Source organism: Phasianus colchicus, chromosome Z (genome assembly GCF_987193195.1).
Source record: "Phasianus colchicus chromosome Z, bPhaCol1.hap1.1, whole genome shotgun sequence".
Lineage (NCBI taxonomy): Eukaryota > Metazoa > Chordata > Aves > Galliformes > Phasianidae > Phasianus > Phasianus colchicus.
Window position 1 is genome coordinate 76,861,004 of NC_143476.1, and position 144,179 is coordinate 77,005,182.

The window sequence follows — 144,179 nt, forward strand, 5'->3', positions numbered from 1 at the left end:
TCAGACTGAGTTTTAACTCTGAGATTTCAAAGCATGTTTTAGAAACAATACCTGGACATAGGAATTATTAGATAATACAAATAATTTTTTTTTATCTTAATGTAATTTTGCCTCATATTATCCCTAGCTAACCCAGCAAATGAAGCTCTGGCATGAAATCAATGAGCTCATTTTGTTTCTCTTATATTTTTTTAATGAGAGAGAGAGTAGATTTTTTTTTTTTTTCCGTTTCAGTTATATACAGTATATTTCAATTTATACACTCCTCTTATTACTATGTTTTTAAAGCTTCATTCTACTTTAATACATTTAGGCGTAGATAAAACAAAGTTGTTGGTGAGCAATGCAATTAACAAAGCCTGATTTTGCACAGATTTGTGTCCTTTGTCCCATAAATCCCTTCACTCCTATCCTCAAACCACAGTTAACTCCATTCCCCTCCTTAGCCCCAAGGACAGCTTCACTCACAAGCAGCAGCTCATGCTACAGCTAGTCTCAAGCTTTGTGAAGGCTGATTAGGTAGCAATGGCACCTGTGCCAATTGGCCAACAGCCTGCTGCCAGGAAGAGTATGTAATATTAGTTCCTCAGTAGGAGCCCTGAGTTGGATTTCTCCTGTGCTTACATTGATTTTCAAGAAATTTACAGAAACGTAATTTTCCTTAAGTTTTTCACCACTATTCTGCCTTTTGAATTTGTTTGAACATGGCCAATAGCAAGTATTAGGGTAGGGAAAACAGGTTAATTACTCAAATGCATAAACTACATCTCTAAGGAGGATCAGACTGAAGCCTAAATATGAAATAGAGGTCATGCAGTGGTTTCTGTCTGAATGGTTAACATGAGGGTGTCCAAAATTACACCAGTTTCATGGAGTTTTTCTTTCTCATTAGTTCAGTGGCACAGTTTTTGTGCCAGCTTCCTGCCAAGCAAATTGCACAGGGCATGTATGACTGTGAGGGCTTGAGACTGTGGTGACAAGCTTGCTGTAGTGCCAATCAGGACTTTATCACATTCCTTAAGGAAAAAAAAAAAAAAAATGCTGCCAATTGTAACAATTGTGAAGTGTCTCTTTGACATGAAACCACTGCTGATTAAAATGAGCCAAAAATATGACAGTTTCACAGAAGACTCGTTTTTATCAGCTGAATACTTCTCCTCACATCACTAAGGTCAAATTCAAATGTAAAATCATTGTACCTGAAGGAAACCAACTGTCAAGTGTCTTATACAATACTCGCCAAGTCCTCTTCTTCTAAACAAGACTAGTACTTATGTAGTTTTCTTGATAGTAAAATGTAATGAATTTTCTGAGTTTCTATACTGGTAGATGAATACAGGATGAAAAGTCTCTTTTTCCATTTCAGTGCTTCAGCTGAAATGGCTTTGTTACAGTTTATGCATTCTTTTAAATATGAAAAGTCTAGGAACAGATTTGTGAATGAAATATTTTGTCAAGGTTGAATGCTAGCTCTAGACCCACTCAAATAAGAGAAATTACTTCCCAGTGATGTGTCAAATTACTTGTTAACTATTTCAGCAACAGGTATGGTGATTCTCTATACAAGGCTTGTTCTAGCCTTTTTAGATGCTTTCATTTTTGAAATCTGCATTGTCAGAAGCAGTTCAAAGGTCAATCATTCACCTAAATGTGCAAAGGTGAATATGTTTCCAAGCCTATAATTTATACTTCCAGATGCATAGTCTTTATTAAATGTTTCTTTAAAAGTTATTGTTTCTTTAAAAGTTATTAAAAAGAAGTATATAGATATGATTAGTAATAGTCCAGATACCACTATGAGGAGACCATTATGGGATATAAGCGGGTAAACTGAAGTGACTATGGATTCTGTTTTCCCAGATATTCCAATGAATGAACCAAATTCCAACCATGGATGTTCAAAATTCTGTGTAATTAATGGGCTTTTGTGCAGAAGTTGAACTGAAATACATAATCCAGTACCAATGATCTTAAAGAGTCTTTCTTTACAATCCTATGGGTGTCTGAATTTAATAACTATTTTTATTATTGTTTTCTTGATTACATGAATTAGCACCTTACATTACTATGATCAGTAAGAGAATTTTGACATCCTGAATGTGTTGTAGGTGTGCCATGTCTGATCATGACTCAAGCGACAGAACAGTAGATACAGGTCAAAACCCCTACTTGAGACCCATCTTGCATCTTCTTTGTTTTTTTACAGCTCAAAGCTATGTTATATGAGTTCCAACTTGACACACCCTAGGGAACTCCAGGGCAATATTTTGGTTGCCTGAGCTGTCTCCCCTTTCCGAGGAGCAAATTAAAGCTGATCAGCACTCTTCCATTGCAAGCTGCTGCCATTCAGCAGATACTGGTATCAGAGAACTGAAGAAAGCATCACGAAGAAAAATTCCTTCTTTTTTTCCCTCCTTCTCACTGCCTGGTTTCCTGGGTTCCATAATCCTTTCAGTAGGAATCACACAACGTAAAATAGAATTGTTCCAATATGGTTTTAGTCTCCTTTTTCTCACAGCATATACAGCAGATATTGTCAGATTTTTGTTTTAGACAAAAAGCAAGTGGTGGATAGCTTTTTTTTTTTTTTTTTAACCACAGTTTACATGTTAAGAGAAAAGACAACTTTATTTCCACCCCCTCATTATTGTAGGGCTGAACAGCACTAGCTTTGAACTGAAAAAGCTCCTTTTTGAACTGAAATAGAAGAAAACCTGGGAAGAAACTGTCAGTGAATCAAGGAAAGAACAATACAGTTTGAGAGTTAACAAAAATTCACTGAGAGTGCCTTTCAGAGAACAGAGAGGAGCAGAGACCTCCTTGAAAGATCTGCAACACAGCCACAGTTGGGGTCTTTCTTGCAAATACTGTCTCACTGAAACTGTGTAGGCAGCTGTCCTTTCATGTGCCACCATATGTCTTTGACCCTGTCATAGCTCATCATGGTTAATCAGCCTAAATCTGCATGTTAAATTCAAAAGTAAAACACAACAGCAGTGAGTCAGGAGCAAACACCCTACCACAGTCCCTATTCCATGTAGTTTTTGTGGGAGGAATGAAGATTTATTCACAGTCTCTAAATACCTGAGCTATTTTATTAAGAAGGAAAGAGTAGTAGCCATCAGAGAAATGGGTGCTGTGAACCACCTCCTGCACGGAAGGTTGTTTATTTTTACTCATGAAAAACTGGACTGGAATTAAAGCCACAAGTGTGAGGTATCTTGACAGTCTTCAAACCTGACATGGGATTTTCATTCAGCCTTCACTCCACTCCTCCTGCATGAGAAGTATATATGTGAGATGTGAATGATGAGGCAGCAGGACTGATAGAAAATCACGGGTAAATCAAGTCAATAGTACGGGTAGATTCACTGATACCTAGCTGTATCCTCCCGTATAGATTTGCAACTGCTTATTCTATGTTTTGATTTTTGTTGCTCCACAGAGAAGAGCTATACCTCTTGGGACGTTTTAGGGAATTGTACCCCGTCTCATCTTGGCTATCAAGCACTTTCCATTTCCACATTTCCTCAGCTAGAACGTACTGTTTCCTGTAGCTTCTGTTTTCTGAAATGGGCATAGCGTAATGCTCTATTACTGATAAATATTTTATTCATAAAATGGAGTTCAAAATGTATTTGTGCCACTCTAGGGCCAGAGAGGTAAATCCATTTATGATTTTATTGTATTGCTGTAACATCTGGAGGACCTAAACAAGATTAAAACTTCACCGTTGTAGGCATAGTACGCTGAGGTTGTCAGAATTAGTTTCTTCCCTGTAAGCACTACAAAGATATGCAGGGGAGCAGAACTACCTAAAGGATCTTTGTGCCATTTATGGAAAAATAAATTTGTATAAGTAGGCAGACATAGGTTCACAACTCAGATTTTCAGCAATTATTTAGAAAAGAATGGGGAATAGCACAAACAAAATGGGAAATAAAGAAGAAAATAACATAAAAGAATCATGTTTTATCTTGCTCAAAACCTTATTGGTTTATTACATTATAAACTATTTGCCCTATGCATACTTCATGTAATCTCTTACTTAATGTTTTGTGACAACTTTAATATAACAAAATTAGACATGCTGCTGCAGTAGTTCTGACAGCTACCTGGTTTCCATGCATTAACACCACTGGCTTTTTGCCCAATACAAATAAACTTGAAAGGCTAGAGAGCACATCCAGTGAAATCAAGTAGCCTTAAACTAAAAGATAAAGCTCAGTGCTGTGGAATAAAATATCATTGCAAGAGAAACCTTCGGCAATGTCACTGACTGAAGTATTAAATAAAAAAAAAAAAGTTTGAAATGAAGACATTTAAATCTGTCTATATAAACAGGACTATTGTGTTAAAGAACAGATAGAACTTACAAAAATATAATTTCATTTTGTAATCATGTAGGCATACCATATTTGCAAAATTCCTTCCCACATCAAAATTTGATTAAGATATGTCATGGTATACATTACAAGTGTTCCAAAAACTCAGAGGATTATGTATAACTACCTTGTAATGCATTTTTACGCTTATTGATATGAGTGCATACGAGCACATATACATTCTGAGCCACGACAGAGACAAATTTTATACAACAAATGACATTTGACCAGTGCATAAATATATGTGAAACTTATATCTTCTAACTTGCTATCACACTCCCTAACTACTTCTTCAATCACATAATGAATAAAATTTGTTAGCCTATGTGCACTTAAATAATGGGAATTGTTATAAAGAAATTTTCTTCTTTTTAAGGTAACTACTCCAGCTGCTTTGAGTGTTTCTATTGTGTTATCAGTGCTCAAATAGTCCTTTAGGCTTTTTCATATCAAACAAAACATGAAAGGTACCTGAAGATCACATAGAAATCATAGTGCTATAATCATATGAGAACTCATCAGAGGGCTAAATTACCAGTGGGAAAAAAACAACTTGAGGTGGACCTGATTTTAGTAACCATTGGATTAGTTAAAAAAAAAATTAATAAATACTGTGGTAATCTAACAGTTCTAGTTTGTGGTTTTATGGTAGAGACAGAGAGCAGCTTTTGTCAAATTTAGAAAAGTCCACTGCAGACTCCCCCATGGTATCCTTAGCCAAACTACTGACATGGTCTAGCACTCTGTTATCTATCACCTTCTCTCCACCAGCAGGAGCAGCAGTTTGCAAATTACAGAAGATGGATAGCCCAGTGCTCTAGCTGCATAGATGGAGTTACAAAGGTATTTCTAGAGATGTGGCTTTAATCAGAGATTGATATATTTGTCCAGATATATGTTATACTTTCATAACTGAGTTCTTATCACTAAGAATAAGATAAAGTATTGAAAGGATTTGCAGATAAATATTGAGAATTATTTTCCCCTTGGAGAATCCATGTTGACTATTGATAACCTCACTTGCTTGGAGATGACACTGAAAATAAGTTGCTCATGATAATGTGCTTGTATATAGATACATATATGTAAATGAAAATATGGAATAGAAAGGACTAGACTAGACTAGAATAGACTAGAATAGAACAGAACAGAACAGAACAGAACAGAATAGAATGATAGTCCAAACACTGACGGGCAGGAGACATCAACAACCTCTCCAGGAAGCCATACCACTGTTTGGTCATCCTCAAGGTAAATAAATGCTACCTATGGCCCAGTCTGAATCTCCTCATGAGCCACACTTTGTGCCTCTCTCATCCTGTCATCAGTTCCCAGGGAACAGAACCCAGCACATCTCTCAGCTTCCCTTCCTTAGGGAGCTGCAGAGCACAGTGAGGTCACCTCTCGGCCTCCTCTTCTCCAGACAAGGCAATCCAGTTGTCCTCAGCCTCACCTCACAGGGCATGCTTTGTACCCCTCTTACCAGTTTTGCTGCCATTCTCTGCATACTTTCAAGCATCTTAACATCCCTCTTATAACTGTGGAGCACTTTTACATTGTCAGAACGTACCCCACATTTATCCCTTTTTATTATCCATGACAGAAGAATTTTCTGATAGTTATCATATTTGCCCCTTGTGGCTTTCCTGAAACATGGAGGTCAAACAGTAACGGAAATGCTATGGATTCTTTGGCATGCAACCTCTTTTGAACTTGTTTACTGACTGTGCAGAAAGGGCACTGTTTGCCAATATTGTTAATAATTCTGATATTATTGCTTATGACTGTAACTGATTACCTTCCTCATTTATATCTTTCTGTGGAAGTTGTGGAAGCTCCACAACATTTTTGAAGCACTTCAAGTGAAAAAAAAAAAACAACAACACAACAACCTATGGGAAAAAAAACACCAAAAAACCATAATACTGTCACTGAGACAAATTGCCAACCTCTTCAAAAAGTTTCTCATTCTTTCTGATGAGGTGGTGATGGAAGGGACTGATCTACATTTGAGACAAAAACCTAGAATAACAGAGGATCCCATAAGCTGTATCATTTTCTCATTAGATGCAAAGTATGTTTATACATTCTGCCTTCTCTAGTATAAACTTATAGTCTTAGCTATCAAAATGATAAAATTATGAAATGTGCTACCTTACCCCTTCTCAAAACAAAGCAATCCTCTATTATTTCACTCTCTTGGGTGTTCACATGAGTGAATAAACCAAATGTGGCAGATGTTATTCACATTCCTAATTGCACAACTGGAAGCTGATCTCATCCTATAACAATGCACATAGATGACTTTAGAAGAATCTGAAGAAAAAAGAAGTGCTTATCAAATAATACTGTACCAGTTGGGAATTTTTTTTATTTCCAAAGCAAGTTGAAGTGGCATCTGAAAGGAAATCTCTCCACTAAAGACTTTTAGTCTACATCATTCTCTGTTCTTTCATTTCCTAATGCTTAAAAAGTGCAAAGAGACTCCATTTAGGCAGGAATTATTACTATCCACCATTTGAAAATGCCTCGCTACTTGAATAAGAGCTTCAGATATAGTTTGTATTTTATATCAATATCATATTGCCTTAATGTATCATGTTAAAATGAGATTCTGCTTCCTCAGCTACTTAAGTGCTTTACTTCTTTTATACTTGTAGTTTATATAGTATATTGTACCTTACATCGGCATATCTGAGTAAGTTCTTTGGTTTATTATGGAGCAGATTGGGCTATATGTCCTAGTAGTTCATCTGGGCTTTAAAATAGATGTGTTTTATAGAGGTATGAATAAAGATTTTGCATTTGATTGAATAAGGCTCAGAAAGACTCCAAATAAGGAAGGAATGTAAGAGCTCAAATCCCATTTAACTTAGGACAACCCTTTTCTAAAGGGAACATGGCACATTTCAGTATGTTCTTAAATCTAAGCATGATATTAACAGCTTAAAACAATCTATCAGCTGCTTAAATATTTTAAGAGGATGTATCCATGTTTTCAAGAAGTAAACAGAAATAACATATGGAATTGTTACTCATAGATAAAACAAATTCAGGGTCAGCAAAAATTGTGAGAGGTCAGTGTTGTTAAGAAAGAGCAATACCAGGCCAGAGTTCCAGAAGAACAACTTTCATTCCATGGAAATATTCTTTCCATGCATAATGTCATTAGTTCTGGGCTTGTATCCCACTGACCCTCAGCAAGATGAGAGATTTTGGATCAACTGAGGTGTTTCAGGACAGTTTTCTAAACATCCTCCATCACTGCTAGGATGTACAGTGTGTCCATTATTCTGTCATGTCACCTGTGTGTGTGACCTTTGCACTAAACCAAAGTTATGAGTAGTAGATTTTCAGTTCATGAAAAAAGGCTAACATACCAAGCATTGTCTATGGGATAGATGTACACACATGAGCAGTTACCATAAAATAACCTCTATTCTGCAAGTTAATAACACTTTCCTGTCTTTGTCCATTCCTGTCCTTTCAGTCAGATGCAAAATATTCTTTTATCTCTACAGTAAATTGCTCTGAGTTTATCTCTGTTTTTATTTTTCTTAAAGTAATATTTGTACTGTGGCAGCACCTAGGGACTCTTGTCATACATCACATCTTCATTATGATTGTAATCTCACTGAAATAGAAGCTATACATAGGTACTTGTTGTGTATTTCCCATCTATCCATTCGCCCTGTGAGATACAAAAATGCTAAATCTTACCTCAACACTCAATATCATGAGCTTTTTCAAACTCTAGTAGCTTAAAGAGCTTACACGTGAAGTAAAGCTCAGAAGTTGTTTTATAACATTCTCCATCTGACTTACTTTACAGAAAACATGAAATTAAAGCATACGTATCTATATCTGTACATATCAATATATGCATACATATGCTTTAATTGTATATGCATAGGTGCATACATAATGTATATACTCATAAACACACACACATAGACCTTAAAGGATCGAGTCAGTTGCTTAGCTTAGCTTTCCAGAGTCACTCAAAATGTTTTGAACATATCTCCTGATCTGCAGGTGCTGGTCCTGCAGATAGAAGTCTAACTTCTATTGTTTGTCATATATCAGATTTCTGCAGATATCTCAGATGCCCTAAATTGTCTAATGTCCCTGGCTACCCTGTTTCTGTTGCTGACTCCCACTCTAAATGCAATCACACAGGGGATGCATGTGCTCTATCCCTTGCATCTATTGACTTTCCACTTTCCTGCCTTATGCAGCTGGCCACCAATTAGCCCTTGTCACATGCAACTGCACAGCTCAGGCTGAAGATCCCAATCTCACAGTTCTGGTTGGACCAAGAGTCACACTAGCTATTATCTAATGTGAGTACAACAAAATGTAGCATTGTGAGATAAGGATCAAAAGAACGTGATTAATAGAAACCATTTTGAGAACAGTGATTCTGTGATTCTGTGAACAGTGGTGGAGTTGGCTGTGAGAACAAAAGCTGTCAAATTTTCAAATTTTAAATGGCATCCATTGCTCATAAGAGAAAGAACAACAGAGCAAGTGGAAGCATCAGCAGAGATGAGATGGAGTTTAAACATGATATTTGATGTGGTTCTGGGTTGTGTTCCATATATTTGCACGGACTGAAGAACACATTAGGCTTTATGCCCAGGAGATGGAGGAGCAGGCTTGCCCAAAGATAATGAGGAGTGCAAACTGAGATCTGAAGAAACACTAATTTTGTCCTGCAAACAGAGCTTTTTCAGTCTAAAATATTTTCATGACATCAACCATCAACCATAAAGAGAATCTGGGCAGGAATAGAAAGGTTGTAGTCTGGAACGTACATTTTATATTTTATTAAAATATGTGATGACTTATGCATTATCTATCAGAAATATGTATAAGATAACATTTATATTTATACACACATAGTTTCTATAAGACTGTAAGTATCCTGAAAATATTTTTATTTTCAGTCATATTATTGTTATTCAAGAACAACCTTGTGTTTCACCTAACACTGACTTTTAGCTCTACTAAGGGAAAGAGTATGAGACACACAGCAAGGAACCCTTCTCCTTGTAGCATTCCCACCAGCATTATTCCTACCTTTGGCATTATTGTTAGAGAGGATATTACACAAAATGGCACAGCTTGAATCATGCCATTTTTCAGCCTCTTACTTTTCTTACTTCCCTACTTCTATTATGAATAATTCAAGATCGATTTTGAACAGGAGAAATAATTTAAACAAGCAATTTTCAGTATTCACTTTTTTCCCCTTTTGTTTCAAAGCCTATGCTTATTACTGTGAATAAAAGAACAAATAACAATAATAAAAAAACCCCACCAAAACCAAACCAGCAGGTAAAAGCAATATTCACAAAATCAAAGAAAATTAGGGACCTTGAGAGGTCATTTAGCCATTCTTCTGCTCTAGCCTACAGTATCTAACCTAAATCTTCTCAGCAATGCCTAAATCTGATGTATGTTTTCTCATGTTCTGTTCTTCCAGAAGCTGTATCATGTTGGTAGACTGATGTAATTTCTTGCAGTGCTCATATGACTCAGGCAGACAGATTATAAATCCCAGTGAATATTTTAAATGAAAAAGTGCCTTGATACTTGGCTTCCTCAAACTGTCCCTTACTGTCATGCTGTCTAGAGTAAGGAGAGTGACAAAAAAGGAAAAAAAAAAACAGTTTTCTTAGCGAACCTTAGCATCGTAATTAAGCACTGAGCATCTGTCTTTCACGTGACTCTTGGTCAGTAAATGTTTTAAGACTTATACATCAGGAGAAATCCATTCTGCACTGTGAGATGCAAGACCACTCCACAGAAACTACTCCCACAGCCCCTTCCTCTGCCTGGCAAATGGTTCAGCTGCAGGGTGACAAGGAACATTTCCCAGTCTGAAAAAGTATTTTTTCATCCTCTTCTTTTTCCTAAGGGTAAAATTCTAAGACAGTCCTGATGAGTTTCTGATCACTTAAAATGACTTTCATACCTCTTAGAGATGTCCTGAGTCTAAAATTTTCAACATAGCATGTCTTTGGCCCGCACACCTAGAAAGAGTTTGTGAAAAGACCAGCCTACAAATAATAAAAATACAGAATAAAAATATCAACATTGCAGCCCTGTTCTTATTTCAAATATCTACACAGAGAAAGCAAAGAGGAAGGTGAATTATTTTTCCCCCTGCTCAGAAAGCAATAAGCATTTTGAGTACTGGAGCATCTGTTCTCCTTGACTGTACTACTAGCAAGAGATTCTTGGGAAGGCAAACCTCAACTATACAAAAAAAGGCCTGTGGCCAGATATGAAATAGTGTGATATTATTCAGATCTCAGTCATCTATGCTGATTGTCTGGAATATGCCTACGTTTTTTCAGAGGTATGCCTGTTATACGGAGATTTGATGACCAAATTATATTCAAACAATCTATCTGAGGCACAGATCTTACTACAGAAAAACAAACAAGCAAAAACCAACATGGCTTCAAGATGGACTATCTTTTCTTTCTGGTAAAAAGTACTTGCTTTGTAGACCCTTTGAATGATGATGAAGGAAAGCGAAGTGGAGCAGGAACAGGAAGAGAGATGCTTCGTACCTACTTTCCCCTCTGAAATAGAAGCCTAGTTATGGGCAGAAACGATTGTACTTATGGTGCTGATTTGTGTTTTTATGGTGTACCTGGAACAAATGTAGTTAGAAGTACTCTGTTGATTGTATTGAGAAGAATGGCTCTGCAAAGCATCCCTTTTCCTTTAATCTGGCAATGGACTCATCAGGGCAGGAGGATGGTATGGGGATATCAGATACAGGGAACCAGGACTGCAAACTGCAATATTAAAACACAACTTGCTCAAGGTTTAGACACAGCTCAGCCAGAATGTATAGATACAGTGATCGCTGCAATAAAAATTGTCGCTTCTTGGATTAACTGAACATATTTTCCATTCAAGATAGGTCTAAAGAGAATGTTTTTATTACATTTCTTCTATTCATTAGTTAAATCCATAAAAATCTGGAGATTTAACATGTTTGTGGGTTTAATATTAGTTTGGTAAAAGATGGCATTTTTTATTTACTTTATCTTCCTCTCTTCTGTATGTCAGACCAGAACTAAAACTAGTTATGTTTCATTTTGAAAACTTTAAACCAAATTCTTTCAATGTTTAGGGATTGTTTATCTTCCTTTTTTTTCTGTTCAGAAGTCCTCTTCAGTTTTGTGAAAAACCCACTGAATACTGCTGAATCGCCGCCTGAACCTCTGATTGATCACCTGAGGCAAGCGATGAGTCAGCCCTTGGAGCACAGGTGAAGGCAATTCACCTGTGCTGCTGGAAGGGGTGGAGCCTGGCTTCACCTGTCCTAGACCCATTTAAGAGCTGACTACCAGTGATGAAGGATCTCTTATGAGATCTCTCCTCTGGAGTTTTACAGTGAGCCCAGGTCAAGAGTAAGCACTCTTATTTATTTTCTTTTTGTTATAATAACCTGCTTAGCCAAACTCTCTTGTTTATTTCATAATTATGACATCTGTGTATTCATTGATTGTACAAATACATACATATTCACATTTACCTGTAGTGGTGACTGAAGAGTATCGTCCTGCAGTTGTGAGCTACAATATGCATTATTAGACAAATAAATTGCATTCACAGCCCTATTCACTGCTGGAAACAGGCACTCTTTCTGTGAGGTGCAGTGATTCTGCTTTACCGGTAGGAAGAGAATAAATCCCCAAAGCTACTACAGTCTGCCAGGAGACTCTGCTAGCTCTTCCAACTTTATGGCGTGCACCTGCTCCACTTCAGTGAGTAAATAGGGTAGGTATTAAAATCAGCTTGTGTATTGTGCCTTCCCATCATGCAGAGCTGATGTCTCAAGTCTCAGTACACCAGTAACCTGGAGTATGTCTGGATTAGTAAATGCCATTGCATGACATCAAAAATGGGTCCAAACTTGAGAAGATAAGCTTGCTAGAGACAGACTTAACAGGAAAAACACAGTATTTACAATACATCATGAGTGTTTGTATATATGCAATCTAATGATGCCCCAATTTATATTCCAAAATAACTTCATCTGCTTGCTACATCAGTTGTTCTAATAATCTAAAGTAAATGGTCAATAATTAAAGGAAGACATTTATAGTCTCCTGTTTACAGTGGACCCTGCAAATTCACTGTTATCTCCATATTTTTCTAAAATGTTTATGTGCAAATGATTTTCACTCCAGTATCTTCATCATGAATACATAAAAATATATGCTTAGCTATCAAAAGATAATTAGGTGAGACATGTATGTTTTGTCATAATTAATATTCTGTCAATAGGCTAGATAAGAAAGCTCCAAGGGTTAATGCTTTCCTGCTCTGTATCTAACATTGCCAGTGAATTTCTCTAGCTCACTCCATTAATCCAGTCAGCACAATGGATCAGGTTAGAGATGTGTCTCAATAAATCACTCTCAAGTGCTGGGGGTAGGAGTACCTAATTAATCAGCACTGTCATTATGTTTGACTTGTAGCTGCCTTACTGTGTATGGGATGAGGATTCAGTGTATTTAACCCGCACGCACTCTTAAACAGATCTCCAGTAGTGATGTAAATTTTAACCCTTTTATGGAAAAAGACGGCCCATGTTTCCACAGATGGAAGATGAAATGCTTATTGCCATTAAACTAATCCACAGGACATTTACTCTTTTTTTCTGTCCCCAGGGACCACATTAACATCCTGTGGCATTTTATCCTCCCTAATACTGAAATTCAGAAACCAGCTTCTCTGCTAGAGCTCCGCTCAGTGCCAAGCTGTACCTGCCAGCTTTCCCTTTCCCACTTCCCATCCATTCTCTCAGCCCCCTTTCCCTCTGCCTCTTTGTTCTCAAGCCAATGCTTCCCCGCAGAAGACTTCTAGCCTTCACCTCTCTCAGTTTAGCCAGACTATCCTCCCCATAGTCTGAAGAGGTTTGTTGCCCCACTAGCTGCCAGTCTCTCTCCACTCTCCTTCCTTCATTTTTTTTTTTATTCTACAAGCACACCTGAAAGCTAAACACATCTTTCCTGGCTTCTTCCTTCAGCTGTAGGCAGTGCCTTGCAGTCATAAGGCAGATTTTTGACTCAAATTCTTCAACTCCTAAGCTGCAATTTAGCACTGCCTTCCTGACTGAAAACAATGGCATACTCCTTATTGAAATAATAGTTCTCACTCTTGTTATGCATGTGTGTGAACATTTTGATTTTCACCTTTGCTTTGGTTTAGAACTCAAAATATTTTCATCATATTTTGTATTATTTTAAGGTCCAAGAGGCAACTGCCTACCTGGAATGATGATATATAGAGAGATCAGACTGCCTGGAATAAAAATTAGGACTGATGTTGAGTTCATGGTGGATTTATGCCAATGTACTTCCTGCTTTGCACTGACATTGAAGCCATAGCAAGAAGAGTAAAGATGCATGAGAGAGTATATGGAAGGCAGCAAAGCAAATGCTGTTTCTGCCGATGGCACGGCTGGCTCATGGCAGTCTATAGGGAGAAGATGCTTGAATATACAGTCTGTGATAAAGAAGAAATTGCACGTTTAAGCTATATACTAAGATGTAATAGGAATGTGCACAATTGTGTTAGCGTGCACAACCTCATCTAATTGTGTCCTGAATCAGTCATGAGCAGGTCTATGAATTTACCACTATTTGCAATAGAGGTACTATCTTGTTTATTTTAACTCTGTCTTGTGGACTTCCCAGGTATTTAACTGTGTGTGTTCAGGCCAGCCTGAATCTTTATCCTTTTCCATGGCATAAAGCAAATCAGTATCCACTATGAAGATGCATGAAACAATACGAACAATGACGATTTTGGATATTTTTGTTTTACACAACTACCCTGCTATCTATTTCTGATGTGGTATTGAACTGTATTGACAATATTCTGTACAAACTCAGTGATTATAATTCTGTGGCTGTCCCTCTGCAGATGTCTGTGAGATAAAAATATAATTTGAAAATAAAGACACTAGTTTTTCAAACTAGATAGAGTAAAATTATGATATCTGACACAAGTATTTTTGCGCTTCAGTGTCCCGCTTCTTTGAAAATAGGTATGTCATCATTTCACTGCAATGTGATATCCAATGATTATTCATTAATGCCTGTGGACAGTCCATGCTAAAGTCTGATCATCAAAGAGAAATCTAAGAAGGAATTAATGATCCTGTGTTCTGAAGTAGTTGCACAGTGAACAGTAAATGATACATAGACCTATCTGCTAAATGATAAGGATAATTCTGACACTGAAGACAAGTCTTCCTGCCTATCCTGAAGCTTCAGAAGGTGCACATTTAATGAAAATGTGATTCTGTCACACTGCAATAACAGTGGTATTACACAAGTGCTAGTGTTAAGACTGTAGAATTGCCTTTTCATTTCCTAGGCTTTGAATGCTTGATTTCTGCAATCTTAATGGTCTCTTTGAATATGCAGGAAATTACAAACATAAAATGATATTAGGATATTCATCACCTACAGCATCCATTTCATGCCGCATCAGCTGCAACAGCTTCTCCTATTCTGCTGCAGTGTGGGCCACCCATTAGAGCCCAGGCTCCATTTCCATCTTTTGTTGCCTGCGCACAGGCGCAGGGGATGGGCGCTAAGTACTACCGCAGATGGCACAGGCAGAGGGATAAACCCCAGGAGGAGCAGCAGGGCTAGCACTGATGGAAAGCTTGCAGGCTCAGAGTGGTAGCTTAGGCTACTGACACTGATGATATTGATGACAATTAGTAGAGTGAGATTAGAATGGAGATGAGGAGAAGATTCATCTGTTGCACTATCCATCATCTGTGTGTTGCCCTAGGCAATGGAAGCAGGCTGCTGCTTTCAGTGGAGCTGCAGCTATTAAGGAGTAACTTTAGCCTTCTTATGGGTTGAAAGTTCTTGAACAACTTTTTACCAGCAGAGCTTGGAAAAAAAACAATTTTTTTGCTATGTTTTTTAGGGTCTAAGTGAATGCATACGTGGGTAACTCAAAAAGACTTTTTTTTCTGTGATGTATTTCATACAAAAGTTCATCTGGAAAGGGAAACCTTCACTAACATGTAGTAAATAAAAAATTTGAATTAATTAGAAAGCTTCAATTCCTAACCTTCTTCAAGCATAAGAATGATAAACAAATAGAAAAGTAAACCTACCAGTTATTGCAAGGATGTCACCTCCATAAAACAAATAAACACACATGCAAAGACAAAAAAAAAAAAAAAAAAAAAAAAAAAGCAACACATGATTTTATCTTTTCATGTGTAGCTGCATTAATTTGTTGGTATGACATATTTTGCTTAAGTCTATAAAAATTCTCTTATACTGAAGCTTTTTATAATATGACACTGAACTTTTAGTTTAATGCTGATGTAAATTTCTCCAGAAAAAATATAATGTATGTTTTTCACTGTAGATCACATTATATGTATATCACCCTTGAATACTTGTGATATTGTGTACAGAACTCCTGGCATGTATTTTTTCATCCATATTGGAAGACAATGTTAATTTTAATTAGATTTCAACAGAAGCTCTCCTGCTGGTAGTATTTCCCCTGAATAGTCAACAATCAGGACCAGAGTAACTGGGAATAGCATTTTGTTTGAATTATTGTCTACTTTATATTTTTTTACAGTTGAAACTCAGACCTTATTCATTGTTTCTAACTACATTGTTCATATGAGGTGAAATAATGTACAGTTTGCTGACCTGGATCCTGACTGGAAAGACTGATCAAGCCTTCCTTCACAGTACCACCTCAGCTTATACGCACAATGCTGATTCTAATTTCCCAGAATAAAGTCCTGATCATCCCTTTTTCCTGATGACTACACACGCTTATAGTCCCTTTCTTTGCTTCAGATGCTCTGTCACTCATTCTTAACACCCAGCTGAGGTCATTTGGTTTCCATACATTCTCTTTCCTTTCACACCAAGAAATATAAGAAGGTTCTTGCATATTTTAGGGGAGAAAAAAAACAACAACCACCATACCAAAAACAAAAAATAAAATAATAAAAACACAGAAACCTCATAAAACCCTCTCTGACTCTTAGATCCTAATTTTTATCCCTTGAAATCCTCATGGCAGACAGGACATTTCATTTTTTTCAGTCTGAGCACAAGTCTGACATTGATCAACTAGTTAATCAGTTTGTATGTAACCATAACATGGATTATGCTTACATATATTTGAATAACTAAATCACAAAAGCTTTACAAATATCATTTTCACAGACTATCTAGGGTTTTCTAGTTCATTAGCTAAATGGGCGCTTGAGAGGTTATCTTCCATCACCTCCACTTCGTAGTCTATGAGCATTTTCTTACTAGTGACGCTACTAATTACAACAGGAGAGTGAGTATAAGAACTGGATGCATAAAATCATGAAATGTTTCCGAATTCACCTCTGTATTCATGAACATCAACATGCTGTGTGGATATTTGATCCAGTCACCGGAAAAACTGAAAATCCAACTCTGGTCCTTCCGTTTGTGCATACCTCTAGGTTACAGACTAGTACCACACACTGTGACACTTACTAATCCTCCTAACAAAAGTTGCCAATAAAAGAAATGCAAGAGAAAACTCACGTTTTCTCCACCTCTGTGTGTTAAAGGATGTCACAGTTTTATGGTTATATTAACTGGGTATGAACAATGCAGACTTTTCCTTCAAGATATTTGAGCATCAGCTCCTCTCCTCACCTCTCCTCTCCTCTCCTCTGCTCTCCTCTCTTCTCCTTCTTTCCTACTTAAAAAAAATAATTTAATTGTTGATATTAGATAACTGACATATTGAAGTTTCAACTACACATAGGAAATACACGATCATATTCTGCCAAAAATCCTGTTTATACCACCAAAATATTACAGCCCAGAAATAGGAAAGGGAGTGAATGGATTTTTCTCCAGCTTGTTTTTTCAGAACTCTTTACAGCTGCTTTACGTATAAACAAGAACTTCAGAGCATAAACAGAGACTAAGCATAGTAAGACGACAAATTATATCCCTCAGAACTGATGATGTTTGGATTTTGTATTCATTTTTATTAGTGTTGCATACTGCATGTCTAATCCATGCTGAATGAACTATGTAACTATGTGGCTAACAATATTGGCCTCAACTATTTATCTGTTATAAATACTTCAACATACAGGCCCATAGAAAACCTTAATTTGCTAATAAGTCTCAGTGAAAAGAGGAACAGTAGAAGAGAAGCAAGTCCAGCAATGACTTACTGAATTACAGCTGGAACAAAACTGTTTCATATTCAAGCAGCTAACTGCAGGGAAAACACTACATTTCAGTCCTTAAACTTTGATGTCTCCATTTTCCAAATATTTATTTATCCTGCACATGAGAAGCTTTGTGAAAGAAAGTGTTCTAAAAGCCAGAGGAGACATTCAGGCTGAACAGTAGTTTACTTATAATTTACAGACTTGTAGTACTTAATATATAATGCAATAATCTACGCTGTGCCATTTGTCATTTGGACTAGGCCACAGATTATAGCTTAGGGCAGTGCATCTGTGCACAGATCAGGCAGGAAATGGCCTAAAATCTTGAACAGCTGAGCGTGATGTCTCAATGTAGTTGCAAAATTCAACCTCTGCTCCAGAGGTCACCGCATGCTTCAGTCATGACAGCCCAAATTGTTAAGCATGTGACTAATATGCATACAGAACACAGGCTGCCTGATGTCTGCTGCAAGCTTGATGGCTGGTTAGCGGCTAGTCTTAATTTTATGTGACAATCCTATGTAGGAAGTGCCGGGTGGGTGACTAAATGGAGCATATTGATGTCCCACTGGGTGTAGCCCCTGTTGTTTTGACAAATTCTCCTTAGCATTTATCAATCAGACCTACAATGGGGAGTGTGCTGAATATCTAATTCAGACATGCTAGTCAGGACTAATAGAGCAAGATAGCATGTTATTCAATTTGTACTTGTTAGCGATGTCCCACTGTCACTGGGCAATTTACCTTCACACTCCACAAATGAAAAGAGAAATTTGCTGGGCTTCAAACACTTACATGAGTTACAAGCAAAATTTTAATTAGCATGTCATTACAGCAATAATTTATTGCTTCTGTCTAGTTGTCCTAGCATCCAAATTGCTGTTTCTTTTTTTTTTTTTTCCTTTAAGGAGAGATGTGCTTTAATATTTATGAGCCACATACTTAAAAACAAAAATAAATAATGAAATAAATAATAAACAAACAAACCCTGTGGCAATTGAAAAACTGCATAAAAAGTCACATATCAACATGCATCATTTGGCAAATCCTAAAACAGATTCACATTTACTACTTTTACTTTTTAAACTCCCTTACCTGGGATTAAATAATTCAGTAAGTAATGTCATTTAAAAGAGTGTTTACTGTAATCAACTTTGAAACTATGATAACATTTTAAGAGTAATTTTCTTCTCTTGCCAAAGGAAATATAAAGAAAATATGGGAAACAGAGAAAGCATGTCCTCTGGAGAACATTCGAGCAAAACTACATTTTATTTTCACCAAGGTAAATATTAGTAGTGAATTTTCAGCTGGAAACCTCTGTATTATCAACAGAGGCTTTTTCTTGTAAAGAGCTGTGAGACTGATCCTTCAGTTGAAGTCAATAAAAAGACATAAATCGACTAGACTTTAAAGTGTTTGGTAAGCTAGAGGATCCTATATTGGCTTTGAGATGAAAAGGGGCTGTTCAGCTCTTCACAGAGAAGGTTCCAAGGGCTTTGGACATTATTGTGTTTATCTGTGTATACTGGTTCACATACTTATTTTTCTTAACTGCAAAGCACAACAAAACCAACGTTCTGTTTGAAAGAACTAGAGGAGGCACTGCAAAAAAGCTATGTGAAGCAGAGAGTAGCTCAGAGATTACTTACTCCTCCAGACAAAAAGCAATCTAAATTAGAAAGAGTGATATCCATGCTCTTCACTTCAGAATGCAGGGCAGCTCTTTGAAGGCCCCTGTCTCTGTAGTGTATAACTCAGAAATACAGGCATGCTCTTGTGAGATATCTAGTAGCAAGTTCCCTAACAAACTGATGAATAAGCAATTGAAAGAAATGTGAGAAAACTGACCATCTTGGGTGGTTAGTAGAACTCATAATAGGACATGTCTTCTGATCCTCAGAGAAGCAAAATTAACTTGGTTTTTAGATTTTTTTTCATCTTGAAAAGTATATAATAATGGGAATTTTATTATCACTTGCAGTCTTTATAAAAACCTTCCACCGACACGAATATGAAAAGAGAATATTGACCTGTAAGAGGTTCTGCAGTATCAAGTCTGTTATTTTATATGTGAAAGCCCTTTAGAGGAAAAGTATTCCACAATTAAATAACTGTGGAATCTAAATACACTAGGAAACATTCATTTCTGCTGCTAAACATTATGATATTTCATTGCTTGCAGCACTTTGAAAGAAAACAGTGTGATTTCAGAGAGTGTGCATAAAATTTAAAAGAAACCTGAAGTAAGGAAGGAAGGAAGAAACAGACAGAAGGAGGGAGAGAAAAAGGAAGGGAGGGAGAGAGGGAAGGAGGAAGAAAGGACGGAAGGACAGAAGAAAGGAAGAAAAAAAGGAAGGGAGGGAGGGAAGGACCAATTAATCATATATTAGTATTTTCTCTTTCACTGGTGTGCAAACTTTCTTTTTTTGTAAGTATACATTTTGTTATCATCATCCTAAGTCTGCAACCTTTGAACAATGCAAATATTTTTTTCATGTTCTTCATATTCTTGAGGACTTGTAGTTTAAATCTGCATACAGATTCATAAGAAATAATCTAACCCCTTTAATGTCATAAGGCAGTGGCAATATGAATTGTCTTCTAGAAAAAATGGTATTCAGTTTGTTAAATAAATTACATCCATATCCAGAAACTTCATACCTTGCAATATGAATTGTCTTCTAGAAAAAATGGTATTCAGTTTGTTAAATAAATTACATCCATATCCAGAAACTTCATACCTTGCACTTTTGTTAAACCCCGTTATTTATGTGATTAAAACAGATGATCATTATTAAGAATTTCTTACACTTTCTGTTAGATTTTCATCTGAATTAACTACTATACAAAATAACCAGCAATGAACTTGGTGCTACTCATCAAAAACTTTAAGACTTTTTAACTTGAAATAACTTTTACAAACAGTCGATTATAGCTGCCACCCGGGTATTTTGCACTGAGGATCATCAATGCGCTGGAAAGTGTTCATACAACATAAGAAAACAATGGTCTACATATATAACTATGCAGCAGACCCTTTGGGACATTTTGTATGTGATCCCTGTGTTTAATAGAAGCACTTTTTCAAATGAAATGCTGGCAGGAAGTTCTTCTGCAACTCTTTCCTTTCATCCTATATCCACTCAGAAGGTGAACCAATATCAGCACAAATTTGTACAAATTTCACCACAATTGCTGGAATTGGAACCACCCTGCTACCAAAGCTATGCTACTACCACTGTTCTCAGTATCTGAAATATAGACTCCCACAGTATTATGCAGGAGGAATCTACAGCTGACCCAGCATTACCAATGTCACCAGGACATAGTTTGGATGATTTGACATTTACTCTTGGATTCTGCTATACTCCGCTTCTTCTATCACAAAGAGAGAAGAATCTGTTCCTTAATCCTTGCCACAGTACTGTACTTTCTTTCTTTCTCCTCATGTCCAGGTGCTTTCTTTCACTCTCCTGCTCCTTTTTTGCATCTTTTTCTTACTTTGGTGACCACGATTCTCCCTCAACCAGTCTCTCCACCTTTTTCATGTTTGCAGTTTTTCACTGCTCTTTTTTCCCTCTTTTCATCCACCTTATATCCAAACTAGAAATGCAGGATCTAGTCAGGCCACTTCAAACTATCTTAGGAATAGTAGTGCTTGGTTCTGCTCTCTTTCTACTCTTTCATTCCCACCCTGCCACAAAGCAACAGAAGCTCCAAATATCAGATAAGCCCTCTCTCACTAGAGGAGGCTGAGGAATATTTTTAGGCCCCCCCCAGTATGTATCATCCAGTATTTTCATTACTACAGTCAAAGTTGCAAAATCCTCTGTGGAATAAAGGATATGAGCATGTTCATTGTGCAGTTCCCAAGGTCTCCTTACTTGTACTGATCCTGCTGCAAGAAGGAAATAGTACCTTCTACAATGAGAAGTTCACTTGCTGAACTCCTAGAAGTACTTATAAGTTCTTACTGACGTTCAGAATGCCCATCTCCCTTGTCTGCCTGAGTCACCACCTGACCAGGGACTTTCTCATTGATCTCCTTATGATTACCCATAGGATCAGGAGAAGAAGGAGTTCCAGACAATGGCAGAGCGTGTTCCCATACTCATGCTCTATGGTTACTTCAGATGGCATAGTGTATTCACAGTCTGCTTGAAAATATTAGGGACTGGTGGGTTCTCTCAATGTTGCTCTAATCAGTATCTTCCTGCAGTTACATTTTCATGTGTTTAATCTTTTGATCCTTCCCCCTTTATGTTTTTGTTTGTTTGTTTGTTTGTTTGTTTGTTTGTTTTTTGTCTTAATCACATAGAAACTCAAAGAAGGCTTATAGATACTGCTGCTGGTATTTTCCCCAGCAGAAAAACAAGTAAAAAAGATAAGTAATAAATCTGAATTGGAAAATAGTACCAAGCATATATAATAGTTCTAATGTAGAATGTTCTTCCAAAAACTTGTCTGACTTCCTGAGCCATGGTTGGGTCCCAATATTTGATATCCATTAACTGATTTCCTTTTTAATGAATATGCCCCATGACTTTATGCCTTACTCAACTTTTAATGTTGTTCATAGAATCATAGAATGGTTTGGGTTGGAAGGGACCTTTAAGGATCATCTAGTTCCAACTCCCCTGCCATAGGCTTGGTCTTCCTTTTACTAGATCACTTTCATCTCATTCTAGCAACAAAATTCACTGGTCCTATAAAGATGAACATACAAAAAGGTTTCAAAAGAATAAATAGGATGTGGATTTGAGTTCACATAATACGTTTTTTCCTTTCTATATTTATCACAACTCTACTAAAGATGTGTCCTATCATGTAGCTTACTTTTTTATTTTTTATTTTTCATGAAAGAAGGTTTCATTTCTTTGTGGGATTGCAAAAGCAATAATGAGATTTCTGTGGAAAACTGCACTTTAAAAGTCACCACTCCCTTACAAGAGAAAAAGGAGATGACAGAAGAAAAGGGATTTGCAAACTCTGATTTATATGTTTTTACAAACACCATGTGCTATACGGAGGCACTCCTAGGCAAACAAAAAATCATAGGAAACTAAGCTGACAAAATAAAAAAGTTAAAAAGTAGGAAGCAGATGTCAGCATACATGTAGAAGCAACAGGTTGCATTGAAATAGTTTGCATTTTAAAGTGGACTGAGTGGGAGATAAGATGAGATTCTAGTATAAGTCTTATTTTAATTAAAACACATTCGTTGGCATTAGATTGTTACATCTAAGTAAAGGTCAAGTGATTGTCTTTGGGGACAAAGATAATAAGGAAGCTTTTTGCATTATTCCATTCTTTATGATTTTTGACAATTAGATATATTGTTCCTATTAGCAATGTGTTAAAAATTAAATGTGTTAAAATGTGAGAAATGACAGCAAAATATTTACTCAAATATTTGATCTGTCTGGTTCAGAGATACTTTTGGGGATTATATATATAAATGTTCCTAACACAGTTAAGTTCTTTCAAAATCCCTGTAAAATCATTCTCAAATTTTTTTTATTACTGAAAATGATTATCCATTTGTAGACAATGTGAGCCAGAAAATTAGCAAATGCAAAATGTAAATGATTCACAGTTATAACAAGCTCTTTTAGCCACTTTGAGTGGTTGATACTATGAAAGTGGAAAATGAAAGGTCTTTTATGGTCAGAGTATTTGAGTGCTGAGGCTGATATATCAGCAATTGATACCTATTCACCACGCACACTGGTGAGTAACTTGGCACTACTGCCCTTTCTCTGACTTTTGCTCTGTGGAAAAAAGAAGAGGAAAGAGATATCAATGAATATTTATCCCAGTTGAACAAAGATGCATTTATCTGTTATTATGATGGAATTCACACATGTATCTTGTACAAAGATATTATAATGTTGATTTCATACCATTAATGTTTGAAGTAAAATACATTATAAAAGGTAAAAAGGTACATTTACCATAGCACATTTTATTTTTATTGATTTCAGCTTCCAACATAAACTAATTTAATCTCTATAAATCAAGTTTAAAAAAGAGCGCAATCTCCCTTCTGCTCCTTTACCACTCTTTGTGAAAGTGTATTGACAGTGTGATTTTTATCTTGAATTTCAGATCTCTGTATGCAGCAAGTTTTCTCCTTTACATGCTTTTCTGTGACAGAAATTATTATACATTTGAAGCTATTTAAAATGAACAGAAGGACATGCTTGGTGGCTTGTTGAAATGATGTGATCAGTACCTTCTTGAACATTTGCTTAGATTTGCTGTTACTTGGAACAGTAATTGAAAGTAAAATTGTTGATTTTGAACTTCAGGATTCTCTCAGTCATGTGGTCCAATATCAAAAGGCTTCACTTTCTTTTTTGTAGTATTCATAAAGCACTATCCTACAAGTCTGCATTTTTAAAAAATCACAATTTGAAAATTTGCAATTCACTTGCACTTTGGTCATGTATTCAGGGAAAATATAACCAAAGCCCAAATATTTTCAGGCTCACTTATATTGAGAGGCCACTTGCTGTACAGTTTCCTTAAAGCCAATTAACTATTATAAAGAATGGATTGCAGTATCCAGTCATTCATGTTGGTAATTTTCAAACTATTAAATATATTTGCTTTTTTTCTCTCTCTTCATGTATCTATTTGTTTCTTATTTGAAATATGTCTGGTTTGTCTGCCTGGCCTTCTTTCAAACTGAAATGTATACTTATATCTTTGATTTTAAAATTGTAGAGAACTTCTGCTTTTGTTTTCCTGCTTTTGTTTTCCCACTTTTGTATTAATAAAAATAGCGTTTGATTTTTTTTTTTTTTTTAAGTGTAGCCTGTACATCTGCAGTACAAATCTGAATGATGAAATAAAGGCAATTTTCTTCAAGTGCATGCCTTTTCCTCAAAAAAAAAAAAAAAAAAAGAAAAAGAAAAAGAAAAAGAAAAGAAAAGAAAAGAAAAAAATACAACTCTTTACAAGATACAAGACAAATGACACAAAAGTGAAAGGGCACTGATACAAACTGGATAGGCTTACAACATAATTGAATTAAGTCTTGTGTGCCACATATGATCACAAAGCAGGGCCATGTCTTGAGCACTCTGAATGTGGGGAGGCTGCCAGTCAATAAAAAGGCCCTTTAAACTGGTTAAATGCATCATGAGCGTGTGCAGAACCCTCCTAGCTAACAGGTGGCTGAATAAAACTCAGCTGGTGTTGCACAGGGCTATAGCATTGACCTTCTTTAGGATAATTTCAGCTCTCTTTAAAAAAAAAAAAAAAAAAAAAAAAAAATTGTTACTGTACTTGGTGTAGTGGAAACAATTTAAGGATGAATAATTTCTTTTAGTCCCTTGAGGCACCGGTGGCTAGCTCTGCACTCTCTCTTTCTGTGTCTCTCAACTGAATTAACATAAAGGAACAGTGACAACAGCAAGCTGAAAAGCGTAGCTGGTGGGAGGATTAAGTATATCATTGAAAGGAATTATGTTGTAAATGACTGGGAGGGGTAGGGGCTTCTGTTCCTTGGTCCCATCTGGTCTTTAAAGAATACCTTGTTGTAATTACCCCCAGATGGCTTTGTGCTACGCTGGGTCTGGACAGCCAGGTGCCACTGTACCCTGCTGGGTGTGATATTCATTGCTGCATGCAGTGACAAAAATGGACTTTATTACAACCTAATTTCTTCCAGGGTATTACACAAATATGAAATGAACATAGCTTATCAAACAAGAGCTTAGTGTGCCAGGAGCAGAAGCTGTCACACCTAAGACAAGACCGCCTTGTTATTTTACTTTCAACAGCTGTCTAGAAAGGTGGAAATATCAACAATTTACAGTGTTTGTCTGCTAATAAATATATATTATATCGTGTTAGCTTTTTTTTCAGGAGCCTAAATGTTCAAATAAATCTAAAGCAATTTCTGGAAATGACACAATAACAAAAGACTGTTACAAATTCAGTTTTATGACAAGATTTACTGTAGGTTAAGTTCAGGCTCAATCCTGGAAGGCTTTGGCACACTGGCTGTCCTGTCTCAGCCCCAGCTGCAGGCATAACTAGGCCTCTGCGCAAAATGCAGACTTTGCTGTTTCTTCTTCTATTGACATTGCTATATTTGCTTCATGTAGTTCCTTATAATGGTACTACCAAAATTACATTAGTCCTACGCTTTCATATTTTCTTTCAAAAGTCAGTTTCTAAAGCTATTCTAAAGCAGTCATTATCACTATTTAAAACGTTGTCATTTTCCAGAATGCAAAAAAAAAAAAAAAAAAAAAAGAAAAAGAAAAAAAGAAAAGAAAAAAAAAAAAAGAAAAACTTGAGAAAGAAATAGCAAAAATAAAATAAAATAAATCTCAACTTTCTCTGAAGCAACTGGTCATATTTCCAAAACAAGGGGGAAGCCATGGCTTCCTACTGAAGTCCAATTCCTAAATCCACAATCCACGGGAGATTTTACAACTTTAGCAATCGTGTACACACAGTGGAAGCAGAAGGAATACATTTTTCTCTATCCTTTCCTTTTCTCTTTACGTAAGCAAACTTCCTAAGAAGAAGTTTCCTAAACTCCTAAAGAAGTTTCCTTCTTTATTTTCCAGAAATTATATTTAATGAGGTCCTAAGTTGAAGGTACAGCCTGGAACTTGCTGCTGTACTCTAAGGCAGCTTCAGCTGTGTCAGTTGGGTGCTGTGCTGGAGCAAGTGTGACTTCTTACTTGATCTCTACAGACACCATAGTCTATTTCTAAGTTAACTGTAAACTAACATGGAGAAAGTTAGCAGTGGTGGTTTACAGTGGATAAGCCAGCAAGTACCTACATTGTTCTCTTATTTCTCAGCTATGCTGCTTGAGGTACTGCTGAGCTACCATGCACTGGTCCGTAAACAGAGACTGTTGTCTCAACAATTCTTGGTCACTAAAACCACAGACAACAGCTTGCTGCTTTTCTGAGGTTTGAAAACAAAAGAAAATCTCATCACCAGTTTCTTGTGGCTCCACTATGTTTTGTCTAAGCCAAGATTGTCTGTCCCCATTCTTTGCCTACTATATCATGTAGTCAAAGTGAGAGAAGATGTAACTGCACTGTTAACATGCTCAAAAGATGTTGGAAACTTATGGAAAAAAAGAGATATTCTTTATGTCTTCTAAATTGCCAGTGAAAATATACAAGCGGTCTCACAGCTGAGTGCCTAGTCTTCTTCACTGCTATCGTCTTGCTTGTACTTCAGAGACAGTGGCCTGCTTTGCTTTTGCCCTGAGGTTATTTTATTCTGTCCTGACACTGTAAAGCTTAAGCGTGATATTTTTCAGAAAAGTAAAGTAATTTTGCCATATAGAAAAATCAAACTTCTAAGAAGATGTGTTGTTTTGCTTTACTTTGTCTCAAATTGAGACATATATCAAAATATGGTTAGCCCTACATTCATTCGTTAGCTACATTTTTTTAACTTGGAATTACCAGTAAATTATTACTCTCTCCCATTTCTGTAATTGACCCTTCTTTCTTTACACTGCAAATATATATTAAAAAAAAAAATCCATTCAAAGTGAAATATTTTTTCACTCTTTCTCCAGAATTTGGGCAACAGAGTTTTTTGGAGTATCTCTAATTGGCTCCTATTCACCAACTCCAGGAAGTTCAAATTCATCTATAAAGCTCTTGTGTCATCTTCCATTACCATTTGAATACTGTCAAAAGAAATCTAAGTGTTGTGTCAGTGACATGGCAGATAAGTGCATTAGTCAGTCAGATCCTTGCTATCAAATATGATGGGAAAAAATTCTGGCATTAGGGAGGTCAGACTTATGCTGACTTAATACTGTGTAGTGGCAAGTTTCTGTATGATGATCAAACTTTCAAGAGGTATTTTCTATCCTCTTTTTCTCTCTCCCCACTTTTCTCTCTCCTTTTTCTCTGTTTTGAGTTGACGTATTTTAATATGTGCTTTTTGAAAGTTAAATTATATTGACGATATTTATCACAGGTGATTAATTTTTTGCATGAAAAATAGATACATAGAAACATAGAATGATTGGTGTTGGAGGGGACCATAAAGATCATCTGGTTCCAAACACTGTCATTGGCAGAGTCATGTTCCGCTAGATCTGATTGCTCAAAGCCCCATCTATCCTGGCTGTGAGCACTTTCAGAGACAGACTATCCACAATTTCTCTGTGCAGTGGAATGCCTCACCACTCTCATAGTGAAGAATTTCTTGCTCATATCTAATTTAAATGTACTCTCTATTAACTTAAAGACATTGACTCTTGTACAATCTCTACATACTTTTGTAAAAATTCACTCCCTAGTTTTCTCCTAGGCCTCCCCTTAGGTACTAGAAGACCATTTTAACATCCCCTTGAAGCCTTCTCTTCTACAGGTTGAACAGCCCTAATTCTCTAACCTCTTCTTCAGACAGGTGCTTTAGCTTTCTGATAATCTTTGTGGCCTCTGCTGGACTCAATCCTACAGATCCACAACTTTCTGGTACCAGAGGTCCCAGGTCTGAACACAGCACTCCAGATGGGGCCTCATGAAGGTAGAGGAGGGACAATCACTTGCCTTTTCCTCCTGGCCATAATTCTTTTGACTGCAGGCCAGTTTTCTTTCTGGGCTGTAAGTGCATGTTGCCAGCTCATATTGAACTTCTTATCAACTAGTACCCCCAAGTCCTTCTCTGTAGGGCTGTTCTCAATCTTTTCTCCACCTAGCCTGTATTTCTGCCTCAGATTACCCTGACCCAAGAGCAACACCTTGCACTAGGTCTTGTTGTACTTCAGGAGGTTCTCAAGTCTCTCAGTCTCTCTGGATGACACTGCTTCCCTCAACCATGTTAACTTCACCACACAGATTATTGTCCAGTGTAAACTTGCTGAGTGCACTTAGTCCAACTGTCCATGTCACCAACAAAGATGTTAAATAGTGCCAGTCCTAATATCAATCCTGAAGAACACTACTCATTACTGGTCTCCACTAGGATATCAAGCCCTTAACTGCAATACACTAAGTGCAATCTTCCTGCCAATTCCTTATCCACTGTGTAGTCCACCTGTAAAATCCATGTCACCCCAAACTAGAGACAAGAATGTTATGTGGGACAGTGTCAATGCTTTACACAAGTCTATCTTTACACAAAGTAGATGATGTAACTTGATGTAAGAAAGATGTTCTAACACCATCACAGAAGGCTGTTATTGAACACCATCATTTGCTGGGCACAATTTGCCCTTAGTGAAGCCATACTAACTGCCACCAATCACCTCTCTGTTTTTCATATGCCTTGGCATACTTTCCAGGAATATCTGCTCCATGATCTTGCCATGCACAGAGATGAGACTGAATAGTAGTTTCCTGAGACTTCTTTCCTTCCCTTTTTAAAAATGAGGGTTATGTTTTTCCTTTTCTTCACCAGATTGCCATGACTTCTCAAGTATAATCAATAGGGGCTTAGCAACTTCATCTGCCCATTCTCTCAGGTCCCTCCGATGCATCTTATCAGGTCCTCTGGACTTGTGAACAGTCACATTCCTTGGATGTTCTCAAACAGTTTATTCACCTACAGTGGGCAGTTTTTAATACTCCCAGTCCACATTTTTGCCTTCCACAGCTTGGCTGGTGTTTCTAGAATACTTGCCAGAGAAAACAGAGAAAGAAAAATTTTCATAGTTCTCCTGTTTCCTTCAGGATTTCCTTTTTTCTTCCTTTTATCATCTATTACCAGTAAGAAGATTTTCTTGTTTCTCTTGATATTCCCACCCAGATTTAATTCGGTCTGGGCTTTAGTTTTCCTAATGTGATCTTTGGTTAAACAGACAATATCTCTGTATTTTTATCAAGTTACCTGTTCTTTCTTCCATCTTTAGTATGCTTCATTTTTGTGCCAGAGTTTGGCTAAGAGCTCCTTGTTCATCCATGCAGGCTTCTTGGTATTTTTAGCTGACTTCCTCTTTGTTGGGATATATCACTCCTGAGCTTGAAGGAGGTGATCCTTGAGTATTAGCTAGCTTTCTTAAACCTCTCTTCCTTCTAGCACTTTATCCCATAGTTCTCTACCAATCAGATTCCCAAAAAAGCCAAAGTCTGCTCTCCAAAAGTCCAGAATAGTGAGCTTGCTCTGTGCTCTCTTCATTCTCCTAATGAACTCCATTATCAGGCAAAGCTCCAAGAACTCCAGTGGTAACTGATATAGAGGGCAACATCTCCTCACCTCACCCTCCTGTCCTTCCTAAGGAGCCTGTACCTTTCTGTTCCAACCATCCATTCACAGAAGCCATCCCGTATCACATTCATAGCCTTGGAGACATACCCACATTTCTAACTTTTCATCTTTATTCCCCATACTACATGCATTTGCATAGACATATTTGCATATTTTAGGAATATGCCTAGAAGTAATTAAAATGATCTACATAAGCCAGATATGCTTGTCAAAATTAATTTCCATCCTTGTAAACTCTGTATGTACATAATTTACAACAATGAATAAATGTTAGTATTTATGTGAATGAAAGAAGAATCAAGAAAATGCCAGTTCTGGCTTTCAATATGATTTATATCATTTGAAGAATTATATTATTATAATAACTAGAAAAAAAGAAGCTTGAAATCCTTCATTTTTACATTAGGAACACCCAAAGGATAGAATTACCTGAAGTTTACCTATCAAGTTTAGGATCCAGTTTGGATCTAATTCTGACCACAATTAGTCAATTACTGTGTCGATCATGTCAATTCTGTATTTCACAAGCCATCTTTAGTAAGTCTCCATGAGACTTCTATCCTCTCAATACTTAGCTTCTTCCTCCAGTTATACTGATGGTGAAGACGTTTGCTGGGTAGCAGATGGTTATCACGCACCCTTGAGCAATTGATTTGGAAGGAGGGATTTAAGGAAGTAACATCCCTCCCACCATAAGCAAAGATCAGGTTCATGATCACATGAGGAAACTCAATATCTACAAGTCTATGGGTCCTGATGGGATGCATCCCAGAGTCCTGAGGGAATTCACTGATGTAGTCACCAAGCCACTCTCAACAATATTTGAAAAGTCATGTCAATCAGGTAAAGTCCTTGGTGAATGGAAAAAGGACAATGTCACACTCATTTTTAATGAGTAAAGAGGATGACCTTGGGAACTACCAACCTGTCAGTCTAATCTCTGTGCCATAAAAGACTGTGGAGCAGATCCTCCTGGAAACTGTGCTAAGGCACATGGAATACAGGGAAGTGACCCAGGAGAACCAGCATGGTTTTACCAAGAGCAAATCCTGCTTTATCTGCCCAGTAACCTTCTATGATGATATAAATGCATCAGCGGACAAGGAAGGAGCCACTGATGTCATCTATCTGGACTTCAGTAAGGCCTTTGACACAGTACCCCACAATATCCATCTCTCCAAATTGGAATGATATGGGTTTGATGGGTGGAATGCTCAATGGATGTAGAACTGACTGCAGGATGAATTCCAGAGAGTGGTGGTCAGTGGCTCCATGTCGTATAGAGTCATAGAATCATTGAATCACTCAGGTTGGAAAAGACCTTGAAGATCATTGAGTACAACCATGACCTAACCATACTACCCTAACTAACAACCCTCTGCTAAATCATGTCCCTGAGCACCACATCCAAATGGGTTTTAAACACATCCAGGAATGGTGACTCAACCACCTCCATGGGGAGCCTATTCCAGTGCTTAAGAACCCTTTCTGTAAAGAAGTGTTTCCTAATATCCAACCTAAACTTCCCCCGGTGCAACTTGAGGCCATTTTCCCTCCTCCTGTCACCTGTCACCAGCCCCACTCTTGCTGTCAGCTCCCTTCAGGTATTGGAAGAGAGCAATAATGTCTCCCCTCAGCCTCCTTTTCCCTAGACTAAACAGCCCCAGTTCCTTCAGTCTCTCCTCCTTGGGCATATTCTCCAACCTCTTCACAAGCCTTGCTGCCCTTCTTTGGACCTGCTCCAGCACCTCCTTTGGGCACCTCAGTACAGAAATGTCCTTTCTGTACTCAGGTGCCCAAAACTGAGCACAGTACTCGAGGTGAGGCCTCACCAATGCCGAGTACAGGGGCAGGATTACTTCCCTTGTCCTGCTGACCACACTATTCCTGATACAAGCCAGGATGCCATTGGTCTTCTTGGCCACCTGGGCACACATTTTCACCGACTGTCCATCACCAAGGTCCCTTTCCATCAGACAGCTGTCCAGCCACTTCTCCCCAAGCCTGTAGCGTTGCCTGGGATTGTTGTGACCAAAATACAGGACCTGACACTTGGCCTCATGCAGTCTATCCAGGTCCCTCTGTAGTGACCTTCTGCCCTTAGGCAGATCAACACTCCCTCAACTTGGTGTCAAACTTACTGAGGGTGCATTCAATCCCTTCATCAGATCATTAATAAAGATGTTAAATAGAAACAGCCCCTGGGGGACACTGCTTGTGACCGACCGACTGGATTTAACTCCATTGACCATAGCTCTTTGGAAATGGCCATCTAGCCAGTGTTTCACTCAGTGGAGTGTACACCCATCCAAACTGTGGGCAGCCACCTTCTCCATGAGAATATTGTGGGGGACAGTGTCAAAGGCCTTACTGAAGTTCAGGTAGACCACATCAACTGCCTTACATATGCAAGACATTACATACAGGCTCCAACTGGGTGTAACCCCAGTTACACCCCCACTCCCCTTCGTACCTAGTTAAAAGCTCTATGAATGAACCTTTCGTATGGAGATCAGTGATCAGTAGTTTCCCCCAGGGGTCAGTCCAGGACTGATACTCTTTAATATCTTCATAAATGATACCTACAGTAGAGTCTAGTGCACCCTCAGCAAGTTTGTTGATGATACTAAGCTGTGGGGTGCTGTCGACATGCCTCATGGACAAGATGCCATCCGGAGGGATCTAGACTGAGCAGTGGTCTCAGAGGGGAACCTAATGAGGTTCAGCAAAGCCAAGTGCAGGATCTTCCACCAAGGATCTTGTCAAGAGGTGGCCAGAGATTTAGTGGATGCCTTGCCGTTGGGATTTTCAAGGTCAGGCTCTGGGCCTGTTCTTGTTCATTGCAGGGGAGTTGGACTAGATGACCTTTACATAGCCCTTCCAACTCTTAAGGATTCTGTGATTCTATGATTCTTTGTTATTCGTCTTGCTGTAAAACTTCTACGTATTAGAAGAAAAAACTCCATTATTACTCTAATAAGTATACTGTCTTTCCACCTTGTGTACACGTTCTTTTTGAACTAGGGAGACTTGGTAAAAGAGCTGACTTCTATATGCGGAAAATGGTAAGCTTCTGGTATTAATAACTAAAGAAATCAAAGAAATAATATAATCTTAATATGTATGACTTGCTGACATCAATTAATCAGACTTTTAAACTTCAGCATTAGTCTTGCTTTAAGAGATTACCTATTTCTAAGCAATTTTTACAACTCATGATTAATGATTGCCTTCTGAATGCAGAGCATTTATACAGTCGTATACAGTAGGTATGTTCATCCAAGAAACTGAATCTTTACAGGACAAGCAGAATCACAGAGCACAGGAGATGACATATTTATTGATGAAAACACTGTTTTGTCAATAACACCAAAGTGAAGCTGTGTTATATTGAACTATCTTGCCAGAAAGATCTAGTGTGGTGAGCTTGCACTATTAGGCTTATTTTCTTTTGTTTTGTGGTGTTTCATGTTTAAAAAATAAAAACTTTTGTGAGAAGTGTTAGACAGGCAGCAGGAATTATATTTGTTGAGCATTTCTCGGCCTTCTGTAGCTACTAGTTAACCACATTATGGTCCTGGCTTAAGATGCAGCATTTCTGAATGCATATTCAGTGTTACTGTAGATATGGTGTTGCTTGTTCCCTTCATTTTGCATGAAGATTCTGCACATACTTGAGTAGGAAATACACAAGATAATAAATTGAGCAAACTTCATTCTGTTGCAATTTTGCTGCACTTCCAGAGACATGTCTTTGTTTCAGTACTGGATGGAATAAGTGAAGCTACTTTGGAGGAACTACATGAGCACAGACATGAAAATGCAGATGGTAACTTCTGGAATAACCCAGAATTGGCATTTAAATCTACATATGAATATACAACATACATATGAATATGTATAAATATACATAGGAACTACGATACAATTAATCCAGTACAAATCATATGAGATTATAATGGCACAATCTGGAATGGAAACTATATAATCTCTGAATTCAGTGACATTCCATAGAAGAAGCTCTACTACCCATCCCACTTTTCTGGGTTATTCAGCTTTTCATAAACCTCTTTCTCCCTCTCTAATTGTTTTAAGCTGAATCAATGTATTTATTGAAAATACTTTTTTTGAAAAAGTCTACTCTTCCATACTTTTCAGGTCAGTCATCTTGAGGCAAGGCATAGAATTGCAGGACAGTTTTAAAATTGGCAGCAGAAATAGAAAATCTCCTCTGACAAAACAGCATGGCCTTAATGAGAAAAATACGATGCATTTTCAGGCTGGTGAGTTGAGTGTAAATTTTCAGTATTTGCTAAGCTGAAAGCCTTATTGTTTCATAGTTGGAATTTACAGGTAATCAGAAATGACTCCATCCTACTGTTGGGGATCTTCCACTCAAATTTCACTCAATAAGCTTTCAAACAGCCTTAAAGTCAAGCCAGACCTCAATCATTCTCCAAAATGCCATGAACCCTCTTCTACACATGGACATATCTTTTTAATTATTATTAACCCGAATCACTTGACTTTACAGTGATTTATGGACCTTTATGAGATGGAGCCTTGCAGTGCAACATGGTTACCACAGGCAGAGTATGAATCACAGCAGGGAACATGCAGGTGGTGTAAAGCTTTGCTGAACCCTGTCTTAAAAAACAGTAGTGTTCTGCAGTTTGCTGAAAATGCTGAATGTTATGCCATTTTAAAGGAGGCAGCATAGAGATGGCATAGAGATGTTGTCACTGATTCTATATGGACTACTGCTAAATTAATAATAACTGGCCATTAAGTGGCGTGGCCAACATGAGGGATGAGCTGAGAGTGGGGTCTAACACAGAAGGTGAGGATGTGAGCTGGAATGGAAATTGGGATGCAAAACAGAGTGTATACAAAGATGACTGAACAGAATGATTCCTGGGAAGCAGAAAGGACAAATGCTGAAAGATTTCCACAGTCATTTTGACTCAGCCATATTTAACTTCCTTCAACTCAGTGCTCTTCAACCATTTGGCTCATGACACTGTGCATTTTATGTACAATCCAACTGTCTCTAAATACAGTCTATCCTTCCTACTGTTTTCATTGGAAAGGTAAACCACTCTGATAACAGGTGCTCCCGTGAGTTTAAATACTCTTATGTCATATGTCCTACCCTTACTTTTCCTCTATTTTTCTCTAAAATCACCAATCCTGTAACTATTGCAATGGCAAATACTTGGTGGAGAGAATGTTATGTAAAAGAGGCATGCAGTTCTAGAGTGGGTATTTATTATGTGTAGAGGAATGATGTAGGTAATATCCTGAGGAACGTACATGCAAGCTCGATTTTCATTCTGAGAACTGTTTCATTAATGCAAGACTATCTGTAGTTGTGGGGTTTTGTTCTGTGTAGTATAAACAGTCCAAAACAGAATGAAATTGTTAATTCCAAAACACTGGAAGTTGTGCACAGAAATTTTGATTCTCTCACAGTACTTACCCTCTTCTAAGCATTTTGAAAAAAAAAGATCAGTGAACTTAAAAAGCAGTGACACTGGGAAGGATCATTATTTTAAATAAATATCATTGCCAGTGACTAATACAGTGAGATTATTGCTGCTATGGAGTTAAGGAAAGTGAGAATGTTTGTGTGATTTGTCTGATTGTTTTTGTTCAAAATGAATCTATAGTGCACCATAAGGTCCATTTGAAGCATATGTTCTTTATAATGATTAAAAAGTTGTATAATGCATTGGTCCAATATTATGACTAATGTAGTAGAAAGACCTGTCTTCTAGTTTGTGTCAGTCTCCTTTTGAAAGCTATTTACAAAATTAACAAGTTTGATTTTTCTTACAGCAGCTTTATAAATTGTGGTATTTGCCCCTTTTCTGAAGTGATGTTTTGTGAGGATTGTGGCTGCTATCACAGAGAGTGAGTGATCATTCCTGCTTCTTAATGAGTGCAAATTGCAGGAGACAAATTTCTTCTTCTGGGTGGGAGGTGAACTGGAAATTCAATTCTGAACTATAATGTTCTGGAGTAGATGATGAGACTTTGGAAACTTTCAAAAAAAATTTTCTTCAGGGATTAAAAGAAAAATCTCATTTGTTTGCAGATATAATAAGTATGCAACATACTCCTAATATATTTCTACAGATAGTTGAATATTTCATAAAAAATGGTGTGGAATAAGAATGCACTCTATTTTCTTCTTCTCTGCTATTTGTGATTACTTAGTGCACAATATGCTTTTAAAGTAGCATCTTGAAAACAGAGTGCATTATATAGACATTGTGTAGAAATCTACAACCACAGTATCCTGAAAGGAAGCACTCATAACTGTAATACTTTTCTTTGACATCTAAACTGAACAATAAATTTTATGAGCCAATTTTTTTGAAAGTTGAAGAGGTTGTGGTTTGTAATGGCCAAATAGAAAATGCTTCTGAAATACAAGAAATATACTCATGGCCAGAAAGGAATACTGCTGTATTCCTGTATTCCTGTAAAGTATTTACAGGGAGAGCAGTAACAATATTTTATGCATTGGATATTGTATTTAAGAAAGCAATAAAAGACTTCACAAAAACTGAACCATGCAGTCTATATAGTTTTCTATTGAAGAGTAGAATGAAAAGTATTAGGAAAACTTAGCAAATTATGTGATATCTCACTAATAGGAAATGCAATACAGTGTCTGAATTAATTTTTAGGTGCACAGTAGGGTTTATCTACATCAATGCAGTAAATTGCAGAATTCTGCAATTCAACATGAAAAAATTCTTCCCATCAGATTAAAGATCTATAGACTTCATTTCTTTCATTCTGGAGTGGCTACATTAAAACATATCTCCTGTCCTATATCACTTCTGCACATTTTCCCTGTTGCATTCTCCATTTTCCTGTTTATTTAATCTTGGAGAATAGAAACAAGGTTGAAATAGTAATAGAATGAAAATCCGTCTACATTCCAATTACTTATTTAGAGCACATACCTCTTAATCTCAAAAGTATGTAAACTCTAATATGTAAGGACAAACATTCAATTTTTCACAAGACAGAGCAAACAAGTTCTATGGCTGAAACTATGTAAATTAACTTACAATAATTTATCATCAAGTGCTTCCTTTGAGAAGTTTGTATGGACTTATGAAACTGCAGAGCATAGACATAAACAAGATCTTGTAGATAAATGGCAATTCAAATCAATTTATGATAACCATCAGTATGTCTTCACTGAAAACCCCTTCTCATCAGATATGATTGCCACTACAGTACTCTACAATTGTGAAGATAAGAGGATATTATTTTCTGGCATTTCATTCTTTTTCTCTAATTTTTTATTTTATTTCACCTCATTCTTTATCCTCCAAATGCAAAATTATAATAACTTGTCAGTCACATCTTATAGTATAAGAAAATTGAAAATTAGATTGGAAAGGGATGGCAAAACATATGGCCCATCTATTCTGTAATCAAATACCTCCCTAGGTCTAATCAGTAAAAGGACAAGCCAGCTGAAACGCTTGTGCACATCTTTACATGATATTCTCAATGTCATCTGAACCAAGCAAAATATTGTGTGGGGATTCACTCCTCTGAGGCTGGCTGCAGTATTGATTCTTCATTAAGATACTCAGTAGCTAAAAGAAATTCTGTCTGACTATTATAACGTGCTCCTGAAAACACTAGGAAATATCCTTGGCTTGAAAATACCATCTTAGACAAACTTTAATGCACACCTTAGAAAAGAAACTAGTAATAATTTTGAATCAGACAATTGACTTAAGAGTAAAAAAATTCATAAAGCTGTTGAAGAGCAGTACAAATTATCAAAAATTTCTTATGCTGCATCTCGTTGGATATTAATTGCTATATAACAAGAAAGAAAAAAAAAATGCAATTAAAGCAGTGCTCTGTTTGTGCTACTATACTTACTGGTCTATCCAGTTTTCCAGTATTAACTCCCATTTCCACAGGTTTTGAAAGCCAGTACGAAGCTGGTACCCACAAGATCAGCTGTTCTTCAAGGCTTAAATCCTTAAAGGAATATGAATTTAAAATACTTTGGGCCATGTTCTGATCTTGATTATCCTATTGTAAATTTCTATTAATATTGAATTAATGAAGCACAATCTTTCTAGACCATATTTCTAAGAAATAATTCTGTTTAAGCATTCCTCATGAAATCATCAGTTCTACACAATAATGTTTGAATACTGGCGACTTCAAAGATGAAGAAAGTATTGCTATTGTAATGATTGGATTATTTTTGAACATAATAGGGTGAACACACTACACCTGTCACTAGATCGGCATTTCTTTATGTGGTAAATTTTCTTCAAATGGTAGTGAAGAGTTAACTCTTATGATGAGGCACAGATGATGGATGAACTGGATGGAGCTTTAGCAGGTGACAAAAAGGTTTCAGAAGGATAGGAAGAGGCATGGACTTTTTTCCAATAAGAAATCACCTGTCAAAGTCCAGAAGCCACCAGTTAAGATAACATTATATCTCTAGATCTTCCAGCCTGCATAAAGTATGTTCAGTATTAAAGGTGACAAATCTGAACTGTATTGAGACCCATTCATTCATGTACTTGATATTTTTTCTGACCAATATAAAAACAAAACTGAAAAATTTAGCTTAGTAGTACCTTAATAAATAAGGACTGAGAAACATCTACTTATTTTTATCCACTTTGAAATAGGGGCCAAATCTGGAAGGTTACACTTAAACATTTATTTAGCTTTGTTCTCATGAAACTGATGTTGAGTAACTTCCTTCTACCTGTAAGTGCTCACAGAACTAAACTGACTTTAGTCAAATTTTAACAGGCTCCTTATTTAATGCTTTTTAGTTCTTTGAATGGGAAAACATTGTCAAATAAAGAATATTCTGTCATATGTATTCTGTCATATAATGAGATGTGTATTAGATTTTCCTATCCTGCTTCTATTAGGTAATAAGAATATTAAAAGAGCAACCCTGATAAGAATTTGACTATTTTGAAGCTTTAAAAAATGAGTGCATACCTTATTTTTGATTCCCATCAGTAAAATCATATTGGAAACTTTCTGAGTCTCAGCCATGAGTACAGATAACCTCAAGAAAATTTGGCCTGAAATAAAGAGCTTGTTTATTTAAGAGTTGTTAATTTGGAAATACCTGGCTGAACACTTTGAAAGTAGTACTTCTGCTGGAATCAGCCCTACAATATAGAATCATACTAGAAACTGGAAAAGAAAAGCAACACACAAATAACTTCCAAGTACTAATGCAGACAGATGTTAATTTTTGCTGAATTAAGGAAAGTAAAAGCAGACTTTATCACAGTCATTTCAAAAGACTATTGGTGTTGAAATTAGAAGTAACATTTGAAACATTGCCTATTTACAAATTACATGTTTATTTTACAAAGCCTTTAAAGGTTATTATATTAAGTGACCTACAAAAATCAGTTTTTTCTTCCTTTCTTCTTAGGTACAATTCTGAAATTAGTATTGGAGAATTTAATAGTTTTAAAGCAATACACATGATAAAGCTTCACACATTAATATTAACCCCACAGTTAAAAGGTTTTTGTTAAGAGTGGGTTAACCACAGTTAGTAGGTTAAAGTGTACAGACAGCAGGTTAAAGTGTACTGAACCAAGTTTATTGAGAGAGACATGACAGTGCTGTCTTGTGGAGCTCTGTTGTAGAGGGTTTTTGCTGTCTCTCTAGGTGACAGAGGAGTCAGTGACAAAATGAGGTAGTGACCCACTCAGAGATGTCTAACATATGCTGGCACAGATGCTACCAGACGTCTCCCACAGGGAAGGAGACAGGGCGTCATTATTGAATATTAGGGAAATTTGTATCAGAGAGGATTAAAGCTTCTTTCTTTTCTTTTCCTTTTTTTTGGGGGGGGAGAGGAGAGGAGAGAAGAGAGGGATCATGTCATTGCCTTGCTATAGTGAAGGACAAAAGATAAGCAACTCAAGTTCAACTTTATGATCTGCCCCCACAAAAGCCACATGTTTGAGCAACAGTAGATTAATGTGGAGACCTCTGGAGATAAGAGTTTAAATCTAGGTCAGATCCCTATGGTAGCATTTTGAGATGAAATATAAAAATGTTTGTGCTATTTTTGCTCCGAGGATAGAATGAAATTGTTCACTGCCTCATTTTACATTTTATTTTGTAAACTGCTTGATTTCAACAGATTTAAAATTTACTTACATGTCAAATGAATGTGTTACACCAAAGTTGTTTATTAGTAATTTGTTTTCCTCTGCTACCCTTATTAATGAGATGCATAAAGCAAGTTCGACTTAGGGATACATGGGCACACACCACTAAGGAACAAAGGAACAAAGACCCTAATTTTTGACTGAATGAAATTGCTCACAGGAGAAAAGCTGATGGCTCAAACAGAAATGAAGATATGAAGAAATAATGAGTAGGAAAATAGTAAATATCATTTTTCGTGACGCATAGTAGAGTTCATGTAGTGTGCTTCATACAAAGCCTGGCTGAATTTGTTAAGAGTCTGTCAGAATGGGAAATATGTCAGGGTAATAAAAATGTGCAAGCCTGGCCAAAATGTAAGCAAATTTGGGAGTATTTCTTATGACTGATATGTCTTTCTCACTGCGGTATTTCTTAGCAGTATGCCTGCACTTAAAAAATGAAGACAATAAAAATGAATGCAGTAACAAATTGAATATTTTCTTGAACTTTTATTTTTTCCTGGTAGGGTTTTTTGTTGTTGTTGTTTTGCTTTGTTTTGCTTTGCTTTGTTTTGTTTTTTTGAGAAAGAGAGAGAGATGGAAGAAGAAAGAGATAAGAGAACTCAAGCTTCAAGTTCTCCAACTGCTTGATGTATCCTGTGGGAAAGATCTTTGCCTGGTAATTTTTGGAAAACATCTTCTCTGGTGGAGAAAGGATTGAATGAGTCTTTACAGGAAGATTTCATTTTGTGAATTATAATTTCAGAACAAATTTTAAAGAAAATGTTTGCATGCAGAAATTATATGTACAAGTTGTACATCAGATTTTGGATTTCCTGATTTTGCCAAAAGGTGCCACAAGACAAGAATCATTTGTCAGGCAGACAATGTTTTCAGAGAAAAGAGAGAAATTGTTACCAGAGGACCCAACTGAAGTAAGTTCACTGATAACAGACTCAAATCCCATTATACTTAATCTTTCACACCATGGTTTCTCTTCTGCATTACTTTCTTAAATGTTGAGTGGTGTAAAGACATATTTTTTTTCTGAAAAGATGTTTTCAGAATTGGGACAAGCCAACTTGTTTGTCTTATGCAGTCTAGGACTCCCATCTACAACTCATGTTCTGTCTTTGTATGGTCTGAGGGATTAGCTGGATTTCCTATTGTTTACAGTTCCCAGAAATAGATTTTAAAGTGTTTTTTAAAGGGAGGAATGTTGTGCCACTTTTTATCTTGCAGAATTTTGTCTTCATAGAAAACAGACTCTGGCATCAGATACATAAGCACCATGTAAGCCTGTAAAAATTGGTTTTAGGGCGTACTTATACTACCATGCTGTATACACACATTTCAAAAGCATGAAAAAAATCTTTGGATGAACAGATTTCTCTCATTTTTTTTCATCAGAAATACTACCTTCCATCTCTAGTGTTTTCCAAGTGACCTTGGTGTAATAGCCTGTATTCTGTAGCTGTTCTGTATCTTTGCCTGAAGTCTTTGATGGTTACTTCAGTCAGCGAATGGATCCCAGGTGTAAAGATATTTTCAAAGCAAACTGTTTCATAGGAGCACTGAGGCAAATTCTAGCCCTAACAGTATTTACAACCTTTCTGAAAGATTTTGATTGAAAATGACGATATTTTTAGGTTCTGAGTAAGCGGATTTTAACTTTACTTTCAAGGCCATCTTTTTTTTTTTTTAAGTTAGCATGATTGTCAACTATCAATATGTTTCTCAATATATTCATTGTGCTTCAAAAATAAATTTGCTGAGAAGCGTCAAAACAAACAAACAAACAAACAGAAAAACCCTCAAGAAACTAGACTTTGTGCACTTTAGTTCAGCAATTTATTTTTGGATGACTAAAAAAAGCAAGATTTTCTGCTTAATTATTCATCAACAAAATCTGAACAGGAGAGCTGGGAAGCCTACGTATAGACAAAGGCTAAAAATTAGAAGTATATATATATATATTCATTTTAAAAAATGAGTCTTATACTTCTCTGTTCTCTCTGGTTTTATTTGTATCTTTCTAGGTTTAATAACATTTTCTCTAGAAGGAAGGAGGAAATAATACTGCAAGGCTAATTCAAAGAGGTGTGCTAATGGGGCTTGTGAGGTGGTCTGGCACAAAGTAGAAAAATGAAAGTGAGAAAACATCATGCAGCTAAATCAGTGCCAGCAAATGATGCCATCTAAGGAGTGAAAGCAACATAGTCAGCTACACAACAGTATGACTTTGATATAACCCTACAGGCAGTCCTACACCCGCAAGCATTCAGCACTGAACACAGCCACATTGCTGGCAGTGAATCCATACAAAGGACTAGCCACAGGCCATGATGCCACTGCAGGAAGAATATATATTTCAACATTTGACATCTTGCTCTAACAGCTGCCAAGTTTGGCTGCAGCTATTGACCTGATTGCTCAAGGACAGAGAGGAAGAAGAAAAGAAGCAATATAAGCACTTGATAGATAGAGATTTAAAGATCAAAAGAGTCCATGTAGATATATGAATTGATGCACTTGGAAAATAAAAGCTGTAAAATTATGTTAAAAAAAAAAAAAGAAAACAACAACAAAAAAAAACACATTCATTTTTGAAGAGATTCAGCGGAGTGGAGTTTAATGATTATTTTTTTACTATTTTTGGAAAGCAGTGTTTAGATGAGTGCTGCAGAATTTCATGCATGCTCATGCTGCTGCATGTTTAAAAATTTCTAGTATCTCAGATTAATTAGAATAATTCCAAAGGGCAAAATATATTCTGATGAAAAGTTTTGGACATAAACCAATGTCTTGTCAGAGCTTGATCATTTTTAATGAGAAGCAAAAGAACTAAAACCTGTTAATTTCCCATTGTGCATCCCCAGATTCTCTGACTTAGTATAACCTTTGATGATCTTGGTTTTATTCAGAATTTTCCCTTTTCTTTTGCTGTTTTGTCCAGCAGTAAAATATCTGTGACAAGTGTTGTCATTTATTCCAAGGCAGATTTATCAGGGCATCTAAGGCTGGGGTTGTATAGTCATAAATCCCCATTAATGCTTCCCCTAGTGATGCATAGTATACGTGTCACAATGAGCTGTAACTGAGCAGGTCTGCTTTTCTGCCATTACTATTCTGTGGAGGCAGACGCATTTTTTTTTTGATTGTTTGTTTGTTTCAATAAGGTGAATGAAACATGTTCTTTATTTTCTCTTTGTTTCTAAAATCAATTATTGGAATGGTTTACCACCTCTTATCTCCAGGATATGTTTAAAGGCATGAAGAAAAGCACTCATATATTTGTTATTTTCTTCTGGATAAAAAGCTCTGTAGCACAGAGCACATGCAGTACATGCTTGGGTGCTTTGTAGTCTGTGGCTGAGATGTAGTTCTAGGAAGCTATAACAGAATGGAAACTGTGAAGTCTAGCTAAGAATAAGGATGTAGGCTCAAATCCTCTGCTCTTAAAATGTGTTTTTTGTTCAAATTAACCCAATAGTCATCTAAATAAAAGAGCAGCTATGCCTCTACTTTAAATAAATACATAAAACAAAAGGAAAAGAAAGTTTAAGAAATTATTGTAATATTATACCTTTCAAAATATACTTTGAAGTATAAGATTTTTTCCAGAAATTTCCCTGAAAGCTTTCTTTGTATCTTCTGAAAAATGTATTTATTCTTTTGCATTTAAGCAGTAAATCTCTGTGTCTGTCTGTATACTTCAGAGGGTTTTTCTGATTATTTGAACTATAAAAAGTGGAAGGTAGGAATCTATGCTCATATGTCCTGGTATCTTCTACAAATCTTATGAATCCTGTGTGTTCTGACCTATTACTTTAAAAAAAGTAATTACTGACTTGCCAGATGAGCCACACTTTGACAGCTACTCTGAAAGTGTGTTCCCTCCAATTCGGGTAAAGCAAAGAAGCAAACAATGAATAACATGGGAATTATACAAACAGCTATAGCAATTCAACATCACAAGTCACTTGTGAAATCTGTAATATGTGAGGAGATTAGTAAGTGAATATATGTACAATTGAGTATAAAATGCAGTCTGAAGTTTTAAAGGTGACCTGCAAGGAATGTTTTGTTTTATATTTCCTGAAATGAATTTTGAGATTATTTATTTATTTATTTTTCCCTCCTGCCTTTGACAATGCAAAAAACCAAATCCTTGATTTCTATCTCATTGTTCTTGAACACAAAAGGAATGTGAATCCTTTTGCCTATTTGTTTTCATTCTGTTGGAGGGATTGAAGAATGTAGACTAGGTTTGCCAGCAAGTGAGAAAGATACTGTGGCAGACTTAAATGAAATCATATTTAAATAAATGTTTAATTTGACCAATCAAGTACAGACAAGCAAATTTGCCGGAAATTTCACTCCTTTTCTTCAGTTCATATTTGGCTATGTAATTTTGCCCAACCTTGTCCATACAAAGGTTTTGCTTGATGACCACCCAGTACACGTCATCTCTGGTGATTAAATAGTGGAATGTGGACTGGAACCACTGAAGTTGTCTTTTGTTGTCCTGCCATTCTGCAGCTTGTCAAAGAATCAGAGCAATATCATCCATCCTGCTGGTATATTTCTTACTGTTTAGGGAGAAAAATTGTGTATTGACACATATTGCTGAAATTTTGTAGTAGTGTTCCTCACTTTCTGGATAAGGTGAGTTTTCCTCATTTTATTACAAAGTAGATCAACATGCAAACTGTACCCAAACTGTGGACTGATGCACAGTTAGATAATGGTAAGGAGGAAACTGTAGCATGAACTGTGAAAACACAATCAAGAGTAGCTGAGCATACTGTCAAGAAATGGTGATTCATTATCTTTGTTGCCTTTTGCTTCCTTACTCTCTCTCTTTCTATTTCCTCTCATCCTCTCATCCTCCCTAAATCTTGCAGATAAGCAGAAGGGACTAACCATTTCTATCTGTTTTAAGAGAAACTCTGATATTGTGTCTTCCTGCTTTGTTCTGGTCAGCCTGAGGCTTTCATCTGGTGTGCTCTAGCAAAGCACACTGCAACTGCTGTCAATTAAAAACTGAACTGTATCTTCCCCATAGAAACACGTTTTGAGCCACAGTTCAGTGCTTTCTCCATGTGCATTCATACCAGCTGAGGAGCTTATTCTAGAGGTAAAGCAAGACAGCAGCTCTTGAGTGTTTGTTTTTTAAATATTGGAGTATGTTTACATGTTCCTATTAATAGAGGTTGGCATTTAACTGACTACACACTGTGTCAGTTGCTTGAGATTCCTGGATGAGAATAAAATAAACATCATGATTCATTTACTGAAACTGTAGAAAAAAAGTCTCTCAAGAAGTGAAAGGTTTAAGCTGGAATGATTTCCCTTCCTCTTGTGCAGGCAGCATGCTGAAGGTAAACTATGATGTGCTTAGGTGAGGTAAGTACGACTGCTGTATAAACATACAGATAGATAGTTATAATAGTATAGTAGAAGAGGCAAACAATGAGTGCAAATGTACTAATTTGAAAATACATATATATTGGAGTACCACATCACATTGCCTTTATCCAGTATATGAAATAAAAGGTTTCACATTTCCTAGGTTAAATTCTTCTATCTTTATTTTGATGAAGTTCTTTCTGAAATCAGTGACTGGTTTAAGAGAAGACAAGCTCCAACACGCAATCTCCTGCTTGCTTTGCAGAAGTTAAAAATTGATGTTCATGCAGTGGGTATTAGTGAGTAGTGGGCTGATTCTGATTTCAAATTAAAACAAATCAGAATTGACTGTCCTGAAGTCAGCAGAGCTACTGAGATGTGAAACTCCTGGTAAATCACAGTGAGACTTATGGATGTGTTTGTAACTGGGTAAATTTCCTCTTTTTTATATTCAGCAATGTGAAAGAATAGACTAGGAGAGCCACTTGGGAAATATTACTTGAAGTGCAAAAGCCTAAGATTGGCTGAGTTATAGGAATATCAGATAATATGTATACCATGAAATAATGCCCAGAAATAATGCCTGCTTGTTGCAAGATCTTGTCAACATCCATGCTGTCAATATGTTACAACTATTCCTTCTACATTTTTGGCCCATGACAACAAAATATATACCAGACAGTTCCCCAACACAGGTTTCCCAAAAGGCATCCTGTGTGTTACCTTCCTATGCTAGTGAACAGGATAGTTCAATGTTGCAGATGTCTAAGACTCATGACAGCTGGGGTTATTTCCAGAAAATGTTCAGGACATATGTAACTCACTAGTAATTTTGGAACCATATTTATTTTATGGACCTGGCCATTTTTTTTTATTTTTTTTTAATGTATTTATGAAGAATTTAAAGCATTTTTAAGAAAATACTCAGATAAACCACTCACCCTCTGTATCTCAGAACAGAACTACATGGGAGTTTTAGGCACTTTTTTGTTGTTGTTTATTCCTCTCTATGATGAAGCTTTTGGTCCTGCCTTACAGACAGAAAATATAACACTGTCCTACCCAAGGGAGGAGGCAGAATTTGGAGTGGTAGAATTTGTCAAAGACAAAGCAAGAGGTCATGTTTTTGTGATACAAAATCACAGCTAAGAAAAAAGAGATGGCACCTGTTACCCTGTGGGTGTAAATCACTAGAGGTAGATTTCAAGGAAGAAGGCTAAGGAAGAAACAAAGGGAGTGGTGGTAGCCTGTCACTTATTAGTTTTGCACAACAAAGTTTGCTCTAAAATACATGACCAGAAAGAAGTGATGCCAGGGCTTCCCCTCCTCTCTTTGCCTATCTTCCTTCCCTCTTTCCAGATCCTTCATCAGTCATTCTGCAAGCATCTGAGGCAAATTGCTTGTAAACCCAGGTTTGGCTTGAGTTGAAATAAACCAAAACAAATGAAATTGTAAATCGAGCTGTTTAAAAGTAATAAGTCATTTCTACCACCTCGGGTTTATTAAAGCAGAGGCAGTGTATCTGAGGATCCTCTTGCCACTGAACATTTTGGATACTCAGTTTGAGGCAAATACCCATGTTTGTTTGGTTGTTATCTAACAGGAGAAAGGAAAGTGCATCCTATTTACGTAAAAGAGAATCCCATTGGCAAGATGCAGCTGTTGCCACTGCTGATATGAAGCCACGCTGCAGCTGTTAGCCTGACCTCTTTTAAAATGATTGTGATATACTGTGGGTTTTTTTTCCTAGAAGGGAGAATATTAATATATTTCAGAGAAGTGCTGTACATATTAACAGTATTCCATCTTAATGATATGGAGTTACAATGCAATGTATTGCTCTGCAAATATGGCCCTCATAAAAATCATGTGAATATGGATACTGTGATAAGATTAAGGCTTGTTCTTGCTTCATACACATTTTTGTTATATTTATCTCAGGACAGAATGTTCTGTCTCAGTGAAACATTATACATTTCCCATCAAAATGTCCTCACAATACGGATCAGAGTTGGTATAAATGGTAAAAGTTCTTTCATGGGCCACTGGTTACTACTAGCTCTGTATGTCACCCTTTGGGCTTTTGGGGGCCCTGTGGGGAGAGTGCTGTCTGAATCTGATATCTTGGGCTAGGTAAACCAGTTAGAGAGATGGGAACAGCTAGTATAATTTTGCCTCTGTTCTCAAGTTTTCTTGCCTGAAATGGCCTGAATTTCTTGCACAATATGTTCCATCCCCTGTGTCTACATAGTAGGTCTATTTGAGAAAACAAGGCTTATGTGTTGAAAAATGCTGAAGTGCTGCAGAGGTCAAATGTACATACTATGCAGCAAATACTAGGAGTAATCTGTGCACCTGTATTTTTGGAAAATGTTTCTTTGTGAGTTACAGTAAAGTACTTTCTAAAGCTAGAAATGTCTCATTTTTATGGACTTAAGTTTTCTTTCAGCTTGAAAATTTTAAATTTGAGGATTAAGTTTAGAGAGTGGCTTTAAGTAGGCATTTTTTGGTTTATTAATATGAAAAAGAAATATAGATTATCTGACTGCTTGTTTTTCCTTGAGAATATGGATCATTTTTTAAGAAATACATAAAAGCATGTAAATTACAAGAATTAGGCATTATTATGACATAATTACATGTTTAAGATGATGATAAAGCTCTTAGCATCTATATGTACCTAGATATAGTTACACATAAGTATCTATTATGGGATCAATAGTTATCATCTTTATTTATATCTGTTTCCTAAAGAGTAACATGTAAAACTATTACATGGATTTGGCCAACATAAAAGTCATTAACTTCATAAAGGAGTAAACCTAATTAAAATGAAAGTGACTCTGAACAAGTGAGTAATTCTTACAGAGCTAGAGAAATGCAGAGTAATAAAACTCAGAGGTGCCAGTCATTTAAATCTGAAGTGTCTGTAAATCATCATTTTGAACAAGTGTTATGTCTGCAGATAAACTTTGAGATATAAATCATGCTGTATTTTATAGATTTTTTATATGTAGCACATACTGAAAAGTATTTTTTCTTTGCATAGTATGATCAATATCAGCATAAATTCAGTTAAATTTCACAATATAAGCACTTGACAATTGAGTGAAGGTGGCTACAATTTTTTTTAATTGTAAGATACAAGGAGCTATTACAAAATCATTGATAACAAGAAATATGAGATAGACATCCATTTTAATCCCACCTAATTATGAAAAAGAATAATATTCAGATGTGATGCAGCATTCATGATCACAGAAGTCTGTTTACTTCTCTAGTTTGACATCAGAAGCATGTAGAGATTTTAGGAGTGTGAAGGACAAATAAATCCACAGAAGAAAACCTTTACTCCTCTGATCCAGCTGTATTTTAATTTTACATTGATATTCTTGTATTTCTGCATGTTCAGATTTTTCTTCCCCTGTGCAAGGATGACTTTTCTAACATTATGTTTTTAAATCTGACAAGGTCATGCAAGCTAAAAAAAAAGAAGAAGAAGAAGGGTCATCAAAAGGGGAAAAATAACAGAACTACAGTGAAATGGCTCTCTGTTGGCCTTTGTATCGATTCAGAGTGTGTCAAAAGGGTCTTTTGTCGTGCCCCTACCACAGCATACTAATTTGCTAGATCAAGTCTGTCAGAATATCGACTGGAAGTAAAGAACTACAGTGGCAGCTTTTGTGTTTCATACAGCAGGGAGCCTGTGTGTGAAACAGGATTATCAGGGGGTCATGAAGAGAGTCAAGGGATGTCCATCACTTCCCTTCTGGTAATGTAATGGGGCGGGTGCCTGGATGTGATTAAGATGTAGGACACAGGAGGCATAGCGGTGAACAAATCAGGCACACACACATGCAAATCAGGTTGGCTGCTGTTAACCACATATTTTTAATGAAAAATTCAGATAGAGACCAAACAAATATCTAAACAGCTGCATTCAGATTAAATATCAAACAGCCCATTCAGTGCCTGATGTGTGTCTGTGTCTGCATCTGTGTGTGCATGTAGAAAATGTATAACACATAAGAAAAGGTAGAAAAAGTTCAAGTCAAATGAGAACATTTCTTTTTTTGATGCAATATACTAATCTACAAGTGTTTCTTCTACTTCTTTTTTACTTCTGAATATGATATCTCTGGATGCTTACAGCAAACATCCAGGGAACATACAAAGATAAAAATGATGCTTTGTGCAGTGACTACACATGTGCACCACATTCAGATAGAATGCTCATCACTCTGCTGAGGGCTTAGCTTTGACTTGGATAGCATTATCATTCTAATAGAATGAGCAAAAATATCTTTCTGGAAAGTGAGAAAAAAGGAGTATTTGTGTGATTGAACAATACATAGCTTGATAAATGCCTCTTTTTAAAATTGTGGTAGAGAACGTCTCCTTTCTGGAGATGCAAGATACATCTCTGCAGCTTATGTGAGAGCTGTGAGCAGCTTTACAGCACACATTGACACAATTTACAATCCTCATCATCTGCACAATCAATTTTTTCTTGGTAGTGTTCCTAATCTTTAATCCTTTATTTCTGAAAATTCAGTGCTAAATAGGAAAACAACACAAGATGCCAAAACAACAAAGGCTTCCATGTACGCAGCATCTAGGGCCTGATCCAGACTCCTTGTACTGAAGGAGAAACCTGACCAGACTTCAAGGAGTTTTATACCAGGCTCCAGATTCCTTAGTCCAGCAGTAGTTATTCATTGCAGTTTTCAAAAGAAACTAGAAGTTCAAATTCACAGTAGTCTAGATATGTTTCTCACTTTTTGTTTGCCTGTTTGTTTGTTTGTTTAGCAAAGGCAATGTGACAGAAACTGGCGATGTTGAAGATCCCTCTTTTTTTCTTCTTTTCTTGCTCTTCCCTCTTCTCAACTTTACCCTTCATCCTTCTCTTTTATCACTTTCTCTTTTATTCCTTTCTTATTTTTCTCTCCTTTTCCTTTTATAATTTTCTCTTTCTCTTTCTTTCTCTTTCTCCTTCTCCTTCTCCTTCTCCTTCTCCTTCTCCTTCTCCTTCTCCTTCTCCTTCTCCTTCTCCTTCTCCTTCTCCTTCTCCTTCTCCTTCTCTTTCCTTTCCATTTCCCTTTCTCTTTATTTCTCCATTTACATTTTTTAACCTTTTTTTAAGTAGGATGGAAAGATTATAGTTGTTTACACTAATGGTGCTGTTGTTGATGGCATTTTGTCCCTTCTGCAGTCAAAATCAAAGCTCTTGATTAGAATAATGTGGAAAGAGTAGTACCACCTTTTCATGTAACTGTTGTATCTCCTCTAAAATTGGACAATTATCTGACTGCTGTACAATTGATATCACGCTCAGATCCAAAGAGCTTTGTCAGTGATAGCCAAAGGCAGCTATGCCTGAAGCTGTATAACAAGAAATGACACACAAATTTGTTTTGTGTGTGTGCACATATCTAGAAATAATGATAGAGTTTATGATCAGAACAAAATAACTGGCAGATAATTCTGTGTAAATTATGGTATTGGTGATAATAGAAAATATTGATACATACCCATATTTGTCTAGAGGTACAGAGCGAGTTTTAGAAACCTGAAAGCTTTCAACTTCCAGTGTTAAAACATATGTCAGGTAGGAAAAAGATCATGACAAGCCTCTGACTGCCAGGAGTGTGTAAAACAGAAGTCATAATGTGACCTAATGCTCAGAATTTTTTCTTTCTTGCTCTCTCAGTAAAAATGTAAGTGTAATCCAAAAATATTTGAAAAAAGAAAATAAAGGCTTATTTTCAGAAAATTAGAAAGCCAGTAGTCAGTAATCTTTGAGAAAAGCTAAACCAAAAATGAATAAACTCAATCAACCAACAAAACAAAACCATATTCTTTGTGACAGTGAATTAATATTTTCCATTTTGCAGTAAGCTAATTGTTCCCTCCATCTTTTTCCAGTTTTTCAAAACTCAGAACATCAATCTCTAATAGCATGTTTGTTGTGAAATTTCACAAATATTTTCTATGTTAAGTCTCTGTCCCTTCCCTGCTAGAAACCTGGATTGAGCCTAATGCTCATCACCAAAAACAACTGAGAAAAACCTTGGAGGAAACAATGCTCTGTCACTAATAGTCAAGATTTTTCTTTTGATTATAAACAGTACAACAAAAAGCTAGGAACAAGGAGAAGGTAAATCTAGACTGAGATCAAGGAGATAGAATAATATGAGCCATTTGCCAGGGTTATTGAAAGTGTTTTTGCCTTATTGTCTAACTTTTTCTTTTACCACACAGAGATCATTGCACATGCTCTTTTAGGTTTCAGAGGAAAGTGGCAAATCTCAATTTTCTGGCTGAACTCCAGATCAAATTCTTACATTCTGAAAGTTTGTAATCCTCAGCACTATTACAAATATATATATGTCATGGTTTTATGTTTTTTGGTTTTCAGTATTCCACATCAAAACATCATGTACTGGAATTAAAGTGTTAACGCTCCAATTCCAGGTACCTATCCCTATACATTACGGAAGTCACGGGATCTGGCCCTTCCGGGTGGGGCGGTCTCTTACTGCCTGGCAGTGGGTGCTGGAGGGTGCTTTCCTAGCCGTTCCAAGCTTTTCAGATTTGACTCGGTCTCAGGAGCTCTCTCTCTCTCCTATCTTATTTGATTTATTAGTCTCAATTTCAATTAAATTGTATTATATTGTGTCATCTTGCATTCCAATATCATTGTTAGTAAAGTAAGTTTACCTCCATAGATTGTTGCCGCTGTTTTTTTTTTTTCCTCCCTTCCTTCCTTCCCATTTTGCGGGGCCGGGGGGGTGGGGAACAGGAGCCTACTGCCCCCTGTCACAGGCATAAATTGATCTAGTTAACTCTGACAATATAATATATAACAATTTCCTATTGCTACACAGAACTGTATGTTTTCAGACAATTGTGTTACTCTGTTCTAGACACTGCATACTTCTATGTGTATGTTTACTTCTATATATGCACAGATGTTTTAATAAGCATGTGAAACTATCCTCATATATTCTTTATCTATTTCCCAAATGATTTCTGTTTATGATAGGTGTCAGTAAATTTATTATAAATATATATTTTTCCATCACTAGAGAACACATTCAAACTGTTTTAATGGTACTTCATACTTCATCTTGAATCATCTCCACTCTTTTGGGCACCAGATACTTTCTGCATACTGGAAATGAGCAAGAAGATTAGGTGTCTTTTTTCATATTTCTGAATGATGCATAAGGAATTGGTAAACTGATAGCAAGAAAGTTCCTACAGAAACTGGCAGTCTGTGGCTTGGACAGGTACACTCTTGCCTGGATAAGGAACTGGCTGGAAGGCCAGGCCCAGAGAGTGGTGGTGAATGGAGCTAAATCCAGCTGGCGACTGGTCACAAGTGGTGTTCCCCACTGGGCCTGTCCTCTTCAATATCTTTATTGATGACCTGGATGAGGGCATTGAGTGCACCTTCGGTAAGTTTGCAGATGGCCCCACAGAGGGATCTGGACAGGCTGGATAGCTGGGCTGATGCCAATGGGATGAGGTTCAACAAGGCCAAATGCCACGTCCTGCACTTTGGCCACAACAACCCCAGGCAACGCTATAGGCTTGGGGTGGAGTGGCTGGAAGACTGTGTAAAGGAAATGGACCTGGGGGTATTGATTGATGCTCAGCTGAACATGAGCCAGCAGTGTGCCCAGGTGGCCAAGAAGGCCAATGGCATCCTGGCTTGCATCAGGGACGGTGTTGACAGCAGGAACAGGGAAGTGATTGTCCCCCTGTACTCAGCTCTGGTGAGGCCGCACCTCGAGTACTGTGTCCAGTTTTGGGCCCCTCGCTGCAAGAAAGAGGCCCTGAAGCGGGTTCAAAGAAGGGCAGCAACGCTGGTGAGGGGTCTGGAGCACAGGCCTTATGAGGAGCTGCTGAAGGAGCTGGGATTGTTCAGCCTGGAGAAGAAGAGGCTCAGCAGAGACCTTATTGAAGGGAGGTTGTAGTGATCTGGGGGTCGGCCTCTTCTCTCATGTAGCTGATGATAGAACTAGGGGGAATGGCTTCAAGCTGCACCAGGGAAGGTTCAGGCTGGACATTAGGAAATACTACTTGTTTGAAAGAGTGGTCAGGCACTGGAATGGGCTGCCCAAGGAGGTGGTGGAGTCACAGACCCTGGAGGTGTTCAAGGAAAGTTTGGATTTTGTTGAGGGACATGGTTCAGTGAGAACTGCTGGTAGTTGGTGGATGGTTGGACTGGATGACCTTGAAGGTCTTTTCCAACCTTGGTGTTTCTGTGATTCTGTGAAAGTTAAACTGCATATTTTAGAGCAATTTCTGAAACCATAGATTCGTTCATGAAAATTGTAAAATAGAGGTAGTACAGATTAGTTAATTAACCTGAATTGCAATATGTTAATAATGTGTAAATAGTTTTTACTGCTATAGCAATGTATTTCTAGATTGCATCAGGAACCTTTTATGGAGATCTGAAGTTTCGTACTCTTGAAAAGGACCAGGGTATTTTTGAATAGTTGTTGCTGAAGAGAAGTACTTAGAGGTGATGTTGAAGGGGTCAGTATGTACCATAATGAAAAATGGTATTTTGATGTCTCAGAAGATTTTAACTTGAGATAAATCAATACCTTCTGAACTTGCTGAATTTTGTATTCCTCAATATGTGACAAAACAATGAAAAAACATCATAATTTTCCTCTACTTGTAGTCATTTTAAAGTAGACATTTGAAGTAAAACATTTGATTAAGTGTCTCAATTTAAGTATATTTAAGTACTGTATATGTAAAGCACCTAAATAAAAAGATTTTATTTTTAAAGGCATTTCAGTTCCCCTTATCTGTTCTGGGAATTGAGTTTACTTACTCCACCTTCTGAAACTTGGGAGGTGCAGCACTAAGTCATAGAGCAAATGTTTTCTTCCAGCATAGGTAAGCTCTGGCAGATCCACGGCTTCTCTCAAAGCTTAGTACTAAGATGATTTCTGGAACACAGTCTCAGAGGACATAAGATGACCATAACATTTCAGATACATGTAATCGCATCATGCCTTCTTGGCAAAATGACTCAGAATCAGCTTTTGAGATTTACAGACAGAGCATTAGTTGTGACTGAGTACTGATGATTCAAAAACTGACACTTGGACCTTGTAACTATTGCAGAAACTTTCTATTTTATAACAACATACAGCGGTCTAAGTGTAACCCTCAATTCAGAGAGGGAGACTGGTACTGTAATGACATTATTGCTGACACAGTACAAAAAGACACTTTCAATAAAGCAAATATACTCATAGGAGTGTAACAGGTAATATGAAATGACTGTGGTTAGATAGGCTAACTATTCATTACTATACTTTGTGGCCTTCCTATGCCTTCCTTTTAAACACGTACTTGTTCCTTTCCATTTCTTCTGCTGCAGGAAGTGAATTGCTTTTGACAGAGTTGGATTTAGTGCACAGAGGAAAGAGACACATGTTCATATGGAAATAATAGTACTACTTGTAGAAGCCGTAGTATTAGTATAACATAGAATATGGTTTTATCAGAACATACAAACTATGCAATCGCAGAACGTAAGAGTTTCTACTAGTTCACCTATAACCTAAGGCAGGAGATAAGGATGTAATAAATATTATATAATATATTATAATATAATATATTTTATATAATATATAAAAATTAATAACCTAAAGGACCAGCCCAGCTCTGAGACTGAGATTATGATTTGAAGTTGTATACAAGAAAAGTGATTTCAAACCCACTGTGTTGGAAGCCATGTTGCTGAGCTTCATAAGGTGTTTGCCCTAGAGCAGAGATGTAGGCTCTATAGGCAACTCTTGGGGAAAGGTTGCTGAAAAATACCTGTTTCAGATGGGTATTTAGAAGAATGAATAAAGAACAGTTGCTTAGAAGTAGCCAGAAAGAAAGTGAGGTGAATGGAACTGTACTTAAATCCCACTTTTCTCCAAGACTTACTCTTTCTTAACTATAAGTTTGTGTTACTCTTGAAAAATGTTGATTCTGTTTTTTTGTTTGGTTTGGTTTTGGTTTTGGTTTTTTGAGGTTATTTTTTATTTTTTAAGTAAACTACTGTTCAGAAAGTCATTCTCTTCTGTCTGAGCCAATTCAAATTCACATCATCCACGTAATGGTCTGAAGCCCAGAGAACAGTGAAAGAATTATCTAACCCTTATAAAATTTCTTTGAAGAAGAAAAATACTATGTGCTGAAACACTGTGGATGATGTGAAGTACTCCAGAATTACTTAGTAATCAGTAATCAAGAAGCACTCTTTGTGGCCTTCACAGATTCCCAAACTTCAGGGGTGTTGAATTCTTTCATTTTCTAATAATCAGCTCACTTTGCTTTCCAACTTCTGAATTGCCTACAAGTATACAAAATGTATACTGAATTATTTTTAATGTCTGTGTAAAATACCCATCCATCTACCCATCCAGTTATCCACCCAACACTTGTGCTTTGATGTAGGTATCATTCTAGTATTCAAGCACTTTACAAGGCTGTGAAATTCTCCTGCCAACATTTAGAAATAAAGAAGTAGCCTTACACAATTATTACAGAAAAGCGATTGAGAAAGAAAACAAATTATTTTGTTCAAAAATTAAGGGAAATCCACTGTAGAAGTGAGTTTCCTCAAATAATTCAACATAACTTTTCTCTAACAGCTAAAAAAATAATAAAAAAAAATAATCTTATAATTCTTTTGTGATCTTTGTAGTCTTGTTTCAGCTAACAATGCTTCAGTCCCACTGTGGCTATTAATACCACATTCCCTGGAGTTCTGAGTCAATGTATCTTTCTTGTCTTAAATCAGAAAATTACAGAGAATGGTAAGCCATTAATTCATGGACTGCTCCGGCTGCTGTTTTTAAATATTCTACTGAAGGCCATTTCAATTTCTTCTTCTGACTGCAAATATCCAAGTTCTTCAAACAATGCTTTTAATGAATGTCAGAGATCATTTCAACTAATGGCATCACCTGATGAAGACATATGTTTTTCTCCTCTTCTGTTCAGCTCTGCTTGGAAACACTCTCCTTAATTAACATTGTAATCTTTTGCTCTGAAATGACTTGTATCTTCTTGAAAAATCAAAATGAATTCGTCCTAAGATGACAGTATTTTAGGTATCTTTCCATCTATATGATTTTTATGTCAAGCCTACTAGTTAATTGACACAATTTCTAAATCTGTCACCTTGAGTTTCCCCTCTCCCAATATTTTCAGTACAGTATTTCAGATGGAATGGCTCCACCATTACACCCTAGACCTTCTGCATCTCACTGAAGCTTATAAGAGGAAAAGAGCTGTCAAATTACATTACTCCCACATCCAATCTCTCACTTCACCTGCCTGATGACCATAATAACTGCATCATAGAAGTAATTCTTGCACTTCTGGACTTCAGCAACTGGGGAAGGCTTATTCACTTTCTACTCAGGTGCAATCATTGTCATGTACAATAACAACATAGAGATGAACAGCAGAATGAAACAAATGCTGAGAACATCAACTGAGACTCTTCTTGTCCAAATACTCATATTTCTATTAAAATGTTGAGAATATCAACACATATCTTATGATCGTGTTCATTTATGGACCCAAATTTATTCTTTACTGAACAGGCAAGCTCTCATTTTCTCTTTTTCTTAGGACAATTTAACTACATAACACGAAGGGAATTAAACATGAATACAAGTCCAAAATAGTTATTACTTTCCAGAAGCAGATTTTCTTCATTAAAAAATTTTTGAATTGAGTTTCAGTAAAACTTAGGGGCTATTTTTATTGATTTCAAATTTAATTAGTTCATGATTTTGACATAAATTATTATTATGTTCTTTATCTTTTTAGTATGCCTTGGGAATAAAACAGCTAGATTTATTAAGAGATTTATGATACCAGACAGACAAGGATCAGAAAACATATTTTGATTCAGGAAAAGAAAACAGTTTCAGAATAAGCTATTGTGATATGAAACACGGGATGCAGTTACAATGTTTTTTAAAAAGTCAGGATTCAGTAGAAGTGAGATATATTTATTTATTTATTTTTGTACAAGCTATATAGTTCACGTTTTATTCATCCAGAACATGAATGGAGATCACGCTTTGGCAAGCTGAGTTATTGTACAGTTCTGGGATTTAAATTCTCTGTTTTTCAACCCAGTATAGTAGCATCAAACAAATTTCAAAATTTCTCTTAAGAAAAGCAGGTGTAAATGGGGTAAAAAAGCCCTGCATGTATGAAAGGAATAGCATTTGCTAAGGGTACAAAATGTAACTATGCAAGCAATAAAAACTACAGGTAATAAAAGACTGCTTTTTCCAACACTTCTTTATTAAAAAATAATAATAATAAAAGTTAAAAATGTTCTATGTATAAGATAGTATGGAACAATTAAATCTTTGTATAATATTTTCTTAGCAAAGCGGTAGCATCAGTAAACACTGAATAACATACAGCTTGAGACAGGGCTAAGTCCTCTTATGAAACCATATGAGTATTGTTAGTAAGTATAGGACCTAGTACAGTCAAAAGTGAAAACACTGATTAAGCATGAATCAAAAAAGATAAACCTTTCTGAAATAAGGAGAAGGAAGATTTACGAAAGGAAAAAACCCACTATTTTCAGAACGAGTATAGAGGACTAGTAACCTTTGGCTGTAAGTAACACAAAGTTTTAAGTTACATCTTCTGCCACTGAAGTAGCAGTAAATTAAAAGATTTACATGTTCTTATTTATTTATATAATTTAAATAAACTATTGATCTAATTGCTCATTCTATGTTACGTGCAATGTATCAAAGGAGAAAGAATTAGGTCTGCAATGCTGCAGCATTCCAAATGTTTCTATTTAAATATCCTAAAGATTTTGCAAAACCTGAATCAGTGCTGGACTTCGCAATTTTTAGGCTATGGTTTCTTAATGAGAACAGAGCACATAAACTCCACACACACACACTTTTTTTTTTTTTTTTTTTTTTTTTCCCAGAAAAGGTTAAAAATTTAAAAATTCAACTATCCTCAAGTATAAGTGAACATCTGCTTTCGTCTAAGAAACATTTTAAACTTCTTGACAGTTACAAGAATTGCAATCCCTAGAGACTAACACTTTTCTTTTCAGAGAAGATTCATATCATAGATAACTTTAGGGTAGGAAACTGCAGTATACTGTATGCAATTGTAAGGGAAAACACAGCACATTCATCTCCATAGGCTTACTGAAACTTCAGCATTTGACTTGGTAGAAAAAATTAGCAGGAAAAAAGAATGAAAAAATTCTGCTACACTTTCCATAAAGTCTCTAGACAGATAATCAGCAGTATTTCCAAAAATCTCACAAGCTATAGGCAGCTCATGTCTTTATTTTTACGGATTTTTAATTATAATACTTGATTAACATAGTGTTCAAAGTCAGCTTTCCTAGTTACTAGAGAAAATAACTTATTTTACACCTTACTGAAACCAGAAAATATGAAATATTTGCATACTAGCCATTTAAAGACTGTAGGTTTAAAGTATCTGTCTATAGATTTGATTCTGCTCACAGAACCTCTGTCTTAGCTGTTAGGAGCTGGATTTTGGAATCTTGTAAAAGTACATTAAGTGAATTCAGAGCATTTATGTCTGACTATCTCAGTCCACTGCAGTATTAAGTATCACAAAAATTCATAATGAAAAGAGAAAACTTTTGCGTTTTGGATTAGTGAATGACACTTGGGACATAGAAGCAGTTGAGATGTGAACTTATCTTCTGAGCCACTCGAAGTTATCTTCAAAGTTTTTCTGGTGTTAAAAAGATGTTGTAATTTTGTCCTGTAAAAAGATAGAATTCGAGTGTTTTTATTTCCTGGAATTCTATCCTCATAAGATAAAATATGACAGGTCTAATGCCCCCCATTTCCTACAGAATTACTCAAGTGAAGGCCTATGACCTCAAAATTCTGGGGAGAGGTAGGATAGTTGCCACTGTAAGGAAGACTAGAAACTCACACTTTCTCACGCAGAAGTGTCTCATATAATCCCATACTATGACCTTTGCTCCTCCCAGATGTGACATCACTCCTTTTCAGGCACCAAGACAGTGCAAGAATGGAGCAACTGATCAGCATGTTCCTTTGAGCCACAAGCAACTTCTGCATCTGCCAACAGGCTTGGAGAACCTGTTTTGTGAATAATGTCAATACAAGTAAGACTGAATGCAGTTATGATTCATTTGTTTAATTTATACAATAAAACAGGGAAGTTGTGTCTGCTAGGCCATGAAATAAAATTTATTTGGGATAAGTGTATAGAAATTCTTATGTGTGAAATTTGTCCGTGTCTGTTTAAGCACATCTTATTATCCTTAACAAAAAATCATTATCCTTGATAACAGTGAGGTATATCTTTGTACGTCTAAGCATACTGGAACACGAACAAGTCAAAATGAAATACGACAACCAAACAAGTTACTTTTGTAAGCTGAGCAGCTGCAGCTCAGCTGACATAGAGATCCTTGTGAATGATGTTCTGACTTTCACATTTAAACACTTAACCAAACTTGGGCAATTTAAGATGCCACTTTTTCCAGCATATTTGCCACTAGTTTCCTTTAGGAATCACTACACACTACAGCTGCCAAAATGGAATTGAAGCACTTTAATGCAATGTCTACTGATTGGCATAAAATATTATTTTCCTCCAGGAAAAGCCAGAAGAAATGTTTAACTTAGGAACTGGGTTTCTCTATGGAGCACCTAAGAACTGTCCACATACTCTCTTTTACCTATATGTGTCCTAAATTGTGGAATGAAATGTTAGCTGTTTACTTAATTTTAACCTAATTAATTTCATCTCATATCTGATATGGACAGAGACATATAGCAAGATACACGTCTGAATTCAACTTAAAAGCTGAAGTTTCGAATAAATGAAAAGTCGCTTGATTATATAGATGGTGTTCTCACAGCCTAAGAACAAAAATGTTTTATCTTAACTAAAATCTAGAGACATTTTTTTGCAAGCAAGTAACTTAAGTTAATGACTCTGCACAAGATGGATTTTCCAAGTATGTCAGAATTCTTTCTTTTTGTTCTTGTCTTCAAAGGTGTTAGCCATTATGTCATTTCAAACAATCCCCCTGGTGATACACAGAATTATTCTGGTGGGTTTTCTGTCCTTCCACTGCCATATGTTCAGAACAAATTGTTTTACATGGGCAATTGCATCTTACAAAGCAAGAAAATGTAAATGTGCAAGACATTTAAAAGAAAAAATCAGACTATATCCTGGAATTTCTTATGCTTTTTCAACCCCTATTTTTCTACTTATTTAATGTGAAAAAAAAAAGTAATCAAATTCCTTCTTCTGATTTAGGTTTGTTATGTTTGTTATTAGTTTTATTTTGTATCATTTGTTTTTAATATTAAATTTCTTTTTATCTCTCAATTTTTAATAATTATTTTCCAGTGGAACACATAGCATTAGAGAAGATCTAAAAATACCAGAATAAGATAAGTGTCCCTATGCAAGTATGTTTGATCTGACATGAAGTAGAGCAAGTATAGTTTACAGTATTTTGCAAAGGCATATGGCTGCTTATTAAGCATAAGGATTAATGAAAATAATCTACAGTGCAGACTAAATAATAGTGCAAGATAAGCATAAACAGAGACAATAGCCAAGTTCAACCAGGAAGGCTTTGAAATTTGTTAGTCGTGACTATTAAGAATTAGTTTTGAAAATAAAATGAGCCTAGTTTGCTCTCTACATCACTGCAAAATAACAACAACAACAATAATAATAACAAAAACCTTTATGAAATTTTACTTGTCCAGATGTGTTGAATCATTTGGTCTCTGTGTGATCTACAGTTTCCCTCTCTACTATGTGCTTGAGTGTCCCTGCATCTCAAGCAGCATCAATGAGCTGGAAAATATGGAAAAGTGTACCTGCTGAGCTCCATACGAGCAAACACCTGTATCCTCAGCAGGGATGAAAAATTAAAAAAAAAAAAGAGAAATTACAGCAAATCAAAATATGCTTTTAATTAAGTCACAAAAATTAGTAATCAAACAAGCAACATATTCCCTACAGCTGTAGGTGAGCCTTGTACACTTAGGACTTCGTCCAAAGAAAAAAGCTCATCCTCCACATTCAATCTGGAAATGTTGATAAACCTCCATCTGCAATGATGAGGTTTCTGCCACCTACTTCTATTCTCGTGTTCAGCTCAGTGTTTCACTAAAATAATCCATCACACTAGTAAAGTTTTCAAAAGTACTTCTTACTACATCTTTTTTTTTTCTTTCACTTCACAAGTGGATTTTATTTTGATAGTAGAATTATTCAGTGCAATCAAAAGTCAAATGAAATCTTCAGATATTGTTCTGTGTCCATGATTCTCTTCCCACCTCCTTAGACTATACCATAATGCAACAAGTCTTTTACAACAAAAGAGCTTGTTTTATTCATTAAACTGGTGCTATATGAGATTATCCACTCATTTTTTTAATAACTTCATAAAGATCATTTTTGTAAATGATGTTAATGACCATTTTTAGAGGTTGCCAAAACAAATCTGTTTTTTTCACTTGAACAGAAATGGATCATACAATAAATCATCCTCAGCCCATTGTTTTAAATTAGATACTGAAAATCACAGAAAGATGGACTTACCATTATTCTTTATTTCTCCATTTAACTCCATAAAAACATTATATGATTTCTTACAATACTCTGCTGTAGTATATTATGCTATATTTATTGTATTAAAATATTCTACAAAAGTAGAAAATAACATCTGTCTTTTCCTCACCATTCCAGTAGAATCTCTAAGTTCTTTTGCTGTAACTAAGTACTGATTTCATTGCCTACATGAAAGAATAGCAGTAATTTCTGCATTTGGATGGCATATGTGAAAATATTCCATTAATTTTTCAACCATGAGGTGCCTCAGAGCAGGCAGACCAGTGTAGTCCTGCTGGTAACCTTAGGACCTCAAGATGCAAAATACCTTGTTCAGTAATGCAGTGATTTAAACAGGTAGTTGAGCCAGTATAGTGCTTTTTCTTGTTTTGTATATATATGTATTTTTACCTAGTGTTGCCCTAATACTAGTAAAAGCCATAAAATGCAAAGGTCTCATAGCACTGCTTATTGCTTGTCTACATTGATGTTACCTATACAATGTCTTGGACTCAACAGGAACCAGCTGTGTCAGAGCATAGCGATAACTTGGCCCTCGGTAGTTCCCTGTGGAGAACCAAGCCATTGATGTACTCCCAATCAATTCCTACACAGTTACAGTTCAGTGAGCTATTTAAAGAAAAAAGATGACTGTGTAAAGTGAGAGGGATGTTCATAGAGAACAGACTGAGAAATAAAGAACACAGAGCAAGAGGAAACCTGAAGTACTGAAGGTAGACCTAGCATAAAGATAGGTTAAAAGAGGAAGAAAAATAAACAAACAAGCAGGACAAAAAATATTATGTTGGAAATCCTCAAATAAATGAGAGATTCACATGGTCAGCATTATTTTATATTTCTAATGCTTTTCATGTGGAAAAATACTTAAATTCTTTAGTATTAGTTCTAATTTATCTGCCTATGCATATGTGCAAAATAGTTCATCAAGGTAATCCACATGGCCAGGAAAACAACTGAAAGAAATACACAGTAAATTGCAGTGAGAATATTTATTTTCTTAGTGAAGATTTTTGATACTACTAAATGCATATTATAAATACAAGATGTCCTGATGAATACTGAACTTAAATACCTCAATCAGTCAAAGAAATATGAAATGCAAGAGCGAATCAGATAGAATATTACTGCAATCTGTGTTGATTGTTTCTATTTCAATACAACTGCAACATTCAGATAATTTTTTGTCATTGGAGAGTTTTTACCACATTTTTTATGCATCATTTCAAGGCTCAAAATACAATTTTGAAAATACATATTACTAGAATTAATTCAAATTTTCATTGCCACTGTTATTAAAAATCAAGGAAAGGCCAGGGTTTTTTTTGTCAAAATTCAATGTCTAAAAATAAAATTGTAATATATTTTCAAAGAAAAACTGAAAAAAAAAAATCCTCATGTAAGCTGAAATTTAATTTATTGTCAATATTCATAATATAAGTTTTCTTCTTCTTTTCCTTCTTATTTATACTAGCACTTAAAAAAAAAAGAGTTTAGCTTATTCAGTTGTAGCTTTACAAATCCAAACAGTTTAGCAATGTATCCTTAATCAGACAAGCAAACAGTTACTTTCAGAAACTGCTCTTACAGATTACAGAGGAATCCTAACTTCCCAGCACTAAAATGTAATAATGTATAACATATATTTTTGTTGGAATAAAGATAAAAAACTTGAAAAGCTGAAGATGGAAAGAGGAAAAAAAAATGTAATTACAGCTGAAATGAATAAGTCTTAAATATCCATGAGTTTTTGAACTATTTTCTAAAATGTCTAAATGGTAACCCTGTAAATCACAGCCTTTTCAAAACATTCAGGTTCCAATTTGAAGAGGTTCTGACAGCACTGCTAAAAGAATGAATGTGAGTTCAAGGCTCTAAATACTGCTGCTTATGGGGAAAAAAAAAAAAAAAAAAAAAAAAAAAAAGCATTCTCTCCCAGAAATCTGTAGTTTAACAGAACCCATTCTATATACACTAAAATAGAGCCAAAGTTCAATTTAAAGTGCTGTTGCACACTTTACCAAAGCTCTTGACTTTGGAATTTTTTTCTCAACTGGGCTTACAAATCCTATATCTGTTGACCTTCAGAATATGGTACAAGATCATTTATTCTCTCAGCTTTTTGCTTTTGTGTGTCTGAACGATGTGAGGAAAGAGGACAGAAGAATCGTCTAGAGAAGTCACTGGTGTTTCAGACAGCCAACATGGACAAAAACCACTCAGCTGAAAATGCTGGAGAGACAGATAAGCAGGATATAATCAACCAAAAGATGTCAGCAAGATGGATATCAAACAAGGTAGTTCTTTATCATCTAAAACTGGTTTATAGTAGTTATGAAATAAAAATATTGCCTATATTTGTAGGGAAGAGAACATTTCTATTCCTGATGGCAGGTGGGAATTAAAATGTTCAGTTTCTATAGTCAATTTAAATTAATAGTGCTTATTAATTGTAAGGCTTGTAATGCATGTGGAAAAAAATTAACCATTATTTATTGATTGGCCAAGTATATTACTAATATTGTCAGACATATCAGAATGACAGAAGCATTCAGTATTAATATATGTTAGGATATCTTTGCTTAAGTCAACTCCTCTGAAGCCACTAATGAATATATTTTATCTAATACGTAGGATATTCTCATAATCACGATCCTGAATTTTAATTGTCTTTAAAATAAGAGATGAATAACACAAATGGACTTCAGGAATGCTGGAGACATACTGTATACAGTATACCAAATTTCTAACAGATCCTTGCCTTGAGCAAGATACTGTTCCAAAAGGCTATATTGAACAAAAGACTGCTATATAGTCTTTTGTTGCATTAGATTGTGATTTAAAACTTCACTGCTTTTATATCTGCTATGAAAAGAGAGTAAAAATGAAATAGTAATAACTATGACAAATATATAAATTTTGTGTGTGTTCTGAAGTGTTGTCAGAAGATACTCAATCTGACTCAAAGACAGAAGGAACTGAAGTTAATTGTCTTGGTTACAATAAAATGTTTACTTCTTTTGTTTTGACTCTGGCTGTCTCTTGAGGTTCCTCCTGGAGGCTGTGAGTCATGATTCAAAATACAATCAAGCTTCCTACAGAGTACTTCTTTTCAAATGAGCTGCTTGGTTGTGATTTGATGTTTCTGGAAGGCAACATGAGATGTAACACATGGCATCTCACAGGTTTAAACTGCATTTATAAAATATGATATTAAATGTGTTTGGCCTTTTAGGGGACAGCATGAGGCTATATCAGTAGTTGATATTAAATTGTTCCAAGGTGTCACCATCTATTGAGAAAGCTGTGTTCTCTTAAACTATAAACAATTAAGTAAGAAAAAGAGAAGCAATGTGAATTAGTAGCATTGTAGTTCTTTCATTGACATCATAAATGGCTTCTTGGAATGTTTTGATGTTGTTTTGACACAGAAATCTTATTACACGTTGACACATTTTCCTATTTGCAGTTGCTTTTTGTGGTATTCTTTGTGTGCCGAATCATGGTAAAAGGTTGACATTATAAAAGCTAAAATTTTGTATCTTCTCTTGCTCCTATCTGTCCATATCCATTAGGGCCTGATCTACAGATGCTTACAAATAAAAACAGTTCCATGTTATTCTTAGAGAATGTGTCATACATGTAAATTTAAGTGACTAGCTTGAAACCTGAGCTTTTACTAATGAAAAAATCAGCTTCCAATTTTTGAGGCCCAGAATCTTCCAAATGCAATAACTAATTATGATTCATTTGGCATATAAATTAACTTTGCAATTAAAAACATTTTTACATCAGAAATAAACACTCTACCTGTACTGTTACTTATTGTAAGGAACAGCACTGTATTTGTGAGTTCATAGAAACACAGAACTATAGAACCACAGAATCATAGAATCATAGAATTGTAGAATCATAGAATAGCTTGAAGAGACCGATAATCATCAAGTTCCAACTCTTGTGCCACAGGCAGGTTTGCCCAGATGCTCTATCAAGCACTAGATCAGACTGCCCAGGGCTCCACCCAACTTGTCTTTAAACACCTCCGGGAAAAGGGCATTCACAACTTCTCTGGGCAGCCTGTTCCAGCACCTCACTATTCTCACAGTAAAAACATTCCCCCAACATCTAATCTAAATCTCTCTTCATTTAGTTTTAAGCCATTACCTCTTGTCCTATCAGTACCTACTAATATGAAAAGTTGATTTTCATCATTAGAAAATCCCCTTAAATATTGGAAGGCCACAATGAGGCCTTCCCATAGCCTTCTCTTTTCCAGGCTGAACAAACCCAGTTTCAGACTATTTTCATAGGAGAGGTGCTCCCACCCTCTGCTCATCCTCGTGGACCTCCTCTGAACTCTCTCCAAAAGCTCTATATCCTTATTGTGTTGGGAGACCCAGACTTGGATGCAGTAGTCCATCTGGTGCTTCATGAGGGTAGAAGAGAAGGGGACAATCACCTCCTTTAAAATGCTAGCCACCCATCTTCTGATGGAACCCAGGATAAGCTGGCATTCCAGACTGCAAGCAAACACTTCTGTCTCATGTTAATTTTTTTATCAGTTAGGACCCCTGAGTCCTTCTTAGCAGGGCTACTCTCACAAAGTTCTACCAGTTTTTATACACATCTTGGATTGCTTCAAACCAAGTGCAAAACCTCACACTTTGCTTTGTTGAACCTCTCTAGGCTCACAAGGGCCCACCTTCCAAGTTTATCAAGGTCCTTCTGGATGGCATTACTTCCTTCTGACATACCTACCGCAACACTCAGCATAGTTTCATCAACAAACTTGCTGGGGGTGCCTTCAATCTCACCATCTATGTCATTGATAAATATATTAAAGAGTACCAGATCTAACATGAGCCCGTGAAAGGCACCACTCATTACCAATCCTTACCTGGATGTAGAGCCATTGACCACAACTCTCTGGCTGCGTTCTTCTAATCAATTCCTTATTCACTGAATAGTCCACCCTTCAAATCCATCTCTCTCCAATTTAAAGATAAGGATGTGAGTGGGAAACATGTCAAAGACCTTGCAGAAGTGCAGGTAGGTGCTTTCCCTTTGACCGCTGATGCTGTCACTCTATCATAGAAGGCCACTAGTTGGTCAGGCATGACCTTCCCTTGGTGAAGCTATGCTGGCTGTCTCAGATCATTCACTCTCCTCTCATGTGCTTTAACATGTCCTTCAGGAAGATTTGTTCTGTGGTCTTTCCAGGCAAAGATGTGAGGCCTGCAGCTCCCAGGGGTCCTCCTTCCTCCTTTTCTTGTAAATTGGTGTGATGTTTCCCTTTTAATAGACATCTTCTGACAGCCTTGACTTTTTGAATATGATGGAGAGCATCTCAGTCACATCAGCTACCTCCTTTGGACTTTGTGATACATGACATCTGGCTCCATAGACTTGTACACATTCAATCTCATGTATCAGTCTTGGACTTGCTCCACCCTGACATTGGGAGGGAGATTCAGACTCAGAGATGTGAGAATCCTGGCCTCCAGTGAAGACTGAGACAAAGAACTCATTGAGTACCTCAGTCTTCTCCATATCTGTTTAGCTACTTCTCTTTTCCCATTTATCAGGGAGGTATGCTGTATTTGGCCTGTCTCTTCTGAGCTTGTGCTTGTAGAAATGATAATTGGCTAGGACTTGGCATTCATTTTTCTTGAAATACTACAACTTTAGGTACAAATTTATCAGTAGCTAGTTGTACTGTAGCTCTCTTGATCATTTGTGCATATTCCCCCAAAGCTTGACACGTTCATGGCTACACATCACCTGATTACACCATTACTGCATTCATCCCTGATAATTGACTCCATTATTAATGATGAAGTGAAGTAATATTTATATCACTACGAATTTCCAGCAGTTCCTCAGATTACCAGACTTACAGTGGAAGTATCATGCAGTCAAATAAACACTCCCTACAAATAACATCCGGAAGTTTCTCTCTGTGGAGAAGGACTGCTGTTAACAGTAGTTCAGGTTAGTCATATTTTTCTCCAGCTGTACTTGAAAAACTCTGACAGAGCCTCCACTGTGTCCCTTGTTGAAGTTCTTAGTGAAAAATTCTAGTGCTGCCCTGTGTTTTTACCATCTGTCGCTGCAAGAAGAGCTTGGTTTTCTCACTGGGAACATTTGGACAACAGTTTTCCCTCTTGTCACCAGATTAAGCAAGGATAGCTACCTAATAACTCAAATCACAAGCTATTAGCCATGCTGGGAGCACACCACTGGATTCCTCCCATTTTCCCTTAACTCCTCTTAATCTGAGAGGCCCAACTCTGGGCACTATGTTCCAGGCATGGCTGAATAAATGTGGGCAACACTGTCTTTCGGTATGCTACTTATACTTCTAACATAGCCCAGTATGCAGCTTTCCTTATACATGTTATTTGCAAATGATTACAGTCCAAATCTTTTTTGTTCTATTGGAGTTGTAGATGGGGGTACAAAAAAAGGTGTAATAGTTACTTTTTTCTTTTGAATCCATGTTGTAGGCCTCACTTAAATGAATTAATTAACTATACAACACTGGAAGAGTATGAAACATAGTGGTTGAGGTTTATTTATAATTAGTGTTAAAATTATAAAGCATATAAATTATAAAGCTTATAAAGCTTATGTCTAGAGGGACTAATAGATCATTTGAACTGACCTGCTGTATGTCAGAGGCTAATAATTTTCACTCAGTAATATACTCTGGCCACTATCACAGAAGTCTCCTTGTTAACGAGTTGCTTCCTTGCAATTGGTTGATAAAGAAGGACAAGAAATGCTGCACTTGCTTACATGTATGAAGAGCTGCTGGGGAAAGAAAAAAAAAAATGGAGTATCACTCGGGAAGTGAATAGAAGACATGCAAGGAGACTCAAAATTCCATTAGACAGAATCTAAAGACTTTTTCCTCTACTAGCTCTCCCTTAGAGGAAAGAAGATCCAGGCTATCTTAGAGAAAGGATAAAGAGACCTATTAGGCCAGAACGCTGAAAAACAGGAACAGTGAGTGGGAAGATCACCTGACTGCTGGAAAATGGAAAAGGAGTAATTATCTCTGTTTGCTGTGATACTAGGTATTAGACTAAAAATTTTTATTCAGCTGGAGCATAAATTCTAATTGTAATGAGCAATTGCTTATACCACTGAAAAAGAAATGAAGGAATTGTATGTTATTTCATTAAAAATGCAGCATCAAAGAAAGGTCAAAAATCGTGGGTGAAATTCTATAGAGAAATAATAAGACATATGGAGCATTTCTAGAAATAATGCCACTTTCTTTGTTCATAAAAGAATAGTCTTATTTTGTTTCCAAAAATAGGTACTTTCCACCATTGCCATGTGGTAGAGTGCCCTTGGGAGGAGTCTAATTGTAGAAGTCTAAATTGTCAGGACTGAGGAGGTAGAATGTTCGAACTGGACTCAGGTGAATTACTATTGGTAGTCTGTGTCTAGCACATAAATATAATTTTACATTCTTCTGAACTGAAACGCTGCTTTGTGTAAAAGACATGAAAAAAACATACAAGAATGATCATCAGAGGTGACAAAGTAAATGTCATCTGTCTTTTTATCCAAAGCTACTTTGTGAAACAACTTTTCATCATTACCTTAGATGATAAATTGTAATATAAATGTATTTCTGCCTATCTGAGATGTGCATTACTGTACTATTACTATATATCTGCTTTGTGATATTATTGGTAGCTTGAGATCAAATCTCATGGCTCAGAGGTGTACTGAGTATTTATGACATGTTTACACATTTTACAAACAGTAACCTATGCAAAAATGTCAAATTTGTGATTTTCTATTAGATTTCAGTTTTGTTATTATAACTGTATTTTTTTAATATTTCCTCTTTTCATGGCCTAAACATAAAAATATTTGCTAGAGCATGTAACTGCCTCTGTTTACAGAAATGCAGAATTTTATGTGTGAAATTGTAAAATAATGAGGTGCACTGTCTGACTACATGCAAAGGCTGATGAGCCTGGATCTTCTAAGAGATTGACAGCCCTCTCAACCAGTCTTGGTACTGCTTTGATTTTTACTAGTGCACAGCTGCCTTTAATAAATGATCTTGATGTAATATGACAGGTATGAAAGCAGGAAGGAAAGTGTTCCAATAGTGATTTCCTGAAACTTTAAAGCTTAAGAGAGAGGAGAGAAGCAGGACTGTGATTCAATACTGGTGGTTGGTTTATTCTCTGGCTAATGATCAATGTTAGATTGTTACTTGGGTGTTGTCCCCTGTTGATGAAGTGCTACACTGAAAACAAACAAAATCATTTATTAAATGATACCTACAGACCTTCAGAGGCATGACGAAATGTTCAAATGTTTTGAACTGAAGAAAAACTACTTTGAGACCAAAAAGTTGCAAATGTGTTATAAGATACCTTAAAGACAGATCTGGAGGACTGTATACCCTTTGCTCAATGAAATAATAAGTAGTTGAGTACCGTTCGCACTCGAAGAAAAATCAGTAAATGTGGGTATTCAGTTGTGTTAAAATTACAATTGGCAGTATGCATGTTTAATGTTTTCACATTTTACATATGGTTTTCTGTCTGCAAAGCAATACATTTATGTAGGTGAGTTCATAAGTTTTCCAGTGAACTTTCCACACTATCTTACTCAGGGGAGCATCTGTTCAAAGGATTATCATTTCTGTCAAATTCAGAAGATGCTTGCTTGAAGTCTAGCAAACATGAATTAGCATTTCTAGAGATGGAAGGACTATTAACATAACAGAAAGAACAACTTCTTCTCAATCTCTGCACAGTTGCATTCATAACCATTACTTCACCTGATATTACAGATGGAGACGAACAAAGATCATCCTATTAACATTCTAGTATTTCTCTGAAATATTTCTGAGAGCATCACAATAACGTACATCAATACATATACAAAATACATGACTGTGTGGGGCGCCCTAGAAAGGTTTTCCTGGCATGTGTATGTATTGATCTACATAATTCATGAACAGTGAAGAATAGGACCATTATATACAGCAAAAAGAAGACAGCTCTGAATACTACCAAACTTCATAATGTGTCAGTGTCAAGCTTAGCTTTTCAGAGAATCAAATAGATTTTATTCAAACATTAGAAAGTACAAGGTCAACCAGATTATTAAAATGAATATACGATAAATAGATAGATTCATACCCTGTACTGAAGTTCATACAGAACTTCATTGGGTTAAGTGGTGGGTCCAACTGCATGACAAATGTCAGCACTTGGCCCCTTGCCATAAGCCCTTCTAGAAACATCTCTATTATTTTTCCAAAGGCTGTCAGGGCAGAGAACAATACAACGCCAAATGATCCACCTTTTCCTCTTCATGTTGTGCTCCAAATGTTGATACTTTTAAAAGCACTAAGAATTCTTTATTCCATAAGAAATGAAGGTTTCACAATAATGTGGCCCTTAGTGATCTTTCCTGTTGTTCATTTATTTACTCCAGATAATGCCTAAAAAATCAAACTTTCTAAGTAACTTCTCAGATAAAAAGTTGCTGCATTTTGGTGACTGCAGCTAAAGAATCTGCCTGTATTAAGAAGTTAGTAGGATACTATTGAAATATCTCACTGGATTATAGTATTAAAAGAATATGGTCCAGCTCTAGGTCTTCTTAATGCATCTTTAGATCACTGTAGAGTACCGCTGCTTATCACAGTATTGCCTATGAAGACAGTTTGTGGATTGGCCATGCCAATTCAGTTTTCTCTTCTTAGTGTTTATCTGCCAGTAGGTACTGTCTCAGTTAACAGCTAACAATAAACAATATTGAATTAGCCTGTCTATAGTTTTGAATCACGCTCATTTTAATATCTAGATTATTGTAATGGGTATCTACGTATAGCAACAGCCATGTGCTAAATGGAAGAATGTCAATTTGATAGTTTTACACTGTTTAAGCATAATCGTTTACTAACAGATTAAGTGAGAATATGGGGGGAAAAGCAAACAAACAAACAAGCAAACAAAAAAACAGTGAGAGATATACGAATGGGAAGGAAAGGTCCTTTATGCTAATTAAGAGCCAATAAAACAGGAATTCAGAGAAATATACATAGAGAAAGAGTAATGGGGCCTTAGATCTAGAAAGTATGAAAAGGTGTTTTGGTTCCTACTGTTACAATGCACTTCAAAGACATTTTGCTAAGACTGGAGAGCCATAGCAAGGTTGTTCCAGAAAGAAAACAGCCAATCAGATGACTGTTAGGATAAAAGACCTTCTGATCTAATCTTTCGGTAAGTAGGTTACATACAATTTCTTTTCCCCTTCACTCATGTATTTAAAAAAAATATTGCCTTTTTACTTTGAATATAATAAATACTTTTAAGTGCTCAGTTTTCGTTAAGTCAACTGAAATTCAAGATAACTGTGCAACAGTTACCAGTTTCCTTGACTTAAGCACAGCAAATTCTAGCCTGGGGTATCTGGAGCACTGTAACAAGTGCCCCTGCTTGTCTGCCTAACACTCACTTAGAGAAAGTGGATGCCTTTTTGAGATACATAGGCCAGGTACCACACCAGAGTCAGCGGACCAAATGCAGAAGTATCTTGAAAAGTTGGTGAAATGCAAGGTTCCCTGGCATGTAATAAGACTACATGTAGGACAGCTATTCCCATCTACCCATATAAAAAGTTGGTTTCCCCCATGTTTATTATCTCCCTTTAGATACTGGAAGGCCACAATGAGGTCTCCCCAGAGCATTCTCTTCTCCAGACTGAGCTAACCCAGCTCCCTTAGTCTATAAAGATATTGGGGTACAGAAGTACAGAAATTTTAGGAAGAATGTCACAAGAACAGTGTTTTTGAAAATATTTTTCTACTATTTCTAAGCAAAACATGTTTTATTTTATTTGTAAGTTGATTGAGATTGATTTAAAAGCATTAGAAATCAGACTGTAATACATTTGAAATCCATATAATCAAAAGTGGTAAAATGCAGGTAGCAAAGTGAGATGCTTGTCCTCATAGGCAAGACCTGAAGGATCAAAAAGTAGCATTTATTCTGTGTTCTACTACTTTGTGATTCAGAGTTACATTCTGCCTGATTGAAGTATACATCACAAAAATTCTTACCCCCAGTCTAAGAAGACATCAAAAACATGGAGGTTTTGTCAGGAAAATTAGGAAAGGCCTTAATGTCCACACTAAATTTGTCTAAGTTAACACTAATCTGGTCTAGCATTAAATGAGGAGGTTGGTGGCTCTGCTTGTGGCAGGGGGTTTGGAGATTCACGATCCTTGAGGTCCCTTCCAACCCTGGTCATTCTGTGGCTCTGTAATCTATTAGGTAGTTCTCAGAGTTCTAGAAAGTTTAGCAAAACTTAATCAGTACTGTCAAAATCATCACTGAGAATTAAGCATTTATTTTAGAAGTGAAAATCTTAGTTTTGTGCACATTATCAAGGTATGTACTTCAGATTGCTGGAAACAGGAGTTCCCAGATTGTAAACATAGTACACTTCTTAAGTAGAATAATGGCTAAGTACAGTCTTCAGGTGCAAAAAAAAAAAAAAAAAGTTCACCATTAATAAATAAAATACCTGTCCCTGAACAGTAAGTGGAAACTTCCATTTGTTAATAAAATACTCTATTATCACTCAGTTTCATAGAGACAATTTCTTGCAGTGATGGGGTCAGAAGATCCAACATTCCAAAGCTGATACATCTGTGGAAGCCTTTCAAGCTTTCACATAAAGCTTGTTCAACAAGCCTTCTAACATGATCACAAGACTATTTTCTTTCTGTCCCTAACTTGTTTTGTTTATTATCAGAGCAGGTGTTTTATAACAATTAGAGGTTCTGAGGCAACCTTATCTCCGAGATGTAAGCAAATAGAGCAAGTACACTGCCAATTCATAGAGGATATTTTTTCTCTCTTAGGAGGACCATCTGGTAACTCAAAAGAAAATGTAGATGAATGCTTCATACTTTTCTCTGAATAGAGTGACAGAATTAGTGCTACCCCTATGGAAGTATTAAGGTTATATTAAATGGTTTTTCTGTACCTTTGTTTCTTTTGTGGGTCTGGAAGAGCACTTTGACGTTTCACCATATGCACACTGTATTATGTATCAAGAAACCAGTGGATATTACTGAAGGGTTTTGTTTCTCAAAAGGAAAGATAATTTTACTGATGCTGGTTCTTTTTGCACAGATTTACCAATATGTTCTTTTATTCTCTTTTTGCCTTGGAACAAAACCTTAATTTCATATCAGTGCAAATTAATTCCTTGACATCACTAGCATTGAAAGCCCTCTGGGGCCAGCTATTTACAGCAGTGCATTTTTCAAGTATTGCAATCATGGATATGTGACTAAAGAAATTGATAAATAGTAGTAGTTTTAAGAAAATTAACCATTTTTTTGCATGTTACATGATACATGTGTTTTACAAAAATACTGTCTCATCTTTCTTTGTTTCTACTCTTCATCACTGTGGAACTTATTAAGTCATTGATTGATTGACTGTTCTAATTCATAACCGTCTTTTTATTCACAGTAAGCTGCCTTATCTCACTAAAAACAGTGAAGCAGAAGTCTAAAAAAGAAAAAATTCAGATGAGTACTTTGTGTAGGATTTCTGGAATTATCCTGGATGTCACTGTGGAGTTTCTTTTGTGGAGTGCTAGAATTCTCAGATTGCTGACTCTTTCTGGCTGGAAGGGACCTTGAGCGGTCCCACCTCCTTCCCAAAGCTGGTTCAACGCTGAATGAGACCAGTTTGCTTAGGGCTTTGATATATCTTGTCTAGAGAAGTCCCATGATGGACGTTTCTCAGCCACTCTGGAGATTTTGTTCCAACACGTAGGGTTCCAGGGCATGAATGTGATTCTAAAGTATACTGATTTTCCTTGATAATTATCCACCAAAATGCAAGGAGATGAGACTTTTTTTTTCTTTTTGTGTGTGTGTGTGTGTGTGTGTGTGTGTCATTTTCTATACAAACTATATTTACAAGATTACATTTTGTGTAAATTAAATATATTATGAGAGTGGACTGGCTGTTCTTTTTCTGAAAAAATGTGGAATCAAACTCTAAGAATGTCACAGTGTGAATCTGAATGGATACTATGCTCTATGCCTACTCATCTACACTGTGTTGATGGGCTGAGTTTCTATTTTGTTATACACAGCTGAACAGGAATATACCTGACTAAAAACAACGTGACAAACTAAAAAGTTCAGGATCTGTTTGTTCAGTCCTGATTCATTCCACAAAACGCTAGGAACTAACTGAGCAGTTAGACTGAAAAACCTACTTACTCTGATCTCCCGATATAGCCAATGGAGAGATGTGAACACCACTAAAGGATGAATCAGATTTATGTAGGCTTAAAAATTATTGTTGAAAACTAATCATCCCTATTAAGTGTGATGAATGGATGCTACAGTTGAGTCAGTTTGTCCTTTTTGTCATCAAGGCAAAAGTTATCTCCTGTGATGTACCAGCAGAGATGTGAGCTGAAATTGAACATTATTCAGGAAAAAAATTCTTTTTGCAATGGAAGATTTAACTTTTCAAAAACCTCAGCCTATAAGCACAGGAAGCAATTTCCTCAACACTGTGTGCTCAGGCAAAAATGCACCTGGTTATTTCCTTGGAACAAAATGTTTGGCAACAGTTCAGTAAAAAAACATGCCAATTTTGTTTGAACAGATCCAAATCAGATGTGTTTTGATTTTAGTCATGAGAGAAAAACATCTAAATTGAAGTTTATCTGCACCAGAAATCAAACAAAAATGATCTATCTATTTAGTCATCTGATTCAGAAAGCCTTCAGTCTAATTCTTGGAGCGCTGTTCTGTTCTGCACCTTCTCATCACTATTTTAGATCACACCTAGAAAATCTTAGGGTATGTACACAGGAAAACAAGACTACAGTCAACAGCCATAAATGACCTTATGCCTGCTTCATCACAGCAGGGATATGTGCCAGGAAGAAGAAATGTCTGTTATTATCCAGGAGAGTGTTTGCCTCAAAGATCATCCATTCTCTGCTGCATTTCTTTATCTCCTCTATAATACAGAGGAGTTTAGAACATTAGCAGAAGTTTAAAGGCAGAAGCTGTATCTCACTTAAAATCATACTTCTTTTTCCTGGAAGAACACAGTCATGTACAATTGCAATAAGCACTTATATATAACTATATACATTTGAAAATCAGTATTATCACAAAACTCAGCGTAAGGGCATCTCTGACATCAAGACAAAAAGACTCTTTCTTTGACATCTCATTATCAAAATAAATGTAATGAGTGTTTATCTGTTTTTATAAAGCCATATATTTGTTTCTCTCACAGAAATAAGTTAATATCTAGCTATACAAAAGCTGGATGATAGTAAGATGGTGAATAGAAGAGAAAATAATAGAATAGAAAATAGAAAATTCTGTTTTTATTCTTGGCATTTTTTAATACTATGGGAAATCTCAGGAACATACTTTAAAAAAGGCACAAATTCTCCAGAAAAAAAAAAAAAAATCATATATGTTCTAATATCTGGTAACTCCAGTTGCAGATAAAACAATAACATAGAGATTGGTTTAACGTGTACCATTTTACAATGGTAGTGAGTCTTGTCCTCTCTCCTTTATGAACAAAATGGTGCAAATTAATTCCTTTCTATAACCAGAGAAATTTTAAGTAGTAGTCTTTAGTCATCTCATAAACATATAATTTTCTCATGTTGAAATAATCTTCTATAAGGGAAATATTCTGGATTTTACTAGAACAAAAATAAATCTCTCACACTGTGCAAGAAAAAATATAAAAAAGGCAAAGAGGTCTTGTATTAGAAGTCCCAATCTGGTAAAATCCCTTTCTCTAATTATGATGCACTTCTGGTTTTCTGTATTGTGATCCTCCTGAAAATAGAAAGTTTATGTTTAATTGATTTATTTGTAATGATTCTGGCTCAGGGAAGAGACTCTTTGAAGCTGATTGATTACTGCAACAAGCTTAAGATTTCATACCACAACAAACCTTTTTGTACTAATAAACAGTGGGACAATAAAGCTCTGGGGCATGGTGTTTCCCTTCACATTAAAGTGAGGATTTGCAACATAAGTATGTGAGGGACATAGTTTATGTGCTCCCAAGAAGCAGGCATAATGAACTATTTCTTTTAATGGCAGATTATCCCTGTTTCTATTTCCTGGAGTGAAGACCTCGCAAATTGATGTATCTGTCCTCTGAGGTTTTCAGAGAGGCATTATGGCATTTTAAAATATTAATATGAGAGTACATTTAGCTGAAAGTAGCTAGTCTGGTAGTCTCTTGTGGCTGCCATACAGGTCACCAGAGACCTCCTGTCTCTCAAGGCAAATGATTTACTCTAAGTGTATCATTAAGATACACTTTTTTGGAATTTATGATAGTGCTTTCTTACAAAGTTATACCTTTTCTATAAAAATTTAAGCATTTTTATGCTATTTTCTCCCTTCACTCACTGTTCCTTAAAAACCTGGTCAGTGTCACGGGCAAATTGAAAGTGCCACCCCCTGCACTGCAGTAGTGGGTCTGTGTTGAACACTGATTAGCTAGGACTGGATGTCACATCTTGTTATAACTTTGCATAGCTGAAAAATTTCCTAGGGGATTTGAAAAGAACTGCAATTATTCCTCCAATGGAAAAGGAAGAAAGAAAGAAAAAAGATAAAATCAAATGCAATAAATGTCTAGATGTAAGGAGTGGAAAAATATTAAACAAAATCATAGATACTAACATGAAACTCAATAAGTTTCCTATTATTCCACTCTCACGTTTTTTTCTGGAGGACACGTGGTAACAAGGGTGGATTTGTGACCTTCAGAACTTCAAAAGCTATGTCACTGGTTCAGCTTGACGTTCTTGGAAAAGTCCAGAATACAGGCAGGTCTCATTTCTGTGTTTTGAAATTGGATTGTGTTTGGCACTTCCACCTTTGTGCTCACACACAATGTCTTTTGCTTTCTCAAAGGTGCTGAAAAGAGTTTGGTTCTGCCCACACACCCATGCTTTGGACATAAGGAACAAGTTCAGGGGATGAAGTCTTCACAGTGAGCTTCTTTTCTGGAGGCCATACCCATTGCCAGATAAAATCAGTGCTCACCAGTACAAGATCATGGCCTGGAAGACTAACGGAACTAACATAAATGCCAGTCATTGTTTTCTGTCTTCAATTACTTAAACCTGAGTAGATTTAAAGCAAAGGAGCACTGTAATACATTAGCTGAAGTGCAGTCGTTTATATTAATACTACTACATTTAAAGAGTAACCTGCAGATTTCACCTTATTTCATTAGTAAGTTTTGGGTTAGCCATGCCCAGAGAGAAATAAAGAGTTCATTTAAACAAGAAACTGAAAGCTCGGAGAGAGTGCAGTTCAGTGGCACTGGCATGTACAGTGCATCTCCAATAAAATCATAAAAGCATCAATTAAATAATTCAAAAATATTCTTCCTTTGCAAGCATTGTTAAGTCTGTGTTCATAACCTGGTTCAGATCCTAAAAATGCTGCTAAAAACCTCAGTCTTGTTAGCTTCCAATGGTTTATCTTAGCTGATGTTTAGGTCCCAGGTATGTCTGTCATTTGTTTTACTGCCCATTTGTTTAAGCACAAGTATCCTCTCCAGCATGTGTGGTGGAGAGGAGCAGATGGGCCTGTGTTAAAGACAGAAGACCCTGGGGTGTCTGCATGCAGGAGAAATGCATCCATGTGGCTTCAGAGCAAGGCATTAGATAGCTGCCACCTGCTCCTTTGTGCCACCGTACTGGTTAGCAGTTCACTGCAGAAGATGGTGGAGAGGCAAATGGGGAATAGCTGCAGTCAGACATCCTAGATGATGTGCTCCTTTTCCAAAGCTGGGGGATTTCACATAGCTGCACAGTGAATGCCAAGCCAACATGAGCTTCATATCCCTTTAGCCACGCTGGGGGAACTCAGAATGTGCACAGCTGCAGCCACGTTCCCTTCGGCGTCTCAGTACTAAGGGCACTCGTAGGCACAGAGGGGCATGTGGAGCCAAGTGCCAGTTCCCCTCTGCTTCTCCCTAGTGCAAAACTCACCTGTACTTGGTATCATGCACTTTCTTATCTCTAAGTAAGGCAGATTGCACAGACGCTCACATCTGTAGAGGAAAAATGAACCAATCTTTGTGACTGCCTACTTTAAGATCTAAAGTATGGCCCATGTTAATCTTGAAGTTAACCTTCAGTACATTATTTTCTGTTTTCAGTTACAGGCACTACCTTTATATATGTAAACAATATGATAAGATTCATACACATAAAATAGTTAATGAGAGATATTTTTTCTAAATAACAAATATCATCAGCACCTTGACCAAAATCTGAAGAGAAATACAAATGTGATACTCAAAAAAATAGATATTTTAGACACAATTTTATATTTCTGAAAAATTGATTTTTTTTTTAATGAAATTGATCTTTCTTATCTTTATTTTTGGATTATTCTGATTCTTCTATCTTTTCAAGAAACAAAGAGTTTATATTTTCTCAGTGACGAAACACATTCAATAAATAAATTAAATACATACATACATGCATACATACATACGTACATAAATTTTGAAAAAAGGGGGAAAAATCAAAAGACAATTTAGGTAAAGAAAAATTTAAAAAATAATAATAATAATAACTCAAGGCCTGAAATGAATAAAAAGCAAACCAAAATTCCTAATATAGTCTTGCTAATGAACTTGCTAATATTAGAATGATTTACCATTTTCATTTGGTATCAATTCTATTGATACCAAAGTATATCAGACAGTTAAATACTTCAACAAGCAAGTTTTTATGTTGTTTTTATATGAGAAGTAAGAGATAGACTGTTTCATTTATGAGATTGTTTTCTTCTTTATTTCATTTGCCTATACCCATCTGCATTTCTGTGTTAATTCAAGAGGTTGAAATAAACCAGCAAGGACTGTAGGCATAATAGAAAGTCCTGAAATATATTGAAAGTCCTACCCTTTCATTTACCCTTGCTCAGTTGTTTGTTAGAAACATTTCTGGGAATTGTATTAAGTATTTCTTATCTAGACAAGTAAAAATCAGTTTTCTTTAGGTAAGAATCCTTACCATCAAAAGAGCAAAGGCTGGTGGATACCTTTGTAATTCTCTTCCTCCGGTTTTCATTTACATATATTCTCACGGGGTTTTTGTATGGAAAGATATGTTCCAAATTTATCTGGCAGACATAACACTATATAAAACTTGATGGTATTACTGGATAGCACATCACAAAGAGGTTCCTGTAGAAAATATTACAAGGCAATTTATTTTTCTCTCTTTTCTGTGTTAAAAATACAAATAACCATGGTTAATTCCACATTTAAATTGGGGAGGGAAGAGGATATCTTAAAAAGCCTCTTTAAATATGATATGGCAGAAAGTAAGAGTGACAGCTCCTGCAATGATAAGTGTGAGTACTCCACTTTCAAAACAGATAATACAAGGATCTTGTCAACTGAAGCATGTGGGACAGAAGTATCGGAGAGCATCCAGACTCTTCTTGCTGTACTGAGGGAGCACTTGTATCTTCTGCCTGTCAAGTACTTAGAGTGCATACTAAGTGATATTGAAGGGATTTTTATCAGCAATCAGTTCAAATAAATTAAGCACTTTACTTTCCTAAAACTAATCTTAGATGTATCTTTAAATTTAACTTTAGCCAGGAGATTGAACACTGTCTGTTAGAAAATAAAAGTAAATACAACAAGAGCAATGAGAATTAAAGGGACTCTTAAAACTTCTTTTTGTTAACTTATCTCCTCCTATTCCTTAAATATCAGCAACAAAATAGTTATGTCTGAAGACAGTGGTCTTGAGAACTGTATATAGTACCCAAGAAGCAAAACCAAACAATTAATGCGTTATTCACCTATAATGGAAATTGTGCCCACGTATTCATCAAAACTTTTTGGCCATCATTAAATACTTAACAGAGGCTATCATTTGTCACTGGAATGGAGATATTCAATGTCTTTAAAAATCTACTCCTTTAACGTCTGTCCTATCATGTATCTGCTCAGGCAGACCCAGTACAAGTTTAGTCAATGAACAATGATATTTCTGCAGGACTGAGAGCTTGCATCATTCGTGTGGAGTAGCCACTGTTTCTGGGCTTGCAAGGTGTTTTGCATGTCTCCAAAGAACTATTTAGATGAAATCTATGAAGACTATTTCTAGGCCCAAAGTTTTACAATCAAAATATTATGTGTTGGAAAAGTTGTAGTTAGTTCAAATAACTACAGAGTTTATATTAATGAAGACATCAGAGTAAGGGCTGGATTTATCACTTGATTTCAGTTATCTTAAACTGACAAAACCAGCATAAGACTGGAGTTCATTTTAATAGTCAATGGGAAGACTCAAGCATCTAAAGGGCAATATTTTCCATCTATCTTTGACACTGATGCTATGGAAGATGAACTTCTATTCACATATACTGAGTTCTATGATGACTTCAGAAGAAAGCAGGAGAAAGTATACAGACTAACTTGCTGCCACTAAAGCTAGGTAGGATGACACAGTCTTGGCAATCATCATGATGTCTTTTGACCTTAAACCTTGCTTAAGGATTCTTTGCCAGTAAGTTTCAGTTGCCACTTTTACCTTCTTTAGAGAAAATCCTTGCAGGATACACGCCAATATTCTATGATAAAGAGAAATTCCAACTAAATTCATAAAGGATATGACTAGCAGAAAAAAAAAAGTTGATTTTTTTTTAAACTAAGTTTTTTAACTTCCTTTAAGGATTTGGAAATATAAATAAATGTCCAATGATAGATATTTGTATGTAATTTCAAAGTGCTCTCTGATTCTGGAAATTAATTTTCAAGCCTTGAGTCTATCATATCAAATATGTCAACCAATATCTCTTCAAGGTTTTGCAATTACTCTTATTTTATACCAAAAAAAAAAAAAAAAAGACAGAAGAATCAATCAGTCTCACCTGTATATGTGTGCATATTTTCACACTGTACAAAATTCTCCCGTAGAATTATTTAAAACTCATTCTTACTTATAAATTGAGAACATTTTGCATTATATATATAAAACTAATTGCTAATATTATGGAATAATGAAAACTGTGTTATGGGTATATTGAATATAGGTTCCATCACATTTTTACACTTAACATATGTTTCCATGTATATTGTTTGAGAAGGACATAAGTCATTTTTAATAAATGTGTGGAAAAGGTCTGAGGTGAAATGAGGTTGGTGGCCAGGGCTCAGATTCTAATAAGATAAATTAGGGCTACTCACTCAGCTAACACGCAGTGCAGTTGTCAGCAGTCTTGGTTTTAAGAATAAGAGAAGATTGAAGAAAAGATTTAAAGATGAACAAGCCATGTAGGCTAAAATACCCACTCCTTTCAGTAGAGAGAGATTCTGTAGGGTCAAAGTTGAGGAGTGATGAGAAGAGTATTAACAAATCTAGCAATTTACAATTGAGATATATTCTCACAGGCATTAATTACATCTTTAGAAGGCATAAATTGGAATTCAAAAGGGCCAATTCTTCTAACATTAGGAGAGAGTCTGGCCTTATCCTTGAACTTAAATATGAATTTTCAAGTTTCCAACAAGTTTCCAGATTTGTATGAACAACAATTATCCCTTAGAGTTCTGTAACACCTTGTCATACATATCCACATCATTGTTTCAGGGAATTTCATATGTGAAAGACCACAGAAGGAACCTTTAATTTTCAAATTACATATCTGTTAAATTATGCTGCTGAATCCATATTGTTAATTCTCTACAGTGATGTTTATAAAGTAACTCATATTACATACATACAGCACTGTAAATAGGTCAGGTTTTATTGTTTATTTTAACAAATGGATAGGGTTGCATTAGCATTTGGGAAAATGTATAAATATTGATTTGAAAACCTGGTGTATACAATAAAAAAACAACCCTTATAACCCTTTTAGAGAAACTCAGTCATAAATAATGTTCATCTTCTTTTTTTTTTTTTTTTTTTACTGAAACAATTAATGCATAATTCATCCTGAAACTATTATCATCCTATAGCAACCAATAGCGACAGAAGTACCTGAGCACTGATAATACTATTCTGTGAAGACTATATTTATATGTATATGTGGGGAAGGGATGAAATGGTATCTATCACAACAAGATTTTCCTTGTTGCAATCTATAAGGATGACTTTTAATAGTTCTGCATGATCTGAGTGCTAAAGGATGCAGCTGACAAATATTTGTATTATTCTGACCAAGGTGAAAACAAAATCAAGAAATGCATTTTTGAAACTAAAGAAACAGTTATGTATTATAGGTCATGTCGTGTTCATATCTTTCCATATGCAGAAAGCTCTGTTCAATAATATTAATGGTATGAAGCAGTATATAAGAGTGCTTCTCCAAAAGCAATGCCTCCTATTATAAGGTGTTAGCCCATAGTATCAGTGGTGGATGCTGGTGGTGTGGCAGCTGAGGTTGAACATTCCTGCCAATATCCTGTTGCATTTTGTTGCCATGTGACAGATGGCAGCACAGGGGAAGTCTGACAGAATTACATCTGATATGCAAATTGGTGCCATTTTTTTCCTGTATGGAGAAATTCAGTGACATACCTTTGCAGACAAGGTATGTCACTGAATTTCTCCATACAGGAAAAAAATAGCACCAACTGACATTCATCAATACTTTCTGAACATGGATGGAGTCCAAGCAATGGATGTGAGCACTGTGGTGTAGGGTATATTTCTGCCATGGGGACAGTAGGTCACTTCCACTGGTGTAGACAGTGATCAGCACAGCATGCAAGCTCTTGTTCATCACTGGCAAAAACACACAGCTAATGGTGGTCACTATGCTGAAAAACAGTATTTTCTAGTTGAACATTTGCTCTATCAGACAGTGTTACTGTGCTCTTTGTATCTGTTGCAATTTCCATGGTAAAAAATGAGAAGCATTATTTTCAGAGACCAACTTTTTTATTAAGCAAAGTTTGTTTTAGTAGATTAACTGGTTGACTAGAGCACATTTATAGTCACCTCAAACAAAACTTTCCTAAATTTTAAAAGATGCATTTAATTTTGAATGAAACTAAACACCATCATGAATGGTGTGGTGAGCAGGACTAGGGAAGTCATCCTGTCCCTGTACTCGGCATTGGTGAGGCCTCACCTCGAGTACTGTGTTCAGTTTTGGGCACCTCAGTACAGAAAGGACACTGAGGTGCTGGAGCAGGTCCAAAGAAGGGCAACAAGGCTTGTGAAGGACTTGGAGAATATGCCCCAAGGAGCAAAGACTGAAGGACCTGGGGCTGTTTAGTCTGGGGAAAAGGAGGCCGAAGGGAGACCTTTTTGCTCCCTTTCAATATCTGAAAAGTGCTTACAGCGAGAGAGTCTTTTCTCAATGGTGACAGGTGACAGGAGGAGGGGAAATAGCCTCAAGTTGCACCAGGGTAGGTTTAGGTTGGAAACACTACCTTGGCAGTGTTCAAGAGGCGCCTGGAGGAGCTATGAGATATGGTTTAGTTTGTGATAGCAATAGGAATGAGAAGACAGTTGGATTAGATGATTTTACAGGTCATTTCCAACCTTGTGATTCTATGATTCTATGATTCTATGACTTCTTTACGGAAAGGGTTGTTAAGCACTGGAATAGACTCCCCACGGAGGTGGTTGAGTCACCATCCCTGGATGTGTTTAAAAACCGTTTGGATGTGGTGCTCATGGACATGATTTAGCAGAGGGTTGTTAGAGTAGTATGGTTAGGTCATGGTTGGACTCGATGATCTTTAAGGTCTTTTCCAACCTGAGTGACTCTGTGATTCTATGGTTCTATGATTCTAGTCTTCTGCTCTGAGAACAAGGATTGAAATCTTGTAAGTTACAGCTTACTACCAGATCTCTCCTGCACTCACTGGACTGAAAGCAAAAAGGCAGCTAACACTTCATCACACTCTGTGAAGGTTAAATGTACTCAGAGGAAAAAGAGCACGGGGAATTTTTCCATGCCCTCTACGGCCACAAATAGCATATTCTTTAGATGGATGTCACGTACCTGAATATCACAACTCAGAGAGAATGATGACATGAAAGTTAGTAGCCATACTTAACAGAACTTCACGGCCACTAACTGGCATCCATAAATGGATGGTAGCATGTGTTAGCTGGAAGACAAGAAGCCAATCAAGAGATACCGAGATAAACAAAATAAATCCTTTCCAGCTATTGGAAGTCATAGTATATCTGAGTAGTTGATAACATTTCTTAAATACTAAATTTTGCTTCTAAGGTTTAAAAAGGAAAAAGTTTCTTTACAGAAAGGCTGTTTTATTTAGCAAAAATATCTGTTCAAAAAAAGTCTTTTCATTTTACCATGACTGTTTTTTACATTCTGGGTAATTTATTAATAAATATTCAGAATTAGATCAAATAAATTTTGCTTTGCCATTATTTAATAAAAATAACAACAACAACAACAACAAAAACAAAAACAAAAACAAAAAAAGAACCAACAAAACTAATAGGAACAACATTTTCTACTCTGTGAACTTCTAATTGTTAAACTGAATATGATATGAGGTTTTCCATCTCTGTAATCACCGAAGTCTAAAAAATAGTATGCAATGTTATAATGGATCCCTGCAGTACATTCATATTACATGCAAAAAAAAACCAAACAAACAGGAGGACATGTCAAAAAGACATATGATTCCCTTAGAAAAAGCTTTACATTTAATTTAAAAAGTATCTTTTTGACAATTAAGGATGAAATGATGTTAGAACACTTACAAGCGAGCACATATTGAAAATCACATCTGCATTTAGTTGGCTAAAGATTCAGCAATTAAGTGTGTGAACAAAATGTGGTAACATTACAGCTTTAGATTATTTCTCCTCATAAAAGTTTAGCATACCAGCATGACTGAAGACTTGAAATATTGACACAGAGATGTATGTTCATTCTTTTCAGCTTTACATCTTGAGAAAATACCCTTAAAATAATAAATATAGAAAAGGGTAGTTTGACTAAACTCCTTTTGTATGTTTACAAATATAAACATTAGATTTTGTTCTATCTTACTGAGAGCTACAAAAAAAAATTTCTGTAGGACAAACAGTGTACTTGAAATATAGTTGTCTGGAGTCTGAGATAATTTCAAGCCCTGGGTAATAAAAACTGTTCAGTGACACAGGGGATTTTATTTTATTAAATTAGTTTATTTTATCTTATTTCTAATACTTGAACTTGAGTGGTTTGCAGTGTAAAAATAAATAGTGCAATTTCCAGCATATATATCCTATATCCTATGTAATGGTAAGGAATCCTTAAAGTTTTACTCTTATTCATGAAATAACTTTTTGAACTATTTTTGAACAAAATGTTGAAAGAAATATAGGAAGCAAATATATGCTTTCTTTATAGAGCTGGCTATTCATGCCTTTGAACATCATTATAGGATAGAATGAAATTGCTTCATTTTAGCCTATGGGGATACAAAGAATAAATAAAAAATCTCTCTGAAACATGGAAGTTTCTGTCTATGCATGAACAAAGGTTGAAGAGCTTCACCATTTTATTTAAAAAGAAAAAAGAAAAAGAAAAACAAAAGAAAAAAAGAATTGAAGCAAGAGAAAACTGAAAATAGATGTAATGTGTATATATATAAATATATGTGTGTGTGTGTGCTAGTCTTAAATGTTGTTAAAACTCTTGACTAAATGGAGTACTTGATTCAAGATGAATGAATTTCAAGAGTTTGTAAGATTCATTTTATCTGAAGTTTCTAAAGAAAACTCTCTATAGACACAAGAGCTTTTCTCAGAGATACCTGAACTCTCACCACATCATCTTGTTTTTGGAAGAGTTCCTATAGTTGTATTTCCAAAAGAGAGATATGTAAGTAAAATAAAATATCATCCCTCTCACCACCAGATGGTCTTTCCTGTAAAAAGCCCTGTTGATTACCAGTACATTCTTCTTCTCGTTTTTAATTCATTTAAAAAAGGGTTCTACCTTCAATTATTACAATATAATTCTCCCTGAGGTGCTGTAATTGGAGTCTTCTGACTTGTGATGCCTAAATAGTGATATGAGAAACAAATAACTTCAAAAGTAGTTTTCCTTGCCTATCAGGCAAAGGACTGAAGTTATCCCTATGATTTCTAGGCCCCTTCATCCCACTCAATGTACCATATCAGTAACAACATCCTGTGCCCTGACTGTGGTAGCACAAGGGGAAGCTTCAGTATTCCTCACCAAAAGAGCCCGGATAGGTAGTATGGTGTACTAAACAAACAACAGTAGATATTCTCTCACAAAAGCTATGATTTAAAATCAACCTGTACCATGACTTCATTCATCCTTGTAACTAAATAGTCTCCTTCTCCTTGAGAAAGGTACAGAAGCTGTGTCCCCATTACACAATCTGTCACTAGATTTCCTGCTAGGAGAAATATCATAGTGTTGTATTTGCCTTCCCATAAACATTTTATGCCTCTGAATGTCCACTTAATTTTTAGAGCATAAATTTATGGGAGGAAACCAGATACTCAGTTACCTTTTAGTCCTTACAGAGCTGCTACACTGAAGATGTATTCCAGAATATTCTGCAAGTTGTTATTGCTTAGTCTGCTGTTCTTGACTGATATGTACAGAAAAAAAGTGATTGCTCCCTGTTTTGATGGCAGTTATATTAAGTTAAAGAATTAAAAGGCTAAAATTCAGGACACTTGCAATTAAAACAAAGAGATACTCTCAAAATGTGAGGCCGGTTGATTAAAAACAAACAAACAAACAAACAAAACAAAACAAAACAAAACAAAACAAAACAAAACAACTCTCATGGCATACTGAATTTATTAGAATCATTTCAAACCAATCTGGAAGCAATATAGGAATAATATGTCATGAAGGATGATACGAAGATACTTGAAAACAGCACTGAGGTTCTTCTAGTCTCTAATCCCTCTCTGTTTAACCAGCAATTTTTATTCAACCATTTCTATGGAATTTTGCATGATTAAGGCCAAAATTTAGCTCTGTATTTCATTTTAGTCATCCTCAAAGAGGGTGTGATAACATTAGATTTTATCAAGGCAGTTTGTGTGAACACAATGTTTCAAATATAATACAGAAAAAAATAATTCAGAATGTAAGTTTAAATTTAAACCCAAACTGAAGCTAAGTGGAGATTTTGTGATAGAAATATGTCTGTACATGGAAAAGTCAGAACTAAATGTAAATACAGTAATAAGAATATTCAATTATTAGATGCCAGTACTTCAGGTGAAGTTTCACAGTAATTATATATATCTTTAATATAACTGTCTGTACCAGCATTAATGGGTATTTGTCAGTAATTTATCTTCTTCAAAAGAAGAAATAGAAATAAACAAACTAAAAAAAAAGTACTAAAGATAACAGTGGTTAAAAATTTTTCTTTAATACGTCAAACGTGGATATTAATCTATTTCCTTTAGGGTTCCAATTCAGTCCCACAATAATTAGCAAAGGGCATGAAACATTTAAATACTAAGCTTCTCTGTCAAAATGTGTATTGAATTGTATTTTAAGCAATGGATGATCCCAGTACCGTTTGAAACGTATGTTAGATAATGCCAAGATCTCATGTATAAGGACAACGAATGCATCTTTATATTATTATTCATATAAAACTCATATATAGATACAATATGTATAATATAGATAGGTGAAAGTATGTCTGTGTTTTTAGAATGTGTTTTATATTTTTAATCTCTAAACAGTTTCTGTATTTTCACTGACTGCATTCTGACATAATTGGGAGGTTCCTAAAGATTTAGCCTGTCACCTTCAATCTTCCCTTTTCAAGCACTGCCATCATAACTTAAGGTACGTAACATTTCCTCAGTGATTTTCTGCAGCAAGAGCTTCTGTGCATGTCAGATCAAGTATGTCAAAGCAGGCTTCCATAGGATAAATTTCAGTTGTTTTCAGCTTCACAGAAGAGATATTCATACCTTTTTTTCAAGAGAAAACTTTCCTTTTATTAATGTGTTTCAATAATGAAAATAGAGATAGGGCCATAAAGACATTTTCTATAATTAAAAAAAAAAAAGTAATATAAACTAGAGGATTGAGTATTATTTCCTTCATCTATTGGGAATAAACAGAAACGAGTAGTGAGTATAGTGAGCACTTGCTTATCTAGAAAACAACATAAATATCTTGCATGCATAAAAGTTACGCGAATAAATAAACAAGAGGCAAAGTGTAGATGTTGGGAGCTATAAGACAAGGAATTTATTGCTGCTTTAAGGAAGACCCAGGGTCCTTCTACATCCCAAGTCAACAGGAGTTTCCCAGTTTCAGCATTGTTTGCCAACTGCCCTGCATCCCAAGAAAAAAAAAAAAAAGGAAATAGAAATACATTAATGAGGCAAATACAAATCAACGCATTTAAAAGTTAATGCAGAAGTTCAGCATCAGCCAGCTCAAATTGTAATGATGTTAGAGTATACATTCAAGCAGGAAAATCATTTTCACATATCACTGAGATATGTGATATCTCCTTGCAAGGAGAATGCAGATACTGTTCTCTTATATATTGCTGATGCTCTTCTGTACCACACTGAAAGCATCTTAGATTGGGTTTCCTACATCATGACTATTCCATGAATGAGTCAGTATGCTACAAGGCCTTCATATTCTGTAATATAATTTAAAGTGATGGAAAGAGAAAGCATGTACTTGAAAGCATTGAGAAAATAGTTCTGTTAAAATATTACCTGAAGATTCATGTGGATCTGTATTGTGTTAAACATACAAAGGAGAAGGAACCTTTGATGTTCCTGTTTCACAATGTGAATATTGAATAATCTGACTCTTCTTTGTTTGGGTCATGAAGTTTGAATAATTAAACAATAAGTCATTTGAGCTCTGTTGTGTCATCAACTAATTACTACATTTACGTTTGTCAATAGCAAAGCCACAGTAGTATTTTAAATTCCGTTTATTGTGCTTTAGCTTAATGCTTAGTGTTACTTTTCCTCTGCATTTTTTCCCGTCATGAAAATTAACCCACAATATATCTTTCTGGAAAGAAAATAAACAGCTCCCTTGCCAAGCCTTTCATTACACTGCTTCTTTCCATCATGAATTGTGATCTAACAGTAGCCTAGTAAAAAGCCGGGGCCTTTGAAGTGTTGTGCTAATTTGATTAATACGTAGTTACATCCTGTTATGATGCACTTTGCCTTATGCATTTTAAATGGAAAATGCAGAGTGGATTACATTTGTGTTAAAAACACAGCACACTAAATGAACTGCACAGAAAGTGGGTTATAATAACAAGCACTGCAACCACTTTATAAACATGTAAAAGGTTATTGCTTGCAGGTTAATGATAATTGTACCAAAATACATGTTTTTATAACAATTAAGAGGTCAATATAAATACTACTGAGAATCATACAGCTGCTGGAAGAAATACTTACCTGATTTAAATTCCTTGATTAAAAACAAAACAAAGACTATAGTCAAAATAATCCTCTAAGTTAGTGTACTTCTACTCATCCCTGCAAGTTCTCTTGGGCTTGAAGTCACTTCTAACTCAGTTTCCATCAAACCTGAAAATAATTTAATGTGCTTTTCTCTTCTTTTTTAGATGAAGGGTCAAACTTGATTTCTATGTTAGTATCAGGTATAAGACTTTGTGTAGTAAGGTACACTATTTCAGAGCAGGTATACAGATATATTTTGGATTTCTTTGTTCCCTCATCTAAATAAAAAAAAATCTAAATAAAAATAAAAAGTCTTGTCTTTTCATAATACCTTGAGATACTAATATTCACTGCAGAATAAGAAATATATCACTACACAATCTCATTTTTCAGGTCTAATGGTTGAAAAAATGTATCAACATCCAACTTAGTGCATCTGTATGCTTTAAAGAGTTACACAATGATTGCAGCTACTAAATTTGCTACCAGTATAGTACAGTTTCCATAGATTTGAGTAAGATCCTAATCAGAACAGTCCTTTTATGTACTCGCATTGAAACAAATAAAATATCACACCAGTACTGATGACCCTGAAACCTAAGTATGCATTTTAAAAATCCAGGTATTGATTATGATTTGCACAGGAATAGCTCATAGATTGTGTTTCATATTTTACAGCTCTGCTTGAAAGCAGAAGGGTGTCATTCTATTAACTCATCATGTTTTCATGTCTTTCAGTATTTAGTGTCACTATATCTCTAGTTTGCTTGCTCTTGGAAGCCTACTGACACCTCTTTAATTTAGGTGAAAAAGGTGGAATGTTGCATCATTTTATTGAAGGGGAGTGGTAGGAAAGGGCACACCAAATTAGGTTAAAAAGGATTAAATTACTAAAAACAACAAAATGTGGGGCTTATTTCTTCCTATTGCATGATTTTGTTGCCAAATTCAGGGTGATTGACACTTGTTTTTCCATCTACCTCCCTCCAGTGCAAGACAGCATGCCTTCATTTCTTTCTAATGTAATTTTTAATTACTTAATTAATGCTTCTACTTAATCATTTGCAAAACTGTACCCTCAGTTTTTATTTTCATTTGTGTTCCTGAAATTAAGTCTAATTGATTTCTTTCCTCAGTACAGACATCTCAGTTCTGCTTTTATTTATCCATTAAATAATATATTCAAAATCTTTTTCATAAAGTTTCTGTAAGTTTACAGTTTACTTTTAGTATATCCTTACTCTTAAGTCAAAACCAATATTAACTATTAGGTAATCTCTGAAGACAGATTTGCCATCAATTTCACTTCTTAATATTTTCCAATTTTACAGCATTATTTCTTTTTTTTTTTTTTTCTTTTAGTATCACCCATTGTTACTGGAAATCATTCTCCAAGGAGGAGATTGAGTGCCTACTTGAGGACAAAAAAAATCACATAATTTCAGTGACTTTTGTCAGGCCACTGCATTCTGTTCAGAGTGCAATGTCCACTGTCAAATGAGGTGAAATTAAATGCAAGCCCTTGGCCTTCATGGACTTTTGGACTAGGACCCCCTAGACTTGCTATCTCCTTTGACATTCACAATACAATCACATTGACACCGGTCAGTGGGTTGCTTTACTCACAAAAGTTTGTATTAATACTATTAATGTTTAATAATCCAAATTCTTGATCTATTTTATGGTAAATAAATTGACCTACTCTGCACTATCCTTGATAATTACATGTTTAAATATAACTGTTCCTTCAAACATTGTCAATGTTGCATTTGCATTTATGTGATTATACATGTTTTGAGGCTTTGATAATAAGCCAAACTTGTCTTCCTAGTATACACCACAGTTCTGTTGGCAGCACAGTTATGTCTTTATTTCATCATCATCTAATGCTAATAGCATAGAAAATAATGTGTCTCTGTTTCAGGTGTCAGTCCTTAACAAATAATTTCAAATAGTAATACTCAGTGGATACTCTAGTCCGAAGTTTGAATTAATTGCATAATAGATTTTTTATAATATATTAATACAGTGTAAATCAGAATAAGTCAAAACCAGTATAATTTAGAATTTAACTGAGATTTTTATTTTTCATAGTATGAAAAATGATTTTGAGATAATCATTAAGCACATTAAGCATAATTGTTCCTTCAAGATGAATCCAATGGGCCAATGGGATGCATTAAGAGGAGTGTGGCCAGCGGGTCAAGGGAAGTGACCCTCCCCCTCTAGTCTGCCCTGGTCAGGCCTCACCTGAAGTACTGTGTCAATTTCTGGGCTCCCCAGTTTGCAAAAAGACAGGGTTTTCTTGGAGAGAGTCCAGCAAAGGGCCACAAGCATAATAAAGGTCCTGGAGCATCTCCCCTGTGAGGAAAGGCTGAGCAACCTGGATCTGTTCAGCCTTGAAAAAAGAAGACTCAAATGGGATCTGATTAATGTTCATGAGTATCTTAAGTGTGGGAGACAAAGGGACATGGCCAAACTCTTTTCAGCGGTCTGTGAGAACAGGACAATGGGAAACTTTAAAAACTTGAGTATAGGAAGCTCCACACTAATATGTGAAGGACCTTTTCACAGTAAAGGTGACAGAGCACTGGAACAGGCTGCCCAAGGTGGTTGTGGAGTTTCCTTATCTGGAAATATTCTAGACCCACCTGGACATCTACCTGTGCAGCCTGCTGTAGGGAGCCTGCTTTGCAGGGGGCTTGGACTCAATGATCTCGGGAGGTCGCTTCCAACCCCTATAATTCTGTTTTTCTGTGATTCTGTGAATCCCATGTTTAATTGTCATTATCACCAGCAGGGAGATCTGAACAGCAAAAGTATATATTTTTCTATAAATTTTAATATTTTTTTTACCAAGAGTCACAGTGATTTCTCACTTTGAGATGGAGAAGATAATGAGCTCTTATCCTAAGATAAGCCTCTTCTTCCCTTGTCCTCCTGTCCTGTTTCCAGAGAAGTTTCCAAATATACCTAAAAAACGAGATCAAGTCCTGGAGAAAGTATTCCAAAATTGTCCTTTATAGCAATGATAATATGAATGAATGGTGGATGGCATCTTGCTGGTCAATGAAAACTCCTGGACAGTGATTCTCTTTCACCCGAATATAAGACTGTGAATATTCATCCAGGAGAAAGAGATATACTCTTTATTGTTTTTGCAAAAATTCTAAATACATAATCAACAAATTAACATATTTTAACATACTCTTATATTAAAGACATTTGGAAGCTCACAGAGTAATAGACTAATATTTATTGGCCTCTGCTCATATTCAAAGATGACTTGCACTGTTTACCTTCTCTTCTCCCCAGAATCTTTAATTGTTCTCAGGTTTAGAAAGACTTGAAAACCAGTGGATCACAATATTTTGTGCATTGTCAGTGGCCAGATTTGATGTCAGTTTGTTACGTATAAAAATTTCTCAAACCAGAGCCTTTGAGAATCTGTGAATTGCCTCTGCAGCATTTAACCAATTAAGTATTTTAGTTATAAATAAGAAATTCATTAAAAAAACCAACACAACTTATTATAACCAGGTATGATCTCAAGGGCAGATTAATAATCCTTCACAATCAAGGACAATGTGATCCTTCTACAACAGAGCTTCTATTCTGAACTATTGATATACAAGTCTAAATAGTGCACAAATGCATTACAAATGCAGTATTAAAGATTTATAAGCTCAACCAATTCTGTTACCATACTACCTGTGTGTCTGCAGAGAAACTAAAACAAACCTTCATAGATTAAAGTTTTCTTATCTGCTACATCTGATACATGACTCGCTCTGTCAGTGTTCAAGTCAGACTGTGTTGCTTCTATCCGAAGAAAAAGAGAGATTCTTTCATCCATTTTCAGTACCATTGCTTCAGAAAGGCTCCCCAGAGGTGCTGCAACATTGCAAAATAAGAGTTCTTCTCTGTTCAGTCATTGGTTTGGGCTGACAGTGACTTACATGAACTGCTCATTCAGCTAATCTTCCAATCAAAACACTAGGAACGTAGATATGAACACAAAAAGATATTCAAATACTGTGCAAGAAAAGATACCTTCCACATTTCTTAAGATGTCTTATGACAAGCTAAAAGTGAATATGAAAATTGATATTGAACATTTTATGATTAGTTAAAATGATGGACAAATCCTCAATATTTTTTATCCCTGTCACTATACATATGAACCTAATTTCAGTATTGGTAATTTAGCCTTGGTAGCAAGGATAATGTAACAGAACAAAAAATCAATCCTGCCTCTTGATCATTTTGTACGAATACTTTGAACAAGAAATTGTATGTATCACTTAGTTTTCTAGTTTTCCGTTATCCCACAGCAGCAGTTTTGTGTAGAGGTCTAGCAGGGCAAATTTCCTACCAGGTCTGTTTTCCTCTACATCCATTATTTGGAATCCAAAAGGAAGCTTAACCTTCCTACTAAAGTGCCTCAGAATTCTGCTGACCTATTCAGGGTGAACACAACAACATAGAGTCTAAAAACAAATAAATAGGATCTTGGGCTCAGTCACAGAATATATGTGCCTGCACTTCTCAGCTTGTTTCAAATGGCAAAAAAAATGCAGGATTGGAATCTTTATTTTTTACAGTTGAGTATTTGCAAAGGATTAGACACAAACAGTTTGCTTATTTATTTTAATAATGATAGGAAAGCTCTGCAAGAAATTCAAATGTAGGTACTTAAATAATCAAATGTTTTAAATCTCATTGATTTATCACAGGAATATATTAAAAGGTACAGTTTCAGCATATTTGTACAGAAGAAGTCTGTTAGCCAAACTCTAGTTTCTCACTTTCTATCTGATCCATGTGTAATTCATGAACCCTTAAACATTACAGGATTATAGATAGCTACACTGACATCTTTACTTTCACTTAGCAGCCTGAAAAATTGGTACACTCCAAGCATTTTGAATACTAAAGTAATCATTTCTTTGAATTCATCTTGTGATGTCATAGTACCTGATGATGGATATAATAAATTTTAAGAATATGAATGCTCAAAAAGAATGTTAGAAGTTTTTCTTAACTTTAATATGTAGTAATTATATGATCTATAATTAGCAGTATATTCTGATGCTAATATTAGCAAAATGTTCTTTAAATGTGTGATGCATTGTTATTGATTTTCTACTTCTAGACAAGAAGACAATTTTTTTTTTTTTTTTTTTGTGAATTTCCTTCAAAGACAGGAATAAATGTATATACAAAACATTAAATTTTTTTTAACTTTTTTCGATGAAAAAATGGATGTTCAGTGATGAAAATTAGAAATTTTATTTTTGCAGGAATGTTTTCATCTTATCCTATTTGGGAGCTGCTAAGTACCAAACCATTATAGTTTACATTCAATATAATTTGAGAGAGGAGCTAACTGTAAGTGACATCAAATTAAGTGGGTACTGATTTAGGAGAGGCAAAGAATCTGTTCACCTAGACAATTAAAACACAGTGAAGATCCTGGTCTTTCAGTTCAGAAACCTCCACTGAAGACTGAGGCCAGATCTATCTCTATCTAGGCAATCCCTGAAACTCAAGCTCATGATCAAGTTCTTTTCTGGTCACTGTGATTTGAAAAGATTGGATATCTGTATGGGAAGGAGGAGAAATCCAACAAATCAATGTGTGGTTTTTGGAGACTAAGAGCTGAGAATTGCACTTTGTGCTGCCGAAGTAATGTGGAAAATGCTGCTGTCAGTTAGAAGGGCATCAAGAAGGAAAAAAATAAAGGCAAACGTAATTCTTTGGCTTAATTAAATAACCCTTCATGATCTATACATTTGCATGATGATATTTACATTTATATCTCATACAGCATAAAAATAGTCTACAGAGATAGTTTAGCAAATAATGTTCTGTTTCTGACACCTATCCTTATTCTTTCATCTTAATTATCTCATTTAATATTAATACTAGAAGAAAATTTGTATTCACAACTGAGCTTGCCAAGACACTACAAGAATCTTGCAGTCTGTACTATAATACTTCAAAATTATCACTATGAAGGAGAAATGATTTTGGGCACATCACCTTCAATTTAGTTTCTTTGTCCAGGATTTTTCTTGCCCTCAATAAAAACCAGAACATATGCTGAGTATTGACATAGTGGGTTGAGAAGAAAGAAGCAGCACTGCTTTTTAAAAAATATTGATTATTTTAGGGAAAAAAATAAAACAAAAAAAGAGTGAATTATGTCATTTTTCCCAGCCACACAACCACAGAGAAGCATGGATGCAAAAGTGGTAAATAAGACACTTTTTTTGGACTGAGTCTCAGGTCATGTTCCAAGTCAGTGCTCTTACTTGTTCAGGTAAATGTCAGAAATAACAGTAGGGAGGAACATTTTAAATTGTTTAGTTGCTTGCACTGAGATTTTTCTTTTTCTTTTTCTTTTTCTTTTTCTTTTTCTTTTTCTTTTTCTTTTTCTTTTTCTTTTTCTTTTTCTTTTTCTTTTTCTTTTTTTTCTTTTTCTTTTTCTTTTTCTTTTTCTTTTTCTTTTTCTTTTTCTTTTTCTTTCTTTTTCTTTTTCTTTTTCTTTTTCTTTTTCTTTTCCTTTTTCTTTTCCTTTTTCTCTTCCTTTTCCTTTTTCTCTTTCTTTTTCTTTTTCTTTTTCTTTTCCTTTTTTCTTTTTCTTTTTCTTTTCTTTTTCTTTTTCTTTTTCTTTTTCTTTTTCTTTTTCTTTTTCTTTTTCTTTTTCTTTTTCTTTTTCTTTTTCTTTTTCTTTTTCTTTTTCTTTTTCTTTTTCTTTTTCTTTTCTTTTTCTTTTCCTTTTCCTTTTCCTTTTCCTTTTCCTTTTCCTTTTCCTTTTCCTTTTTCTTTTTCTTTTTTATTTCTTTTCCTTTTCCTTTTCCTTTTCCTTTTCCTTTTCCTTTTCCTTTTTCTTTTTCTTTTTCTTTTTCTTTTTCTTTTTTTTTGTATTAGTTTTTGTTTCTTTATGTTTGTGGAGAAACATGAAAGTAAGGATAGAAAGTTTTGACTTCCCCTAAAAGAAAGGTCCATCAAAAGTTTTCTTTTCCATCCAAACTCAGATAATTCTTGATCTTTCTGTTGACAACTCCTTGGCTTTTGTGAATGGGTACAATAGGGAAGGAGTATGGTTAGATGTAACATAAAAAGTAAATGTTAATAGGTCTCTAGGATCAAATGGCAAAAACCTTAGTAATGCAATGTAACTAGCATACCAACGGCAGCGTGTATTAGTGGTAAAAGTTGATCATATCTGCTAATTGTTTCAAAGTAAACCCATGTGAGCAACAGAGCATGTATTAATACAAAATTTTATTTATGTTACAGCAGCACCAGACATTCACAAGGAAGGTTGGTACACTTGCTTTCAACACACCATGATCAATGATAACAGAAAGCATTTTCTTGGGAAATAGCATGTTTCATCTCAGAGAAAATATCCTGTACTTAGTCATTTATCACATTTGTAAGGACGAGACTGAACCAATCAATCAATTTTTTTGAAGTGACATTACAGGAAGTAATGTAATTACTTATGTCATGTTAACAGCCTAGATTTTAAACTGAAAAAAATTAAGGTTTTCTTCATATCTAAGTCTACCAGTCCAAACGTGAGACCTTTCTCTAAACTAGCTGTCTAACACCCTCTGCAGTCAATGGGAAAAAAAGTCCCTCATGGAACAATTCAATCTATCACTAGAACAGGTGAGATAAATCATTCTAGAGATCCCTCTCTTTCTTTATTAACTGGTAGACAAATCTAGATGACTAGTTCTAGTGGAAAATGTTTTTCTTTTTGTGTTGCAGAAATAGCTCATGCAAACACATTATATTGCTTATTAAAATATGGTGTTAGTCCAAAAGTTTGCTATTTAACTTGTAACTCATATAAGGGAAGGTCAGATACAGAAGAAAAATTCTTGTTATTCATGTTCACAACAAACACTCACCAAATGAACAGGCATGTATCTTCCTTCAAAAGGTCTGTAAATGGAGTATTATACACTCAGACTTAAAAGCACAGCATCTGTAGTAGGGAAAACTAAAGATATTGGAATGCTTGAGTGAGATGTGGTAAATATTCGTGCTCACAGAGAAATTTCCATTGAAATAAATCTAAAATGATCTTATTTTGCTGAAGGGATTTTCTCTGAGATATCTGGTTGTTTGAGATCTCAGATAATAGCTGTTATTAACACTATTCTAGCAAAACACAAGAGCCTGGAAATACAAAGCCTTTTCACAGAAAATCCTTTAACTATCACTGAAATGAAAAAGTTAATCCTGAAATGTATTCTCAGAATTAGTCTAGCCTCCCTAAAAGGATTGCAATAAGAATTTCTCTTCATACTCAATTAACTGGTATCTAAAGATTGTTTTATTTCATATGTTTCTTTTAAGTTTGTTAATAGTTTATATAGGAAGCAGGACTGGGAAATACATGCACAGCACTTTAGTGTCAAGCAGTGACCACGATAAAAGAATGATTAAACTGCAGTCCTCCATAAATCATGGTAGTGACAAAAACTCCCATGACAACAGTCTATAAACAAGTCGGGTTCTCTACTAGAGAAGTGTTTTTGCATTTTCTAAAATGAGTGAACAAAGAATTCCATATGGATAATTACCATAAGGCTGACTGGGGTTTATGCAAAATCAATTACTCAAATATTCCTGTCAATTCATCAGATGAGAGACAACACAATAAGGGAATTAATCATAAAGATAATTCTACCACAGCATCTGGGAACAAAAATACTGGATTATTTTTAATTTGTAATTGTTTTGGTGACTGTTTTAACTGCAAAGGAATTTGAAAATTTTAAGATTGACAAGATGTCTTCTGCAGAGGAAGTGTGCCATCTCATTATCTACAACAGCAAATTAAAGCGTTGTTTCCCAAGTTTCACTTACAGCTACGACTCACCATATTATAGTTTTCTGTATACCATCAATGCATTAACTCCTCTGGAACTGAAGAAACAATTACAGAGTTGACTGAAAAAGACATATTTGTTTTCTGTCATCACTGATGCTCGAAACCTAGAAAACAAAAACACTGATGAAACACCTTCAATACTATAGAACCAAAAGGGGAATAATCCACCTCTCCTTCATTATTTTAAAGACATGAAACTACATTTAAAGTATTTGCAAATGTCAATTGTACACTACAAGAAAAAAAGTTTGAACTTCAGTTATATACAAAAACTCACAAATTAAAATGTTACCTTTAGAAGACAGTTCTTTCTCTGCAAAGTAATGGAAAAAATTAGAATGGATATTTACTTCTCACTAATTGTTCAGTTATATCTTTCTTACAATTTCAAATATTTCAGTTATTTTAATTTCAATTCTTCTGTTCATCTGTCAAGAGAACTTCAGAATAAAAGGAGGTATATCATTATGTTTACATTGAAATTATGAGTTATAGCCCCACAAGTTATTTATTCCTGGACTTCTCAAATAAGAGAAACTGGAGCAACAAAGTTAACATGTTCCTACCGATGAGAAGTTACTTTCATACTGTAGCTACATACTGGCCTGTTGAAATAACTGTGTTGTCTAAGGATGAATGAAAAGCTTCTTCTCATGGGTGAATCTTTTACATGATGCAGTAAAAAAGAAAATTGCAGATTTGGGTATTTTTTTCTTTTGTTTTTTGGTAGGGGTTTGTTTGTTTGTTTGTTCTGTTTGCTATGGAACAGTCTTAGAATAGACCAATCTGATATGTGATGAACTGTAACATAATGCACTCTCCTGAAGGGCAAATTACAGGAACTGATGACACCTTCCTTAGTCATAAGTGTAAATCTTTTCCTAAAATGCATCACAGCAATGCTGTAAGGGAGAATAAAAATTTCAGTTTTATTTATTACTCCTCATATATTTACAAAATATTTTTCAGCAAACAATTTACTGAACAACAGTTCTGCTGATTCCTGTAAAACTACCTGGACTTTATAAGTAACAGTAACATTACTGAAAGATTGACATGTAGATAGAAAAATTTTAAGAGGATTATCATCACAGGATCATGGAATCATAGAAGGATTTGAGTTGCAAGGACCTAAAAGACCTGATACTTTCAGTACCTTTTCATTTAGCAGTCTTGTATTTTCCTTTTGCAAACATGTTAACATAGGTTAGAGAGATCTGCTGAATACCAATTTTCTTTTGAATTTCCAGATAAATTTAGTTTAAATATTATGCATGAATAATTTCCTTAGTAATTTTCTAAAAGCAAAAATTGAAATGCATGTAAACTATTAAATGCAATTAAAATAGCAAACTGAAGAATGTTGTAAGTGGACTGTACATACAAAGCCATAGAAATAAACTTTTAGGATAGAAATGTATGAAGTTTTGCTATGTATGAAATGTATGAAGTTTTTACCATTGCCTATTTTTCAGTGTTGCCTTTTTGATGAAGCAGAAAAGATGGCATTCTGTTCTCTATCTCTCCCTTGCAATCTGCGTAGATAATATCACAAGCATGATTAATAATAATTAGATTTATAAACAATAATTAATTATTTATTTTGGTGTCCATATGATTACTGATTCTGCCTACAGCCCCATTGGCTGGACACCATATTTTTCTGCTTCTTTGTGAAAAATGAGATGCTCAGGTAGCTGCGTTGCTCCAGTATCAGTTATTTGAAGTTTTGCCATAAAAAAAGTGAGAGTTGGCAATGATGCAGTACAAACACATCATGAGATTTTACAGAAGCTGAATCTGATGGGGGAATGTATAAGTCATGAAAGATGTCCCAAAAGACCAAACGTTTTTCTGCAGTATTTTTTTCCAAATGTAGAATGAAATTGTAAAGCATTTGTTTCTAAAATCTCTGCTATAAACTCTCCCTACCCTATAATCTCGTCAGCTCTGGGGCAGAAGAATCTCAAAGGTCAGCCCTGTTGTTAACAACAAGGCTTATATTTCTCCTCTATTTCATGGCAGTAGAAAGGAACAGATGATTTATTTTTAGTGAGTTGCTCAACCCTATACAAGGAACTCAGTAAGTGACTTTTTTTCTTAAACTGATAGGATTGCCAGCAACAGTGCTGCTTACAGTAGTATTAACTACATCTATAAACCTCAGTACCACTTCTCTTGCCTTAGTCACAGCCTTATGTCCTTCAATTATTCTTTCTGATATTTCAGGCTCTTTTTTTTCCGTAATGTGTTGAGTAATGTGTGAGATAAAATGGCATGTGTTATGAGATCAGTACAGCTTGCATGGGTGAATTAGTTACATTACCAGTATAAATGACAAAAAAAGATTTCTGACCCATAGCATATGTTTGGGTGAGAAAAAACAAGAGACATTAGAGAAAGCAATACTGACATGATATTGCTATTCTGTCTTAACATATATGTTTCTTTTAATAAAACAGTAATAGTAATAACAACAACAGAAAGTTTTATTTCCACTTTTTTTTTTAATTTATTTATGATTGGTTTCTTAAAGAAATTAAAGCACTGTAAGGGTGAGTTTCTTCTCTATTCCCAGATTGAGTAATTTCAATTTTTACCTCCATAACATTAAGTAGAACATACCTGCTTAAAACTGTGCTACAAAGATCAAATAACTGATCCTACAGCATTTATATCAGAAAATTTTTCTACAAATAAATATTCAGGTTCAAAATAATAATCTATAAGACCAGACAAAATATCAAAAAAGAATTTAGAAAATGAGATATTTTCTAAAAATGAGAAAATGAGATGAGTTCTTTCAGGAATGTTACAGTAAGAAAGCCATTTGTAAGTTATGTGAATGAGAATGATTTTTAACACTTGATGGTTTAAAATAATATTATATTTAAAAAAAAAAAAGAAGAAGAAATAGAAAACAAAATTTATTGCCTACAGAAGTCATTCTGTAAAATATTTTTTCAATACAAATATACAGAAGCATGTCTGTAAATGCTGAATGCAGAAGTCAGTTCATTTTACAGTCAGCACAGAAGAGCTGAAAACACCAGTCCCAGGCAGCTGAGAGAGGCAACACCATTTGTTATACTAGCAAAGAGGAATGTTGGTACATTCTCTTTTCCTACCTCACATATTTCTGGGAAGATTTACTTAAACAGTCCTGAGCCATTTCATTAACATTCTTCAAACCTCATTGTTCACTATGATGCCTCTGAGGGGCATGATGGAAATCAAACTTCCATCCTGAGGTGGCTGCTGCCCAGCTCTGCTCCAGTAATACTACAAATTTAGATGTCAAGGTGAGGCATCCTCTCAGCTCTGCTATTGATATAAGAACAGTATCAGAACATCACCCAGTGCTGCTGGGAAGCCCATTTCTGAGGGCTTCCATCACAGGAAGGGCTTCATCACAGAGATGACCTCCTGCCAGAGATGATGGATCTCTTTGCTTGGGTGAAGATGTGGCTCTGAGGTAGGCAGAGGCTTTGCATGGAACAGGAGGAGGCAGTAGGCAAGAGAGATAGTGTTTCTTTGGGGGCAGAAAGGAGAATGTCTTAGGGCTTCTGGGAATCATCAGCAGAGATTCATAGAGTCCCCACATGATTTCATTTCCTTCCACCATGTCTGAGATATAAGTAAATGAATTAAGTAAATGACAGAGGAAAAGTCCAAGACAGAGTTTCCATTAAGATGCAAATCCAGAATACTTTTGACTCTAGCTAAGTTGCATTTATATTAGCAAATGAAAATACAAAGCTGCATTTGTGCAAAATGTACTAATCTGAAGAACTGTTCTGTCAGAAAATCTTTTTCATAACCATCTCTGCTTCTCTTATATTCGTTCTCTGAATAATTTACTACATAAACTCAGCAGAATATTTTCTGACTGAGGTGAAGACTTTATTTTCATTTATTTTTATGGCACCAATGAAAGGAAAAAGAGAATGCTCATAGCTGTTGTTGGATATTATTCCATTGCTTTCTGCTCTCAATGAGCACTATAAAGCCTATTCATATGTTAATTATTTACATTGAAAGACTCCATCATGTACAAACAAGAACTTCTGAACAAAGTAGGATAAAAATATTATTTGTATTTTGGCATTAAAATAACTAGTATAATTTTTAGACATGAGAAGTATCTCCTCTATTACTGAAATGAAGAGTTGAAACAAATTCTCCATCCTGTCAGTCTAAATGCTGGACCAGGTCTGATTTGGATACAGTAGGCTAAAATCAGCCTGATGCTCCATGTCAGTAAAGTAGCTGTTTTGGTTAACTGGATAGTAAAATTGCAGTAATATATGTGCGCCGAAGGCAAGGATCCATTTTGATATTCAGTTCAGTTCAGTGTCTTCACGTGTTTGTCTTTCTGGGTGAAGCATATCATTTGAATAACTGTTTGAATAACTGTGCAACTATGTTGACGAATTTTAAAATTGGAATTTTTGGAGGCAAGAAGACACCTGAAAGGTAATAGTGAAACATACTGTTATTTAAATATTCCTACTGAGAACACAAGCCATGAAATAGTTATCAGTTTTCTATTTAAACTGGTATTCAGTGATATTCACTGATATTCACACTGAGAATGTGGAGACTTAGATCTCTTCCTAGAACTTCTGTGTACCTTTGAGGTCCACAACATACATTTTCAGTGACTGTAACATTCCTTTCAGATCTCATATGCACAAGAGCTCATCCTGGGTTTTTGGTTTAGGCACAGCACTAAGCACTAGAGTAGGAAACCTGTCATTTGCAGTTTTGATCTCAGTTGAACCCATTTCTTCTTCTGGAGACATAATTCTTCTTTACTTTAATGTACTTCCCCCGCAGAAAATAGCTAGTGTGCACCCAACATAATTAATATTTACTGCATTTTATGTCTAGTAACAATTGTTCTCAAAAACAAACAAACAAAAAACCAAAAAACCGAAAAAAAAACCACCACCAACAACAACAAAAAAAGATTTACTCCAAACTGCAAGCCTGCCTCATTTTAAAATAACACTAAGCTGGTTTACATAGAGACCTTACAATCACATTATTTTTCAATAACTTATTTTCATTGATCGGTCTAACAGTTTGACATGTTATTTATGGGCTACTGTGATGAATCACATCCGTTTCCAAGGTAAAGTAAGCAAATTCTCTGTTTATAGGATTAAAGTTGAAGGTCAAACTTTGATTATATTCTCTATTCTACTACAGCAATATAAAGCAAGGCCTTTAGACTTCAGAATTGGCAACCAGTCATATGAGATGCTTTTATACTTAAAAATTGACCACAAATCTTGAGTAAATCATAATTAACATCCAAAGTCAGGAAACTGAGCAGATGACTGCGATGGACTTTAAGAGAAATTTATTTTGTGTTTTGAATATGCTTTTTAATATATATATTTTTTTACCTTTCTAAGAGGATTTATTTATTTTTAATCTGTTTTAAGAAAAGAGTTTATGTCTACCAGAGTGTGAGAGCTGGGAAAACACTAACCTTCAATGCTTATGGTGTCATGTGGCATTTATCTAACTCACTGGCCCACTGCTGTTTAACTTCTACCAGTGTATATTTATCAGTAAGCCATTGGCAGGTGCAAGTGAAATTTGCCGCGTCCAGAAAAGTGATGTATAAACAACATTTAACCCCCTTTTTAGAAACACGTTATTAAAGTCTGGGTTGGGATCTCGGAGCTGCTGAAGCACTGGCAACCTTAAATTGTGAAGGATGCTGTTGTGCAAGGTAATAATGAAAAGTAATTACCAGAATGCCCTCCACTCCAACCGTACACAATGCCCAGCCAGCTCAGATAGCCCAAGGGAGGGGGAGGAGATGGGGAACCATTTGTGCTAAAAGATAAATGTGTGCCGATGAGAATCTCATCCAAAATATCCCTGCTAAATTATGTAACAAAGGAAGCCTGAAAGGGAAGATTGTGAAGTGTGCAATTTCAGCAAGCCACGGAGAGGTTGCTTAGAAGGCTTCTTGTGATGTAACGTAAGGATTGTTGCATTTAGATTAGAGGGACTGACCTTGCTTCATTGCCCAGCTTTATAAAACTGTCTCTACTGTGCGTGCTTTTTTTTTGCGTTGGAAAGATTCAAGTCAAATAATTTGTTATCACAAATGTTGCTGTGCCAAGACTGCAAACCCTGGCATGCAACTGCAGCTATTTTTTTTGGTCAAGATTAAAGAATATTTTTTGAGAGTTCAAGAAAAAAACAGGCAGGATTCTTCCTTCATACTAGAGTTCTACTTTCGCCTGACACGTGTTTCATGATTTTCATACAGTTAAGTTTTGCTGTCAACAAGCTCCCTCTCCTGTGAGCCTGGGAGGGGAAGGAAATGCCATTCACACCAAGGCACTCCCAGCCCACAGGGTTTTGTACCCTGCTGGTATTGGGTTTGTCCAGGGGCCTATAGTGGGACTGGAAGGAAAATGACCAACCTAAAGAAGTGGGTAGTGCAGAAACACAGAAACAGACTGTGTTGTGGCACCACGAGCGAGGAAATGGTGCTAGCTATGAGCGTGGCTGTGCAGTATCTGCTGCCTGATAAGAGATAAACCTTGGGGTCTCTCTAGCTGCTTACCCTAAAAGCCACATTGGCCTTTTTGGCTTTTCTGATGTTCTCTTATGGATTGGAGAAAGTTGGATTAGTCAGGGATACTGAGATACCTCCTGGGTCTTAGAGCCTTCACTGTACTGAGATAGGGGTGAGTGTAGCTGAAGCATGAGAGAAGCATTGCAGAGCTGACTACCTTCATGAGAGCTGACCTGAATGCAAAGCTCTCACAGACACAGCGAGCTGGCCAACAGCACAGGACTTCACAGCTCAGAGAGCACCCTTGAGCTCAGCTCTAAGCAAAAGGGGCTTGATGATGAATGTCTTGTTCCATGAATAGCTCCAGAATTGTTTATCTCCAGAGCACAGTTTGCATCCATCCCTGCAAATTTCTCCATTCCTCTTTGCAGATGGCTTGGCTGAAATGGTAAGTATACCATAGAGACAGAACGGAGATTGTACCCATTTACTTAATTGGATATTTGCTGCCTTAGGGATGAATCCAGATCCTGCAGTGAAGCCCAGAAATGAGCACTGTGATGCAGGAGCTGTGAGGTCCAGGCTCCTGGCAACCACCCATGGGTACTCCCTGCCCTCAGCCACATACACAGAACAGCAAGGTGTGACCAACAGTGCATGCTGCTCAAGCAAAATGCAACATAAGCCTATAGGACTCTTATTTTCAGGCACAGGTTATGGGTTTCACTTGCAATTTCACTCCTACAGTTTGAAGTTCTGCATTTTCTTCAGCAACTTACTCTTTATCACCAAGTAGGGGCACCTACACCAACTAAATTATTCCCTCCTTTTTTTTTTTTTCAAATATAAAACCATCTCTCTCATGCACAGTAGGTCTTCAGCTTCAACGTGTAGCACAATTAAAACTAAATGCTACTAATGAGGAGCACAGGGCTTCAGTTGTTACTCAAATGAATTCTGCTGTTGTGACTTAGGACAGCTCACATGAGCCAGAATTGTCAGGACTGGACTTCATGTCCAGAAAGGAAAAGACAGCTATTTCTGAAGTTGCAGACAGCAGATGGATCACAAGGGAACCCTTACACAGCATAAAATTGAGCAAATAGATAATGATTTACAGGATCAGAGCCTTCCTGAATGCTCTGCTTGCACTTTACCAGTTTCTGCTAACAGGAATTAAAGCATGCACCCTCTTCTTGTGTGCCGTGACTTTTGACAACAATAAAATGTTCCCTCTTACCATATGACACAGCCAACTCCAGATGTGCTATTTTGGTTTGAGATGGTTAAACTTTTTTTGTTACTATGGAGATTATCTACTGAATGGTTTACTTACTGCCCCTAAGCTGTCATCACGTGCTGTTTAATTTATAAAGCTGGTCCAAATCTCTGTGGAAAAAAAGTCGCCAATATTTCTCACAAGTTTCTTTGATTTGCTTTTCAGTGTCAGCCAAGACATAACATTTATTATGATTCACCTTAACATGATGACATTTCATTTTTCTTACCAAAGAAGATGTTCCTGAAAAAGGAGATCAAAATCTCCTTAGCCTTCTGGATATCACATAATAAATGAGGGAGTCTGGTTTTCCTCAGAGCCTCAATAGGAAGAAGTGTTTATGTTTCAGGACCAAGCCCCCACAGAATATTTACAAAATTTGTTGTGAGGTGTTGAGCCATAAATCTGAAGTCCGAAACCTACATCAAATAGAAATGAAGACCCATAAAACACAGTGTAAAACAAAAAGTCAAAAGAAAAAAATGTAAATATTTTAAAGAATTATTGAAATCCTTAAGTGTCTTCCCCGTAAATAACACATAAAATTTATTTTATCAAATGGACTTTGGTGCTAGCATTCTAAATATTATGCACAGATTAAATATTTTCATTGCAGAGTGCTAAAATAAAAGAGTCAAGCACTCCAGGGTTGCTATAGATAGCCAATCAAAGCCCATTACACTATTCCTTGAGTGAGAAAGAGAGAGAGAGACTTAAAATAGCTTCTGCTTTACATAAGAAATTGTTATCAGAAGCTAAAGCCCTAAACTGAAAGTTAATTTGAATTTCATTATGGTAAATGAATATGAATTTATTTTATTAAGGGGAAAACTATCTTCTACAAAGCTCAGGGAAAACAACTCACGATAGGATAGCATAAAAAAAAAGAAAGTGAGAATAGCCAGATGATTCTGTCATTCAATAATTGGACCGTAGTTCCTTAGAAAACAGCATCATTTTCATGACCGCTTCATAATAACACTCGTGTTATCTCATCGCATGGTCTGTGTGGCATACTAAGATTTTATTGCCCCTGGAAAGGCTAAGAAAAGCATCCTGTTATGCTTATATATAGCTGATGTCTGCTGAAGTGCGCATACTTACTTTTCTGTATTTTTTCATTTATTAGCATTAATAAATTGATACTATTTGAATTTGTACTGAAACAGAATGAATATCCTCTTCTATTCGTCACTGTATGCAGAGGGAAACAGTCTTGGACTCATTTCTGTTCTGGTGCCCAGATCACTTCTCAAGTCACACAAAGACAGATGTCATGGGGCCATACAGAGGTCTCCATCCTGATACCAGCTTTAAGGAGACCCTCCATGGTAACACCTATGTCAGGAGACTGTGGGCTCTGAAAACACATGGCCCAGCCTGTCAGTGCAGGACTAGCAAGGAAATATCAGATTCTTACAGAAACTACAGATTTCTACCAAAACAGATGTTTAATTGCTGCAACTTTGTTCATGAGCATTGAATACAAGTTGTCGCTGTCGTACACTTTGGTAGCACAAAGCTTATTTATTTCCCCAGTGTTATGTTTTCTTGTTGAGTCCTGCATCTGACAAACTCTATCACTGTTCTCAGAGTTATATTCCTCTCATTTTCTCACCGTCCCTCCTTTGTGCTGTGCAGACAACTGCTTGTTTCCCACGATTTTAGAGTAATTCCAGGGAAGCTTATTAACTACAGCTTCACAACACTATGGCTTTATGCAAATGAAATATTGCCATGAATTTGGGGTATTTTTACTGGGTTATTTTTAGCCCAGTTATTCCCTGCTCCCAGCACAGGTGCTGTTGCACAAACACGCACAGCAGCACAGCATAGGGAGAGGTGCAGGGCAGGAGCTGAGGGGCTGGAGGAGCAGTGAGACAGCTGCAGCTGCTGCACTTCACATCCCATTACAACCTCACTCAGTAGCTCTTGCTCGGCTGTACGCAGACCCATATCCTATTAGCTGCAGCTTTTAAGTTTACAGCTATTTTGCAATAAGATGTTTAGTGGTGTCTTTCATTTCACCTAGAGGAAGAAGATGTAACACATCTGTTAGTCTTAACCTGCTCTGTGGTTACAGTTTGAAGGTTCCTGTGGTGTCCCTATCACTGCCAGGGCAGCTACACAGTGATGTGCAGAGAATGGATAGGGCTGCTTTAAATTAAACAAATTTGTTTTTCTTGTCACAACTAATCGTCAGGTTCCTTATCTGCAGAAAACCTCAAGGATGTCCAGACCACATACACCTTGCTCCAGCTCTGCAAAGCAGTCAGACACACCAATCTGGGCATACTGGGCATAGGAAGATTACAGCAATCCAGGAAAAGAGAATAAGAAATGAGCATCAGAAGTCTGCAATTAGAACTCCTAAGTAGAAGACAGAAACAGGGTGAGAAGTTGAAACAGCAGAGCACTGATGGTAAATGCAAGAAGGCATAGCCATCAGGACTGGTGCACAGATGGTAGGCCAGCTACAGCCCACATCCATCCTGGAGGTGTTGGAGCTAACCCACAGTCCACTGTCGGGGCTCACTGAATGCCGAGAGCTTTGGCTCTGCACCTGATTGCACGACACAGAGCAGATCAGCCCTAAGACTCTTCTACATCATTCTGGAAATGAAACACAAATACATCCAGATTAAGGTTTGTTTATACTGCCAGCATGGGATAAAGCTTTACTTTCCCTGATACACACAGACTCACAAGCCACATACACAATCTCTCTACCAGCTTAAGATACCCTTGTTTCATACACGGACTGAAAGCCAGCCTCATTTGGGGCATCCTGATGTAACCATGTCTGCTCTATCACTGCCTCCGACCATCACATCTCCTGCACATAACTTATGTCACCATGCTGTCCATGGCTGAGTTTGGCCCAGAAATGTCATTAGCATTAGGTTTGATTTTACATTCCATGTTTGTCCAAAGATCTTTGGTAACAATATAAATCTCAGCCAAAGCTGAATGCTAATCTCTTGAATTTTGAAAGCACAACAGGCAAGTCAACCCCTGAGCATATTCAAAACACCTGGAATGCAAACATTCACAAGAAATAACAAAGAAAGCCCTGCTATTTCTGCAGTCAAATAATAGTACTGGTGCTGAACAGAGAACAATTTTAGAGAACAAAAATATAGCACGATTAAAGATATACATGATTAAAAGTGACTCTTCATTTTGCTCGAGCCTTTGTTAGAAACAGAGAATTCCCTTCAATTGTGTAGGTCAAAATTTACAGGGATAGAATCAACAAAAAGTATAGGACATGATTTTCTTCAATGGGTGGTCAAGAGTTATTTCTCCACAGCGTTGCAATAATGGAGATGCGTGGATTGTAAGTGGGGGGGGGAGGGTGGGGAGAGATGATCCACAATGATCTCACTCAGGTGCACCTTGCTCTACTGTGAAGACCAAGGAATGCCTAAAGCACAGATTATTTACAAAGAGTTCCTTTCTTTTTTGATGTTCCAACTGCATGGCTGTATCCCACCGCTGGTGTTACATCTGGTGTCATCTGCCTCAGGTGAAATAAAAAGGGCTTACAGACAAAGAATCAGACTTACTTACAAAAGTACTGTCCAACATTAGGAAAGTGCAATTGCTTGTCAAAGCAAGCTTTTCACTCCTTCATTTATTTGTATTTTTTTCTCAATGGGGACACATTCCTGCATGTAATGAAAAGGTTTTATCAAACCCTGATCACTCCCAAAAAAATAGAACTGAAATTCTGTCCCTGGTGACAAGTGATAGCTGGAAGAGATTCAGACAAAAAGGGAATGATCATGTTTTCAGCTAGTCTGGCCATCATATAACACTGATATATCTTCTCACTTGGTAAGTGACTGGAATCTCAGCATTCACAGCATTTTACACGGTCTGCCTGGCAAGGAGAAACACTGCCCAGAGCTCCAGACTACTGCTGTGGTCTCAGAGATGTGCCCCACCTGCACCACAGAAAGGTCTGCAAGGGATGTCCAGCCACCCACTGACTGGCATGCTCAACTCAGTCTGTTCTCTTTGTCTTGTGTATGGCACAATATGTAATAGTCCCTGAGCTGACACCTGGGCCAGGCTCAAGGATCAAGGAAGCTGAGCAGCTCAAATCAGTATCTCCTAAGTAGTTTCTCACTTCACTTACATCAGGCTTGCACCACTCTTTGACTTTGAGCAGTATTTGGCTGATCTCAGTAGATCAGGGAGCAGCTTGTCTCAGTTGTCTTACAAGTTAGGGGATCTTGCTAGCAGGGCAATGTCAGTGTGCAACAGCTACCTAACGGTGCCATGTCATCAGCAGAGATAAATGACTTCCACTGCCAGAGTTGTTGGTTTTATGTTCTTCCCAGGCCTTCAAATTAATTGTAAACAAAAAAAAGTAGTATTTAGAATCCACTCTTGCTAGCTGTTTGCTCCCTTCTTACTGTTCACCGGTCACAATCACAGACATCTACACAGCATGGAGCAGCCAGACACCACTACTGAGGTTTACCTGGTTGATTTATTGGCAATCCCCCACCACCTCAGTCCTTTATCCTTCTCTCTTAGCACTAACAGAGCTATAGGATGATACGTTGCCATGATAGGCTGCTCAATCAAGATTTGTTAAGAAGTTCCAAGCATGTATGTGGTGAGTGAGTGTACTTGTGTATAAATAGATGACATCTTTCTGACAGACAGAAAGATGATTTTGCAGGGGTGAGAATATGAATGGGGTCTTTTCTGCCTGAAATGGTTTCCTTCCCTCAGTGCATTGAGCCTTGTTCTCTCCGCTCCTTTCCTCCTTGACACAGCTGCCCAAGATGCCTGAGAAATCCATTAAGATATCAAGGACATAAGGGAATGGTGGGACACAGGACAACACCATTCCAAAGGCCTTCCTTCTGGCAAATATCTCTTGGTAGTGGAGTCACCATCCCTCAAGAGCAGGTTAGATGTGACACAAAGGGACATGGTTAGTGAGCATGGTGGGAATGGGTTGATGGTTGGACTAGATGATCTTAGAGATGTTTCCAGTCTTAATGATTCTATGATTCTACTAAAATAAAAATATGTAATGTCAATAACATCTTCTCTGAACAGTGTTTTTCACCCTTAATACAACAGCATTCTTTCTCTCCCATTTCTCTGCTGTAGTTGGTTGTTTTCTGGATTTGTTTGTTTGTTTTTCATTTATTTTGTTTTGTTTTGTTTTCCTGAGCCTTATCACAGAAGATTTAGCTTATCCATTAAGTTTTATCCAACTTTGCTGTACTTCATGCTATCGTGAAGTGGAGCTGCTAACAACAGTGACACAAGCAAACCTGCAGGATTTCCTGTTTGTGAAAGAAGGACCAGGCAGCGACAAGCATTTTGGTTCCTGGTTTGATTAGTGTCTGGCACAACAGAGTTTGACCTCTGACAGGATCAGCCGGAACAGCTGCAATAATATTCAAAACACAAATAATCTGCCAATTCATTATTCTCTAAAAGCCACTCCACTTGTTCATGGCCACTCAGGAGCTGTGTACTGTGTGGAACTGGTGTTCAAATAACATGAACAAAATAGCTCTTATTTCCTGACAAGTGATAAATCCAGTAAGAGAATCTGCAATCTGACTTTGTCCCACCGATTGCACCTTGATACTCCCTGCTTATTTTTGCTCATAGACACTATCACAGAAGCCAAGAAGGGAGGTTGGTAATTTCAAACATAGACCTATAGAGAAGTGTGTTCTGCTCTTTCAGTTTTGATATTCATTATCATACTCATTTTATGAATCCTGGAGTTCCCAGTAAGAGCCATGCATCATTATGAGCAGACATGGAAGTGGACAGGAATTCATGCACTTCATACATGACTCAAAAGAGCTTTAAAACAGATATTAGACCCAGTCATAGTGGATAAATTCTGGAATCCATTGCATGCCTGTCCAGAAACACTTGGATATATTTTTCAACTATTGCAACATAAAAAATTAAACACTGAAATTATAAAGAAAGTGTAGAAAAGCACTGTCTTCTTACTGTACAGTAAAATCCAGGTGATAATAAATATCAAAGATCTGCATTTTCAACTTTTCATTCCTATAAACTGAATCTGTCACCGTTTTCATTTAAGTTCATGTTTGTTTTAAAAAAGCATTAGAAGATTAGGAGAAATATTTGCAGTACGGAAAAAAGCAAAACAAAACAAAAACCACTAATAATAAACTAACAAAAAATTAGATAGAGGAAAATGACCTAGAGCAATATTTAAATATATTTCATAAGAAGTTTAGGAATTAAGAAGACAAAATTTGTTGTCTACTAACCAGCAAGTGTGCGTCCTGAAGCTCTACAGAGCTTTGAACTGTGCGTGCACATAGGTGAAAGACACTGACCCCAAACTGTCACCCACTGATCAATGGAAGGAAGAACGAATGCATTTGGCACCAACCCCATAGACGACTTGTTATTCCAGGACAAGAAACAACCAGAATGATGCAATCTCTTTGTATTATTGAGAAATCAGAGATTTAATAGGAAAATTCCTTGAAGGGAAGTGCATCACTTAGGATAAACAGAACTGTGCAATAAGCTGGAATTTGGGGAACAAAAGGAACATAAGACTTGCTGCTAGGAAAGGATTTGTTCTTCCTAAACTCCTAGGACTCCCAGGTCAAACTTGGGAACTTGTGATCCAAAAATAATCTCTCAAGACTACCCTGAAGACTGGGAAAAAAGGACTACTTGGGAACTGCTTATGTGAATTGCTTCTTTGCCTGTTTCTTCTTCTGCCATAATTTGGAAGTGACCATAAAAACCCAGAAGACCGTATATTGGTTTCCTGAGATGCATTCTCCACCAGTGGTGTCTTCTCTTTCTATGACCAGCTGTTTGTCCTAACCACAACTGAGTAGACCCCTGATGCAGACTGTTACCACCAAGATCAGTTATTTTTTGGTAATGGTAACTGTAGTGCGTGATCTGCAGAGATCCAAGAGCAGTTGGATTAGTCCACCTGCACTTTCAGAATAAGGTTTTATTGTTCATAAAGAAAACAAAGAAACAGTAACAAACTGGGTAGTATTTCAGAGATGGGTGCACTATGCTGGTGTGTTACAAATCATGAAAATGATGGCATTGTGCTGTGCCATGTGTGTGTCAGAGAGACACTTCTTGGCCTTTGCCTTGTTATTCCCATTCTGTTATTAGAGGGAAAGCCAGGAGCTGTTAGACGTTATCTCCCTGTAAGATGACTGTCACGTAAAAATGCGAACGTTACAAATTCACTGCTGTGAATTTTAAGCAGGTCGTCAATTTTCTGTAATTCATGAGCTGGATGCTAGTCAGCTTTTGAGTCATGTATCGGATAGCAGCTACCGGGTGGTAAGGCAGCTTGTGGAGAGGCAGGAGCAAGGCTGAGCCTGAGAGCACTCGAGAGCCCCGCGGCAGCCCCTGTCAGTGTTCCCGGCAGTGTCCCTGCAGTGTCCCTGGCAGAGCTGGAGGCAGTGACACTCCTCTGTGCTCGAGCTGCAGGGTTGCTCTCAGCTGGGCTGAGGCATGTTGTAACGCCTGGAGGTACAAACTGCAGGCATTTTCCCCTCACTGGAGAGCGAGGGAGATGTGCTTTGCTTTAAAAGCTACGGTTACAAGCAAACATGGATTGTAAGGCATATGGGTGCATGCGGGCAAGAGATAGCTGCTTAGGTGGAAGCTCGTGCATGTGTATTTCTGTGTGCGTAACTTCCCAGCAACTAATCAGGGAAAGCTTTTAGTATAATCCACTCGGTAAGCAAGCAGGAGGGAAAAGACCCGCCGGGCGATGCGGAGTGGGAGGCAGCCGGGCGCGGGAGGAGCTCGGCGCTGCTCGGCGCGGGGCCGCAGCCCATTGATGCGCTGTGCTCAGCGCTCGGAGGCGTGGGTGTGCTGCCTAAAATTATGCAGACTGGGGTTTTTATATACACTAGTTTAAATTATTGGTAAAACGGGGGGGAGGGGACAATTGGACTCTGCGGTGAGAGGTGATCTGCTGTGGAATAGGATTAAAGAGGCCAATAATTACACGGAGGAATCCTGTTTCCTAACCTCCTCTGTGATGAAGTGTAAAGTGGAATTGGAAATTGCAATTAGCCGTAGAAAAAAGGTTTCCCCGGGGGTGGGGTGGAATTTCACCGCGGTGTGTCGTTGAATATTCAGCCCCAGTGGCTCGACCGGAACCGCGGGGCCGCCGATGTGCCCATCCGGAGGGCTCCGCGGGGCCGCTCCCGGCGCAGCGGTGTCGGGCGCCCGAGGCTGCGGCTCCACCGCGGACAGAAGAGGGACAGCGGCTAATCGGATTGGGAAGGCTCCCGTAATCCCAGCCCGATCGGCTGCAGCGTCTGCCTCTCTCCAATATCACTAATGTCGCTTCTATTGGCTGCATTAGACAGATGTTCAAAAGCTCCCTCTCGCTCGCCCTCTAAATCTGATCTCCCTGTAATACTTTCACTGCTATTAAATCCACATGCACCCACTCTTCTTTCACTACCCCCCCCCCCCCCGCTCCCCCTCCCTCCCTCCTCCCCATCCCTTTTACTTTCCTGAGTGGACCCTGGCTGCGTTTGATCGCCTTTTCCAGGGCAAAACGAGATCTTCTGGCAAACAGACAATGAGATTGCCCTCCCTCCCCATCTGGTTGTCTCCCGATGAACCCTGTCCCCTCCACGACCAAAAAAAAGCAACACAAACAGACAAGCAAACACAAGGAAACTCCAGTCAAAACCAGTACTGCCTGAGATACGGCTGTTAATCGCAATTCAAAGGATTTGGCTTTCCTTTCAGAAAAGAGAGAGTTATATTACTTACCTCTTCGACGCACGATTGCAATTAGAGCGTTGGTATGCTCTAGATCTCCCCATTATAAACGTACAAATGGAAGAACACACACGTGTGTGCACAGATCATACACACATTTTCGGCAGGTGCGTCTTCCCAGTTTATTTATCCAGATCGAGTTGTCTTTTTCTAGCTCCTTTTTAAAAAGGCTGGGGAACATCTAGTGGGACCTTAACTTCTTATTCTTGTTCTTGAACAGTTTTCCTGACACTCTTCTCTGCCTCATTTCTACTGCTCTTCCTTACTTTTTTCAGTCTTTTTCGTTGTACTCGCCTTCCCCTCTTGCAGGGTCAAAATCCCCTTTGTAAGTGTGTTTTATCCACCACCCCCCCCCCCCCCCCTCCAGCTGTCCTTTTGTTGTTTTCTCTGACTAACCCGCAGAAATGAAACACATATGCAACTGTGTCTCCTCGCATTTTCAGATGTTTCTCTCACTATTGTCTGCTACAGATCATTGAAAGAGCAAAGTGAAAACAGATGCATGAAAGATAAAAAAATATACGCGCACACGTACCAACCCCATGGTGCAGAGAATAAATCTGTTAAATCCCATTAGGGAAAAACAAACAAACAAACAAACAAACAAACAGAAAAAAAAAACAGAGAGAGAGAAAGAAGGAAAGGAGAGAAGGAAAGAGAAGAAAGAAGAAAAGAAAAGGGAATGAGAAAGTGAGGGGAGGAGAAATAGGGAAAGAGAAAGCAGGAAATAAAAGAGAGTGGGGAAAAAAAGGGGAAAGAAGAAGAAAAGGAAGGAAATGGAAATGGAAATGGAAATGGAAATGGAAATGGAAATGGAAAAGGAAATGGAAATGGAAAAGGAAAGATTAATATATAATGTGCATCTCAGGTTCCTAATTAGTACAAAAGGGTATTTTCATGAGATTTGATCATTTCCTTCTGCCTGGACAAGAAGAAATCAATGAGGTAGGAATCTATAAATCAGCCATCATGTCAGGACAAATCAAAATAATGCTTCTATTATTTCAATCAATAAACCATTTTTATACTTAACATCTGATCTACACAGTGTGTTTGTGTTGGAAATTTGCAGAGCAGCTTTGCACAAAAACAAACCATTAACATACGTGTCAATCACATTTGAAACTGTTGGAAATGGCCGGAGATTTCAGCACGGGGCTGACCTGAAAAACGTCGGGAGAAACACAAATCGCAGGGAGCTATTTCGGCTGAAAACACTTCCGAAAGTTTGTTCGCTTCTTTATTCTCTGCCCCCCCCGTCTCCCCCAACAACCACCCTCCGGACCAAGAGCCAAACTTGGACGCGGGGCTGAGAGGAGCGGGCCAGGCGGGAGGAGGCGCCGGGTGCGGTGCCGAGGGCAGCAGCGGCGGCTCCATCTGAGAGTCCCCCTGCAGCCGGCAGAGGCAGGTGGCCGCGGCCCCCGCCGGCAGCGCAGCTCGGCAGCCGTAGGACGGAGCAGCCTGCTGCTGGCGGCTCTGCTCCCTGTGGGCCAGGTCTGCCCTCCTCTACCTGCCCAGAACACCCCAGCTCCAGGTGAAGAGAGGGAAGGTGCCAGATGTGTTTCCCCTACATCTTGCTGTACAGTGCTGCGCCTTGCTTGTTTGCAAATCCACCAAATAATTCATGCCAAACAACCATTTAGAAACCATTTTCTTTGTTTCTTTGAAGCCCTACTGTACAGCTCCATCTGTCTGATATAAATGAATAATCCTTCTTGATACCATTCCTAATCCATTTCTTTACAGTCGAATTGAAAAGGGGGGCGGAGGTGGGATTAATCATCTTTAAAAATGGAAACCCCCAAACAGCCACAGATCCGGCATATTTATTGCTTGAAATTAAACAGATGTCCTCCCCCCCTCACCCCCCCCCCCCCCCCCCCGAACCTTTCCTCCCCCCTTCACCGGGCCCCCTCCTTTGTGGTTGGATTTAGGACAAACAGTGGCATTTCCCAGAACCAAAATCCCATACCAAATTCTTGGGAGTTTAGAACCCGGATTAGTTTTACCAAAGGCTAGGTAGCGTCAAGACTCATGTCTCAATCCATCCTTTATTAGACAAGAAGAGGAGGAAGAAGAGGAAGGCATGTGAGGAGATGTTGGTCCTCGTGGAGGGAGGCCGTCCCGTGCTGCTCTGGATGTTCCCTCAGCCCTCGGCTCCCCTCCCGTGCCCGCTCCTTCCCGTTTACTCCCCTGTCGCTGCGTTTCACCGGGCGCGGGGCGATCATCTGTAACTCATTGTTTGTTTGGGAAGGAGTGAGGGGGAGGGAGGGGAAGACCGAGTAGCATCTGAAAAGGTTGTAGATTTTTTTTTCAGCCAGGAATGATAAACAGGGTGGGGAAGCTGCTTAGCTTGCAATATACAATCTCCAGTGTTTCTGCTTTGATAGGTGTTTTTGCTCCTTATTTATTTATTTTTTTCCTCCCGTAGGTGCTAATATTTTAGTGACGATAATGATGATTTTCGAGCGCCTCTAGCAAGGCGCATCGGAACAAAGAACATTTACACGTCTTCCCTTGGTCAATCAGCGCCTGTTCACACCAGACACATTTGCTCAGCCCGTCCTCTCACCCCTCGGGTTGTTGGTTGTTGGTTTTTTTTTTTTTTGTTTTTTTTTTTCCGCTCTTAAGAAAAAAAATGTAAAAAATATCCTAATCAAATTGCTTATTTCCCTCCCTGCTATTTTCATAGATGCCTTATTTCCCGCCTCCCCTGCCATTTCCAGATCAAACGAAAGCGTCCCTATCTTCCCTGGAGGGGAGCGGCGGGGGCGGAGGGAATAGTTTATTATTAGAGAGCCAGATTCCCACAGTCAAAATGGGAGAGAAGGGGGAAAAGAAAACCCCAGGATTTGACGGAACTACCACTCTTCTGCACAACGCGAGGAAGACGGCTGGCACCAGCCAGGACCCCGGCAGCCCCGGAGGTGCAGCGCAGCGCAGCGCAGCTCGGTGGGCCCCGCCGTCCCCCCTCGCCCCAGCGGCCCCGTCCCGCGCGGGGTCAGCCGGCTGCGGGCAGCGCCGGGGCGAAGGGAGCGGAGCGGAGCCCCGTGAGCACGGGTGGGCTGCGCGGGGAACCGTGGGATGACACCGCGCCCTCCTGCAGGACGCGTTCGGCTCCGTCCTTCACCCCGCAACAAAGTGACAGGGAGGTGGCTCCCAGCAGACGACTAATTTTTTTTTTTTTTCTTTTTTTTTTCTTTTTGAATCTCAGAAATGACGCGAGTACATCTTCGGCCCAGGGAAAAAAAAAAAAAAAAAAAAAAAAAAAAAAGAAAAAAGAAAAAAGAAAAAAGAAAAAAGAAAGAAAGAAAGAAAGAAAGAAAAAATACCACCAAAATCCAGCAGTGATAATTAATGGATTTACTAAAATGTTATTATTGTTGTTGTTGCTATTATTCCCGAGACAACCCCGGCGCTGGCCGGTTCCGAACCGAGACCTAAACACTGCTTTCCGTTCCATAATTTCAAACCGACTTAAGTGCTGGATCATCAGTTTTTCCCTTTGTCTGCCCCAGTTGTAAATAATGACTTTGAGATTAGCTAATTACGGCGCATTAATCACTGATAGAAAGGAAATAAATCAAAGCAGGGTTCGAATTTTCAAACTCACTAGTAGAGACGTGCATAGCAACTCTATCTGCAGCAGATAGGTGCTGTTTAAATTACTGAGGCTGCAGAGTAAACCACATCCACGTCACTTTAAAAAATGAAGATTTTATTTATACATACCAGTTGTGCCGTTAAGTGGAGGTTTGGGGGGATTTTTTTTTCAGCCTAGTTTTGTTAAAAAAAGAAAAAAAAGAGTTCCTATACCACTGTAGTCTGAAGCCAACAACGTTGAAATGCCGAATTAACAAACTTCTTGTAATAAAAGCAGAATATAGAGAACACAAATAGAAAATGTGTGTGCATGAGAGAGAGAGAAATGCAGATGGAAGTCTTGTCAGAAAGACCCATTACAGTATTTTTCTCGTGGCTAGATTTCACAGAACTCTATGCAACAACACTCATATTAGATGCCGCATTTTTAAGCATTTCAGTAGCCCTCACATCCATCCTGCTGTCCTCCCCACTGCACAGTGCATTTTGCAAGGATGTCCTCTCCGTGTTCTGAAGCATTTATCTTCAGAGGTGGGGGTTAGATAAGTACACGCCAGAAAGCAAGACAGTTTCTAGGGGAAGAAATCATGTAGGTCTTAAAGAGGCTGTTGGGGGAGGGGGGAGGGAGGGGTGGAAATAACAGAGAAAGAAAGAAAGAAACCAGCTCCAGCCGGGAAACCTAAAAGCTCCCCCTATCCCAGCCGGACGCGGCTCCTCACCCCCAAAAGCGCTCCTCCACCTCCACCTGGAGGCGGCTGTGGCCCCCCGCCGGCCGCCCCCGAGGCCGTACCTTCGCCGAGCTCCGCCGCACGCAGCGGCCGGGCGCTCCTTGCCTGGGCTGCCCGAGAAGCGGAGCTGAGAAGCCGCCCAGCCCCGCCGCTGCCCCGAGCCGGGCACCACTGCCAAGCGCAGGTGGCCCGGGCTCTGAATACCAAACCCTCTTAATGACACTGCCTCCCTCCCCTTCCTTTTAGCCAGGAACCTTGTAATTAATTTTAAGTTACTCCGCGTACCGTGTCATTAAAAACACACTGGGAAACAGCATCAGACCGCGGGAGCGGGGGATGGGGAAGGGAGGGCGATTTGCACGAAGCTTTGTCTTTCGAATGGGCTGAACCGGCGCGGGTTATAACGCTAATTACAACAGCTTAATGCGCGGGTCGGCCTCCGCCGCGTTTCTACGCCCGGTTTAAACCCGAAGCCGCAGCACTCCCGCCCTCCACGCCGGTCCGTTCCCCGCGCTGACCTCCCTGGTCAGACCCCGCGGCGCTGCCAGCGCTGCCTCGGCGGGGGAGCGCGCTGCCAGGCCCGCAGCCCGGCCCGCCCCGTCGGAACGGACAGCGGCGGCAGCGGCGGTGCAGCAGCGCGGCCCCGCGGCGGCGGCGGGCAGCGGCGTCCTGCTGAGCTCCGCGGCGTCCCGCGGTGCTGTACTGCCACCTGCCGGCCGCGGCGGGACGCGGGGCTTTGCGGCTCTGCTGCAGCGGGGCGAGCCGCGGTGTCCTGGGAAGCGGCGGAGGGAAGATCGGGCTGGTGACGGAGAGCAGCGTGGCTGCCCTTTTTTGTGTGCGCGTGTGTGACGTGATTGACATCTTGCCTGCTAGGAAATGGCGCCTTCACCCGCGACTGCGCTCTCCCCTTCCCAGCACTGGGAGTGCACAGGCTGCCTGGCTGTACGTAGCCCTTCTCTGCAAAACGCGGTCTCATGGTGGAAGTCAGGAATGGGGAGAGGGCGGGAAGGAGCAGTGCCCCAAGCACACCACACGCTTTTCTCCTGCTAAATCTGATGTCTGATGCTTGCAAGATAAGAGGACTACAGGCCTGGTTTTCATAGGCGTGTCCTTAAAAAAATTCCCCTTCAGGTTTGTGCTGTGTATGATGGGATAATCGTCTATGTTGTTAATATCTACATTGAACAAAATGCTGTCTGGCTTTTAAATCCATGGTGTTCTACCATACATTCAGTAATTGGATTAGCTTGAGCCTGCCTAGTTTGTTCTGCTCCTCACACCCTCCTGAGGTGGCAGTTTGGCAGACTCAGCTCAAGTAACGTCTGGAGCAAGGATTCAGGAGAATACAGAGTCTTATCCTGCTGTTCTGTTTGCTGGAACACCAGAACGAAATGCAACAGTGACCAGCATCCCAGCACTTGAACACAAGACCATTTTCCTGCCATTTAAGCTAATAAGGAGGCAGCAGTCATTTCCAGTAGGACCTGAGGCCAGAAAACAGCAAATTGATGGGCATAAACTAGGGTTCACCTACTAGAAATATTACTGTGCATCTATACAGAGCCTGATGGATGGCAACTACATCTCATAGGTTCAAGTCTGCAACACGTTTTCCGGGTATATGTGCAGCACAAGTGAATCATCATTTCCCCTAATTATTGGTGTTACCTAGTTAGTTATCTTTAGCTTGGCATAATCAACCGTAATTGTCTCTACTCTGTGGCAGGAGAAAAAGCCACACTTCTATTCCTATTACTGCTCAAGTGTCACAGCCGGTCCTAACGGATGGCACATTGCATACTTGAAAGCACTTGTCAGCCACAAATCCCATGACAAACATCTGGTTGACCTTAAAGTTTAGGTTGTGCTTTCCTCTGCTGGCTGCATTAACTCTTTCTTAAAATCTCAAGAATCAGATTCATAAGTAAGTAGGCGGAGAGAACAGTCAGAATATTTATGTTTATTTCCAGAAATCTGCAGGTCACCAGCATTTATGGAGGAAATATTCTCATGTTAAAGTACTCAACAGTTGTAGCTGACTTGTGTGTAAATTTCACACAGCCAATCTGCCTGTTGTCAAATTGAGGGCAAAAGACTTTCCATGCTTTGAAGAGCGATAGCTCTTGTACCTTTTCTATTACGCCCATTATCCCGTGGAAAATAAGCAGTTTATTGACATCCCCAAGGAATTTCATGGCAGATTTTTCACCCAGGACAAAGCCAAAGGATTCCAGGTGACGGAACGACATGGTGAATTGTTTTTTTTTAGATAGAAAAGGCTATCACATCATTTTCTTTTATCCATGCCTTTTTTCCTGCCAGAGGGTTGTGGGAGGGCCCTCACCAGAGTTTAGGTCCTCCTTCCATCGCTGCTTCATCAATTCTGCGTATCTGAGACAATTCCCAGGGCAAGACTCCGGCAGAGCAGCTCATGAAGAGGTAGCTTAGCTCTGGTGAGGGCAGCAGCTAAGTGCAGCAGGCTGAGAAGCGCTGAGCGGGCACAGGAGGACAAGAGCACTCTCATGATGGAGAGACTGAAAAGGATGTGGTTTCATGAAAATCAAGAGTGCTTGGGATCGGGCCAGTTAGAAACAAGAAGTACGTGCTAAAGCCCAGTGCTTTGCTTTCTGTGGAAAGTGCAAAGATGAGAAAAAATAAAAAGATTCCCTTTAGCAGAAGAGAATCTTTTGAGGATAAACATCAAAGCTTAATATATGGCCACGTCTATAGTTGTATCTACAGTGCTGTGAATATATCCTTTGTTAGACTATAAATTTTGTGAGCAAGTTCCAACTGTCTTTGCTCTGGCTCTGACTGCAGGAACTACCACAACAGACATGCCAAGCAGAAACAACTTTCAACAAACCTGTGAAAACCTGAGGTCTCATGCAAAGCATAGCATTATGGACTACAGGAATAATGGGTCTAATGAGACCCGCTCTTACAGATTCCCATAACTGAAATATTAAATTTCTGGTATCTTATGGAAAAGCTCTTCCAGCCCTCTTTTTCTGCTCCTGGACATTTGCATTTATGGTGAAAAATTACTCCTACAAACACAGTCATCTCGTCAGAAATAAATCTGCTTTTACCTTCCTTATGGAATTCATGCTGAAACAAAATCAACACATCGTCCATGCAAACCAATAACAAAACAGGCAAACTAAAAAAAAGCATATCAGAAGATCAGTCTTCTAAAAATGTTTAAATATTTCTCCTGATAAAAGTGCCCTGTGGTACATTTTCCAACCAGTAGGTGAAGTTAAAAACAGGTAGAATTTAGCAAGAAAAAACTCCAGAAGTGTAACAGTTTGTAGACAGTCTGTGTGATTCCACACACACAAAAAAGAGTCCCTGATGTACCTCTAAAATTGCTTACATCTAAAACCACTAATACATGTGATGGAGATTGCTGCCAAAAGGTCAGTAGCTGCGCAGAGCAGGTACCTGCACAGATTGTGACTGATTCACGGACAAGTGACACTGGTGTACAGTGAGGTAAGGCTTAATTCCTCCTGGAGATAAGTGAGCAGGAGCTCTTGAAACACAGGAGAAAACTCAGTTCCTGCAAACTTCACTTGAGGAAAGAGGATGACAGAGCTGCAGATGGCAGCATCCCTGCTGAGCCACTCTATAACCTTTGTGTTTCAGTCCTGCACACAAATGTGCCGGTGTGCTGGACACTGTGATTGTCCTGATGTTTGTCCACAGCCCCCAGTAGGTTTTTCAGCTCATGGACTACTTCACAGTGCTATGGCATCTTGTTCTTGGGGTCAGGTTAGGTGAATTCTTGCCTCACAAGAGGAATTACATAAAAAATGCAGACCTAGCGTAGCTCACACAATGCATAATAAAACATTTCTAAATATGGTGCTGCATTCAGTAACCTTAAATGTGGGATAATTATTGAGCATATCTGTTAAAACAGTTTGGTACAGAGTGGCCATGGTGTAAAAAAAACAACCTCTGTTTAGTCTTAGCAGCTATGCCAACCTGCAAATTAATTCCGTATGTTGTACATGAAGCACTCATTTTCCTGGAAGCAGAAAAAATAGCTGTTTCTTTGGGCTGAGTCACTAAAGCTGTTCTACTAATTAGATAAGGATTGAATCATCAAAGAACATAACAAAAAAAAAAAAAAAAAAAACTTAAAAATGATGCATCTGAGCACAGAACTCTTCACTATGATTCTTCATACATTATCACTCCAAGGCAAAGATTTCTTTGGAAATAAATAGCGCCATAGTGAAAAGACAGGGCTCTGAAACAGCAGTTTGTAAACTTTTTGATCATATATAAAAAAAATATTTTGAGCACATGCTCACAGTGTGTACTTCTTTGTTTATCAGTTACATAGATGTTATTGAAGTTCTAATGGAGACACATGCCAATAGATCACCTTGTGTACTCACTAGGGTACACCTACCCCACAGTGGAGATTATGGCTATAAAAAAACTTATACCAATGTTATACACTGTCCTAAGAAATATTTTGCATTGCCTTATTCAAGAAAGAATGAAGAGAAAACCAATGTGTTATAGGCTAAGTGGAATACTGGCACTGAGAAACATCTTCAGCATCAGCACATTAAAATATTCAGGGACTATAAAAGATCTCATATATCCCAAAGAAGAGCTGTTTATGGACAAAAACTAAAGATTGTTGCAAAAATTTGACCAGAGGATTTGTAACAAAAGCAGCTGTGAATAGCAGACATCTGGCCAGAATGTGTGGAGGTAGTGTACCTTGGACAGTCTCCACTGTATTTGGAAGAATGTAGACACTTTTCATAATTTCAGCCATTAATGCAAATAATATAGTGCTTTTTCTCTGTTTTTCCTTTCCACATTTTGTTACCTAGCTGAGTTCCCTCGCTCTCTGAGGGCTGATACAGGTAGCATCAACATCATCTCCTCCATATGAACGATCACCACTGAAACATAATCAAATTCTACATATCGAGCTTCAGAAATCTAACAGTGAGAACACTGAGGACATCTTTTGTAAAGACATTTATGTTTCTTTTGTCCCTTTTGAAGTACAAAAGTGATGTTTTCATGCTAAGTGATGTTCTGAGAAACTGTAGAATGAATAACGTGTGGGTTAACATTTTAGGTTGCAGCCATCCCAGAGTTGAGTGCTGAAGCCTTTGAGTTAGACATGAAACACCCCTGACATGAGCCTTTCACATTCATCCCCAGACCGTCCCTTCGGCACGTGTGAGGCTCATTACAAGGCACCTAATCTTCCTGGGCTTGGCATGAGACCAAGCTGACAGACTTTGGGGCATGCAAAGAAACTGACAGTGTGAGAATCAGACTCCTAAGTCTGGGGATCAGGATCACTTTCCTGTGTGGATCCAGTTTGGTATAACTTTCCCATAGTTAGAAAGGAGGCAGGTGACAAAACAGGGAATTACAGTCCTGGTACACTTAGGGGCAAGTGCAGGAACAGGCAGCCTGCAGCAGTTCTGAGGAGATGCTTAAATTTGCATTTTTGTGGAGGTGGGGTACAAGAGAACATTGACATACATCCGAAATGGGAGGGAGTTGAGCCAAAGTTTGGCTAGATTTCTCCTTCCTCCTGGCTTTGGCTCACATCTGGAAGTCCTCATCCTGTATATCCAACCTCTGATTTCTCTGTCCCAACTCTCTACCTCTGATCCCCCTCAACTGGGCACTTGGGCCAACTGAAATGCCTGTTCCTGGGCAGAACCTTTCTTCTGAGTGACATGCAGTCTGCCAGCATGGGGACTTGGCAAACCCAATCTAGTCAATGGATTCCTGTCCCAGTTTCTGCTCCATGCCTCTAATAGTATAGCACTTTTTTGATTCTGAAAACCTGTAGAATCATTCTCAGAGTGGTTTGCAAACACTAGACTGTATAATTAGTAGAAATCACCACCTCTCCTATAACATATATGCCTCACAGTAAAACGTCTATAAAAAGATTATTTTCTGTTAAAAGCTGCAGGCTTCTTCTTGAGGAACTGACACTTTAAATGTTGCTCATAAATACTCCAGCATCTCCCACCTTTTTGGCAGTAGTTTCTTTCATAATATTCTGGTGTGCTACAGATGATAAAAGAGATGGCTGAGTTTCAGCCGGATGCTTTTGAAACTCTAGTGGGCGATCAGCAATGAGATGATTGCCTGTCAAACAGTTGGTTCAATTTGTCATGCTCTTCTGGGTTTTTAACAAATGTGAGGGAGGAAAAAAGTCATTTGTGTAGAGTCAGAAATTGATCCAAACTTTTCCCCATTACATTGTGGAGATTTCAGAACACTTCAGCTTTTTTTTTCTTTTTTTCTTTTTTTTCTTCTTCTTTTTTTTTTTTTTTTTTTAATGAGAACAAGCTATACATTTCAAAACAAGACTATTATCCAGGTTTAAGCTATGATGAAGCCTAGTCAGGATGTTTGGCACTGGGTCATCCAATTACAGGAGTAAGAAGCTCACCATAACATTTAAGATTCAGATTATTTTAATGTTTTTTTTTTTCTTGGAAAGATGTTTTGATTTGGAGTTTTGGCTACAGCACAGTTCAAGTTTACTTTTATCTGTGTTTTTACAAGTGCATTTTCATCCAAAACTAGTTTGAACTCCAAGCTCTGCTTGGGGAGGAGAACCCCTTGTTCCTGCAAGATTTCTCAGAGAAAAAGGCATGCAGTATCTCTCTGATCTAGCAGGCTGAGAGAGAAAGGAATGGTAGAGTTTCCGTACATTTGGACACGCACCTGCACTTTTAGATGACTATCTGAAAATACTGTTCCAAACTTTTGGAAACCTGCTTGGTCTTTGTCAGTATGTGTGAATAACTAGTCCCTCTAGTGTCTGAATCTGGATTACAAGTAATTGCACAAAGTCCAGTGGTATCACAACGTATTGGTTACATTTTTTGGTAGGAGTTAGGAAAATAATCTCAACGCAATGTTGTCTTAAGACAAAGTAAAGTCTTCCTGTTTATTACCTATCTTTCCCATTGCTTGTTCTGAGAATTACTCATTTAATTAATCTGAAACTGACTGCACAAAGCCTGAGATCTTGTCGCTTTGTTTAGTCTTTTCCTGTGTGAGAGTTGTGAAGTGTTAGAGTCAATGTGCCCCACTAGACTAAGCATTGCTTAAATGTCTGTAATCCTTTAATTGACCAATCTAACAGCCTTCTTCAGGGAACTGTCTAAAGGCTATCACAACCAGCAGCATCTCTTAATCTCTTAACCTGGCAAGAATAACTTTCATGAGTAAAACAGGTACCTGCATTCTGAAACTGCCTTTTTCAGGAGACTTTGATTACTGCCACCATATCCAAAAATTTCCACGGCTAACCATTTGTTATTATCTGCTAAGGAGTTGTGTTGGCAGAACTTTCCTCTGATGTCACCAGAAAAGCAGTAGGAATGATTTAAAAGCCAGAAGCTTTGAGTTATTGTTTAAGGTATTCGATTAGCTAGGTACTGTATTCTCCTCACATTTATCTAGGAGAAAAGATGCATTTATGGGAAGTTTTCCAGATCTCTCTTCATTAAAGTGAAGAGGTCACATTTTATTTGCTGCTAAGTAAAATAGTATAGTACATTGCAGATTATTATACCTAAGTGTGTGTGCTTGGACGATACTTCATGGAAAGCAAGTCAAGTGCAGAGCTATAATTTGTTTCATCTTGAGAGCCACCTTGGCTCAGAAAAGATCTTTTTGCTCCAAATGTTAAAGGTTTTGTGGAACACTTTTGTTTTGTAATCTTTTCTTCTCTATATTACCATTTAGAATGCTTTCTGTTGTCTATTTAAACATGAATCAAAACATAACAGGGCAAATTTTGCCTTGCAAAGGCCTGGAAACTATATCTTGTTGGATTGGAGCTCTAAAGTAGACATATTTGGTTTTGTAATGTTCAGCTTTCACGTGTATTTCTGCCTCCTCAGTTTAACAGTTCCAGCTTTGTGTCCAGAGTGCAATTAGACAATCTAAAAGAGGTTGTGACTCAAAAGCTTCAAAAGTTCATAAATGTTAGAATGTTTTCACAATGATCGCTATTGGGAACTCTTCCTATAGCAATTAGAACTGTCCCCTCCTCAAAAATCACAGAACACAGATCATTTTTGTCTTGTCTGAAGCAGATTTTGTGTGGATTTTTGTATTTCTTCTCATGCCTCACTTCTTTGTCAAAACAGCATTAAAAAAACCCCTACAAATATCCATTATATACAATCAAAATAGGGCTTTTTTGTTTGTTTGTTTTTTGAGATGGTTTATTGGACAAATGAAAGAAGAAAACAGAGTGATGGAATGTTTACACTAAAAATTCTGGTAAGTAACTTACTGGCTGTGAATTTTTACCTCAAACACACCTTTCTATATGGGTATGCAAATTATTGTATGAGTGATATTCAATGTAGTGTCAGTTCAAGAGGCAGCATGCTTACAGACATGAATGGCATAGCTGGTGTCAGTAAAACAGGAAAGGTCTGGTTTCTCAAAGGTTTGTACATATGTTATAAAAAAGATTTATCTTAAATCCCTTCCTTATCATTGAAATCAGTCATGGCGCTGGTTTTATTTCTATCTGCCTTTGATAAGGTTATATAGCCTGCAGAAATCTAGCTATATAATGCAACACACTGCATTGTTGCCAGTACTTTACTAATTATTCATGATCATTTTGGTGGCCCAAAAATCTTGGCAGGTGAAGTGTAGTGGCTCTGCTGGTGACATAGGAATCTTCCAGCAAGGAGCTGGGGTTCTCCAGACTGGAGAACTACACTAATGGGAACACCAATGTGCAGGTCAAGGCAGAGCTGAATGGCTTGGCACAATGGGGCTTCATAATTCCTTGGAAAATTGAGTTGCTAGTTATGAAATTGTGTTTTGCAGACTTGCATGTTTTGGGGGAAAAAAATTAGTTTTACTAGACACTTTAGATGTTGGTATTTCAGATAAGATCTTCTCTTACATATGCAACTGAAAGTTGTAGCAGCTGTTAAGGTTCAAGGTGCATCTACTTAACTTCAATTCCAAGTACCCCAAAATAACAATTTAAGCTACCTGTATCATGCACTGTAGTTCTCATGAGCCAAATCACAATAATCCCTGTTAATTCTTTCGTTGCCTTTCAGTCCAGAAAGCACCTTCCGCCTCATACCAAGTTCACTCTGCAGTCTCATATTTCAATTTCCCTGGTTTGAAGAAATGTCATGTTGTGTTGGAGTCTAAGAATAGAAGGTGCTCATCAGTCAACATTTTTATAGTGTGGTAATCATCCCCGCAGTGAGCTGATTTGGTACTCTGGATTTTGACCACTGCCTTGATCAATCACTGAACAGTTCTATTCATCATCTGCCTATTCTTATGGATTTCTTTCCATAGGGGCCACCTAGATTAAAAAGAAAAAAAAAAGGAAAAGAGGACAAAAATCATATCACCCGAGAAAAAAAAAAAAAAATCATGTCAAATTCATGTCACCTGAGGGAAAAAAAAAAAAAATCAACACTATCAGAATTTAATTATCACTGAAAATGCCCTACCTTACAAAGAAAATCTTCCCCCTTCTCCCCTAGCATAATACCAAATTTTGATTATTAATACGAATTTATTATTAATAAATTAGGGAATATGATTATCTCAAACATAATGTAAGCATCCTAGTAAGCGTTTGCAAAACACAGCTCTTTGTACTGAAGACTCTTGAAATCCCTTGTGCTTAAGTGGTTGGGGCTGGAGGGAATGAGTAGAAAGAGTTGCAGTGAGGGTCCATATCCCAAATTCAGGTAGCACAATTCTAAGTCTAACGTGATCTCAGTCCCAAAGCAGTACAGATATCACAGTCAGTGACCTGGATATTCATCTAGCATTTCTAGGCACCCCTACACACACTGTAGGGGTGTGCTACTGCTCTAGGGTGGAAGACACCTAAAAATGCCATGGGACCCTCACTGCCATTCAAAAGCAAGCTTTAGCTGCCAAAAAGGATTGAGTATAAAAAATTCAGTCCAGTGCTGTCCTCCAGTGGCACAAACTTCTCTGCAAGCCATGACATCTGTGCTCCTTCCCAGAATGCCAAGGAGCTGTGACAGGAGAATGAAATGTGATGTTGCCTTGTGTTCCTGGTTTATATTCTCCAATAAAATGTTCTAATTACATTATTGTAGAATGAAATGTGATAATTTTCAGTAAAGAGAGTAATTAGTGAAGGAAAATGAACTGTGATGGGGGCAACAGTTTAGCACTGCAGGAAAATACCAGTAATCCTAATGAGGTGCTAAAAAGCAAATGAAAACAGTCCCAGTCAGATAGTTGATTTAAAAAAAAAAAAATAATCATAGCTTTTAGCTTTCATTTAAAATGTATCAACCTCATTCTTATCTTCAACACTTTATCTGTTATTGTCAACCATTGGCATAGCAATGGCAGCTTCACTAAACGAGTACAATGACAAGGGGAAGTTGAAGTTAATTAGAAATGTGATGTTTTTAAAAATTAAAATCTTATTTAAATTTCAGTCAAATATACACCGTTTCACTATATTAGTTCTGAAAGTAACATGAAAAATTAAAATAAGCTCTGAGAGGCCTTCCTTGCTATTACATAAATAGATTTGTGTACATCAGGTATCTTCCAGCACAGCTGTCTAACTCACAGAGAGGTATTATACTAAATATTCACCAAAGTAAATCCACTTGCACATTCAACAGTTTCCTGGTTAAATACATATTCACACTTAGCTCAGGTTTAAATTCACCAAGGTTTTCTAATTTTTAATATTTATCTCTACTCTTACATCTTATTTCTATCTGCAATTATATCTGTTGGCTGATTTAAAAAAAAAAAAATTCTTTTGCAATACTATGTCTAGTTCAAGTCACTGAATTCATGCCAGATTCCTGGATCAGCATAGTGCACAGGTATTTCTTTAACCATAGCTATGGGAGTCGATTGAAGTTTCATTGATGCATCTGGATGCAGTCAGAATTCTTCTACAGGATCTACATGAACCCCCATTACTTCTGGATGAGAAGGTGTAGAAAGTCAAGAGAATGAGAAAAATTGATGGCCTTGATCTCACAGAAAGGAGTTTCAGGTGGTTTTGCTGAATTGTATTAGTGACTCTGGAAATACATTGTGAGATGAAAGGGTATTCTACTGATTGACTATATTTGGAAGAAAATAAAAACAAAATTAAGGCATGAGTCTGCATATACTCTATATACTCTCTCTTTGTGCATAGATCATCCTCCACAAAAATGATTTTTTCTTTTAAAAGATATGCCAGTGAACTGTTGATTTATTGTGAAGACAAAGAAAATCTGACAGCACAAGTGTAATATCTGGACCAATGACGTGAGAAAGTGGCCGAACTTGGGAAGAAGTTTATAGAGTAAACAGCAAATCATCCTAACTGCCGCTCTCACCCAAAGATTACCCTACCTTCAGGAAGACAAAGCAAAGACCTGCACACTGCCAAGCACAAACCAATTGCCAGTTGCAATGAATCACAGGCAAGCGGGCGCTGTGACTCAGCAGAGCATCCGATATGGCTGCAGCTCTCACAGCAGTGCGAGCCTGACATCTACTGTATGCTGCATCTCAGGAAGCAGCTGACTATGCAGCAGAGAGTGCTTTTGAAAATGAAGGTGCTGTTGAAAATATTATTTGTTTCATACACATCCAGACAAAAAAGAATTATGATGTAACTATTTATTTTATTAGCTTCTTTTCTCATGCCTCTCTCTTCTGAGCCTGTAACTATTTCCTGGGTAAATTAGGTATAATTATCAAGGCATTTATAATAATTTCAAGCTTTGTCATTAGTCAGTGGAGGTTTCATAAATACAAAGCATCTAAGACACAGGAGATCTCAAGGAAATTAAAACATAATTGCAAATCTGCAATTGCAGAACAACTAAATTATTTCAGTCTGGCATAAAAATCCATTGACATCTATGACTCAGTGAGCCAGAGGACACAGTGACCCAGAAGAGCTGTCCTTGTGCCCTGTCTGACCCTCATGGCCTCCACTGGCTGAGAACATAGTGCCAACTAAGAAGTAACAGACACTGGATTTAATATAGGAGTGGAGCTGCCTAAGCCCAGCTGGAGGTTTTGAAGATGATGTTAATTCTCTGCCACATCTTCATTAGAAGGATATTCAAATGCTTTTAACAATTTGGAGCATTGTGTCCAAATCACTTCTAAAAACAAACTGTAAGTTAAAGTTCACAAAAACAAGGATAGAATTTCAAAAGCATTTGGGATACAGAGGTACACAAGTGAGGTAAATCAGACTTGTATCCAAACTCCTTCTGGAGACTTTAAAATGTTTTAACTTATCAAAGAGACGAAGATGCCCAAATACAGTTGAAAACTTTACCTTCTGGATTACTTTACATTGGTATTCAGCTCCCACCTGGAATTAGTCCTTAACTGGGGAAAAGAAATAGGTACCTCCAGAGACTGAACCATCACGCTTGGGATGTGCTTACTTATTCTTAGGAATAAGTAATATTACTTTTTTCTATGGGCAACTGAAGGAGAGTAGGTAAATCTTTTTATTCATATACATCTCAAATTACATAATGTTATATAAAAACCCCACAAAATAACCTCAGTAATCATATAAACTTAGCAGCCTTGTTGCACACTATTGCAATAATGTCCTTTGTATAAAATGATTTCTTAAGTTGCTTCCCTTCAGTTTCTGAAGAAAATATTTTCTTGATGGAATTACTCTTCAGAAAAACAAAAACAAACAGACCCATGCACAAAAAAAAACAGGAAGAGAAAATCCTATAGATTGACTTAGACTTTATTGCCATAAAAATTTAAAAAGTCTGCAGGCATCTTAGGGCTCGTGCTCTGACATAGTGTAGGGCAGGTGACTTTGTGATGTTTCTTTTTGTGATCTTTTAGGGTGTCTCCCATGCTAAGGGTAACTAATGTTTACAGAAGACAATGTTAATGTTCTTTGTTGCTTCCAACTTGGACAAATGATAATAAAACAGCATAGAAAATCTGGCCTAGTATGTGTCAAAATCTTAGCAGAGTAGACTAATACATAGACGTACATGTTAGCGCATTATTTAAATGAAGTCATCTGAAAATACAATTCTTCGGACCTAATCCAGACTATAGTACAGCACCTGGTGCCATTAAGAACTTCTGCTATTTTCATAGCCTTGGATAGGTCATAGTTTCCCAGACTGATACTTCACTGGACAGGCCTAATGATTCACTTCAATAATCTTAAAATAATTCTCCTTTTTTTTTCCTCTCTATCATCTGATTCAATTTTCCACTTTCTGGTAACTTTTATCTTGTCTTACACTTTTATCTCAATCAATAATATTGTGACTAGTCAGAGAACCTGACAGATGACAACATCTTCATTATTTAAGAAGGTCTCTTATGACATGTGTCCACCTAGTAAGGGCTTTTTCTTAAAGCAAAAAAAGCTTTTACTTTATAAAGTACTGCAAATGCAGATGGAAAGTGATGTATTATGTGAAGCACTAAACAAAGAAATAAATAACCAGCTATAGGAATATCTTTTTCCTTCCTGTCACAGAGCAATCTATATTTTAGTATTTATTCTACAAATGTCCTAGCCTCTTAGAGGCAAATTATGCATGAAATAATGCAATTAAAACTGAAATAAAAGATTTAAATGCAGCCTCTAGAGGCATCAAATGGCACCACACTGTCTCAGTCTTTACTGCCTCTTAAAATGGATGCTAAATTTATAGGAAAATCTTTCCTGTCTGGGCTCTTACAGTTCTCTGGTTTTGATGGCACTGGTCGTAATTCAGATTCCCTATGCCACAGTAACACATCACCTTTTCCTTCATGCCCAAAAAATCCCAAGCAGCTCCACGACCAAAACCAACCATATTACCTAGAGCAAGGGGAGTTGTCTTAGTTCTTGGTTTCTTGGCTGGCTTGTTCTACCCTTTTTTTTTATTATTGTTTATCCCTCCGGAGACTCTTAGTTAATGCTTTTCTCAAGGTAGTCCTGGTAGTGGTGCTTGGAAAATCACTGAAGACACTGCAATAAAGTGAGGGATCATTGGAAGTGACAGATGCCACCATCAAAACCACATAAAATAAACATTATATAAACATATTTGTCCAACAGTATCAGTGACAAGGATGGAAAAGCTGCAGTCATTTGCAGTGGTATAACAAGTTGCAAAGAATCTGAACTACATCCTTTCTCCTGTTCTCTCCCCCTGTACTGATGAAGAGTTTTAATGACAGATGTTCAGCATACAGAAATATCAGCATTGTTTTTTTCTTGTTGTTGTTGTTTTTGTTGTTTGTTTGTTTGTTTTGCTGGAGTCATTGGACAAAAACAATGACTTCACCACTTGTTTCATTTGCGATGAAAATTCATGACGAGAGAGGAAGGGGTTAGGTCAATTTTCAGCTCAGAAGACTTAATAAATAGGTTATTTTTATCTTCTGGCACACAAGAATTGTAAATAACTTCACTAAATTCTCTCTGACTGTAGTAAACTACATTGCATAATCACAGAAATTGATTTTTTCAACAAGAACAAAGATCAATCTGCGGAAACTCCTTTCTAACTGTGGGCAATGAAAGGAAAACATGACATCAGAATAACTTTAGGCAACGCATTTACACCATAGAAAATGGTGCTTAAGAGGATCACAGACAAATATGACTGCCAGCTGTAGCAGCTGAAATGTTACAGGTGAACATCAGGATTTGTTGTCATACTATTACTGTGGTGCGGAGTTTCTAGAAAAAAAGATTCTAGCATGAAGCAATCTCTCAAAATCTCAATTAGATTTTTATGGATTCCAGCAAATCCAGTAGACTTTCCAGTTAGAGATTTTCAGAGATTATAACATGAGAGTTCTAAAATAAATGCCATAATGATGGTCAACATTTGAAATAGCTTAGAAAGTCAAATTTTACCAGCTTCCAGCAGAAGGGAGTACTGTATTATTACCAGAGAAACTGATAATACACATACATCAGATGGTATAACTATGAACACAGCAAGTCCTGTGTGCATTGACTGGCCATAGCCAGCAGCCTTTCTGTTTGCATGATTATCATCCAGAAACCTGGTGGATTATGTCCCCACACATTGCAGTAAAAAGTGACTTCTGACCACAAGAGTTTTCTGTAGCTATAGTCAGGTTCCAATCCTATAATGTCTGTACATCACCATGTTATCATTCTAAGTGCCTTAACTGCTCACAAAATCTTGAGGTACACAAAAGAACGACAGCTTCCAACATTGCAGAAAAATCTAAACTGGTGTCACCTTCATCGTATCAAAAGGCATATGTTTAATAAATATCGGTTTATCTGATACCTAACAGGATTTCCACTAAGAAAAGCCACCAAGATTACCATATTACCAGAGATAATAGAATCTACTTTTCAAGAAATCTGCTTTGCTAGCAATATCTGCTTAAAAGCAGATGTTTATATGTATTTTTTAATATTTTGCCAGTTGCACCTGTTGCAAAAGGAAAGTTCTAACTATTAAATATCATCTCTTTTGCTGTTGTGAAATTAATGTTTCAGGGCAGAAATTTTGTATATGTATAGAGACTTGTTTACTCCTTTAAACAAGTCTATCAATGCAAGGAATAAGTCTTTTACATCTAAATGTGCATATACAACACTAGCCAGTATGGTACTTAGTATGTTCCAAATAACATTTGAAAGTCTCATGCAACGTACACTGTCTTCCACATCTAGAAATTTAACTTTTTGACTCCTTTGCACTGTAAAATTCTTCTTTGCTCAGACAATATTTTCCAAACCTGTTATTTAGAAAATGACCTTTATTGCCCTGTAAAATTTTCCTTACTCTGAAAGAAGGTCCCAAAAGCTGCAGGTCTCCACCAATCAGTAAATCTAGAACAAGAAAGTATTGCATTAGATGCAGCACGCTTTTTAAGCCACGTGCAACCTGCTCCTAAACCAAAGTTAATGGCAAAACTTCAGTAATGCCAGAACTTTAGTAGATATCACAGAGGAGAGGGCACAAAGCAGACCAAAACTGATCATCCATATTGCAGAAAAGGTAGTACAAAAGCCATTATTTAGGCCTGAAATTCAGGCATAATAAAATAGCTAGGAACAAATGGGAACTAATGTAGCGTTGGGTTGAACAGTCAGTTATAAAACTGTGTGCTCAACAAATGTTGTTGGCACATGGCATTCATCCATTACTCTTCTATGGAAATGAAGTAGCTAAAATGCCAATAAGAATCTGGAGGTCATTCAGAGTCACATCCAGATTTGTAATATAAGTCAGTAGCACTGACAGTACATAATATTGAGAAACCTGATTTATAGAGCATGGATTGCTCTACAAAGATAAGCAAGCAGTACCAGAGATAAGATTTTGGTAGGTGCTTATTCAGAGTGTATGGATAAATATCAAAGATCATACAGTGTTTGAGGGTAAAGTTTGATGACGTCTAAAGAAATTGGATGTTTAGTAGTAACTCATATCTTACAGCTGAAGGACAATGAACCAGCAGCTGTTCACCTTGGCAGAATTATGTTTGTTTGCTTTAGATATACGTTAAAAATATAGATGCATACTGACAGGAAACAGAAGAAAAACTTAGAGGGTTAGCTGATTTAGTTTGGTGAGGAAGCTGCATCTAAGACTACAGGATAAAAAAAAAAAACAAGGTCAGAAAATATGTGCAAATTTGGTGCACTGCTATATTCTGTAGCATTTGCAGCTGAGGTCCACACAGAAACAAGCAAAGAAACAGAATTGCAGAATACAGACAGTGTTGAGACATTTCCTTCTTACTATCATATTTTAATGCAGATATGTTACACCAACACATCCTCCAGGAACTTGAGAGGTGAAATACAAAGAACAAAAAGAGAAGTTTTTCAGTCTTTATACACACACATGCTGAGTATTTCGTCCACTGACACAAAGTCACGTAACTTAGATGTTCGTACAGCAAAAGAAATCAAGCGTGGAAAAAAGTCATCACCAAAAGCAATGATTCTAAAGTATGAAATCTTTCTGTGCGCAGGACTATCTATTTTTTTTCTGAGAAAATTCAGCTAATTTGAACAGACATAGAAATGAGATTGTTAAGGTCACTGCCTATGATTTGGGATCACAGCAATTCAGTAACTAAAATGTTAGCAGTCACTATAGTATTTGGGTTTTCGTGCATAATTTCAGGATTACTACTGAAGTCATGGCCGATGGAAATATTTTTGTCTTCCAATTACTTAGGACTAATAAGAAATCAATATGGTGACACTTGATTATTTAGCGGAAACTACTGTGTATCTGCCTTATGCAAGCTGAGGATAACAGCTGCTTCTTCATCGGTGTGCTGTACAAAAGCAAAAGAATATAAATGAACAATGAGGACTGCCACTTCTATTTTGTTTTACCTAATATTTGTTATTGTCACTATGTGTACTGGCAATTTTTTGCAATCCTGAAAGCAGAAGTGGGTTCTGAGAAGCCTCTAGAAGAGCAGATTATACTGTATGTAGTGTTATTGGTACTATTGGTATTATTTGATATTATGTGTATGTATCTGTATTCCTGGATTTAAGATCTACCTCTGAATGACAAATGTGTCACCATTATTTTATTGTAACTATTATAACTATTACCACTATTATTAATCCTTCTATAGCAGCCTTGCAAAACAATCTTGTGCTTGGTACCACAAAAACACCTGAAGAAGGCATTTTTCACCAAACTCTTGCAAAGGCAGATGCTTGGCACTCATCAGCATCCTGCAGTTCTTTCTGACATCCAAAACCCTGGGTAGGTTAGGGGCACCTCAGGAAAGGATAGAGAGATCAAATGCATTCTGTCATCTTTATCCTTTTCTATACATTAATTTAGAATTTCTAGTACTTCTTGTAATCTGTTTCAGGCACTTTGCAGCAGCTGAGTAGCATCAGGAACACTTACACTAATTTTCTTTGCTATGATTAATAGAACTGTGATGACCCCACACTGCATGATGTGCTCTGACAGCATTCACCGTGGACATCCAGGTGCTCATTACTTTAGACATTTCCATTTCAGCCCATTATGATTCATTTTATACCAGGTCATCCTGGCATTTAGAATCAGGGACATTACCAATTTAGAACAATTTATGTTTCATGTTTTCTTAAAAAAAAAGTACTTTCCTTTTGAAATTGACTTAAAGTTCCAAATCACTATCCTGCTCATTTTCAAACTCTTCTCCCACATACACTATCTTCAGGTGCAAATGAGACATAATCTATATAATTCATATTCCATTATAATCTTTATATTTCCCTTTTCCCCACTCATGATTCAATATGAATGAGGGATTAGTGTCTGTAGGAGACATGTAAGCCTTCAGTTGTTCATTTTGAGTTTGGAAAAAGTGGAGGGGTTAAGAAGAGAAGAAGGAAAAAGAAGGAAATAACATATGAATGGAGTGAATTACAGTAGATGAAAGGATGCAGGAAGACATCAAAGTCTGCTGGGAATCAGTCAGGATCTTGCTTCATCTTGGCAATATTAGAGCTGGAACACAAATTAAGAAGCAGGAACTGGAAATTGAGTGGTTATTTTATTGTAAAAAAGATTATACACCAAAAAATGAATAAAGGAATTACTTGCCTGGGGTGCCAAGAAGTGCTTAATGGATGCACAGCTGATGCTTCACATTGTATTCAAGAACTCACCCTCTCTGAAACATACTATCTGTTATTTGATTCTATTATAATCTAAAAACAAATCAAACTTTGAGTCACCCAATAATTTTTTTTTTTTTGAAAGTATGCAAATAGGTGGTTTCAAAAGTCAGCAGCCTAAATCTGCACCCCTCCTGAAGCCAGATCAGTTTATTAAAGTAGCTGCTACCTACTTCCTATTATCCCTGTCAGGTTCCCTTCTCTCTACAATTCATCTTAATACTATGTAACAATTAAAGCATAAATTTATAAATTCACTTACCAAAACTACATGTTTCCTTTCTGAGAGCCAACACAAAATCTTAACTCCATTAAGTTTAATGAAAATATTTCTTCCTGACATAACTTAAATATGAAGGGAAAATAATAGTTAAGACTAGTATCATCTCAAAATGTCAGATGAATTTCAAAGCTGGTGTATAACTTCGTAGGAAAAATGTGACAAAAAAAAAACCAAACATATCTATTTTGCAGTACCCTGGCTACAGCAATGCCTGGTAGCAACTCTGTGGAGAATAATATTAGAAATAGGGCAAGTACTTGGGGCAGGTTGGTTGGCAGACTACATGGAGGAAAAAGATCTGGGGGTGTTACTGACTGCTGTCTGAACGTAAGTCAGCAGTGTGCCCAGGTAGCCAAGAAGGCCAATGGCTTTCTGGCTTGGATCTGAAATAGTATTGCAAGCAGGAGCAGGGAAGTGATCACCCCCCTGTACTGCTGAGGCTGCACCTCCAGTGCTGTGCTCAGTTTTGGGCCCCTCATTACAAGAAAGACATTGAGGCCCTAGAGTGTGTTCAGAAAAGGGCAATGAAGCTGGTGAGGTGTCTGGAGCACAGGCCTTATGGGGAGCGACTGAGGGAACTGGGACTGTTAATTTGGAGAAGAGGAGGCTCAGAGGTAGACCTGACTATCCAGAGCTATATCAAAATTTATTTATTGTGGAAATAATTTGCAAATAATAGCACATTTTCTCTTCTCATTATTCATTTTTCAGGAAAAGGATATTGCATTGTGAGTAAATTCTTCAACAGATAAAAAGATACAAATTAAGTCACTCATACACAAATTATTAAGTATGGGGATATATTAATTTGTTTTGCTCTTCTCCTACTTAAAGTCCACCCAAAGATGGCGTTTCATGATCAGTGGATTTGGACAGCCCTAACTGGCAAGTTCTTGCACATTCAGGTAGTTAACAGCTACTTCTCAGCAAATGTTAGTTGCAGTAAATGAGGTTTGATTTTTACCATTTCTCAAAATAGCTGACAACAATAGTGTAATATTTATACAGGTTTTCTACATTGAACGCTGAGAAAAATAAACATTCCCATGTAATATGAATTTCTGCATAGTACTACTCGTTTCAGTCAGAATTCTGAAACAAGATTTATGGGTGTCTTTTAGCAAGGTACAGTCACTGCATGAAAATTACAGGTAATGTCAGTACATTCCCAATGGTTTTACCTGGAAAATGAGTGGTTTGCATACTGTTAATCTAAAGTACAAAATCTTTTTCAGGTTTCTCTGCCAGGTTCAAGAGTTGCTTGCTTGTTATCAAATCTACTTTCCTCTCTCCATCAAAGTATCTCAGAGTCTGTACAGAATAGGAAATAATACTATTACAATCAGACATACCTGAAAGGATTACTTGTCCAATTATTACTTTCAAACCTGTTACATGCTGATGACATGGGACCATGTGGAGTTAGCAACTACATATTACAAAAGCCTTTAGAAATCATAGATTTCAAAATGCAACCTTATAGGAAATAGTGGTAAGTAAGTCTACAGAAAAAAAAGGATCAGGCTTTAAAGGCTATTACAGATGTAGCTAGAATTGTTCCTTGCAGAATTTACAAAAGCAGCTTTATTTCACTGCAATGCCCCTAACTCATTTTGGTAATTCTGTAAATATCATTAGGCCTCTCTCTGCATTACACTGACACAGATTTCATCCAACAATAGTAACTCTGATTAACTCCAATTTTATTTTATTTTTTTAAAGTTGTCACAGTGCAGTTTATTTTCATGCTCTCAGAGGGAGATCAGGTACAGGACAGGGGGTGGAATACTCACAAAACAAAATGTGAATGGCTTAGTAAGAGCAGGTAATAGAGACTAATATAGTCTACTATCCCAAGATGGTCTGTCTGGAGACATTTTTCTTTCAACGTATGTTGAAATAACCTGAAGTGAAAAAACAGCTATAAACCCAAGATTCTTTTTATTTTCTTCCAGAAAAGCAAAATGAAACATCTATAAAATAAGGAAAGAGTTTGGTAGTAGGAAAGTAAATGTATTCTATGCAGGCTGGACAAAAGCCAATGAATTGAATGCAATGAAAACTAAAATCAATATCCTCTTTGGAGGGTATATTATATTAACATACTCTCCTGTTTGAAATGGAAAACATGAAGAAAATGAAGGGCATGAAAAGAAGGGATTTTAACTGCTTTATAAAGAGTAATCTTTAGGTGTGCTGATAAGTATACAGAGGGAACATTAAACTAGCATTATGAATGAAGTATGCATAGAATATGAATTGTCGAGGACACAAGTTTATGTTAAATGGGTAATGACTGTAAAAGAGGAAGTAATAGAACTATCACAATGTTTCAATGTCCTTCTCCCTATACTTTTAGCTCCATTATAGCTCGTTCAGATTTGCAATATTTTAATGGACTACTTAAAAAATTCAAACTCTGTGAGGAAAAGTTTTCTTCTTAAAGAAAAATATAAGAATAATAAAAAGTACTGTCACACGAACCTGGCACAAATCGTACCACAAAGCATTAAAATTGGGTATGTTTCAGTGACTCTTAATCTCACTGTGTTGCAGCAAAGCTGGGAGAGGGGGTTTCTTTATGAGTAGCACTAAGCCTCCACCCCCCAAGCTCCTCCAGAGTTTCCATTCTCCATGGAGCTTGCTATGTGTTTGTAAGGAAGGAGGGCAACCTTTTGACTTATATGCAAAGATTAAAAACAAGATGTCATAGAAATGAACTCTTTCTGAGTTTTTTAGCACAATTTTCAGGACGAAATTGTGTCACTTCCATTTCCTTCTATCTGTATAGCCAGAAAATATGTTTTGCAATGTTTTCTAAATGTTGTCATATATTGGAACTAATAGCTGCTCACGCAAAGAAAATTGCAAGTTAGCTGGGGCTGCCAAGCCTATCCACTATGCATGGCAGAGCATTGTGACACTATTTTTCTGAGAAAATGGTTTATTTCGGTCATAATTAAGGTGAGAGTATGAATAACACAATTTTAATTGTTTTGTTTTGTTTTTCTCTCTCTCTTTTTTTTTTAATATATATATTCAGAATTAGGCAAGAAGTGATCAGTTAGAACAGATGACCTCTAGTTTCGATTGGAAGACTATTTAAACACACAGTTTAATAAAGGGCATTCATTTGCTACGATGTGCCAGATAAATTTTTGCATGACATAGGCTGGTCTCTTTTTTTTCATAAAATCTAAGATGATGAATACAGCTCTGGACCAAATGTTCATACCTCAATAGTGATCCCTATTCTGCTCAATGCAAAAGCTGGAAAACACACTGGGGGATTTGTTGGACTACCTATTATGTTGTTTAACTGCACTGTACTAGCATCTGAGAATCTCAGCCACAAATCAAATTTGATTGCATACAATTTAAAGATCTGACTATCTCAATCTCATGCTCCTTCTGTGTCTCACAGACTATGGCTCCCTCCACATTGCCTTAATAGTCACATTTTTTGCCTGCATATATTGGCTTTGTGTGGAACAGACAGAATAGTCCACAACTGATGAAGCTGTGTGCCATTTCATTGCTCAGTGCCTTAGTTCCCCTTTCTCTAAAATGGAAGGCAATTATAATACTCCGTTACAAATACTGTTAAGTAAATCTTTATGTAGTAATTCTGTCTGTAGCTATGATTTGGCTAACATAGATCACAGAATGACTTGGGTTGGAAGGGATCTCAAAGATCATCTAGTTCCAATCCCCTGCTCAGGGCAGGGCTGCCACTCATTAGATCAGGCTGCCCAGGACCTCATCCAGCCTGGACATGAACTCCTTCAGAGATGTGGTATCCACAACCTCTTTGGGTTTCAGCATCTCACCACCCTCTATGTGAAAAATTTCCTCCTGACATCTAATTTAAATCTCCCATCCTTTAGTTTAAAGCCATTTCCCAATGTCCTATCATTATCTACCCATGTAAAAAGTTGATTTTCCTCCTGTTTATAATCTTCCTTTAAATACTGGGAGATCACAATTAGGTGTCCCCAGAGACTTCTATTCTGCAGACCAATCAAGCCTAGCTCTATCTTTGTAGTCGTTGTAGGAGAGGTGCTCCAGCCCTTCTGATCATCTTCATTGGTCTCCCTTAGACCCTATTCAAAGGATCGACATATTTCCTGTGTTGAGGGCCCTGGATCTGGATGCACTGCTCCAGATAGATGCTTATGACTGCAGAGTAGAAGGGGACAATCATCTGCTTCTTCCTGCTGACCTCCCCTCTTCTGATGCATTCAAGGATACAGGTGGTCTTCCAGGCTGTAAGTGCACACTACTGTCTCGTGTTAAACTTTTTATCTATCAGAACCCCCAAGTCCTTCTTGGCTGGGCTGCTTTCAAGGAGTTCTTCACTCAGTCTGTATATATATCTAGGATTGTCCCAACCCACATGTTACATGTTGCATTGGTCTTGTTGAACATCATTCAAATTTGTCCAGATCTCCCTGTCGGGCATCCCTCCCTTTTTCTGAATCAACTGCATCACTCAGCTTCATGTCATCTGCAAAGCTGCTGAGTGTGCATTCAATCCCATCAAGAATGTCGTTGATAAAGATGGTACCAATCCCGAGATGGACCCCTGAGGGACACCATTCATCACT